Here is a 121,081-nt window from a genome sequence, read left to right as displayed (position 1 = left end):
TATATCTGCATTCTCCTTTCCCACCAGAAATAAAATTCTAAAAGATAAAAGTTCAGTTCCCATCCCATTTAAACCGTAAATATTGACAATCAGTAGGCATTTTCCTGCGTTCAATTGTTATTCAGCTTTCCGTCTCACTTACAGAATGTAGACAGACACTAGTCAAAATAAAATAAATAGCATTGATCTGCACTTATGATGTGGTTAAGCGTACTGAAACAAAAATAGACCTATCACCCATAGCCGAATGCTAATGTCATTAGTCCGGGTATTCTGGCTCAGGCCGTACGGAGATACGGTTAGTTGATAACAGGCTATATTGACGTGACGTCATGTTTGGCGCGTGACACATACTATCAGGGAACACTTGCATCTTGCTCGTGTCGCAGTGAAGTTTTTCTGAAAAACGGTCCTAGGCAGCAGATTTTTTTACAGCTCATGAACGCATAACTTGACTTTATGCTCAATCAATGGCGTATGTTTAATTTATATTCTTACTGAGAAATATTTTTCCCTTTGTATATATTTCAACGATTTTCTGTCGGTAAGTCTACACTTCCCCCTGTAACATTTTGGAATTTTATCAGATTTCATAAACCTTGTTTCAGTAGCCTGCACGTAAAACGTCAAAATAAACAGTTCGTGATAATACAGCATTATTAATTAAATAATAGGAGAGGCAACTTCATTTTTATGTAGAAACTAAACTTTCGGAAAATAAGCGTTAAAGTAAGACATGGATATAATAAATAAGATACTGTAACTTTATTTCAACTCAACAGCAATGTAACTTTATTATCTGAACAATAGGATTTGCTCTCCACACAGTAACTCAGTATTCGTTAGTGCACTCCACTGACGACAATGACAATTTACTTGGACTTTACTTACAATGAACTGTTAATCTTAACTAATATTTACAAAGCACTATTTACAACACAGAACGGTCAGTTCTCAGTTCACAGCTCGTTTGTCTTGGCTAGTTCTTCTAGCTCAGTCACTCGCGTTCACAGAATCTCGAACCACAGACCTTCAGAGACGATCCGCTGAACTTCGAACTCAGGTCCCCCCAACTGCGGTCCACTGCACTCGAACTCCGGGCTTCAGGCTCCACAGTTACGGACACAAGTCAAGTTGCGCTCTGGTCTCGAAGCTGGCTTCACTGCTACACAAGACTGGCTTACTGACTGACTGACTAAACTGAACTAACTACTACTCAAGTTCACTCGCGTCTCTTCTTTTATAACCCAAACCATAGTTTCTGGAGAGTACGAGTTCTCGATATTTCCAAGCGTGTGTCCATTCTCGAATCATCTGGATTTCCACTTCGACGGACTTCTCGGCCTCTCTAGGCAAGCAGAAGAGGCGCGCGCAACCTCTTCTCTCTTCTCCCCGCCGCGCCCCGTCACCCAGTGCTCCGTGGAGCCCGTGTCAATTCACGCGCGACCTGCTCTCTTGCGGGACGCTGGTCGTGAGTTCGAATCTCACGTCGCTGTCACAATACTACCACACCTTCTCATAAAAAGGAAATATTGAGATGGATATAATTTTAGTACAATCATAATATGTGATATTCAATTTTAAACAGGAAAAATCAAACAATAAGGTGGAAATATTTCAGATCAAAATTTTCTGTCCAAAATACGTACATTTGTGAACAGTGAGTGTTAAAATTAAAACTTATAATTATATCCCTTCTCACAAAATTGAAAATAAAAATGATTGACTACAATTTGACTGTAGCCATATGTGATGTTTCATTTTGAAGGAGAGCGTTCACCGCTGTGGAGTATCTGTTAGCATGTCTAACTGTGAAACGAGCTGGTCCGGGTTCGAATTCTGATATGGACAAGTTACCTACCTGAGGTTTTTCCGTAATTTTCCCTTAACCCATTAAAAGCATATACTGTATAATATTCGTCGCTGGACGCTGGACTAATTTCGCCAGGAATTATCACCTTCATCTCACTGATACGCTAGATAACCATAATAGTTGATAAAACATCTCAAAATAACCCATTAGAAAATCAAGGAAATCCAAATAATATATTGGAAAAATAAAATTTAAACCAACATTTTTAAATAAAAAGCGATTTCGTTTACCCTAATTTATCAATGAATATAACCCCAGATCACATACAAAACAGATTGTTCATCCCTATGTTAAAATCGGTAGCACTTTGAAGATAACAACCGCCAGGACTGCCACCCGTCCGCCGTAAACGAACACGAGATGGCAGTACAGTCGCTAATGCAATTCAAATTGGAGTTATGACAAGACTCCTTATGTAACAACTAGATGGCAGCATAGTAAACCTGACTGTAGCTAGAATACAATATACTGAGTAAATGAAACTCAAGAACAGTTTTTATTTCTCGTCAGAAAAGATACAAAACAATTCACAACAAAACCGTTGCCAAGGAGAGCTGAATTTCCATAGCCCACTCCGTTGTATCATGAACATAGACGTAGGCCAGTTGTGACTGCAGAACTCAGAGCCCTACATGTACTCCCCTCCCAGTGACGCTGAGTCACGAAACTTTTCTTGCACCAGGATAAGTTCTGAATGGTGGGGGATTTGAAGAACTTGGTCGTTGATGATCGGAGGTCTTGTTCCCATCATCTTCAGAGAAGACTTCATAGAAAGCTGGCTTAAGTCTTTCTGTGGAAATGGTTTTAGGGATCCCGTGAATATCGACTTCGAACACGTAGTCAGATATCCTACGAAGAATTCTATACGGTCCTTCATACGGTGGTACAAGGGATCCTTTAGTTGCCACACGAACAAAGACATGCGTACACGTATATAATGTCTTATGCTGAAAAGCTCTTCTGTTGCATTGGTGAGCAGCGGGAGTCGATCTGACAGTGCGCATTAACTTTCTGTGTTTTTCAGCGAAGGCTCGCTGCGATAGGTCGGTTTGATTGTCGACGAAAAACTCTCCCGGAAGTCTTAGTGTCGCTCCGTAAACCATTTCTGCGGGCGAAGCGTCACAATCTTCTTTGATGTGGAGCGCAATCCAAGAAGGACAGCCGGTAAGATATCGAGCCAACATTTAGATCCCGTGTGACACATGATAGCGGCTTTCAGTGATCTATGCCAACGCTCTATCATGCCGTTTGAGGCGGGATGAAAGGCTGTCGTGCGTATTTTTGTAGAACCAATGAGATTACAAAACGCTCGAAAAATAGCTGATTCAAATTGCGAGCCTCTGTCTGTTGTAATAGTGGCACCCGAATCTTGCGATCCAAGTCCTGAAGAATGCGTCTACAATAGTCTCTGCAGAAACTTCAGATATCGGGACCGCTTCAGGCCATCTTGTGAATCTATCAATCATTGTCAGGCAATACTGAAAACCTTTGGCAACTGGAAGCGGACCAATGATATCTATATGTACGTGAGCGAACCGTGCGCTTGGCATAGGAATGTGTAGGGGCACATTTTTGTGGTGACGACTTATTTTACTTCTCTGACACTGAAGACACATACGAGCCCACAGCATAATTTCTTTATTCAATCTAGGCCAAACAAATTTGCGCTGTATAAGTTTCTTAGTTGCTTTACCGCTAGGGTGAGACAGGTTGTGAATGTTATCGAAAACTTTCTTACGAAGACAAGATGGGATGTAGGGTCGAATAACCTGCGTCGAAACATCACAATAAATTTCTTCCTTTGATTCAGTCAGCGGAATTTTTGTTAATTTTAAGCTGGTCGAATTAGATTGAAGAAGATGTTGAAGTTCTTCATCAGCAGCCTGTGCGGCCATGAGTTCATCTGCAGATATTAGGGTCGGCATGTCTATGGCACCTATACGTGACAAACAGTCTGCTACAGTGTTGTCTGCACCCTTAACGTGGACGATTTGCGTCGTAAATTGACTAATGAAATCCAAGTGACGGAGCTGCCTAGGCGAAGCTTTGTCCGCACTTTGATTAAAAGCGTGAATCAATGGTTTGTGATCAGTTACGATAATCAGTCTTCGTCCTTCAACCATACAACGAAAATACTTAAGGCTTTTGTAAATTGCTAACAGTTCACGATCATATGTGCTGTATTTAATTTCCGCATTGTTATGTTTCTTAGAGAAAAAACCCAAAGGTTCCCAACGACCGAAATTGTACTGCTCGAGCACAGCCCCAGAAGAAATATCAGAAGCATCCGTGCGAAGAGCTAGAGTAGCATTGTCCCGTGGGTGAACTAAGAGAGTTGCTTTTGCTAATTGTTGTTTGCATAGCTCAAATGCCTCTTCAGCCTCTCTATCCCACTTAATAAGACGCTTGTCATTCTTTTTTGCACCGTGAAGATGAATATGTAGCGGGGCTTGTATGTGCGCAGCACTGCGGAGGAAACGTCTGTAAAAATTAATAATACCGAGAAACTTGCGCAAGTCGACAATGGTCTTAGGCTTGGGGTAGTCTGCAATTGCCTTAATACGATCTTCAAGCGGCCTAACGCCATGTTCATTGATTGTGTAGCCTAAGTAGTTAACTTCACTGACGCCGAAAGAACACTTGGATAAGTTAATAGAAAGTCCATGTTCACGCAACCTCTGGAAAACAAGACGAAGGTGCTGTTCATGCTGCCCCTCGTCTTTCGATGCTATCAATAAGTCGTCGATGTAACACGTGCAGAAGTCAAGTCCACGAAGTACGCTATCCATTAGACGTTGCATAGTCTGCGCAGCATTACGTAATCCAAAGGTCATGACGTTGAATTCGAAAAGACCGAAGGGCGTTATTACTGCTGTCTTGGCGCGATCGTCTGGAGCTATGGGTACTTGGTGATAGGCTCTGGTAAGGTCAAGAGTACTGAAAATGGTACAACCGTCTAGCCGTTGAGTTACGTCATGTATATGAGGAACTGGATACTTATCAGGGATAGTTGTAGCATTTAAACGGCAGTAATCCCCACAGGGTCTCCATCCTCCGTTCTTTTTAGAAACGAGATGAAGAGGACTAGCCCAGGGACTGCTCGAGGGAGTACAGATACCTTGAGATAGCATGTAATCAAACTCCGCTTTAGCGATCTTAAGCCTCTCAGATGTAAGACGTCGAGCACGTTCTTTGATAGGCGAGCCCTTCGTTTTGATGTGATGTTCCACACCATGTTTTGCTGGGCCAGTAAATGGCGGAACCTTAGTTATGTCAATAAATTCTCGCAATATCAGCTCGTATTTTCCGCTAGCTATCGTAGAAAAGGTTGACAAAGCAACTGTTGTTAACTTGCCAATTGTAGCTCTGGCCGTTGAAGGGTCTGTAAGCTTTCGCTGCTTGAGATTAACTAGAATGCCATAATGTTTCAAAAAATCAGCTCCAAGTATAGGCTGAGAAATGTTAGCAATTGTGAACTTCCAGGGATATTGGAGTCCTAGATTAAGGTCCAGTGTAATGAGCCTCTCGCCATAGGTATCTATGACTGACCCATTCGCTGCATATAGTTTGAAATCAGCTGGTTGCTTACCGATGAAGTTTGCCTTAGAACGGGTAAGAACAGATAAATCAGCTCCCGTGTCAACGAGAAAGTTCAAGTGATTAATCTTGTCTGTAACAATGAGACGATTTTTAAATCTCTCGTCATGGACCGCCTCGACTCCAGACGACGTCACTAGTTTTCCGAATTTTTCTCTAAGCTCCAGCAACAAGGCTGTACACATCGTCTCGCGTTAGCTCCAAACTTAAAATGATAGTAGCAGACTTTATCTTTCTTCTGTTTGTAAAGTTTACTTCGTTGGGTATCGGATGACGACCCGCCGTTATTTTTAAGATGTGGAGATTTGTACTTTGACAATTTGCATAACTCGTCTACTTTGCTTTTCAATTCCGTAACCTCGTCAACAATAGTCGATAATGTAAAGGGTTCTTGCCGAGCTACTGACATTTGAGTTGTTACGTTCGTCTCCTGCATCTTGTCAGCTAAAAATGCTAGCTTGTCCAAACTATCCTCTTCTCTGCAAAGCAAAGACATTCTAATAGTGGGTGCTAGTTGTGCTAAGAAGAGTGACTTGAGGACTTCTTCACCTAAATGACCGGAAGCTAAACTTCTGAGCTCTTGTAGATAGAGCGACGGTCGTTTCTCTCCTATAGGTATGCCGCTCAATAATCTATTGAGTCTTTTGTTGATTGGTTCAGCAAAAGCGGCAATGATACGTGTTTTAATGGCGTCATACCTGCCCGTGGCTGGTGGAGATTTAATTAAATCAGCTATAATTGGAATAAACGTATGATCAGTGTTACTTACTATATATTGGAATTTTGCTTGATCTCGAGTAATCCCTGCGAAACTGAGAGCATTTTCCACTACTGCAAACCATAGATCTGGATCGTCCTTGTAGAATGGAGGAGGCTTCTCAATTCGTTGTGCACACACAACGACTCTGTCACCACTACTAGTTGGTAAAGAACTTTGCTCTGTATCTTCGTGCGTGTTCATATCACGTCGGGGTCACCAATATTGTAGCTAGAATACAATATACTGAGTAAATGAAACTCAAGAACAGTTTTTATTTCTCGTCAGAAAAGATACAAAACAATTCACAACAAAACCGTTGCCAAGGAGAGCTGAATTTCCATAGCTCACTCCGTTGTATCATGAACATAGACGTAGGCCAGTTGTGACTGCAGAACTCAGAGCCCTACATGACAAACGTTGTTACCGTCAAAGCCTATAAGGCCGAGAAATCTGGGTATATATGATATAGGATATAACATACAGCGAAACATTTATTTATTTTATTTAAGCCCTCTGTAAAGTCGGCTGAAATAAATTATGGAATATAATGCTAATAAATTGATTGTAGAAATATAGAGTCGATCGCGTCCCACAGAGGTCGGGGCGCACGAGAAAACGAGCGACGCAGATATAAGAAGGTTGCGGCAGCTCGGGTCTGGAGGGGATAGACGTAAGGGGAACGATAGCCCGCTGTTCCGCGCAATGAGAGGAGAAATCCAGAGAATTCGTGAGTTACCATCTTCTAGGCATCTGTCGATTGATCGCGAAATCGTACTCTCCAGAAACTATGGTTTAGTTATAAATACGACACGCGAGTGAACTTGAGCAGCAGTTGAGTAGTTGTTGTTGTAGTTGTTGGACAGCAAGCCAGCCAGTCTTGTGTAGCAGTGAAGCCAGCTTCGAGACCGGAGTTCGACTTGAGTGTGTCCGCAGCTGTGTGAGCGTCCGAAGTCCTGAATTCGAGTGCTGTGGCCGCAGTTGTGGGACCTGAGTTCGAAGTTCAGTGGACTGTCTCTGAAGGTCTGGGATTCGAGATACTGTGAACTCGAGAGACGGAGCTAGAAGAACTAGCCAAGGCAAACGAACTGTGAACTGAGAACTGACAGTCTGTTTTGTAAATAGGCTTTGTGAACATTAGTTAAGATTAACAGTTCATTGTTGTTCTCAATAATCCAAGTAAATTGTCATTGTCGTCTGTGGAGTGCAATAACGAATACTGTGTTACTGTGTGGAGTGGAAATCCCATTGTTGACGGGAGTAGAATTAAATTGTAGAAAGTGATTATTATTGGTGTTTTGAATAGAAGTTACATTCGTGTTTAAAATAAAGTTACAATATAATAAATAGTACTCAAACTCTACCTGGTTACAATTAAAATAACGATAATGGAGGAAGGCAGTCTGAGAATTAATATTATAATGAGCAAATGATTTCGGCAAGAGTGTCAACTTCGCCCATTTCTTAAATTAATATATTAAAGCAATCATAAAAAGATAGCATTGTTTCAAACAAGAAATTCATAAAAAGATTTAAACGCCTTCTGTTTGCAGATGAGAAGATTATTGTATTACTCGACCACGGCCAGTGGAGTCCTGCAGCCCGGAGCCATGGCGCTTCGGCTCCTGCGTTCGTAATACCGCATCGCGATAGTTCACATTACGCCCGCTGCACCACTCGCCTCGGTCGAGTAATAAAGGAAGCGAGGATTGTAAACATGGAGCTATTTGAAAATTAAGCAAAATTTTCAATGAATACAATGAAAAATTATACCGGTATAGATAATAATAGGAGACAAATAATTTTAAATCATAAAATAAATGAACTGATTATGAATTTCAAGTAATATAGGACGAAATAGAAGTTTAGTGAAGATGTAGAAGGAAATTTAACACATTTCAGTAAATGTGTTTCACAGGTAATGGGGCGCTGTTGGGGACAATAGGAGACCATTATAAAGCATTATAAAGGCCGCACAGATGAAAGAGGCTTAAATGAAGTTTTTCAACATGAATTTGGAGCATCAGTGAGAATGTAATGATGATATAAAACTTACTTTTATTATACGTTTTAATTTTTCTATAAAATTGTTACAAGTATAGGTAGTAAGTACACACAAACGAATTTTCGAAGTTGGCTTAGTCTCCATTGGCACTCCTCATGAGTTTTTGGGCTCCAGCCTCGTCAGCAGCATATCTGTGTCTTCTCTTCTCGACATACTTCCTAACAATGGGTGTGAAGAGAGCAGGATTCATCTTTTCGAGATCTGGAGCTTCTGTCATCCAACTCACAAGCAACCCAACTATGATCATTATGATCGTTCCCGTCAAGGTGTAGTAGAGAAACGAGATGCGGTACAGAATGAACACATCATCTTCATTCTGAGCTCTGTTGCAACAAAAATGGAACGACATCTTTAATTTAATTACGCTTTGGATTAGGTATGTTGATTTTACTATCACAAACATATAACTTTTTACTAATGTACAGAGTGACTTAATTAAAGCGTGACAACTGCACGCAAGATAAATTTCTACATATTTTAAAGCGTCCGACTGCGCGCGGAAGTCAGATTTGGGTATAGGTCAACTACGTGCGGCGATTATTCCTGCATTTTCCTTCCCATTTTTGGAGACTTAGGACTTTATGAATGCTAGCCTATTTACCATTTATAGGTATGGTTAAAATGGAGTGTCATATGCATGCCGAAATTAGAATAGGGCATTTGTCAAGAAGGTAAAACATGCAATTAAATTATGTGGGTTTATTGTAATAATAAGATACACTATTTAGGAAATGCAATCGTGAACTAATTCCTTGCCTATATTTTAAAATTAATTCCTCTATGTACTGCCCACGCTCTTCGCAAGCAGATTTAGATTTGTAAGAACCTGTATCATCCATTTTCATGTAAGTCCTTGTTTGCGTTTGAATGATAGCGTCAAGAAATTTGTATAATAATTATGTGGATGTGCACACACAAGAAGTACATCGTTGTATACACAGCACGCCATTATATACACTCGGAACAATCGACAGTCGGTAACAATGCTACCATCTCTATAGCCACAACAATTAACCTATTCGCGCGCATTCGGTACCCACCCGAAGGAAGTCCATAAAAAATAAAAAAATATATTGACTTCCGAAGGTGTACATGCCCTCATAGACTAATCATATTCACAAACGGTTACAATCCTAGCAATCAATATTCCATGCCCTTTTTACCGAGTATTTATATGCCTTTATGTACCTTCATAATAAATTAATGGTATCACGTCGGGTGACCTCGCAGGATATTGAATAGGGCCTCCCCTACCAATCCAAATGGTTTCGGAGGCCATGCTCCGTGCTCCGTCGTGCTATTCTCCCACAGACAGCAAAATATACGTCCTCCGACAACTTAGACAAACTCTTTGCACGGACGGCAAGTATATGAGTAGGCATGCATATTACTATGGTCGTTTAGACGGGCAGGTAATAGATATGGTCCAATGAGTCTTATATTCTAGAGCGAAACAGTTGATCGCCTTCATCTAGCTTCGCAGATCCCGAATTCCATATCTCAAAATATTCAATAGACAATTCTGTTCTTTTCTGTTTAAACACCCGGTCATTCATTCGTTCGTTTGTTCATAGTATTCTGCGCAAGGGCAGATCTTTCACTTCAAACCCAGAATTCTCCAGTCTTTTCTATTTTCTGCCTTCCTTTTAGTCTCCGAATATGATTAATATATATTAATGTCGTCTGTCATCTGATATCTTCTTCTGCCCTGAACTCTTCTCCAGTTCACCATTCCTTCCAGTGCATCCTTCAGAATGCAGTTTCTTCTCAACCAGTGACCCAGCCAATTCCTTTTCTTCTTCCTGATCAGTTGCAGCACCATTTTTCTTCATCCACTCTTTCCAACACAGATCCGATATTGTAGGCTATTATATTATATTATATTATATTATATTATATTATATTATATTATATTATATTATATTATATTATATTATATTACCCTTTTTTGTTCTAATTCTCACAGCGCTCCGAAAGAAAAACAAGGAAGCGTCTGACATAGTCTAGACTTAACAAGAGGAACTTTGCTCCTACAACTGCATTCGGACATGGTCTCGACTCCCGTTTATGCTGATTAACTAGGTTTCCCTGACTGTAAGACGAAATGCGAAATGCAAATACAATTTCGCTATTATCTCTTAAATCTTTGTTACACAATATCAGAGTCATTGAAGCATTTTAAATAACCGATTCAGAAAAACGAAAAGTTTCGCTTAAATTGCTACACTTTCCTTTGGGACAGATCAAGAAAGCAGCTTATAATTTAAATCGATTTTGGCTTTTAATGGGATTTCGAAGGGATTAATATGTATAGAACTCTACAATGCACAATAATCTATATTCCTGTATTGGATTACAGTGCATCATTAGTTTTAAAATACAAAATAACGTAATAAAAAGTAATTAATTCGCGTAGGCCTAAGGTTAGTGTTGTGGAGCTCTACTTACTTAGATATAAGAGTTGATGTTACGTTGTGCAATTTCGTTGCGTTTTGTAAACTGAGGTATTCAGCTGGACAGCCATCCACTCTAGTAGGCAGCTTAGGAAGCTTCATCCTTCCTTCAGATGTTTCCATTTGCGCTCCGAGAGCAATCCAGCCGATGGCTAACATGCTCACTATACTTCCTACTAGAGCACCCTACCGGGAAAGCGTGAAAAACGGATTATTCCAAGGCACCAATGTAAGTAGAAATGTTTAATTTGGCAATAATATTTCGGAAGGATTTAATCAAAGTTGACTGCTATTCTCTTTAATAAACATCACAGATTTTAATTGTTTCGGGACTAGAGTACTGCAAAAATGAAGATATGATGAAGGATCGGTGAAACGGAGAAAAATTCTCTGTAGCACCGGGATTCGAACCCGGGTTTTCAGCTCTACGTGCTGACGCTCTATCCACTAAGTCACACCGGATTCCAATTCCGATACTGGATTGAATCCTCTCAGTTTAAGCTCCACCTCTTAGTTTCCCTTTAGTGGCCAACCCTCATGCACTGTGTCACAGATATGTGACAGTGGCACAATGTCCAACACACTAATGCGCAGAGGTGCACTCATTACGAGTGACTAAGTGGCCGGGATCCGGGATCACTAAGTGATTATATACGCATATCATATTATTGTGATGTACAAAGGTACATATGATATTTTCGTGCAGGAATTTTGCGTTATCGTATGATGAAGAATCGGTGGAGCCGAGAAAAATTTTCTCCGGCACCGGGATTCGAACCCGGGATTTCAGCTCTACGTGCTGACGCACTATCCACTAAGACACACTGGATTCCAATTTCGATGCCGGTTTGAATCCTCTCAGTTTAAGCTCCACCTGTTAATTTCCCATTAGTGTGTTGGTATTCATAATAATTTGGTCGTATAAAATATTGTTTCGGAATGTTCACAAGCTTACCTTAGAATTTCCTCTAGGAAAAAACATCCCGAAAGTGAAGAGTCCAACCATAGCGCCATTCGTAATACCACCAATGGAAAACGCAAGCTGTGAACATTAATAGTAACTTTAAGCATTACCAAGAATTCATTTTACATCCGGTTATAATTATAACCATTTTTACAGAGGCCTGATTGCAGTGTTAAAGACAGGATGTGATACATTTTGCATTAAAAAACATCATTGTTGTATTATCTGTCTTTCACGTATTTGTGATTTTAGTCCTGTGTCGAAGTCAGCGATGTCTGCCAAGTTCTAATAGCGTTTTATCAAATTTTCAGTTTATAGACAGTTCTACTTATGTAGGCTATAAGTCGCCTCACTTACAAGGGAATCATCTCAACTGAGTCGCGGCTATTTTAATGAATAAAAATTATATAAGCTAAATCTTTGTATGGTAAACAACGTGATAATAGTCACTTATGTCGCTTTTTTGTTATTAGACGATACATAAAATCGTGAAATTCGAACGCATAGACTTATTCCACTCTTGAGCGGACTGAAAATACAGAATCCACGACCACTGTTGTATGTTGGTTGTGTCCATGGTCAGATAGTCCGTACTGTGTATGTATTATCTTGTGTTATGTTCTTATAGAATAGAAATATTGGAGACCTGCGAAACTCCTGTGCTGTTATATGGGTGTCAGACATGGTCTCTTATTGTCAAACTTCGTAACAGTCCCCAAATATGCCAAAGAAAGATGTTGAGAAGGATACTAGGCTTATCACAGAGGGACAGAGTTCTAAACGAAGTGCTGCAAAAGATGTCGGCAATTAAAGATCCAGCACTGCAAGCCACCAACACCAAATGGAAGTGGGGAGACCATGTTGCACGACTTAGAGACGGAAGATGGACGCAGACAGTCACTCTATGGGATCCCCGCATTGGCAAGAGATCACGCGGAAGACCAAGAAGAAGATGGGCCGACCTCTTCTGTGAACGTGTAGGAAGCCATTGGTCAAGCAGAGCAAGACATAGGGAAGACTGGAAAAACCTAAGAAGACAAGTGAATAGCGACTAAAACCAGTGCGACAGAAACAAGCGAACAATATCCAACAGTGCAGAATGTGAACCAAGTGAACAATTCCAAGGTTATAAACACCTCTTACGCGGAGTAGCTCACCGCTAATAATTTCGTTTCATGTTCTTATGTTTCTTTCGTAAGGAACGGACTATTTTTGTGTTTACATTTTGTATTAAATAGGAGGCTTATATTATGACATGCATTAATCCCAATAGTGTTGTGAACATTTTGAAACTGGAAGTTGATAAGGTGTATGGTGAAATAGTTGGAGAAGGAGCAGAAAAAATAAAATATTTGTGTATGAACTTTTACAACTTCAGTATGGCAAATATAAAAAAAAACAGGACATTTAGGCCTATTCTAACGTACGACATTTTAGACGTCAATAGTGATTCGAATAGTGGCGAAACTTTATTTGAAGGAAGTGTAGATTCAGAATCTGATCCAGGACCTTCCACTAGTGAATACGAACCTTCAAGATATAAAAAACGGAGTGATCCGCACACAAAAAATGCAAATGTTCTTGACAGGTACAAAAGATTACAGAACTTTATGACAGCCTGAAAGCCCTCGGAAACAAAAAGAATATGATTATACCTACCGCAAAAAAATTAAGCGCACGTAAAATATGTAAAAAAAAAAGACTGTAGGATATTTCAAAAAAACTTCCCAAATCAAGCATACGGGATACTACAAAAAGTAAATGCTAGCCTACAGGCGTTCGAAAGTATCCCGCCAACATAACCCAACTGTCCACGATTTTAATTTAAAAAACTAGGCTATATTATCAGCAAAAAAATTCGGATGCTTGCATGTGGAAAGTTTCTGCGACGTTTTGGGAAACAAGAGAGAATAAGCTCCAGAAAAATAACAAAATTCGTTTCTAGAAAAGATGTACAGGATGAGTCTAAACTAACTGAAACAGCAAAACATTTTGTGACAGATATAAACAAAATTATGTCATAAACCCCATACAATTCTGACTGTGCATTCAACACCGATTAGACTCGATTTGAATACGAGATGTTATTATGTGGTAGGATTTTATCACAGACAGGTGAAAAACACACCCATGTAGATAATGCAATCATTATTTTCTAACAGACAGGTCCATATTTCATCAGCTGGCACCTCAGGAATTAATATTCTCTAACGTTTCGGAACTACATACAGGTTTCATCATCAGGACAATTAAGTACAACCTGAAGGGTCACCTACTCTATTGGGCTTCCTGAGTTCGGATACTCCAAACAACTGGACTCAGAGAAAATTTGAAAGATTCTGGGAAATTGATTTTCTACTAATGAAAAGCAGAGATTGGAGTGGGCTGAATTTGTTAGAACGAGACTTCATGGTGTTGTTGTTGTTGATGTTGTTTGGTCAACTGTCGGAAGACAGATCTGAACCTCACAAGTGATTACAAGAAGTCACACTTATGTGAGAAACTAGACCAGGAGATAATGGGGTAGGAAGGTCAGTGCCTTTCCCTCTCCATTGCATACATGCCCGACTAGCTACAGTAGCGATCAGAAGTATTTTTTACAAAGCATATGTCACAATTACTTCAAGATAAGTATTGAATAGAAAGAAATGCAAGTGGATAACTGAAAATATGTGTTTCTAATCCATTTAGTACTAAAATACATTTACTTTAAACAGAGTTATCTTGCCTAAAATAATTTAAAATTCTTCTGGATCAAAAGTAATTTGTAAGTCCAAGTGTATAATAATAAAACAAAAATATTCTGGACTCTGAGAAAAAGTCAGTATTACGTTACATACCCTCGCGCTTTGATCACAGCAGCATATCTGTTTGGCATTGAATCCTAAAGATTTTGCAATCGCTCGAGTGGAAGTTGTGACCATTCTTCCAATAAGGCAGCAAAGAACTGATCCTTATTTGAGTAACTTCTACGACGAACACGTCGATTCAAATCATCCCAAAGATGTTCAATAGGATTATGATCCGGACTCTGGCTTGACCAATCCAAAAGTTTGTTTTTTTATCTGCAAATAATTTTTAAATATCTGGAAGTGTGTTTGGATCATTGTCCTGCTGAAATATCCAATTACGTGGCATATTCGTTCTCCCATGTGGAACTATATTCTTTTCCAAAATGTCACTATACATGAAACGGTCCATATTGCCTTCTATTTGGACTAGAGGACCAACTCTACTGCTAGAAAAAAATCCCCACACCATCGTGCTTAGTAGTCGGTACCTGGTATTTTTGGTTGTCTCTTTGGTATTTTGGTCAATGTAGGCCTACATACTGCACACCACCAGAAGAAAATAAATTAAATTTACTCTCATCACTCCATAACACCTTATACCATTCTGTAATGTTCCATGTTTGGTACAATTTTGCAAACTCTAACCTGGCCTTTATATTTTTTTTTATTTATAAGTGGGTTTCGTGATGGTCGTCTACCATTTAAATCACCAGTTATTAGGCGACGTTTCGCGGTAGAGACATGTAGGTTCAGTCCATGGTGCTCTAGATCATCTCTAATTTGTCGAGCCGATTATCGTGGATCAGCAACCGGCTGCTTACATATCATTCGTCTTCCCTCACTGTTGTTTTTCGAGGACGACCAGACGTTGGCTTATTGTCTACTGACCCTTCTTGTTTTTGCCGTCGACTCCACATACTTATGAGTTGTGATGTACCAAATCTTTAGCAATGCTAGACTGCGATTTTCCCTTCTTTAAAGCATTTGAAACAACTTGTCTCACGTCCACAGGGTAGTTCTTTTGTTTTGGCATGATTGCAGTGGTCTGTACTAATAAACAAGCAATATTTAATGTATACCATGCCACCAAATCAAACCACAAAATACTTATGAGTTAATTGAATTACATTTATATTGTTATTTCATGAACTAGCCTGTTTCCTAATACGTAACCGCGGCAACGTGACGCTATTCATAGAATGACACAGTTGGGTGCTTTGCGTTGTTGTAACTACATGTAAACAGTACAGACAACATAAAACCTTAACTACAAAATATTTTTGAGCGCTACTGTACATATTACACTAGTCAGACTTGAAATGCATACAAAAATTGTTCTTCCTCTGACACATATCGTCAAGTGAGATGTACTGCCTGATAATAGATGTACATATCAGCCAGAACCTCAGTCAGAGGAAGAGACTTCATGAACCAATCTTAAAGCTTTAACTTACCTGAAGTACATTTCCCAGTTTATCTACAACGAAGGCGATTAGAACACAAAGAGCGCCGAATGCCACCACAATGGTCTTGATAATTTTGTTTGCAGTCTTGTCAGTGACGTCTTTTCTCAAACAAGGACGGACAAAATCCTCGTACACAGTGGCTCCCAGGGAGTTAAGACTGCTGGACATGGTGCTATGGAATTACAAGTCCATTAGCTTAATAATAAATATGAATCAAATTAGTTTCACTATATTTAAACAGAAGATAATACTGTAGCCTATATAATTTATAGTATTGGCGCAGATTACTTTATTGCCATTATAAACATTTTTATTCTACTTTCTTTTTCTTTCTTTCATAGAAATTTCATACTCTTCAGCGGTTTGTCTCTAATGATCTTTCCTATCGATATAAAGGAGCACACTCAGCCAGTTGCTTGTTGTACTTCCTTAACAAAGAATGTACTTGACTTCCAACGCTCAGACCCGCACAAATACATACTTATAATATAAATCATTTATTACAAAATCGAGTAATATGAATCATTTACATGGAAAACTGCGTGTCTTACCACGAGAGACATTTGAATGATCACCTATTCAAGATCTAAGAGAAGAACTTTGATAACATGCAGTATGGGGTAGAGGTTAGTAATATTGTGATACGAGCAATATTGTGATATTTCTTTTTGAAAATGTATTACAATTTTATTGAGCGAGAGAAGGACCGGTTTTGTGCAGAAACTTGTCCATAAATATTTCCTTAATACGTTGACGCAAAAACCGATCTTCCTATCGCTTAGTAAAATTGTAATACATTCTCATAAAGAACTATCACAATATTACTCGTATCACAATTTTACCAAATTTTACCCTATAATAGAACCAAAAACACATATTTCAATGTTGTGACTATATTGCTACATTTCCAATCAACACTCACACAAAACTTCTGCAGAACGAAATCAGAATATCGCATATGTTACATGGTTGCAATTACTTTCAACACCAACACATTACGTACTTATATAATACGTTATTGAAATTCATGAGTACAATCTGGCCCATAATAGGTGTTTTTTCGCTATTATTTTGAAACAGAGAAGAAAATTAATTAATATGAACTGGTGTTAATGCTCCCAGCATTATTTAGAGTTACATAATTTCGGCAAGGAACGCACACATGACCCTAGAATTAAAAGAGTTTTACACCTAGCCTTACATTGAACTCTCTTAAATGTAGTACCTACCCCTCAGTCTCGAGTGTTGCATGAAACTAAAAAGAAGGACAAAATGAATGGATACATTTATATGCTTTATTCTGAGCATAATATGTAATTATATTGATATTATAATAATGATTTGTTACCAGGGTGACAATTCACACTTTGTTTTAAGAGTTTATTTGTGTAGTTCTGATTGTTTACATTAGTCGACACTTAGAAGTAGTTCGTTTAGGAATTTATAGTTGCATGAAAAGTAGATTGGAATTCTTGAATATTTGCTAGACAACATTTTTCCGAGACAACAAAATTAAGTAAAACATAGACCACACAATTTGTAACCTCGTAAGAATTTTGCTAATAATATAAATTAGTCCATTGAAGAATGGAGTGGAAAGCGACAATCACTTTGAAGTCGATGAAAAAGCCAATGGCGAATATGTACCAGAGGCGCGGGATACAAGCATTTAGCCCAAGGTAGATCTACAACTGTTAATAACTATTTAGGTTTAGAGTAATCTTTGATAGAAACTGCAACCACAGCAATTGGTTCTCGTATATCAGTGAGCCAGTTTCGGTTTTCTGTAGCAATGTCACTCGTGCTGAGCAAAATAGCTTGGTATCTCTTGCTATCCACTCTGTGAAACACGCAACTTCTGAAAACGGAATTTGTTGATTATGTAACATATGGTTTTAGAAAATACTGTTTTTATTTATAAAGAATGTTTCAACCATACTCAGCATTAATTTTCAGGCATGGGTACAGGATTAAGAAAATGTTGAATAAGCATGTGAAAGGTATTTCTAAATCTATAATAAATGTTCCTTAATTGAATAACGTAAAAAAGAAAGGAAAGATGAATCTGAACTTGATATCAGAAAGTAGGCCTAGAGTAGTAGGACATTATTCAGATACTCGTATCGCTTCACTTATTAGCTCCAAGACCGTTCCAAGAACTCGTAATTTTGGTTCATTTCCTCATAGTAGTAGTTATTGAGTCATTCTGATTATTGTATATTTGTTTGGATCCGAGTATTGTAATTGCGAATCCAGACGAGCTCAATGAAAATTTTAGGTAGGAATGCCACAAGGTTTTAAGCTCTTCTACGACTTCAGAATATAAAGCCATTATCATATATAGGTTTACTGCATGCACAACATACATTTTTTCATGAAAAATCACTTAAAGACTAAATTATATTTCCAGTCCCACCATTACAACATTTTATACTTCAATCATCAGTGTATCGTCATTAGTAAACAGTTATGGAAAGAATCTTAACGTTGTAACTAGAGTTATATTTACCCTAATTTCGATAACACTATATAAATCTGTGTCTGAGAAACAAACTCAATAAACTAATAAGCCATTATAGGTAATTTTTTATCTCGTGAAACCAAATGAAAGCGTGCGCCTAGTTTACAGTAAAAACCTTGTGGTGGGAGTATGAGAGCTAGCTAGCTTCCAAGTCAAGCGCAGGAAGGGAGAGTAGTTCCTCTATCCACTTTCTGCTCCTCTCACTCGCAGGTAGGTTTCACGAGATAACGAATGACCTATACTTCACACAGTCTGCTATTCTCAAGCCAAGAACAAGTGAAGGGTAAGGGGTAATACAATAATTGTAACTCTAATTTTATATAGTATCTGAAAAGGTGAATGAATGGAATGAAAAGCATACACTAATAATGATACAAATAATTCCGCATAATACTAAAAAGTTGGCAGAAAAATGTTGAGTTATTTCCATGAGATCCCATACTATTAAATGGAGTGCTCAATATTTCTACCTGAATATTTCCATTTCTGTTCAACATGAGTTACCATAATATTCCCCCATACCTACCCTTCAGTTATGAAGTGCCAATGGCTAAGTGCTCAACATTATAACTCAAATTCCAAACTTATTACAATAGCGTAACGGTTGGTATTATTGTGATACGAGTAATATTGTGATAGTTCTTTTTGGGAATTTATTACAATTTTACTGAACGAGAGAAGGACCGGTTTTTGCAGCAACTTGTCCACGAACATTCCCTTAATACGTTGACGCAAAAAAAACCTATCTTCCTCTCGCTCAGTAAAATTGTAATAAATTCTAAAAAGGAACTATCACAATATTATTCATATAATAATATTACCAATCTTTACTCCATAATGTTTATTTTAAAGCCTGAAATGTTGAAAAAACGGAGTAATTACTACATCACGAGGACATTAAGTTTAATTTACCTTAGTGACGCGCTAAATATGCCAGCTATGAAGAATCCAGGTAGACCAGGTGCCGAAGTTGTTACTTCCATCACATAGCGGATTACAAGCTGATCAGGTTTCTCGATTAACTGAAAGTTTTGTGAAGAATTGAGTTATAATTCTCTATATTTGACCTCGACTCACATTTCGTCTTCCACACATTTATCTGAAATTTATAAATTTTCCAACATGCGAATAAGAAGAGAAATTATTTTGACACTTGAAAAGTTCATTTCAAGACCTTCGCCGAAATAAAATATTGAAACAAATAGAAGTTTTCATACTATCTCTCTCTACACAGATATTTGTTCTATACTATCTGACGATTTTCATCGTAATCAGTATTTGCTGCTCAATATATTAATAATTTAAAAAAAAAAAAATAAATTTTACTACAAATTTCAGGGGATCTTATTGACAAATGATTATTTTCTAAAATTATTTATAGTTGATACTGCGATGTGTCAAATTCTGTAGACAATATGTTCCTGAAGAAATTCGGGGTTAATAAATTAAGTATAATTGACTAGAGCTATTGAATTATGAATGATAATGATTTTATGTGATAAACTTTATTTAACCTCCAAAGAAAGGTTCAATGTTCCTTTACTCAGAAACAATTCCAATTTGATTCAAATTTTGCACAAATGCGTATTACACTCTAATACACCAAGTATCGAACACTCATATTGATACATTTTAAAACTCATTCATACTGCACGTTTAATTATTCTGGAAACGAATTTCTTTTCGATTCGAAATGTTGAACATTAAAAAATAATGTTTTCATTTAATAATAATGAAGATAAGAGATTCTCTGTTTCTCAGAAAAAACTGAATTTTTCGAAAAGGTTAAAAGCTATCATCAGAAGATATAGGAATGAATGATGATGATAATAATAATAATAATAATAATAATAATAATAATAATAATAATAATAATAATAATAATAATACAGCTTGATTCAGGGATTTTGGCCCCTGCAAAAAGTAAGTAGACAGACTAAGAGCGAGTTACTCATCACTACTGGAAGGCTGGGTCACACAGGTCAGGCCGCGCAGTCATAAATAACACCTAACACTTTCTCCTTATCATGTCGCGGTACACTCCGTCTTAAAACACAATATTCTTCCACACGTCCCGTTGCTAACCACTACGTCTGTTGACTAAACAATGTCATAATGGCTTATATTTTGACATGAGTGTCCCTCAACTTCGAGCATAGATATTATTTTCATTCTTCCTCTTTCCTCTTCCCCTCCCATGCACATTTGTCATTAAATTTCTTTCTTATGACGCAACACATAGCTCGCTCACTAGACAAAAAATCATGGACAGGGGCCTTTAACGCTGAATCCCGCTGTACAAATGGCTTGTAATGAACCCGGAAGTTCATTTCTGCTCTCACACATTATTGTTATTACTATTATTATTATTATCATTATTATTATTATTATTATTATTATTATTATTATTATTATTATTATTATTTCATAGTATAAAATTATCCACCAATTCTGATATACCAGTTATGAACGGAATTGGGGTAGTGTATAAGGAAAGCGAAAATATATATATATAACGATTGAAATTTAATGTTGCGATACTTCAGAAATTAAGTCAACAAATTTTATAACTTAATTTACCCAAATTTTTATGAATTAAATTATTTCAAGTACAAATTGTTACTTACTTTAGCTCTGATTGGGTCGCAGTCGACGTAATGTGCATAAACCAGAAGGCCAAGATAACAAGTGACAGTCACCAACATCATGGTTCCAATGGATGATAATACTATCGATCTATGTAACAAGATGTAATAGTATTAACACAATTTTAAATAGTATTATTCTTATTAACGTAACAATAGATGTGTGTATAATACACATAGCCTATATATATATATATATATATATATATATATATATATGTAATTCACCGCCTGCTTCAACATTTCATGCATCCGATGGCTTCTCATACTGCCTGCTCATTCAATGTTCAAACATGTAACATGAATAGGAAAAAAATTGTCGCTAGATGGCAGTTCCTAACGGCTAGTGAAGTCGCTTGTGGATATACATCCTATGCTTTATGTTTGTAGTATATGATTAAAATAGACTATGCCGGTACAATTTCGCATTGTTTGTAATTAGGCGTTAGTAGCGATCCTAGTGGTTAGCAACTATCTATGGATGCATATTTACTACGTATTGAGCTTCGTGGCCGTATATACTAGACTGTGCTAGTATGTATCTCTTTGCTCCAATAGTAGTCCTATTACTTCAAGCACTTTCAGCCGGTAGTTTTGGAGGTAGTAGGGAATGGTGAGGTTGTAGATATTCATTCTTTCTTTCTTTATCCACTTCTGCCGGCTGTTCCTCATTCATTTCGAAATGCACAGTTGGTTCAAGTATGATGATGATAATGATAATGATAATGATAATAATAATAATAATAATAATAATAATAATAATAACAATAATAATAATAATAGTAAGATAAATTTCAAACCTTAGAGAAAATGAAGCAGTGTGTATTTTCAATTCTCATAATATAATATTGCATATGTAATTAAGGAACTGTTAAAATTATAAAGAACTAGCCTACCTATAACTCTATTACCATGAATTTATACTGACACAGTAAATCGTAAGATACACTTCACAGATCCAAAGTATTGTCCATTGCTATTCCTTTAATAATTGTATATATTTTTAAAACAGTGTCTGTTGTTTAACATTATATCGGACTTACATTTTTGCCTTTGAATATGTGGGTAGTGATACATATCTCTGCACCATGGCCTGGTTCAGAGTAATTATTCCGATCATGTGGAATGTCCCTCCAATAATGACAATCCAGAATGACATCCTTCGAAAAGGGGATGGATCCAATCTACGAAAAGAAACACTATTATGTTTTGGGCCTAGACTTAGACATGTTATCTCCTCCACAAGTTCGTGTGGCAGTAGTTATATTGCTAACAGATCTGTGGAATTTCTTACCCATAACTAACATAATATCACTGTCTTCTGTGAGAGAATTAACAAAACCACAGTACTGTATATTGGTCTGAAGTGACAACACTATTTCCTAAACATAATTATCTCTTCCCAAAGTTCAATTTATTAAAGTACTGTACCTGAATTTTGATAAGGAATAATTATGTTCAGGAAATAGTGTTTTCACTTCAGACCAATATACTGTAGTTTTATTAATTCGGCCACAGAAGACGGTGATATTACGTTAGTCATATAGAGAATGAATTTCATGACCGTAAAAAATGCTGTTTGAAAGGAACATCATGTATAACCCGTCTGAAGAATCATTGCAGACGGCAGGTAGAGTAAGCTTGGGCATAAACATGCAATCGATAATGCATTACGTCACCCTGTTCTGACGTACTATGCACAGTGCTGTAGTAAAGAAATGCCTGAGTTCAGTTCGTTCAGTCTGCTAGTCGGTATCGGAAGTGTGTGTGTACACAAGAGCAAATGGAAACTCCGCCGAGACACTCGTCACGCGAAGTCTTACACTCGCAAAGCAGAAAGATTATATACAATGTGCTAAAATTTTATAAAGAAGAGAGAAAGAAAGGTCTTATTATTCCAATAACGAATGCTGTGAAAAGAACAGCAACGGCGGTGGGGAAGAGTGAAAGAACAAAACATACTATAGCTAAGGAGGTGAGGAAGCAAGGCGCATTGGAGGACAATTTTCAACTCCTGGTAAAAGTCGCCCTCAACCAAAGAAAATTGTACTTGATGATTTTGAAAAATGTGTCATCCGCAGAACTTTTTTTTGGAGTTTTATGACAAGAGAAAAGAAATTTCCACCCTACTCAAGCTTCTGAATGCTGTTAAGAAAAAGATATAGTTTAATGACGGAAAAGATGCATTCTGTAGGCTGTCAGTTTTGAAACAAATGACCGCACAATCAATAAGCGAAATCAGCAAAGAAGGCTGGATAAAATGCTGCCATTCTGTTAAACATATCGATGACGAATATTAGCGTCGTGACGCGTTAATGGAAGAGGAAGTTGAAAGGATAGTAATAAACATAGGCGTTGTGAGTAGTGATGAAGAATGTGATGAAGATGAGATGGATTATGATAGGCCAGGTAGCAGCATAGATACAGCAGACGAAGGCAGTTCAACTGATAGTGCAGATGAAATTGAGACCTCTGCCTCGTGCATACAGCTACTTCTAGAATAAAGTACGTGTATACTGTATATCGTACATGACAGAAAAAGTAAATTCAACTAAGGTATTGGTAATTGTATTTGATTATGTTCATAACAGATGTTGATGTTTTTATTGTCAGATTGTACCAACATTTCTCCAGCTGACTCCCCACGCATCGAGACTGAGCGGATCGCATTCTTGACACACGAGCGCCTTCATCTGAAAACTGCAATTTTTCGTCAGACGGGTTATAAGTAGCAAAATTTGATTTGTTATATTCAATTATTTCAACATTATAATTTATTGATTGTTTGATAAAATGTGTATGTGATAACGGTTTTTTTTTTAAATGCTCCGCTATAAATGTTGTAAGTAAAACCTTGTGCATCTCTCCTGTTTATCGTACGGCTCTTCCTCCCTCCACACGTTACCTGCACTTTGTTTACGTTTTCACTGTGCTTAAACGAGACGCTGTACTGTACTATTGTTTCATGGCTCGTAGGACACGTTTATGATAATGATTTTGCCAGTGGTAGTGACAGCGATGTGGTTATGATAATCGTAATGCTAATAGTGGTGTAGGCTTTGGTAGAATGCTAGGAAAATAATGCCACGATGATTTTATGACGATGATGATGCCAATAATGGTGTAGGTGGTGGTGGTGGTGGTGGTGGTGGTGACGACGACGACGACGATGATGATGATGATGATGATGATGATAGTGGTAGTGATGACGATAGCTTTGATGAGAATAAAGGGAAGAAGAAGATTAGTAAGAAAATGACAACAATTGCACCTACTCGAAGAATTGTATTCTGCCCCCTTCCCAGTTGGTCTGCCACACTGCGCCCGGTCCACCTAGTTGCCTCACTCCCAGTATGATGACGGCCACGCAGGCAAAAAACATGAGCAGCCCCTGCAGCAGGTCTGTCCACACCACAGCTTTGATTCCGCCCTGCAAGTAACAAACAGGCAGTAACTATCTAACCTTTTTTATGTGTGTTGTGTAGTCTGATGCGGCTTGCAAGATAGTTTAAATATACGTGTACTCACCAGCATTGTGTAGATGATACACAGAATTGATAGAATGGGGGTGATCACATGCACGTTAATTCCAGTGACTGGAACACAAATTATGATGAATCGTTACTTTCACAGGGTTCTCACTTTAAGCAAAGAATATTAACTATATACATTATGTTCATACACAGTGTCTATATGTGTTAGATACCTCTGATGTTTTTATACTAACTACTGACTTTTAAGTTCATATTCCTCTCTGCAATCACCTAGGATTTATTTCGTGATACGTAATAGTATAGATACCGAAAACTAAGACGTCAATAATTTAATCAAATTTTATATGTAACTGTTTCCTTTCAGTAATCAATATTTTTGCCACGGTTGGAAGGAAGAAATTGTAAATTGACAAATCCGTTTCATAGACATCCTACTATGACGTCATTAAATATATCATAACTCATAATGGACCCCAATTACGTTATCGATAGTAAAGAGACTATCAATTATAAAGATTTTGTCCTACTTTACCTAATAAATACTGATGCACTACTGATAGGCCTACTAAATTTTTCTTTAAACTTTGAATTATTTTAATAATAAGTTAAATAATTACTGCCGGTTCTTATGGAGAGAAGATGGGTTTAATGTTGTGAAAAACCAGTGAATTTTCAAATTGTTTTTTTATATTTAAAATACACTTTGATATATATGAAAAATACGTTACATAACATTTAGTGCGCAGTTATGCCCTTGTCAGGGGTTACGAGTACATTTTTAAAGTCATGGTGTACAGGTATTTCAAGGGGTAACGATGGTTAAATATATAGAAAAAGAAAGCAAAAACCCAAAAAGAAAAAAAAAAGAATAACAAAAAGAAATCTTTAAAATAACCTTAGATGTATGAAAAATGTATTACATAAAATTTAATTCGCATTTATATAACATTGTGGCCTGCTGTAATGCCACATTTAAAGATCTGGTGCAAAGTGTTTCTTAAATGACACTAAGCATGACTGAAATTTTCCGTAACTTTAATTGTTTGCTTTATTCTCATGCAAAAAGATATAGTATCTTCGAAATTATTATGGTTCATTACAAATATGGAACCCACATTCTTTACGCTATACAGTATATAAAGTTTTCTATGGAATAGGAATTTGTTATTTTGTTGCAGTTGAAAAATATGTCTCAACATCTGTAGAAAAGTACCTCTAAAATTCATTCTTAAAATGTAATTGTTTATCTTAACATTTTTAATTTGCATTTTGTTTTCTTTTTTGTGAAAAATAATTTAGAAATTTCTTATTCATATATTGAGCAAGTTTCAGTGCTCTGTGCCGCACGTAAACATAAATTTTCGTCATATTTAAATGGATGGACTCTTAAATTGAAATTCCATGCTAAATTAACAAGCGATTTTCTCACAGACTTTTTAGATTATTCGTTAAGTTCCAAGTGTAATGGCTCTTAAATTTTAATGGTAACAAAAATTTGATGCATATTTTATATATGCCTACTATGGTTAACAAAACAAAATAGCATTTTTTATGGATTAAATAATTTCGAAATTATAAAAATAATATATTTAGTGGGTATTAAAAATTTAAAATAAAACATTTTAAGTTATGGAACCCACTGCAGACACTTCAGTGAGAAAGAAACATTGGCCCATGTCCTCGAGTATTGTCCACGTGGTGAACTCCTGCGCAATACAAGACACCATTGCATAAGAGGTAAAATTTCAGCCGCTCTGTTCGGTAAGAATTACGAAGTTTTTGAAGACGTGCATTCATTGCCTTGCTACTGACGAGAGCATGCGGAGAACCGATATAAATTGCCATTGACAAGATGAGTAGAAGAGACTTCATCATAAATCCGACAGCGAGATTTGAAATAGGTGTGGACCAGCCGGAAGCTTTTCACTTAAAAAAACATAATATATGAACCAACGGAACCATACTTCCTACAGAAATATGACATTGAAAACTACCCCGTCATTAGATTGATGATGATTGGAAACCGTGGCACCATTCCAAAACAGTTTTTTTAATTCATTAAAAATTTTGCCTTTCCAAGCAAAATTGTTTAGATGTAGCCCTTCTTACTTTGAAAGATTCTATTGAAATATTAAACAACTATTTCTTTAGTATGAAATTAATACCATATTATATATTCTTGTTGTAATTTTTGTCATAATATCATGTATTAGCAAATTGAACCTTTGTTACTGTATCAACTATTGTATCAAGATATTTAAATTTGTATAGTGTTCTTTGTCAATTAGGCAGTCTGCTGTGGCAGAAAGAATGTTCAAATCAAAATACATCTTTTTAAATACTCTGCACTTATAGATGCGAATTAAAAATTCTGGATGATTAGTTCTTACTCATTGAATTAGATGCAGGTGAATGTACATTGTATCTTTGTGTGTTTTTGATATTTAGCAATGGCAAAAGAAACTCCTGCATTCAGTGCCTTCTTAATGATTATGATGATTAGGATATTATTATTATTATTATTATTATTATTATTATTATTATTATTATTATTATTATTATTATTGTCGGAACAGACACACAACAAAGGACACACAATTTCCTTCCACCACCTCGAAATTAACCTCTAACTGCTTCATTCGAAGCTCAGTAGGATTTATTAGGGTTAAAGACAGTTTGTGATCTTCAGTCTCAATGAAAATTTAATTAACGAAATGTGTCAAAGGCAAATACCTTCAAATATAAAATAAGAATATTCGTATTCAAATTAACATTCTTATATCATGTTCACAATTTCCGTTTATAATTTTGTAACTAAAACAAGTTTTTAAATGGTTAGACTCCATTTCAATATATGGCTCTTCTCTATCTCTTAAAAACATATTATTTTACAAGTTCACCAACAGCCGAAGACTGTTTTTTTCTTCCCGTTCCCCACTCTCCTTCACTGTCTCTGTGTAACATAAGAGCAGCGCTCAGCGCAAGGACGTGCTCTGTTTCTTTCCGATAGTCGGTTGTTTTTATTAGTGGCGCTCGCATGCTTGAGTAAGATGTTGGTGTATAAATTAATTTTGTTGTGTTCTTCGGAATTTACAACCTATAATTGTGATATACACCAATAAGTTACAGCATAATTAGTATTATTTTCTAATATTAAGATTTCGTATACGTGTGTGATGGTTGTGATATAGACCAACGAAGCTTCAATTTCAGTGAAGTTACAGTAGCTATTGCCTGTACAAGATGGTATGGTAATCTTCCATGTTTATTGCTAACGGTGTTTGTGTGTGATGCGAAGCTCGTCGTAATATGTCCAGTTTTGTTAAGAGAGTATTCAGCAGTATTTATTTCAAAAGTGATTCAATTGTTTGGTATCAGTTACATTAATTTCGTAGAAGTGACTTCCGTTTGCAACAGATGTGATTAGACCTATATTATTTTATACGAATGTTGAATTTAGTGATGATAAAAACAGTTTTCTTCTGAGAACTTATTTTCTTGAAGATACTTGTGAAATGACTGTAGGCCCTATTATTGCACATCAGCTCTTCTCGCTTCATCATGATGACTAACTTACTACATTGGCGAATTAAGGTAAAGTAATATTCATTTCCTAATAGTAAAACAGAACTAGTAGCCAACTAGGGGTTGTAAACACATCAGCCAGGAATAGGGACAACTGCATAAAGTTGACTCTAGTGCAGCGTGTGCCGACGACGCTGGACACAGTCACCGACGCGGGATTGCCAGATTGTGATGAGTACTAGTCGCCGAATTGTGAGTTGCATGTAGGCCAAAGTCGCCTTTGTAATGTGAGGAGTTGTTATATTCTGAAATATATAGCTACACAGTTTTTAGGAATGAGACGTATCGTCTTTAATTTTTTGGATTTGGAATTGGATGCTGTGCAGTTGGTGACAATCCTATAAAACTGTCGCGTTTTCTATGGTACATGACACATTTTTTTTTTCCGAAAAAAAAAATGAAAAAAAAAAATTGTCTAATATTCAGAAGGTATATATATTTCCTCCTATAACCATTAGATATAAGTATAGAGACATGCCTTGAGGCTTTATGAAACGATCCATTCTTTCATTAAGGTGCATTTTTGCACATAATTCATGTGAATTGCAACCTTGACCACAATTTTATATTATAATTTTATTATTGTTTATTGCTTATATATTTTGATGCCAACTATAACCCTAATATACCTCAGGGTGAAATAGGGTTTATTAAATTGGATAATAAAAAAATATTCAGAAGGAGGGTAGTTTGGAATGTTAACAATCATAGAACGTCAGTTGACATCAAAACATTATTAGAATATAGCCTACCTAACAGTTACCCTCATTGAGGTTCTGGCTGATAAATAAACTTACATCTATTATCAGGCCGTACCGGTATATCTCACTTGGTATGTTTCGGAGGAAAACAAATTATTTGTATGCAAATGGATTCTGATTAGTGTAATATGTAGCTAATCGACGATGTATACAATGGAGGGGGAAAGGAATTGGCCATCCTACCCCATTATCTACTGGCCTAGTTTCTCATAAGTGGTGACTTCTTGGTATCACTTGTGAGGTTCAGACAGTTGACTAAACAATAACCTAAAAATTGGAAAGAATTGATCGGTGTAGGTAATAAAAAAGTGACAATTTGACATATGAATCAAAAAGATAGAACATTCGGTCATTTCCAAAACTCTTTACACTGAAGTGACGACACTTGGATATCACGAGGTATGTGACAAGGTTAGCGGGTTAATTGAGTGGATAACTAAGTGACGTCACTTCCATGTAACGGATCTTGGAAATTAGCCTACCGAACATTTTAATATAAACGCGAAATGTACAGTTACCCTGAAAAAGAATGAGACGATTCTTGGTCGTCGGAAGTTAAAGTTCTACTCGATATCGACGTAACGATACGTACCACGACAAATGGTACAAGAATTGTTACAAGGACCACAAGGACAAGGACCAGAATAAGGATCACGAAGAAGACAGCCATTTAAGGCCAGGATTTCACAACATAGCTCGAGTCACAAAATATCATTGCTTCACTGTACCGAATGGCAAATGCCTGCTAAGGGATCTACATTCTGGACTGCTGCTGTTACTGTCTTGTCTCGTTAGCTCATATAGTAGCGTGTCTGTTCCACTTTATAACCGAAACGTCTCGTGTTCGATCCCGGGTAAAACTTTTTTTTTATTGAGGTGTAATTAATTTGTTCAGAGTTCCTCGACTGTCTAATTTGTCGAAAAATATGGAATAATTTATGCCCAATTTCTGGGTCTTACAAGTGGGCTGAACCTCGTCAAAAAAAATAAATCTTTCTTGGAAGTTAAAAGTATTCTTCCTCAAACAAAAATCATAAGAAACAAAAAGAGACCTGTTAACTTAAAATCTTGTCCACATGCCATCAGGTTCTATTACAGTTCTAAGTCGATCCGGCATGGATGTCACGAGTTTGTGGAATAAGTTCTGATCCCCGGCGAGATCTTCCAAGGTGTCAACAACTTGATCCCACAATTCGTCTCGATTTCGAGGGCGTCGGTGGGCATAGGTGGCTATCCTTCTCTTTTTCAATTCCGCCCATAAATTTTCGATGACATTCAAATCAGGTAACTTCGGAGGCCAATTAATGATTTCGATCTCGGGTCTCCTTTGAAACCATCTTTGAATGCTTGCACCATAGTGCACGGGATGGTTATCCTACTCGAACAGCAATGTTCCTTCGGGAAAACGTTCTCGGGCGGAGAGAAGGAATATATTTTCCAGAATGTGTTCGTAAGTTCCCGCATTAAACCGGCCATAGATGCGTTCTATAACGCCAGGTCCATCGTAAGACATCCACCCCCAACACGATATGCTAAAGCGCCCCGATCTTTCACGTCGGTGCACATAGCGCTGATCATGTCGGAGACCATTCTCACGATAGACACGGACAGAACCTTCGTAATCACTCGAGATGGTTGTTTCGTCGGAGAAAATTACATTTCTCCAATCGAAATCCACTCGATTGGTAGCGGAGGCAAGACGGTCGACAGCTTGTGCGTCCCCCAATATTTCCATTTGCGCAACCCTCCGGCTCCTAACACCGCGGTTCCTCAACCTGCTGATCACAGTCTGTGAAGAGCCGGGAAAGTTAGATGCTGCTCTTATTTCGTTAGCAGTCAGAAAAGGGTCCTGTCGAACTGTCTCGAATAAGACAGCATCCTCTTCCAATGAAGAAATCCGCGGACGCCCAGGAATAGGGCGATTTTCGACCTCCCCTGAATTTTGGTAACGATGAATCCACCTCGCGGTTGTACTTCCAGAAACACCGACCAAACGGCCAGCAGATCTAGCCCCATATCCAGCCTCAACTAGAGCTATAACTCGCTGTCTCATGTCACGTCGGTTCGCCATTACGATGAGAAATGAGCGATGACGATACTTTAGTGCAGACAATGACTATTTAACGTGATATAGAGTTATTGAAATAACGGGCATCTTGCATAGTAAGAGTTAATAAGTCAACCCTAAATTAAATATCTAAATAACAGGATATAACAGGAAGTCCAATTGTTGCGAAACTAATCAAATTAAATCTAATTACATTAAGTAAACAAACCCCAAGTTATGACACCACATTGCTACAGTAAATTGTAGGTTATTAACATAAGCATTGAATAGGTCCGTGGTTGTGCGTTGGACGACAAAACCATCATCGAAAGTTCGAATCTTGCGGAGGAATGTAACTTCTTACTTTTTATAATGTAAATCAGACGTCTAACTACAATCATTCATATTTCTTACATTATTTATTAATATTTATAGCCAACATTGAATTTGTAAAGAAAAGGCTTTAGAAAATCTCATATGGAATTTGTGATCTGTAGTGACATAGACATAGATTATCTCTCGGAACTTTTCCGTAAAAGTAAATTAAATTCACTCCTTGAAACTGGAAAACTTCGTCGCAGAGTCATTTTCCCACAGCATACAAGCTGAAGTAGCACAGCCATTGATAAATGTTTTGTACACAGAATTAGACTGAATTCCTATTCCACAGAACCTATAATCAATGGCTTGTCTGAACATGATAAACAAATCCTAAGTGTTTCCAATGTCACTGAACAATTTCAAAATATTAATTTAAAAACTAAGAAAGGATCGTTAATGCTGTAACTAGTGATTATTTACATTTATGTCTACAAAATGAATCTTGGAAAAACATATATGATATTGGTACTACTGATATTAAGAGTAAATGTATTGAATTATTCACTTAATTTCATAATCATTTCAGTGGGTGTTCTCCACTCAATGTTGTGAAAAAATTCAAAAGTAAAAACATATAGATAACGCAGGGACTTCAAAATCTCATGTATTAAAAAGAAGAATCTATATGTAATGAGTTGCAATGTAATGATCCTCATGTTCTTACATACCGCAAGAAGTACAGTGTAATTTTTAAAAATTTATGAAAGAGGGAAATACAATATATTTGAATAGAAAAGTACAAAATTCAGATAATGCAATTAAACCTATTCGGAATATTATTAAATTTAAACTTGTAGATATCCTAAGAAAGAAAATATTTTTTTCATTAAAACCAATTATTATAAAGTAGAGATCCAAAATCTATTGCAAATTCTTTTAACGTATTATAGTATATAGTACAGACATATTATTGACAACTTAAACATTCAAGATTTTGCAAAAGATACTGCAATTGGTTACTTAACAGATGCATTTAATAATTAGTATTAATATATGTAATTAGTCAATAACTGCAACAGTGCTTTTTCATTCAATCATAACATGAATAAAATTGAATGCACATTAAATTAAACACTATTGCAAACACGTAGATAAAATAGTTAAAATTAACTGAAGGGGTTGAGAATGAAATAATCCAAAGCCATACTTTTAACAAAAATTGTTTTGTGCGAGTGCATTTCTTATTTCTTACACATATGGGAAAGCTATTAATAAAATATTGTAATAATTACTCAACAAATTACATAGCCTAAGGACTCTAAACCTTTGTAAAAGTTTGTCTATTATTATATACTTATATTTTTTAATTTAATTTTAATTGTTAGTTTTTAATATATATGCATTTACATTGTATATGTGTGTGTGTATAAATGCATTCATTAGATTAACGTTTATAATATTATAACTTGTAATTTTGTATTGTTTGCGATCATTAACACTTAATCTCAGGACTTTGTAAAACCCTATTTCAACGTTACATAGCTATTTCAACGTTATTTAGACAAAAAAAATCGTTGTGTAGACTAAGAATCGAACTCGCACTCTTCTGCACAACACGCAGAAGTCTTACCTTCTGAGCTACTTAAACGACATGAAAGCTTTCCTTTCTGTGCGGAGTGTCGATCTAGTCATGAAGGTCCATTGTCGATTTAACTACACGATTTATGTATACATTTATCTTTTATTTACGTAATATTATCATATTTTTTGCAGTTTTTGAAGTGAATTTCGGAACGATGCTAGTAACAAACCAAATAGCCTGAATTTAAGTAACTCAATATTCGTTATCTTGTGTATCAGTGCTCTGGTCTCCGATCATGCGCAGTGTCTTACATCTGAGACTTAGGAATATTCAATCGTCTCATCCTTTTCCAGGGAAACTGTACCTACATTTTTCACTTCACTTAGTATATGCAAGGCGTACAAAAAGTCTAAACTAACCTAAGCTGACCTATCAGAGATTTTTATATGCAAAGCATACCAAAAGCCTGAAGTAACCGAACCTATCAGAGATTCATAGGCTATATGCAAATCATGCGAAAAGCAAAAACTAACGTAATCTGTCGCAGATTCTCGCACCGTAGAACTTAGAAAAATGCAAGTTGGAAGTTTCAGTATCGCGTGCTATAGAAAAGTCAAACAGTCTTGTCCTTAATCACACCCGTGCAATAATTGAAGATTTGAACTTCGTATGCTTTCTAAACATGAACTTTTTTACGTTTTTCAACTTGTACAGGGACATCATTTTATTTTTACTTCAATTTTTATTCTACCTAAGATTTTTAATGTACTTCACTCCCACCCCTTCTACTAATGAAGTTCCAACTGTCCACACAGAATCAAGGTCGCATATAGTAAACAGCACTGAGTTAGTGAGTATAGTACGTTCCAGAAATATGTTCGCGTTTTCCAGTGACGAAAGAGCTTTTAATATAGAATCATAATTTCGCACAGGTACTGTCCGTTTGCCTATGTCGCATCCCGATTTCCCCCACCTGCTTCTGCTTGCTCCTCTGTAAAAGCTGGGCTGTCTTAGCTCTTTTCTGAAAACATTAATTTCTGTTAGGAATTGGACGTTTACATAATATTGTACAACTATTTAAAATAACTTAAATAAAAGGGCCTCGTTAAGTAATTAACTGTCACTTGATTTCCCCCCTTTCTACGATCCTACGGCATAACCACTTGGACGGACAGTAGATAGCATGTCTGAGTAATTTTATCTGTGCGGGTCGGGCAGAAGTGAAGATTGAATTTACAGTACGTAAGGTACTCTTTTATAGAGTAGGTATAGAATTATTTCAACATGAGTTACTAGTACGAAGGACGAAACTGGCAATTGGAATTAGATGCAATAGTCTATAGTGCGATAATATGCACATTAGAACTGAAGCCTGTATCGAAATGAACGGCCACCATTTTCAAAAATGTGTTTAAATATCCATATTATGATTATTTTTCAATTTAACTTCATTCTCTATATTGTACGCAAATGTGCTGTAGACAGTATAATATGCATTGCATAATGAATACGTTCACATGGGTAACTCAGTTCGTGAATAAAAACACTTATTCTTAATACAGTACTGCATTTTGATTAAACAAAAACGTAATGAAAATTATCGAACTCAAAATCGCGATATTTCCTAGTTTACGTAAATGGATGAACTACTTTTCTTCCCTCCTATACCTAGTAAAGTGATTTGTTTGTGTTTTACGCCAGTATCATCGAACTCCAGTCGTGGAAGGGGGTAGCGAACGGTGTTTCCGGTTCTCTAAAGGTATAGCCAGGTTAATATTAAAAATTTTAGTAAAAATAAAATGATGTCCCTGTATATTTAAATTATATTACTTATAATAAAATAAAATTCCAAAACAATTAAAAAACACTATAAAATAACTAAGAAATAAATACATTGAAACAAATTGTTTACACACACACAGATATATATATATATATATATATATATATATATATATATATATATATATATGTCTCTGATTGAGGTTCTGACTGATATGTAAATCTATTAAAAGGCTCTGTTCGTCGGAAAGTTTCCTATATAGCCTATATATTATATATATACCTAACATAAACATATCATTCGCACCATAAACAAATGTTTTAAGAATGTAAAATGGTTTAATCGAGCTAGTGTTGCATCGGCTTTAACACCAATCTTGGGATTGTTCATGAATGTAAAACATAAACACTTACATGAATTAATGAATGAATGAGAGGATGAACTTTAAAATGTACGCGAAAACGCGTCTTTTCAAGAGAAATCGGGACTGAGAAAAACTGAGTATGTGAGTACCAAGCCTGTTGGCCACTTGCCTCACTCGTAGTTTCGCTGTTCCATTGAAGGAACTCTAGAAAATTTTGAAGGGGAAACCGAAAATTGATGTAACCTAATAGCTATCACAAAGGAGTGGGGGAGAAAGGTACATCAGTACATGAAGACTTTTAACTTATATTAAAATTGAGGAACATTTTTCCAGGCTTTGCGATGTTTTATTTCATTTATTTATCTAGCTAGGTAGTGAGTTCAAATTAAAATTATGAAACAATAATGTTTCTAGCCATTACCGTAATGGCCAGGCTCGTACACCGTTTTGTCTTAGGCAATAATAAAACTTAAAATTTACAAAGACAGTTTACTAAATACAGTAATTAGCTTAATTCGAACCGATAAATAATACACAAGAGCAAAAAAAGAAGAATGAGAAAAAGGAAGAGAGAAAAAACACACATTTAATATAAATTGACAATCAGACAGTAGCCAGTGATATTCAATAAAAGCATGAATGTAGTCGACAGAAATAAAAAGGTAAAAAATACATATATTTGGTAATATTATATATCTTGAATAATTTCCTTTTTTAAAAGGTTCAATTTTAAAATATTTCAAATTTGGAAAATTGTTTGTAATTTTATTATCCCTTAAATTCACAAAGTATCCTATAGGATACGTGAATAATAAAATTGTATACAATAATTTTAACAGAACAATAGAAAAAAATTGGTAAGAAAATTAAATTTAATCAAAATCTATTTTAATCAATCTATTCTTTAACAGACTCCATGCACCTTCTACCCCCAAAATTGTATAATATGTTTTGTACAATTTTTTTATAAATCTTAATATATTTTTTCATTTTAAACGTGTATTTTCACAAAAATTACACAATACTGTAATATTGTACAACATATAAAATATGGACATAATAAATCTGTAGCCTAAATTTTTCTGGTAATTTTCGATTTTCCACAAATAATTGGTGTTAACATGTATAATTAACCATCCTGAAACCGAAAATCGCTTTTTTGAAATTTTTCTTTGTATGTCTGTCTGTCTGTCTGTATGTATGTTTGTTACCTTTTCACGCGATAATGGCTGAACGGATTTCGATGAAAATTGGAATATAAATTAAGTTCGTTGTAACTTAGATTTTAGGCTATATGGCATTCAAAATACTTTATTTAAAAGGGGGATTATAAGGGGGCCTGAATTAAATAAATCGAAATATCTCGCTTATTATTAATTTTTGTGAAAAATGTTACATAACAAAAGGTTCTTTAAAAATGATTTCTGATAAGTTTTATTCTTTGAAAAATTTTGATAGGACTGATATTTAATAAGATAAATGAGTTTTAAAATAAAAATAAATGTCATCTAAGGCGGTGTATTGAAATAAAAAACAAATGACTTCGTCTATGAGGGGCCTTGGACACAACACTCGAAAGCTATGAAACATAACCTACAGACAATGTTTCTGTGTTTCTATGAAGTAATATCGGAAGCTAAATTAACTGATTTGTATAATTAATTATTATTTCATCATTGGAAAGTGTAGTTTCTCTGGATGGACATAATGCTATAATGTTATTACAGTAACTTGTGAGTGAATTGAGGACAGGTAAGATTAAAATAACTTCTTATGCACAGAAAACTTGATAAGTTATTCTGTATATTCATTTCCTGTATTTCTTAAAATAATGTTTATGAACATATTCATTTTTATCTCGGAGAATTAACGAACAACGAGAGTGTATTGATTTAGTATGCAGTAATAGTACGTTAGCTTAGCAATCCATTATTGTGTAATTCAAATTTTAACTATGCTCAATTGAATCGTGTTAAAATACATAAAATATATATGCAATAAATGCAATGCAAAAAAATTGGGTAATGAGCCAAACAGATTAAGTTGCGGTGTTGTAAAAGCTGTTCCTCCTGAGATTCAAGAGCTCCCACAGCAAATTAAAAACTTTCTAATTCGAGTACATCCGTTATCAACACACTTTTTACATAATGTAATATAATATAATATAATATAATATAATATAATATAATATAATATAATATAATATAATATAATATAATATGTCCACACCTGTGGAGTAACGGTCAGCGCGTTTGGCCGCGAAACCAGGTGGCCCGGGTTCGAATCCCGGTCGCAAGTTACCTGGTTGAGGTTTTTTCCGGGGTTTTCCCTCAACCCAATACGAGCAAATGCTGGGTAACTTTCGGTGCTGGATCCCGGACTCATTTCACCGGCATTATCACCTTCATTTCATTCGGACGCTAAATAACCTAGATGTTGATACAGCGTCGTAAAATAACCCAGTTAAAAAATAACAAAATAATAAAAAAATATAATATATAATATAATATAAACATAATAATAAATCTGTAGCCAAAATTTTTCTGTTAATTTTCGCTTTTCCAAAAATAATTGGTAATAACAATTAAGAAATATGTTAAAGGAATTGTCATTGCACCAAATGAGTGGTCAATGGATCAAAATGATCGCATTTTAATATTTTAAATAAAATTTAAATTAAGTAACATATTAAACGATTTATCCTTCTATCAAACACGAATGTTCCCTGGATCAAATGTTCTATTTTAATTATGTAATTACTTTATATTCATTTCTAACGAGTGCAGCGGAGCGCACGGGTACGGCTAGTTCCTAAATATATTGTTTCACATATTTGCCATGTGTTTCCAATATCCCATTAATATTATTAACAGTTAGTACAGGCAGAATAATGATAGACTACCATCATAAAAACTATAAAACATACGAACCGCGAATAATAATGGCGTATTTTGCGGCTTTATGACATCACAATGCAAGCATTCGTCGTAGAATACAGAGATTTAGGGAATTGGAAGCATTTTGCAGAGATAGCTACTATCAACAATGAATAACAATGATTTCCAGTTTTAAAAGAATGATTTGAAACCTATGAATAATATAATGTAGACATCTAAAAGAAAATCGAATGTAACCTAATTTCGCCCTTTCGATTCTTTAGATAGCCTAAATAGCGACTCGGTGACTTGACAGTTTTATTACTCGCCGATTGTCCCTCATTTGTAGCCTAAATTTTGATAAATCGCCCAATCTGGCATCCCTCGAGATATGTGAAACAAAAAACATTCGAAATATTGGTACGAATAATGTGACACTGGAGTATAATTATTTACCTAACAATACCATCGGTGTATCTATAATCACAGTGATCAACACTTTATTTTTGTTCTGAATACAGAATCAAATTCATGATTTGATTCAACTTAAGTTAGGTTCCCATACGTCCCGTATAATACGGGATAGTCCCTTTTTTCACTAATGTGTCCCGTTGTCCCGAAAGACGTTATCGGAATATGTTGCTGCCTCACATTTAAAAATTAGTGACTGAAAAAACAAAACTGGAAATATTAGAAATATCAGTTCTCATCACTGTTTTTTGGTATTGGAATTCGCTACATTGGTAACATAAAGAGGTAACACTGAATGTATAGATTGCTCTTAAAACAATGCATACCATTATCAAACTTTGATAATAATTAGATAATATTCTTGTTTGTGAAATATGTACTGAATTCCAAAGAAGATAATGAATTGAAGGAAATGTAAAATCAAAACATTTAATTAGGTCTGGGTGGACACATTTGAAAGTGTTGAAAATCTCCGAAATAATAATAATAATAATAATAATAATAATAATAATAATAATAATAATAATAATAATAATAATAATAATAATAATAATAATAATAATAATAATAACAGTAATAATGCTTTATTTGTTCTGGCAGAACATAAATTAGTTTTTGATTAACTAACGGACTTACTCGTGTTAATTATGTAAGTCTGTGCGGCTTACAGCTGTTTCGATGGTTCATCATACCATCCTCAGAGCCTACTAGATCTCGGCGTCATCTCGAACTTCTCTGCCTGTTATGTGGGTGTGTTTGATTGTTGAAAGGTGTTGAAAAGTGGAGTCAAATAGTGTGTGTGTACTGAAATTGATCTGTGTGTTGAGAATTTGATCGGGGTGTGTTTTAGTGTGTTTGTATATTTCGTATTGTTCTAGTGTGTTGAGTTTTTGGTTCTTGGGTTGTATGTGTTGGCTTTCCATGTCCGCATTTATGTTATTGCATGTATGGTTAGCATTGGTTATGTGATCGGCGTATGTAGATGTATTGTTTACGAGTAAGTCCGTTAGTTAATCACTTACTTATATTAAAGTGTTAAAAGTAGTGTACGCAAGATTCAAAATGGATAAATTAGTTTTTAAATAAAATAATTAACACTCTGTATCTTGCGAACGTTCAGTTTATGACCATTGATTTCCTATATCTGAATGTTTCCTTGGTTATACCCTACAACTCCTGGAAATTTGTCGGTTGAATTTGTGTATTTATTTGCACCTTTATTATTAATTCTTTGCTTTCATTCACATTGCACCTGCTTTCTATCTTCTCTGAAACACTTTATTTTCTTTGTAATTTCTTCATTTTTCTTCACTGTTCCTCCTACTTGCTTTTTATATGTTTATTTCCTCAGTATCTGCCGTTCTTTTCTAATATATTGTTCCTTTTTCTTCTGGTTTCTTATATTCCTCATGTTGTTTTCTAATTTTCTCCATTTTAGTTAACAGAGTTCTTTAAAAAACTGCCACTATATCTAGAGGTTGCCAAGGAACAGTACTTCATTTTCGTGTGACTTAATAAGTAATAACTTTGTTGAACAGAGTAATTACGATGGGAACACGTAATGGAAGTAAAGCTTCTGTCTAATAATATCTCCCAGAGACGGAATATAAACGGGATTGTTTTTGAGTATAAGAAGAGTAATAAGGAACCCCTTTCAGGGTGCCGCAAGTGTGGTGTCTGAACATTTGCCATAGATAACAACTAAACAAATCGCAGTCATCTCCTAGTACGGTTATAGCCACCGACGTGGCTCAGTCGGTTAAGGTGCTTGCCTTCCGATCTGAAGTTGCGCTCGGGCGCGAGTTCAAGCCCCGCTTGGGCTGATTACCGGGTTGAGTTTTTTCCGACGTTTTCCCCAACCGTAAGGTGAATTCCAAGTAATCTATGACGAATCCTCGGCCTCATATCACCAAATGCCATCCCGCTACCACCAATCTCATCGACGCTAAATAACTTAGTAGTTGATACAACATCGTTAAATAGCCAACTAAAGAAAAGTACGGTTGTCTTCGCAGGTGAGCAAATTATTATTCTTCTGTTAATTCTAGGAATAATTTCAATGTCACCTTATGGGACTTAATTTTCCTTTTTATTTCTTCTTATAGGCCTGAGAGAAATATCGTTTGTGAAGTGTGAAGAAATTCGTTTTCTTCAAAATAGCTCTATATCACAAGAGTAGCCCTCACAGAATTATCATCCAGAAAGTAAGGGAATTTGCCTATACGTTGGATGTTAAAACGCTGGAACCATTATTGTGCTACAAGCTCACTATCAACACCTTCATCCTCGACTTCACATCATCTTCAACTGCAGTAACAGCAGCTTTATAATCTTTTCTAGTAGAGCTTTAGAAGGACTCTGAGGGAACTTTGCTGCAAGGACAGTAAAGTCATTGAAATTCCAACTACGAATGTGAACCATTTTTATGGTTTCTTTTATATCGATGTTCAGGTTAAAGGGGTTTTCCCACAAAAGAAAATTTATTCAGAAACAGCTATAATTAAATTTTAACACATTATTATCAGTTACTTTAAATGTAGGAATGTAAACATAGTTGTCAAGACATATCTTCACATTTTGTAATAATTACGTTTTAACTAATTACATTAAAAAGTCACATTTAAAAAATGAGGGTTAAGCCATTTTACATAAACACAATCGGTATTATTCCTAACGCTTTTGAAATAACAATTTATGTCCTGGTGATTGCAAAGTTCAGTCTGTTATGCTACCTTTACATACGGAAAATGTTCGACCGTCTCATATTCACTCTCTCCTTGTCCAATACAGGAAGAAAATGGAGCGAATTGATGTAACGTTAGATAAAGGCGTTCCTCGTTTAATGATGGCAGAGCAAACTTTCTCAATGAGGAACGTGCTGGTCAACTCCTTTCCGTCATTAGGTAGCGGATTTTTTAGACCGAATACAAGTGAATCGTATTGATGTAAAGGATATACAGTAACAATGGAGATTAATACATGGAAACTGCCAAATTGTTACTTGGAAGTACAAAAGTCTTTGCAAAATATTCTTCGGGAATATGCCGTGTATTTGTATTTTGATATACATAAAGTCATTCATATAGTAAGTAATATGCGTTACAAGAGCGATATGTTGAAGTTTTCATGTTCGAGGAAAAGTTTGAAAAAGCGAAACGTAGTGCTCGTGTATCGTACATTATTTTGTACGAAGATCGTTTATTACATACCTGAAAGAGGAATTTCTAATTAGTTGCAATGAAGTTTCCATCTTGGTTTCTGTTCAATGACGGCAAATTTGCAAAACATAAATATGTATCTTCAACATTGTTGTTTTAAAATGTTTTCTGTGTTTACTATACCGCAGCAGACCGTGATATACGTCTGTCTTTTTTTTCCCCCCAGTCTATAAATGCGAACTTAAAACAGACGGTAAGGTTATGTAACTTGTTGATTTTTTCACGGCTTCCTTAATGTTACTTGCATCACAAATACAGTAACTTTAGTGGAGTTGTAGAGTTTACTTAATTTTTGCAAATATTTAAAAACAATAATTAACAGTGCAATTTAGGTGAAATTGCAGTGGTAAGTCTCCAATTTATCATTATTACTATATTGAACGTCTCTAAAAGTAATATGTTAAAAACCTAAAGCAGTAAAATGAATATGTCACTTAAGCAGTAAGAAGAGGGAAATTGTTATGTGTGTTAGGTTGGGAATACTGAATGTGGAATTTTATACTTTCCGCGGATTGGTTTTGTGCGGAAACCAAGCAAATAAGACGATCTCGCACAAAATAATTTTGTGTTGCCTTTTTGTTGTTATTTTAAAAGTGAATAATTTTCTGAAACAATTTTAAATACAAAGAGCCATAATGAACTAAGTCAACAACATAATATTTTTCTAAGTAATTCTTGTTACCATGTACTTTCGTACAAGCACATGTTCGAAAAAAACTTCAACTAAGGCTAACTCATTTTCTTCAAAACTGGCTCTTATTTCACTATGGCTTTACACCAACCATCGGTTTCTGGTTTTTGATGCGAAGAATGCAGTAATTCCCAATTCAACGGCTTCAAAATTTTGGAAATTTCTTCCACCTAGGAACAGTTTTGAAACCATCTTCCAACATTGCCTAATAGAAAACCCTTTTTAAGACATGAAGGAAGATCCCGACTTTGCACGTAAGTATTTTTCGGTAGTATAATGTATTGTTAATGTTATTTTGGTTTAAATTTTATTTTAAATTAACTTGTTCTATTTGCTTTGCATTTATCTTTAATGCTATTTTGATTTAAATTTTATTTTAAATTAGTTTGTTCTATTTGCTTTGTTGTTATAGTTCATAACTGTTTATAGCATCATTCTTGATGTTCATGGTATTAATAATACAATAAATATAATAATTCTATTTCTATAAACCAATGTCAGATGCCTCTCAAAACTTCATGAAATTGTTAAAACGTTTTAGCTGTCGGGAATAAAGATTCACTTCGACTGTATGACCGAGTGGAACAACTTACAGTGAATACCACATTCAAAATTCCACCAGATACATAACATTACCTTGGAGCAGAAACGGTTTTGTTCAACAACGACTTTGGCAGCTATTGTTTTGAGGTGCCAGGTTGCAATATGCTCATTTATAATCACATATGACAATATTTCTGATAAATTGACTATCCCTGGTATTAGCGACAAGCTGATGACATATCCACTCTGCGTTGAGTCTGTTCAGGTGTCAGTTAATTAGGTACAGATCTATAACAAGTAGGCCTATATGATTTCCTAAGCGTCTTAAAATTTGCGATATATTGTATCCTCTGAAGCACTAAGGTCTTCTGACAACCTACGTAAACTTTTTTTTGTAAACTTTCTTTCAAAACTCTGTGTATATTTTCAATATTCCATATTCTGTATCTTTAATGTTTCTTCTCCGTTAAAACTCTAGTACCATCGTTATGCTACACGCTCACTAACGACAACTTCACCTTCGAGACTTCACATCTTTCTTGTAACCGCCGCGGCAGCAGGAGCAGCAGCTTTATAATCTTGTTTCCAGTAGTGCTTTAGAAGAACTGTAATCTGAAACTTGACACTTGATCACCTCTATTTCATATTCTTTGTAAGTTTGTTTTAACAATACTTTCCCGACTGACTCATGCTGAAAATACCAGTAATAACCATAGTATCCTGTACAGTGTATTGTCGATAAAAAGAACATTATTGATATGTCATAAAATACCAAACTTAGAAACCGACATACTTACCATAGGACTTTAAAAAATTGTTATTTGGATATTTCAGCTATCGGCACTACAAAATGATAAAAATAATATAAACCAGCCAGGATTTCTGGTCACATTTACATCAATATAAAATAGATAAAAATGTAACCATGCGCGCACATTATTTTAATGTACAGTATTTAAATTCCTACATTATTGCACCCAATTTTAGATAAGTTCTGCCAAAATATAAAGTTATTTCCGGCGTACAAAATTGCCCAATGTAGGTATTCGTGACAGACTGTAAACTTTACTTTGTAAAATAATTTTGTAACTAATTTTCACTATAATAAACCTTTTAGCATTACAGAGGAATGTGCTCGTTGTTTTGCACCACAACTCAAAATATTATATTTCATGAGGAAAGATTAGTACACATATTGTCACCTTCACTTTCAATCGTTTCTGTCGGCTTACCTCTACTGAAGGCTAAGGCCGGTACGTAGATGACGATAGGATTGACTAGAAGTTGATATAGCGAGAAGAGAGTGGAGGCCATCACGCGTACAGGCCTGTTGAACCTAAGCTGAAGATACTGAAACACATTGAGTTGTTCATTTACAGTGAAACTTTTCCACAAACTTCTTTCTTAAAAATATATAAAACAAAGCTGGTTTGGCCTCTCATAAATATGTACAATACGTGGGCCATGAAGATCACACAAAAATTCGTGAAAATGTGTTTTACGCGAATAAATATTTGGTACATAAATTTGCGAGTATCTATTTTTTTCTTTGTTGGGAAGAGGGATCCGAAGGTTAGAAAGTAGCCTTAGATTGGCTTATTGTTACTTAACAACCCTATACCCAGTAGGTCTAATAATACTCTTGAAGTCTGAAAGGCCGCTCTCATTGTAGTTACCGTGATTCAGCTATGTAGTACTATTTGTCTATTCATGAATGTAGGCTTAAAATCTGATAGAACACAATCACTCCAGAAAACATACGATGCTTCCTCAGACTAATACCAAACGTAAGCCAGTCATAATAGGCCCACTATGTATAACACTCTACACTGTATCGTGACTAACATTGAAATACTTATAAGTAATTTAGAAATAAAGAGAAACGGTGGAATGATGGAGGGATTCTATTTCCGAGAAAAAATCTGTAGGAAGTGACTTTATCCACCACAACCACAAATACATTCCCGCAATCGCCGAGATTTGAACCTGAGTCTGCAGTCATCTAAGTCCTATCAACGAAGCTTTGAAGACGGTATGCGAATAACATTGCTGCTCACTGTTTAGTTTCTAACACAATTTGTTCAAAAGCCATACATGAAATTGTTTAATATTCACTATGTTCATTTCTTGTACAGGGCATATCAGAAACTTTCCCGGAGTTTTAAAGTATCATTACGCACTGATTATTGATATCTTGGTCAAACTTGTTAAGAAGCATAAATAGGCATAAGCTTAGAAAATTTGTTTCATATTGCCAGACGAAAAAGTACTTTGATACTTCCGCCACCAGATGGTGTTTAATGAAAATGGTACCGTAATTTCCCACAGCTGTTTCTGGAACACAATTATGGTCAACGATACAGCCATTCAAATTTTGCACTATACTTTGCAGAATACTTAATGGTTACTCCAATCGCAGTAAAATTAATATACTACATGAGATAGTTGAAATATAAGCCGAAGATGGCAAATAGGCGAAAACGTTAACGTTAAATCTTTTAACCTCAGTGAATTATTTATATTTACAAATATTTGTTGTTTTTAAATATGTTAAGTAATTTCGACTGAACATATAAAAATATTCTTATATTATATTATATCAAATTACATAAGTCAGGAAACTAGTCATAAAATCCCTTGTCGACTTTACTTGACTCGTGAATGTGGGTTGGCTTTTCCATTAAAAAGTTTTTTTTTTTTCGTTGATCACTGAAAACTTTCTATTTCACCCTGCACAAGAAATTAAATTGAAAAATGTATTCCTTTATTGCTTGTACAAAATATTTTATTAATAAAAACAATCCAATTTTAAATTTTTAACTATAAACTTGTTTACCGAAATCATACTTATGTTCAAGATCGAAATGCCTCCTTATATTAAAAAAATTTCATACACATTTCATCTGACCAGTGGAGGCATTGAGCTTTACCTATATTCAGAATAACAAAATACTCTCGTTCTCAGCTTCTTGAAAATTAAAACAAAACCTAAAATTTATTAGTCATATTCTACAGATTTACACACCACTGATTAGAATTCTATGGTACCGGGTTAAACCTTTGCTTACTGTACGTAGAAGCAGACAAGCGGAATATTTGTGGAGGGAGAAAATGAAGGGGTGGCGTAAAAAGTGTCCACGCGGGAACATATTTTCCATGCCTGGTTTGGCTACACATTGAAAGATTTGAATTGCATATTTATTCTAAATAATGCAAGGAATTAACCAGAAATCGGAATACAATTCTTAGACTGACAAATTACAGAATTTTTCGGAGACTTAAAATTTACAACAAAATGCGTGTCGTATTTGTGACGTATATTTACTTTTAGGAACTAGAGAAAAACTGATATACTCACAGAATTAGCATATTTAATTGTTAATGATAGACTACAACACTGACCTCATAACTGGAGGTCACGTTCAGTTCGTAGAACACAGGTAGATAGATGTAGTTTGTAGCAAGACCCTCCAGCACAAAGGCCACACACATCAGCCAGTATAGAGTTCCGTACATGTATATGTCTGTAGGTGTTCCCATGACAGCAATGCCAGATAGAAAACTGTAGAGAAATACGAAATTAATACTTGCTCTGTAGTACTTCGTCGTCAAGTGTCGAGTATTCAACTAGTCGTAGACTAAATTTAATCAAATTTGAAAGACATGGTGAGGACCGATAAGCTAATATATTGAAATTAGGATTGGTCAAGGTCCGTCTGTGCTTATCTGCTTAACAAATATTAATTATTAGAATATTTCTCACATTATTTATTCAGTTTAACGTTTTCGGCTTAAATTCGGCTTAAATAAGCCATCTTCAGAAGAAAATGCTATGCCTAAAATACATTAATAGAATTGGTATATGCGTGTGAATAGTACAATATGGATAAATTAGTTAATTATGAGTCTCTACCGTGACAATAGTGAACTTAAATTAATTAAAATGTTAAAACAAGAGCTACCATCACCGTACGCACGATATTGAGTCATCTGCACTCAAGTCAGCATTGGAAATTGTCACAGATGGCCCAACATATTGCACTTATAACAATAATTTATATGTTTTAACATTTTAGTATTTTAATAATCTATGACCATGGCTCATGTAGCCCTTGTTTTAACATTTTAATTAATTTAAGTTCACTACTTCAATTTATTCTGACATTTCTTCTCCTATCCTGACTTCGACTCGTTGTTTCACATAAATATTACTGGGCAGCCTCCTCTCTTTCCAATCCACACCAAATTTCTTTAGGAACCCAACCGGGCTATTCCAATCCACTCTAGTAGTCAAATTATGCACATTTAAATTGAACGTTGTTATTTTGATTATCATATATGTGGTTATTCATATAGATTTGGTTGAATTTTCTACATTAAATTATTGATTGGTATTCTTTAAAATATGATGAGGCATTAGGCCTACTTGCTATAAAATGATCAAGTGATAGAAGGAGTATAATTATAAAGTTATCATAGTTCATACGGTTTGCATATTAATAAGTTATGAACAATATTTTGTATGGATGTAACTATTACTGCTTATTATATTAATATTAAATATGTACAGTAGTGGCAAAAAAACCAACCGACCCTTGTAGCTGATACAAAAGAATCGTGTGCTGTGGATTGTGTCAAACTGTGGTAATTTCAATATAGATAGTGAAGCTAGAGGTATGTACTGCTATTTAATGAAACGATACGCAGTTATCTTTGCCGAATAGAGGTAGAAATGTAATATTGATGTCAGATGAAAATAAAACTCTCAAAGTTTTTTCGTCTGTAATTTTGAGTCACTTAAGGAAACAAAAGACGATAAGAACCGAACAAATGCAATAAATTTCATTGTTGCAATTAATTGTTCAAGATGGATGTGTTTTGTGACTAGCAAAATTTGAATCTGTGACTCTTAAATCAGCTACAATGGTCGGTCCGGTTTTTTTCCATTACTGTACACATTTTCAACAAAATGGATTGAGAATTTTGAATTATCCTGTATTTTTTAAAATTAAAAGATTAATTTACATCCTTTACATTTTCTATAGATCCACATTCAATAGTAGATTACTTATTAAATATTTAAATACTTTAAAAAACTTGTTTTTAATGGGGATGAATGTATTACACCCCTGGTAGGATGAAGTTGTGGGAAACACTTGTAGCAGGAGGGTTAAGTTCATTTTTGTGTAAAACTACTTAATTAATTTATTTGAAAATTTTACAGTGTTTTATACAGCCTGTGTAACTCAAAGTAGACTTACGGGTTTGTAAATGTCACACACATAACATAAAAAATATATACATTGAAAAGAATAACAAATTATTAAACAAAGTATATTTTTTTCTGTTTCACTAATTGTGATATGTTGAAGTAAATATTGCTTCAGAATTTATAATATACATTATTTAATAACTTTAAATAATTGAAGGAATATTGGTGAAATTGTTGCTAGTAATATGCACTTAAAATTGACGTAAATTTAGCAAAGTGGGGGAAACAAGTTATCAATTAGAACCTTTTTAGCACTTGGATACGAAACTAATTATACCACTAAATTCAGAATGATTTTATATAGTATACATGTATAGTGATGACAATTTCTGTTCCATTCTGAGCACTAAAAGCCTAGAAATATTTAACGAAACATTTATAATGATATGATTTAATCGTACAGTAATCAGAATCACTACCCAGTCCCCTTACAGGAAAACTGGATAGTCGATGGCTCCGATTTGTCACCACCTGGTATACTTGTATGATATACTAATTTTACAAATTAGAATACACTGTCGTATCTTGTATAACATGGTCTAATCTATTTTGTCCCGATTGCATACCATAGTTTTACTGGCGGAGGTTTTCTGTTGTCCTATATTAGACTTTTAAAAGTATGAGGAGATAATATAGGCCTAAGGACATGAATATCTACATTTTCTGGGACAACCAGTTAATTTCTAGATTACTGAAATTCTTTAATATCGTTTATAGATTAGTAGACATGTGTAAAGATATCCTTGTCCTACTTATATGCTTAATGATATCCAACTTGAATTTCTACATACAACTACTTGTAATGGATAAAGAAGTTGCTGATGTTTTGGCTTGAAAAAAAACTACGTGAAGATTAATTATTGGTCCTACAGAATATATCTGTTATGGTAACAATGGTTATTAGAGGAGAAAAATTCGCTCCGTCGCCGGAATCGAACCCTGGTTCTACGTACCAAGCACTCTAACTACTGAGCTAAGCCGATAACCATCGTTACCATAAAAGATATATTCTGTATGACCAAAAATTAATCTTTACGTTGAATCTTCGCCCAACAGTGCATAATACTCTGAAATCCCGGTCACCAAATCACTCAATTAAGTGCACTCCTTCCATAATGGCAGTTGACTTAATAATAGCCTATGTCAACATATATGTCGAAATTGAAGTCGGGCCAAAAAGGAAAAAACACTAGATGAGGGGGATTCGATCTGGTGCTATGGATTGAACTTCGACATAGCTCAGTGGTTAGAGCGCTTGGTACGTAGAACCAAAGACCCAGGTTCGATCCCCGGCGCCATAGCGAATTTTTCTCCACTAATAACCTTTGAAAAAAAAGTAAAGCATCCTATATTCTACTTGTAACTTACTGTACATTAAGATTTAAAACTCTTACAAGCATTGCATTTTGAGTGTTCAAAGAAGATTTTATGACATTTAGAGGAACTGGGCAATCTAACTTCCCATTAAACAACTATTGACTGACCACTTGACTCATCAGAACAAGTAATAGTAACACAAACGACAACCAGTTGTACACAATTTTCTTTATATTATGATTGTTACGAACGAATTTAATTAACAGCAATGTAAGTGAAAACGAGTTACAACATTTTTATAGTAGCATAGAACTACGCACACGCATGTGTGAACCAGGCCACTTGCTATCTTATGCTTCTGTACTTTTAAGGGGACTTGTATGGATGAACGAATGAAAAAATAATTATAAATTTGTAACATTCAAACTGCAGATGCACTTAAAGTTGCAGTCAGTACTATTTGATGTAGATGTCATAATCTTATAATGGGTCATTTAAAAATATTTTTGATATGAGGTATAGCTTTCAAATGCATAACTCATTATTTTCTGGCTTAGTTGCCCCTCAAGAGAGATTCCTCATAAGAGTTGCCTTACTGATGTCACTTATGAGGTTCAAACCTGTCTTCGGACAGTTGAGTAAAGAAGCACCTTATTTTTTTGCAATACTTGATATGTAAGTTAATTATTTTTGACATGTATTTGGCAGTTAAAGTAAATTTACAATTCATTTCTTAATTGCCATTGCAACAATTCTTGAACATGTCTGAAATACAGTACTAAACGGCATTTCATACAAGTTGAGAGGATGTGAAGAGCATTTCTTTCCCCTTCTGCTAGTCCGTGAGCGATAGAGCGGTAGTTGTTACCTCTTATGCCTGCACCCCTCAAGCTGTATACAAGAGAAAATAAAATATTAAATAAAGTACCCAATAGGTAAATATAAAATACAGCCATACAAATGTTTTACAGTTACATGTTTGAGTATATTTTAGTGCCGTTCTTACAGTATTTTCAACTAAAATTAAGGAATGTCGGTTTGTATTATAAAATCAGGTGTGAGCAACACGGATTGTCCCATTTTATATACCGTAGAGTAGCAACTAACTGTGAAGAAAACATTTATCTTCTGCTGTTACTAACTTTTTAATGTATCAGTTGATTTGGATAGCAATAAAAATGAAATAGAAACTCCTAGTGTAGACTTTGGAAATGTAGATTACTGTCAAAATTGTGAATAATTAAATTTGTCACTGTCTTGAAAGTCAATTAATTGAATGTTTGTGAGATGGATAATAGCATCTTCTCCTTCGCTGATGGTAGAGAGTGTGAATAGAGGGGAAAAGCCTATCAACCAAACTGAAATGGGAACTAGTTTCAAAGCAACATAGCAACAGCCAAGTCGTGTGTTGCTGGATTTAACAGAGCTATTGCAAAATTTATAAATGCAATTTTGATTTATTATTACCTACTTTTTACATTTTTTTCAAGTATTGCAAAACATTTATTCACTAACCGCAAACTGTAAGCGACTTATCTGATCTCGATTGCTAGGAAACTGCATTATTGACCAGAAGAGTCTCACTTACAGTTCTCGGTACGTAATATACTATTTAGTCACTGTCACATCTTATGTGGAAACATTTTTATATTAGTGTCGGTATACTTATTCAAAAACCAATTTATTGTAAGGAGATTGATTTTTACTGGCATTATTTAAAATTAACTTGTAATAGTGTTTCTATATTTACTTTGAAAGAGTCATTCTATTATCAAAATCCAATAGAATTAAAATTCTTATTTTATGTGAAATATTGGAATTCTTAAAAAAATGCATACTATAAAAATTCTACTTCTAATGTAGGTACTTTAGTTCAGAAGGTCTGCAAAAATTCTTAGATTTCTAACAGAATTTGTTTTTGAGATGTATATTATATATTCCAACGAGAACTGAGAATTACATAAATATATTTGTGGTCCTGGTAAAGGCTTTTGACAGAGTGCATTGAAATAAACTTAAAAACCTGAAGAAAATTAATGTGGTTTGGAAAAAGAGGAGGATATTCTGTAATCTTTATATGAAACAAAGTATCGGTCAGGACAGGAGAAGAAATGTGAAAGGGAAGTGTTACAGAGAGAGGAGTACGATAAGGGTGCCCTTCATCGCCTACTCTGTTCAGCATCTACTTGGAGGATTTAGCGAAGAATTACTTTCAAAACATGGGAGGAGCAATAGTAGGAGATAGAAGAATAAAGTGCATGACATTTTTGTTGGTAATATGAAGTTATTAGAAGATGAGAAGGCCATACAAAGGGAAATGTTACTGAAGATAAATGAGAGCTATGAGCAGTATGGAATTAAGATAAATACAAACAAGACGAAGACGATGGTTATCGGAAGAAAACTATGGAAGTTGAACTTGCGAATTCGAAATGAGGCAGTAGAACAATTCTGTAGTGCTCGGGAAAAGTGGCACGAGTCAAAAATGTTAATTTTACAGAAGAAGGAAAAAAAATTGTCTTCACACTGGTTTATGTCGATTTGATTTTCTTCTGTATGAATTATTGGAATGTGAGAAATACTTATGTTTCTTTTCCCTAGCGAGCAGATGTTCCGTAAGTAGTCAATAAATTATTAAAAATGTTTGTGAAAACTAACTTATGCCACTTTTCCCAAGCACTGCAGAATTTTATTCTACAGCTTCAAATACTTGCGGTGTGCTATAAGCAGTAACGTGAGCTCCTGCCAGGAAGTCAAAACGATGATTGCAGTGGCTAAGGAATCTTTTAATAGAAAAAGGAAGCATTTTCTGCAGACCTTTGGAAAAAAGAACTAACGAAGAGATTAGTTATGTCTTTTGTGTGTAGTGTGGCTTTATAAGGGGTAGAAACACAATCGAAGTGAAGGGAAACGACTATAAGCCTTTGAAATATAGATATGGAGAAGAGTAAAGCGTGTGAAATGGATAGATAGAATAAGAAATACAGCTCTGCTACAAAGATTGGATGAAGAAAGAATATTGCAGTAACCGATGAAGAAGAGTAAAATAAATTGGCTTTGCCACTAGCCAAGAAGAATCTACCTACTGGAGGATGTGCTGGAAGGAACAGTGAACGGAATAAAAGTTCGGGGAAGGAGATATCAGATGATAACAATAAGATGCAGGGGTTATATGCGGAGATTAAGAGCAAAGCGAAATATAGAAAAGATTGGAGAATGCTGGGTTTGCAGTGAAAGACCTGCCCTTGGGCAGAACAATATGAATGAATGATTTATAATTTGTATTCAGATCTTATGTAGTTCTAGGTAAAGGTATTATATACAATATGTGCCTAAATGTTTTCTCCCGAACCTTCAGTTATTACTAAATTACCCATTATAAAGATTAAAAATTGGCATTAAGTTAAGGTTGCAACTTCTTATTGTATTTATTTGGAGTTGTAAATATTGCCAATTTTTTTTTTAATGATTTTTTCCATGCATTTGTGTAGGAGTCTCCTTAATACTTATTCATATAGACCTATTCATTCATTAATACATTCATTCATTCATTCATTCATTCATTCATTCATTCATTCATTCATTCATTCATTCATTCATTCATTCATTCATTCATTCATTCATTCACAGTGTTCTGCCCAAGGACAGGTCTCTCACTGCATTCTCCACAATTCCCTATTTTCTGCCTTCCTTTGTCTCCGCGTATGATATATATATATATATATATATATATATATATATATATATATATATATATATACACAGGGTGTTTTCCGAGATGATGTTACAAATTTTCAGGGATGGTGGAGAAGGGCACATGTATCAATTTGAGATAAGGAACCCTAGTCCGAAAATGGCCAAGTGGAAAGTTACAAGCAAAAATAGTTGTGTGGAAATGAAATAATTTTATTCCTCTGTACACCTTATTTAAGTGTATTTATCTGTACATCTTACAAATACCGTGCGTATTCATCTGACGGTGTTTACGTTATCTACATACAGTATTCTATTCAGTGCGCTGTCTGAGAGGCGGGGGACAGGAAACTACACTAAATCAATGCAGATGGCGTAATGTGTAACGGACATGATCGGTCCTGATATGCACGTCTGTAGACAGCAGTGTATGTCTAAAAGTTGCAGTGTCCAGTCGAACAGTCCTAGTGAAATGGAGAAGTAAACGAGAGCGGAATAATCAGACCTGATTTTCGAATACGGATGAGCCAATGGGAACAGTAGACAAGCTCACAGATTGTATCGGGCAAGTACCCACGTAGGAGACATCCGGCCCATACCATCTTTCCATGACTGTTCTAAAGGTTAAGAGAAGGAAAACACGTGTTGCGTAATTACAATTCCATTTCCACACAACTATTTTTGCTTATAACTTTCGACTCAGTCATTTCCAGACCATGGTTCCTTATCTCTAATTGATACATGTGCCCTTCCCCATCATCCCTGAAATTTTGTAACATCATCTCGGAAACACCCTGTATATCTTAATGTCTTCTATCATCTGATATCTTCTTCTCCGCCGAACTCTTTTCCCGTTCACAATACATCCTTCACCTAGTGACCCAGCCAATTCCTTTTTCTCTTACTGATCAGTTTCAGTATCATTCTTTCTTCATCGACTCTTTCCAAGACAGCTTCGTTTCTTATTCTGTCTGTCTATTTCACACGCTCCATCCTTCTCCATATGCAAATTTCAAATGCAGAAAGTCGCTTTTCTTCACGTCATAATGTCCAAGTTTCTGCCCCATGAAATACTACACTCGTTACAAAGTACGACACTAGTCTCTTCCTTAGTTCTTTTTCCAGAGGTCCGCAGAATATGCTCCTTTTTCTATTAAAAACTTTCTTTGCCATTGCTATTCTCCTTTCGACTTCCTGGCAGCAGCAGTGCCCCAAGTATTTGAAGCTATCCATTTTCTCTACTGTCTCATTCAGAATTCTCAAGTTTACCTTGTTTACTTTTCTTCCTATGATCATAGTCTTCGTCTTGTTTGCAATTATCTTCATCCCATACTGCTCTCAGCTATCATTTAGCTTTAGTAGCATATCCCTTAGTATCATCTCTTCTGCTAACAACGCCATTTCATCAGCGAAGTCACCCAGAGTAGCGCAGTTGGTATAGCACTTGTCTTCTGTGCCCGAAGTTGCGGGTTCGATCCCGGCCAAGGGCGATGACATTTAGGTAAGCTTAAATGCGACAGGCTCATGTCACTAGATTTATTGGGATGTAAAAGAACTTCTGCGTAGCAAAATTCCGGCACACCGGCGACGCTAATATAACCTCGGCAGTTGCGAGCGTCGTTAAATAAACCATAATTTAAATTTTTTCATCCGCAAATATTATGGATTTTATATTTCTTCCTCCTACTATCACTCGTCTCATGTTCTGAAAACAGTTTTTCACTAAATCCTCTAAGTAGATGTTGAACAGGTAGTTGATAAAGGGTATCCTTGACATACTCCTCTGCATATTTCGCGTCTTTGTGATATTTCTTCTCCTATCCTGACTTTGACTCGTTTTTTCATATGAAGGTCACTGAACAGCCTCCTCTCTTTCCAATCTACGCCAATTTTCTTTATGATCCCCATCAATTTATTTCAATGTGGTCAGTCAAAATCATATAGATAGTAAATCTTGCTTCCCATTTCTTTGTTGATTTTCTTAAAAATTGTCAATTTTCGATATCGATTATACAGATAATGTATTAAACGTTAGTGATATAAGGCGACAAACACATTTTTGGCGTCCTCAGCTGAGTGACACAGATAAGTTCACCAATTTTAATCTCGCTTATAGTCACTTGCTACTTCAAAATTGAAACGGTTATGAGTAGAGCGGTGCAGACGGAGCACATGACAGACAGAATGGCATCATAGCAAGGGTTCCGACGTTACTCGGCGTGTTCCCTGTGTACAAGCGACGGTCATGTACACGGTGTGTTGACGTACAGACGACACAGTAGAAATGACACGGTTCCCTAACGTTTCTGCAATTAATTTTCTACAGATACTTTAATAAGATTTCAAAATTACAAAACTAATTAACTATTTCACCTATACTTTTCATGTATGATTTCATACAGAACGCAAACAAAACCACTGTTTATTTGTAACGGGTTCATGATATCCTATTCGCAAAAGCACTTTGTTTTTTCTCTCCTTTTCATTACATTGAAGGTGATTTATTAATGCACGTATGATACGTTATCAGATTTCTTCCAAATATTGTTACAATGCACAACAAATGACAATTGTAAGTTATTAACAGAAAACGAATGTCGTCTATCTGATAGCATGGCCTTATATGTGAAGAAGCTTCTTTCTACGTCTTTTGAAACAACTGGGGCATACGTAAAATCCTGTACAAAATTTTTGTCAACTTCTGTTAGTTCTTCAAAGGAATCCTTATCTCCAGAAATACTGTCACTAATCTTTCAGAGTTTATAATATCCACCATTTTTTTCAACATAGTTTTTATTTTCGCAGATATTATTTTAACAATGTTATCGTCTGCTTGAGTCACTTTCTTTCAGATATTTCACAATAGGGAAATCTGATCAACCAGTTTTGTACCAGACTTTTCTAAAGCTCATACAATTATACAATCAGGAATAAACCCATAATTCGATTCAGTGTATTCCAATTGTTGTTTCATGCGTGACTCAACCAACAGACATTGGACTATTGGTATTGCAGATGCATCTTTCACATCAAATGGTTGAATAACATTCTGGACCTGGTCGAAATATTTACAGTAATAACTGCAGGCCTTCAACCAGGAACCCCAACGAGTAAGTATAGGAGAAGGAGGAAGAGATATACCAGGACATATTTTCTTCAATGCTTTTACGCGGGCATCTCTTTCACAGGCCTAATAAGTTGATCAACACCAGGAAACTGACGTCTAATTACTTCTGCGGTAGGTACTATGATAGGCATGGACGAGACACGTTACATGAATCATATTGGGGAATTGCGCACCAGTTCTACTCTTTCAGGGGCGAGCTAAAGTTTTTCTGTATATAGTATATTTTATGTTACAATTATTAGTTAAATAAATAAATAAGCAAATAAGTAGTAAGTAGGTAAGTTAGTAAATAAATAAATAAGTAAATAAGTGAATAAATAAGTAAATAAATATTTACTAGCTTTTATCATGTACGGCGCTGCATCTGTCACAAATAAGAAACGTTCTCACTCTCAATACCTGAAGGCCACAGTAGCTTCACAGCATTTTCAAATTCAGTACATATTGAACTATAATTTACTATATATACCATTTCACAAGTAAGAAGATTGGTCCATTAAGTCCTCTCGCTTCCATTGCACCGACAACAACACTAACCACATGACGATCAACCGTATCTGTTGTCTCATCAACTGACACCCAAATCTTACTGTCTTTCAATGTATTTCTTATGTCATATATACACTTGTCGTAACTTTTCCGTATGTATCTCCTGCGCAATGTTGATGGATGTGGAATTGATCTACCGGTATATTTCTCCAAAAAATTCCACATGGTTTTGTTGTTAAGTTTATGAAGAGGAATATCTGCTGCTAAAAACGCATCACACATTTCTTCATGGAACACGGATGAGGAACTATGACTCTGTCCACATTTTCAGCCTTGTTCTTTCAATTTCATGACAACACGTTTGTGTGCATCCCTATTTATATGTCTTCGAACATTTCTTATGTTTCTTCAGTATTGATGTTTGCTTTACTACGCTGTACCTACTGCTTGCAGCTATCCTGTGTACCGCAGTGTCAGACCTCTGCGGGTAAACAAGGTGAATTTACAACCCTTGCCCTGTTGCCGGTGTGTCGAACAACTGCTCCCTTTGCACTGCTCTAGTTATGAGCTTATACGTTAATATATCACAGACTTATTATCTTAATTTAATGAAAGAATTTCACCAGTTTCAAGTGAATGTATGTTTACTTACCTGACAACCAGTGAAACGGCAACAGGTATTAAGTTCATCTTCTTACCCCCTCGCAGGTATTCGTCTGGAGTGTCTTCTTTCTTACCCCAGAATCCAAAGTAGATCCCAATCATGGTGGAAACCAGAAGCATTAGGGCGAATATACTGTAATCTGGCCAGCCGAAGCGTTGTAGTGCCTCTTGTTCGGAAATACTTTGTGTAATATTCATGGCTTCACTGCACAGGAATTAATGTGTTGTAAGCCCTTTTGTTCTGACGTCTTCCCCACACTTGTTAAACATTGAATGGTAATTATTTATTTGACTGAAATAATTAACTCTTTTTAGACTATTAAGTTAAGGGAAACTGATTTACTTTGAGTGGATTATTTTACGACGCTTTAACAATATTACTATTGTTACCTAACCTCTGAGTAAGATGAAGGTGGCTATTTCGTTTATATGACGTCATTCCATTTTAGACCAATGAAGTGTAATGAAATTTTGAATTCCAACCAATGACAGTCATACATCGCGATAATTTTTTCAGCTATAGGCTATTTATCGCTATCAATTTATCGCATGATCGTTCTTTTGTTTAGTCAGTGTCGCCAACTGTTTCCCCGCAAATCGATGAGCATGACTCCATTAAGATGCATTTACACCAGTGGTGGCGAAAATGTAATCTTGCGCCGAGCCACTGTGTAACCTGCAACGTGCATAGCATCTATGGAGGGAGGCGGACACCCAAAGGGGAAGTGAGCAAGTGTCTGACTTATTAACGTATTTTCATTTCCCTTACGTCAAGCACTAAAATATAATTTTATACAGTACAAGGCTACAAACTAATGTTTAGTACGTGTAACGAAGAAAGAAATGAACAATAAATGAATAATATCACAACCTAACATTTTATTAATTGTCTTCAGAATGTCTCTGCGACAAAGTTTCAAAATCAGGAATTATGTCACTGCCAGTCGTAGTTGATCACGAAGGTATTAGTCTGTCATTCGTGATCTAATTTTTTTTTCTATTTTAATTGTTGAAAATAATTTCTCAAAAACGTAAGTTGTAGCGAACATGGCTTCAAGAGAACAAGCGAAAGAACGAAGCTTCAGATATTTATTTTTTGGCAAAGATTTGAAAGTTCAACATTTGTCAAGTCCTTACATCTAGCTTTCATTTGACATCACATAGTAAATCAGCGAGTTCAAATTGAATAGCTAACCGCATTATTCGTACATCTGCTGAAAAAGGATCGACGTACAGAGATGATGATGATGATGATGATAACAATAACACTTAACCTTTCAGTGTTTCATCAGTAACATGTAGTAACTTATAATGCCATTTTATGTTATATAACCGTTTTCCTAGTAATATTTGTGAACAAATCATACATTTAATATGATGAAACATTAAAAGGTTAAGTGTTATTATTAATATTATTATTATTATTAATATTATTATTATTATTAATATTATTATTATTATTATCATTATTATTATCATTATCATTATCATCTCTGTACGTCGATTCTTTTACAGCAGATGTACGAATAATGCGGTTAGATTTTCAATTTAAACTCACAGATTTACAATGTGACGTTAAATGAAAACTAGATGTAAGGACTTGACAGATATTGAACTTTTCAAATCTTTGGAAAAAAAATAAGTATTTGAAGCTTCGTTCTTTCGCTTGGTCTGTTGAAGCCATGTTCGCTGTAACTTACGTTTGTGAAAAATTATTTTCAACAATGAAAATAGTAAAAATCAAATTTAGATCACGACTGACAGACAAATACCTTCGTGATCAACTACGATTGGCAGTAAGTGACATAATTCCTGATTTTGAAACTTTGTCGCAGAGACATTCTGAAGACTGTTACTTTTAGGTTGTGGTAATGTGTCCTATGTTTTCTTGTTCATTTCTTTCTTCGTTACACGTCCTAAACATGAACTTCCCCTTCGGTTGTCCGCCTCCCTGCATAGGTGCTATGCACGTTGCAGCTTACACAGTGGCTCGGCGCACCATGGCATTTTCGCCAAGGCTGCAATAGAATATTGAAAGTGTATTCTTCTCCTCTAGATGGCAGGAACAACAAACTTGAAATTCTTATGGAAAGGGAACAAGTCGTGGACTAAACTCCTTTTCAAAGTAAACATGAAAACTAAAGTGTTGAAGTCTAGACTAAAGAGATGCGGGACCTGTTCCCTCTTTTCATGCAGAATGAAAGAGCATACCTAAATTAATATGACTACAGTCTTAACTCATTTTTCTCAAAACTGTCACTTATTACCTTTTCATATTTAGTGATTCAATTAATGAAAAATAAATGCATACATGTAAGTTTGAATGGATAATAAGATCGACTTAACGAATAAACGAAAGTAAACCAACTAGCGAAGTAAAATAATTTAAATATTATTACGTGGAAAGAAATACATTATAAATTCACGAATGAAGACGAAAACTTAAGAATAAGAGTTTTAATTAACTTTTAATTTTAATTTATTTTTGTATTTCTTATGTTATAATAAACTACACTCGAACACGAGCTTTCCTCATACGGGTGTTCCTTATATGTTTTGTATAATCAATGTTGTATAATAGTACATTATGCAACGAGCCTATAATAATAATAATAATAATAATAATAATAATAATAATAATAATGATTTATTTTAGCTGGCAGAGTTAAGGCCGTAAGGCCTTCTCTTCCACTCAACCAGCAAAAAGTGTATATACATATGCATGAACTTACAAAGAATCCAACAATTTGATTTAGATGAGAGTTACATGTATACAAAAGTTATTTACAAATTAAACAACAAAATACTATGAACTATTAATTAAACACTGAAATAAACTGTGTAGCAGAATTAAACTAAAATACATAGAATGTTAATATATTTCAAATAATATTAGATAATAGAAAGAGATTATTACGAGACAATTAAAATACAGCACAATCAGGATGATGTCTAAAGAAAAAGTAACAATGTAGTCAGTGATAGTTTAAATCAGTATGATTGGAGTGAAATGCTAATAAGGTTATCTTTTAAGCTGTTCTTAAAGGTGTTTATTGTCTTGCAGCCCCTAATACTTTGTGACAAGGAATTCCATTGACGCGAGGTGGATATTGTAAAAGATGATGAATAACAAGATGTTCTATGAAGAGGTATACTTAGCGTGCCACAGATAAGTGATCTGGTATTTACGTCGTGGTTAGAGTATAGATAAGAGAAACGAGACGAAAGGTAATTTGGTGTTGAAGTGTGCAGAATTCGAAAGAGTAAAGACAAAGAGTGTAAAGTTCTACGTTCTTTAAGAGTGTAAAGTTCTACGTTCTTTAAGTCGGAGCCACGAGAGACTTGCGAAGGACGGTGATATGTGATCATACCGTCGGATGTTGCACACGTATCTGACGCACATATTCTGAGCTCGCTGTAACTTGACTGACAATTCAGAACTTAGGTCACTTAAAAAACGTCACAATAATCGAAGTGCGGCGTTACTAGGGTTTGCACTAGGGTAAGTTTTAGTTGCTGGGGCAAGAAGTTTCTCAAGCGACTCAAACAGTGAATGGAGGAACAGATTTTTTTTATCGTTTCTTTAACTTGAAAATTCCAACTTAGATTATTATCAAAAAAGAAGCCAAGATTTTTTACGACAGATGAATAAGGGAAAGATTACTGTTATTAAGGGAGTTAACTAAACGCTTATGTCCAATAATTATGGCTTGAGTCTTACTTGGATTAAGTGCGAGTCCGAAATTGGCCGCCCAAGTGGAGACAGTGGCTAGGTCACAATTTAACTTGTCAATCGATTCATTGATCGTATTGGGTCTGGAATGTATGTAAAGTTGTAGGTCGTCGGCATAGAGGTGATATCGGCAATACTGTAAGTTCTTTGATACGTCATTAATGTAGATAGAGAAAAGTAGTGGACCTAATACGGAGCCCTGCGGCACTCCCGCCTTTGTGCATCTCCATTGGGAGAATTGATTATCAAGTGAAACACACTGTTGGCGGTCACGTAGGTAGGAGTCCATCCAGCTCAAGGTATTGTCTGACAGGTGCAAAGCCTTCATCTTTGCAAGAAGCAAGTCGATATCAACAGAACCAAAGGCATTGCTGAAATCGAGAAGAGTTAGTGCCGTTACTTCACCCCTATCCATAGCTTCACGGATGTCCTCAGTCACTTTAAGTAGGGCTGTAGAAGTGCTGTGTCCATGTCTAAAACCCGATTGATAGTCATCAAGGAGTTTGTGTTCGTCGAGATAGTTCATAAGTTGTCCATGTACAATATGTTCTAATGCTTTTGAAAGAGTGGGAAGAATTGATATCGGTCTGTATTGGTTTACTGTAGAAGGTGTGTTAGATTTAGGTAAAGGTTTCACTAATGCCATTTTCCAGAGTGAGGGGTAGGACCCAGTCATAATAGATGCATTGAATATATGTGTGATGGTCGGCAGGATCACATCTATTATTTTATACAGGAGAGTGATATTTATATTGTCTATACCTTGGGCTTTAGATTTCATACGTCGCAGCGTCTTCATTACGTCAGTCGGGTTAATGTATTTAAAGAAGAATTTATCCCACACAGGTTGGGGGTAAGATCTGAGAAATTCAAGAGTCTCTTGCTTATGTAATGGTTCAGGTGGAGCAGTGACAAAATGTTCATTTAGGCTATTGAGTGACAAGTTGATGTTATCTACCCGAGGCTTTGCTTTTGTTAGACCCAGGTTATTAAGGTTACGCCACAATTCTTTCGCACTGACCGAAGGTAGAATAAGGGAATGTGCATGGCGTAATTTAGCATTTCTTACTGCTTGATTACATTTATTTCTTAAAACTTTGTAAGTATTAAAATCTAATTCGTCCTTGCTCCGTCTGTATTTACGATAAGCAGTGTCTCTGTCTGTCATGAGTAATTTTATGGCATCGCACATCCAAGGCGCAGGGTGTCTACCAACTCGTCTGGTTTTCAAAGGTGCGTGTTTATCGTATAACTGAATTACTAGGTCGTTAAATTTTTCGATTTTGTCGTCAATGTCTGGTAAATTCCACACTTCAGTCCAAGGCAGGCTAAGTGCATCGTTGATTAATTCATCATGCTCAATATGCTTCAAGTCACGGTATGATGTGATGTGAGGTTTATATTTTGGACAATACAAGGAATATTCTAGAAAGATTATGTCGTGTGCTGAGATACCCGGCGCTGATAGTTGTCCATTCGTTAATGCTAACTGAGGATTAGTCGTGGCAATAATGTCAAGAAGTGTCTCCGATTCCTGGGTATGGTGGGTAGCTGCGGAAGGAAGGATGGATATATTGTAAGACTCAAACATGTTCTTAAGTTGAACTGTAGCGTAATTACTTGAATTTAATAAGTTTGTATTGAAATCGCCTAAAATAACAGTATGGTCATAGTGAGGCACAAGATTAAGCAAAGGTGTTTCAAGGTCACTTAAGAATCCTGATTTAGGGGGTTTGTATACAACTCCAAGGAGGCACTTTTTGTTGCTTGCACCGACTTCGATGAATAGATATTCAGGATGTTCTAAGACTTCATTCGAAGACTGGTAGACAATTTTAAACGGTAAGTCCGATCGCACATACATCGCAACACCACCTCCGCGTTTACCGATTCGGTCATTTCTACAGAGGGTGTAATTATCTAAACTTACAAGAGAAGATGATAGGGAAGGCTTTAACCACGTTTCAGAGATAAGAATAGCGTGAAGAGACAAAGGAGAGAAAATAGATTGAACTTCATTGAAATGACAGAGAAGGCTTTGAGAATTTATAGAAGGCTTTATATAATGGTAGTAATTAAGATGCGAGTATGTTTGTTTATGAAACGAGCGCAAGCGAGTTTAATAATTTTCATACGAGCGTCTTAATTACCATTATAGGCAAGTTTCATACTACTTTTTATGCTCGACCATATTTATAATTTGAAATTATTCATAAGTATTCATGTAATGGTTATCGAAGTGAGGAGCGGAACTGACCTTCTAAATTGTGAGATGTGCGCAGACTCGAAAGTATTGATTTTTTCCGAGGAACGAATGACATTGACCTTGATATAATCTAGAGAATAACATGGACATTAGTCTTGATATAAGGTGGAAATTGATTTAGAATTGATAAACGAGATGACAAATTGAATTTATTTGAATATTATTTACAATTAACGCTAATTATTATAGTAACAGAACATAACCTTCTGCGACAGTATTGGATTTACAGCCTCCGTGACGTTTTGCTAGTTGTCTTTCGATTGCATATCCGAGAATAATCGATACTTGCGCTTTTATAATGCTATAATGGTGATTTCTCATTGGCTGAACAACTGAATTATAATGAATAGGTGTACTTTAATGAGGTGCATTAAAGGGCTACTACCAGGTGTATAATTACTACATTTCGGCATGGTCGAGCATAGATAAATATAACCTATCAATGTCAATTACATTATAAAATGTGAAAAATTGTTAAATTAATCAAATAATAATTCAGTGAAAAGCAAATAGAGAAAATTATTTGAAAAATGAATAAATGAGCTTGAAAAAATAACGATTTTTGGAAGAATAAATAATCAAAATGTGAATGAAAACGTATTAGTGAATCTACGTAACACAAAGTTATGCTTTCACCATAGAATGTGATGAATTCATTGTCAAAAAGTTTTGAAATGTTATATATTTGAGAAAATATATCCCCAATATAAAACAGAATATAAGATATATTAGTGAATAAATATTGGCCTTACCTTTAGCGCTCGTGGCTGGGAGTATTTCCTCCTAGTTTAGACGGACTACTGAACGTCTTACTAGAAATTTCTCTAGCGTTGAAGGAAGGAACAGTACGAAAAATTACCCGTTATCTAAAGTAATTACGACCTCGTTCAAGTTCCTCCTTTCTAACCTTGTTCTTTACAACATAATATCTTCATAATATATCTTCCATATAATTAATGCGTAGAATGATGCACAAGAGCTTCAGGGTATGTGTGGCAATGGAAAGAGCAAGATCTTCTTTAGTGAACACTAAACATTTTTTCATCTTATGAACTGAAAATGTGAGATACGTTTACATAAAATGCTTTATTTATTCATAAATACTATGAAATACGAGTTATGGTGTTTATGGTCATTAGTCGCTTAGTAGGAATGGAAAGGTTTCCTTCCACCTAGAAGCTACAGTAGTGACAAAGAAAACCGAACCGACCCTTGTAGCTGATTTCAGAGCCTTGTTCATTCCAGAGCACGATAGACTGGTAACTAAGACTTTCGTGGTTCGAATCCTGCCTGGGAAGGAAATTTATTTGAATCGGTCGTTGCAGAAAGGGGTAAATCATAAAAGCTTACTTTTGAGATAATCAATAAAAACTGTTTTCTTCTTCCAATACTGGAGTAATCATTATAAATATTTTTTCTTACTTTGTTTATGAATAGTGAAGTCTAATACATCATGTTAGACATCTGACACCTCAAACACTTTTGTTTAAAGTTGTTTAATCGAACCATGACTTATCCCTTTTTTGCAAGGAATTGTTAAATAAATATATATATATATATATATATAATTTACAATTTTGCGCTAATGTAATATTTGAAATAAAACTAAATGTTAATAATTACAATGATAACGATGTTTTTGTGTGTAATTACTACATTACTGTCACCATTTACATAATTATTTTTGCATTTTAATCATTATTCCTACTACAGAAATGTACTAATATGTGATTTTATATCACAGTTTTAAGTGAAAATTCTACTTTTAAATTAATACTTAAAAACTGCATATACTGGGTGTTCAGTTCAAAATGTGTCTTGGCTCGCTGTATGCCGTCGTGTGGCTAGCTGATGAACCTAGAGAATTCAATCTTCCTACACTTCCGCAGCTCAGGTGTATAATCTAAGAGGCAGAGAAGTTGGCTAGCAAGTACGGCGTTCATTCTGAAGACTACGTGCCGATACGTACGGTAACGCCGGTAGTAGCAGGAATGTGAACTGTTTGGAAATACGTACTGTCGGGATATGGGGATAGGGTTAAGACGATTATTTATAAATACATAAATAATCGTCTTAACCCTCTCCCCATATCCCGTGTAACTTCGACGGTCAACATGGACACGGAGCATTTGATTTGTGTTGTGGAATGTTACCGTACGCAACCGATGATAACAAATACCCTGCGTACGACTTGCCGGCGCAAAACACAGTTCGAAAGAGGTTATGGTAGTACACAGACCGTACAGACCGCCATCTGTTGCTACGACTTTCAAGTTATACCGTACACGTTCTCAAGTTCAGATTGAGGAACGCCTTAAATAATAGGCAACTTCTCTAACATATAAGCTGAAACTCGCTTCAAATCGGTGACCCAATAACAGTGACGTCATGACACACTTTGAAATGAACACCCAGTAGGAGAGAACAATAACACTAAAGTACTACACAAAATCATTTGTTTCAATTTGTTATAGAGTGTATTGTTAGACGTTGGAAACTACGTCATTTGTAGATTCCTTGTCACAAGGTGACCAGTTCAGGATCTCTTCGTAAAAGAAAGTATGTTCCAATGGAATGTATTGCCTCACTTTCAATACGTCTCCAAGTTTTTTTTCGTATTAATGGAAATTTTCTCATTGTATGCTTTTGTGTAGGCATTACTATGCGTCCATAACCTGGTTTTTTCATACAGAATCTGTTTCCTCATTTCACTATCAATGAACAAACTGGCAGTCACACATCTGGATCATCTTTAGAGTAAATAAATTCACTGAATTGTGCTGAAGAAAACATATTCTTATCTTTCCCTTTTTCCCCTCAGTGTTTCTAATGAGCAGGTGGTTTTTTTGTAATACTCTGGCCACCAGAATTTAAAATTCAAATTATCATCAGTAGTAACTAATTCTACAGAAAATCTGTTGTTTGTGTTTGCCTGGTGGTTCAAGGTATTGTATTGTTCTGGCACATATACCCTGTCTATCTTCCTTAGTTTGCGCTTAATTACACCAAAATTTCGGTCACAGGGAAGAAATGAATGGCCTCGTTGTGGAAAATAATGAAAGAATTTGTTAAATCTCCCCATTTGCGTCAGTGCAAGCAACAATCGAATTAAGGTATGATTTTTATTTTGCCCTCCACAGTTATAAGAGAAAAGATACAATTCCTTGACTGAAGAAGGGACATTATTTTCAATGTAGTTCAGAAGGAACACACTTCATTTGAAGATTTGTGGCCTATAACATCATGATAGGAATAGAAGTGAGCCGTATGATCTTTGAAATTGTGAATGTTGAAAATTGGTGACCCAAAGTTGCGTCTAAACAAACAATGAGTAGTTTCTTACTCACATTGTTCTCCTGTCATGCGGGCTGCTACAGAGTTCGCAATGGAATTGACGTTCCAATGCCTTTAGTTTATTTTTCTTATTTACATTTCTGCTGTAGTTAATTTCATTGCGTTTACGTTTACCATTAATGACACAGTTTTCTTCCCCTGGGTCACTTACTACTTCTAGCTTATCTGTCGTTTTCCTTATCAGCTGATGGGCGCGTAACTTACTAGATCCGCGGCACTCAGTTGCGTCACGTCGTCAGTCAGTGCAGAAAGAAGGTAAGTCGCTGACTTGTCCCCTTTCTGCAATGACTGCGCTGCTTATGGTACTCTGCTTTGCGTTGAGAATGAGCAAATTTGTCCCATTTCTGTATGGAAATGTGTATCTAGGTCTGGAGAAAGCAATGGCACTCTTAACTCATTTTCGCGTTTTTCATGACTTATCCCCTTTCTGCAATGACCGATTCATTTTTTGTTCCTTATTCAAATTTATTCCTAATACTTTTCGATTGCTGGTAAAATTCATGTTCTGAGAATAATAAGTTAATTAAGTAGTAAAATATTGCTGCAATCGAAAAGCATTAAGAATAAATTTGAATAAGGAACAAAAAAAAATTCTTCCTAGGCAGGATTCAAACCACGAAGGTCTTAGTTACCAGTCTATCGTGCTCTGAGTGAAGAAGACTCTGAAATCAGCTACAAGGGTCGGTCCGGTTTTTTTTTTTGCCACTACATACAGTTTTCAAAATTATTTATTTTTTTATGTTTGATGAGTTATGAGAAATATCTCAGAGTTCATTACAAAAGTTAACATTGTGTATCTGTTATCAGTATTGTATTACAAGTAAACAGATTTAATATCTTTCTAGGCTCATATTCGAAATGTGGGAAGTGACAAGAATTGAAACAGTAACAAAATACGAATTTCTGAGCTGTTGACAAAGCCATCTATCATGTCGCACGACTAAAGACGGAAATTGACCTCGAAGTTCCCTAGTTACGTCAGTCGTAATGTGTATAAGAAGGAAGACAAGTAGGGCAAGTAGGTTGTAACATGCATTTCTGTAAGAGTAATAAAATTTGCTAGTCACAATTCAGTTAGCAATATTTAGGCGGGAGCAGGAAGGTTGTTAACAGTCTGTAGCTGGTTCCTCGGGCTTCCATTCAGGCAATCTGGGTTCTATTCCCTGTAAGGCCTGAATACATAGCTACAGTTGTGTCTGACAAAAACGGATTTGGAGATTTTCTAAAGGTTCTTCCGTTTTCCCATATTAGTTGTATAGTAGTATATATTTATTTAACATGGTAGAGATAAGGTCATCAGACTTTCTCTTCCTCTCTACCAGGGGATTACAACTACTGTACAATATTAAGAATACAGTTGCAATTATAATTGCAATTATATTAAATTTAAAGTTAGAATAAACATCAAAGTACTAAAAGATTATCTGATTAATAAAGGCTAGACAATTTATTATAGCAGTTAAGAACAAACAAATATTTTTTTCACAGAAATAAAAATTAAACCTAGAATAATCTTTTTTAGAATCATAAAAATATTAATATAATGTAGAAAGTTATAATCTTAGATGCACGGCGCGGTCATAGGGGCTTAAGTTACTTTTTTACAATTTTTAGTTTCTAACAAGCTATTAACTACAAAAACTCCAGCTTTCGTTTGATATTACGATCTTATATCTGGACGGAATGTAAGATGTAATTATGTACTGGATTTGTAAATTTTTGTAAAGTAAACATTTATATTTTGGATAAATTTTGAAGTTCGTTTTGGTTTCCCTGAAAAAATGTTATTTGACTTGATTCCCTTTGGTCGTGCATCAATTTTTTATTTTGTAATTTTTTCACATTAAATGCATACTTTTATTTTACTGAAACATGATCCACATACAAACTTCTTACATTTCGAACACATTAGTTTTGCTTTATTTCCGATGCACAATCTTAACGGACACTGCTTGCGGCTACCACAAGGCAGAGGGTACCTACCAGTTCCTTAGCAACGCTCTTGGTGTACGAACTTCGAGACATCTTAGAGTCGGAAATTATTTGGTACAGTGTATCAAGCAACCATTGAAAACCACAATAATTATGAAGCGCTTTGTGTGGACCGTTTTCAACTTAATTTATCATTTTTAGAGTCGACATTTCTCAATTTCGAGCTTAAGAATTGGGCACTGTTTAGTAATAACCATTACTTATTTAAGTAGTATATTATATCGAAACAATGGTTTCTTACTTTGAAATTGTTTACGCGTAACTTCATCTAATGAAAATTATGCTTACAATAGCTACCTATTTTAGGTCTATTTGTATTCCTCTTCTTATTTCGATACACCAACTTTATCATTGCTATGCAGAAATAGTTTTCTCTTATTTAAGTTAATTAATATTTCCTCTTCATTTTTAATTAGTTCATGTAGTGTAATTCCTAATTCTGCAATGAAATTTTGCCATAACTCTTATCAGTCTATATCATGTATTTTTTCTAATAATTCATGTACGACTGGTCCAGTCGCTTTCTTTCTTCGCTTCTTTTCGATATACTTTCTCATAAACGGAGTGAAAAGTGTCGGATTCAGCTTGTCGATATCTGGAGCCTCTGTCAATAGGCTCACAATCGTTCCCACAATTAGCATTATCAGAGTGCCCATCGCAGTGTAGTAGACGAAGGATATGCGGTATAAGATGAAGACTTGACCGCTTGAATGCACAGACCTGAAAAGAGCAGAGAATCATTCCCAAATTGTACGAACCTGATGGGTAAATATGATATGCAACAGGAATGAGGTAAATAAAATTATTCTTACAGTAATGGTTTTTTCAGGAGAGTGCTCAGTTTCATTCATAACGTTCCATTCAGTATTTGAACACTTCTAAACAATAATGAATATAAAAAAAAAATAAAATAATGGTTTAAACTTTCATTAGTAGTAATGGTTAGTACTTTTGAAATCTTCTTTGCTAACTATCCGGGTTCTTCCAAAGATTCGCGACTTGTTCTCAATAATGTGTGTTTATCTAATGCCTATCCACTTCACTTGCGTGAATCGAGTTCCGCATACTGCGTATAGATGGCAGGACTGTGACTCATTTTCAAGTTCCACACCACTTCGGCGGGTGACGTTATGTATGATGTGTATCTGTGAAAAGTTGTGTCGTGTACTAGGGTGAGTGTATGTGTAAATGTGGTGTAGAGAATGGGTGAGGATGATGATGGTGAGGAAGAGAGAAGTGGGAACCCGGTGCCGGCACGTAGAGTACTCCTGTCGAGTAGCACCAAGGGGGCCGCCAGGCTAAACGTCCCCGTCCGAAGGACGAATAATTTTTAACAGTAATACAGGGACATCATTTTATTTTTACTTCAATTTTTATTGTACCTGAGTTTTTGTATGTACTTCACTCCCACCCCTTCTACTAACGAAGTTCAGCAGTTCTCCACACAGATCCATACAGTCAGTCGACCTGGTTGGCGAGTTGGTATAGCGCTGGCCTTCTATGCCCGAGGTTGCGGGTTCGATCCCGGGCCAGGTCGATGGCATTTAAGTGTGCTTAAATGCGACAGGCTCATGTCAGTAGATTTACTGGCATGTAAAAGAACTCCTGCGGGACAAAATTCCGGCACATCCGGCGACGCTGATATAACCTCTGCAGTTGCGAGCGTCGTTAAATAAAACATAACATTTTCAACAACATCCATACAGTCATAGTAGCGTTACTGTCATAGTAAACAGTACGTTCCAAAAATATGTTCGCGTTTTCCAGTGATGAAAGAGCTTTAAATATTGCATCATTTTCCATTTGCCTACGTCGCATCCAGGTTTCCCCCACCTGCTTCTATTCGCCTCTCTGTAAATGCTAGTGGCTGGGCTGTCTTAGCTCTTTTCTGAGAACATTAATTTCTGTTAGAAATTGGACGTCTACGTAATAGTATACCCATACAATTGTTTAAAATAACTTAAATAAAAGGGCCTCGTTAAGTAATTAACTGTCACGTGATTTCCTCGCTTTTACGACGCTGCGACGTAACCACTTGGATGGACAGTACATAGCATGTCTGAGTAATTTTCTTTTCGGATCGGGCAGAAGTGAAGATTGAATTTACAGTACGTAAGGTCTCTTTTATAGAGTAGCTACAGAATTATTTCAACCTGGTAATTGGAATTACGTACAAAGTCTATAGTGCGATAATATGCACATTATAACTGAAGCCTGTATCGAAATGAAGGGCTACCATTTTCAAAAATGTGTATAAATATCCACATTATGATTATTTTCCAATTTGACTTCATTCTCTATAGTGTACGCTAATGTGCTGTAGACAGTATACAGTGCATAATGAATACGTTCGCATGGAAAGCTCAATTCGTGAGTAAAAACACTCATTGTTAATACTGTACTGTATTTAGATTAAACAAAAACCTAATGAAAATTATCAAACTCAAAATCGCGATATTTCCTAGTTTACGTAAATGGATGAAGTACTTTTCTTCCCCCCTATACCTAGTAAGGTGTTTTGTTTGTATATTACGCCAGTATCATCGAACTCCAGTCGTGGAAGGGGGTTTCCGGTTCTTAATCGTTGATCCAAAGGTATAGCCAGGTTAATATTAGAAATGTTAGTAAAAATAAAATGATGTCCCTGTATATGCTTTCTCTTCTTATGCACTGCGGAGATATTTGGGATTTAACCCAGGCATATTGGTGCACAATTTAGTGATTACAAGTTGTGCATCGCCATCTCTCTTAGTACTGAGATAGAAATTTTACATGCAAACTTCTGACCCCGCCGGGAATCAAACCTGGGCCGGTTAATTTGGAGGCAGATGCGCTACCACAAAGCTAACTCGGCGGACATGTTCTCTGTAATGTAGGTTTAATAAAGTGGTTTAGATTTTTTTGTACGATTTCAGACTTCACGATGTTCACTGCAGTGCGACGTTTTAGGAAAGATGTATGCCAAGTTTTTGGAATTATTTACGAAATCAGACTTCAATGATATTTTTATCAGTTCCAAGTTTCTGGAATAAATGTGTGTGCTGTCAGAAATCAGCGAAGCTAATAATAGTACGAATATTTTGGGTTTATGTATGATTTCAGACTTGTACGATGTTCACTGTACTACGAAGTTTTTTGATTTAAGTATAATTTCAGACTTCCACTATAGCCTATTCCCTGTAGTGGAAAGGTTTTGGAATTATGTATTTATGTTTTAGATTTATGTGATTATGTTTTCACACTTGCGATATTCGCTGTGATGCGAATCTTTTGGAATTATGTGCGATTTCAGATTTCCAAGCCGTTAACTCTAGTGCATATGCCAGTTGGCAGAATTATTGATGATTTCAGACTTCGACGGTGTTCATAATAATAATAATAATAATAAATTTTTTAATTCATGTATGTTTTCAGACATGTGCGAAGTTTTCAATTTACACAATATTTAAAACCCAGATATAATATTATGTAGGCTATTCTTTACAATTGTGTTTAATATTGATCTATTTCTTATACAAAAATACCATTGTTTATTTATTCTATGTTTTTCGTATTACCACATATAAGTTATTTTAACAACATTCAAGTCACATAACAAGTTTCCTGTTCTTGATTAATTGTATGTAATGTAATATATGTATGTATACAAAGAAGACCAAACTGATAGTAGTCAATTCATTACATGTAATGCAATACGAACACGGCACTGATATGTATATGTATGTGTGTGTATATATATATATATATATATATATATATATATGTATATATATATATATATATATATATATATATATATATATATATATATATATATATAACAAAAGAGGTTGAATGTATGAGAATGGGAAATTAATCTGAAGGAGGCTAAGATAAAGATAAAATACATTAAAATAAAAAAAAAAAATTGATGAAAATCAAAATATGGGAGTAGAAGCAAACAAATGTATGTAGGGTAAAGTTGCCTATTTCCGTGATACCCCTAATCCCGTGATACTTTTTTAAAATTGAATGTCAGTGAAAGCTTTGCCGTTCGACCGTAGCGCTAGACATCTTTCTCGAAAGAGTGCATCGTTCGCCTACTTTTAAGACATCGACGCACTTCCTAGCAAGATACCCAACCCTGTGACATTCAGTGAAGAAAACGTATCACGGAATTAGGACTATCACGGAATTATGTAACTTTACCCTACTCGTAAATAAGTAAACATTCGTAATTGCTTACTTGTCATGTGTATCGATCGTGACATTTGAAGGGCAACCGTCGATTCTGGTGGGAAGTGCTGGGTGTTTTAGATCTCCCACAGCGATGGCTCTCTGAGTTCCGAACACGACCCAGCTCATCACCAGCATGCTCGCGATACTGCCTGCCAAAGCGCCCTTCACAAGATTTGTGTACATCAGGAAAGAATCGACACCATTAGATTGCTTCAGCTTTGCTGGAAATTAACAGCATTTAATGTGAAATATTAAATCAATATTTACTCTCGTAAGTACCAAGTAATAATATCTGGCATCCATCGTGGCACAAAATTACAGATATACAGAGGATATCGTAATATGTGGGACCCACGTCAACAGCGGATAGGAAACCACGAAAACAAAGAGAAAACGCTATATGAACATGGCTTCAATTGTCCCGCGTTTCGAGTTATCGTTCCAGTTCTGTTACGATAATGGTAGAGATGCTTACACTTGCAGGAGATGCTCAAAATGAAAATCAGGAAATCAATAACTCCTCTGTGAACACTGGAGTGATCTCATACCATTAAAAACAAACCAAATTTCTGACAAAAGTGGCGTGCTTTGATTCGGCCCCGAAACAGAGTAATATATTATGGAGTATGTCAACAAGCACTCCCCAAGTCAAGAACGTTTGCCAAGCAAGGTCAAAAGTTAAAATAATTCTAGTTAATTTCTATAATAACGAGGGGATAGTGGACAAGAAGTTAATACTCGTTGGCCAAACAGTTATGTCTACCAAATTTGTGGTAATTTCAAGGGCATGATTCAAGGAATTAGTCGTTTATGGTCTAAGTCTTGTGAAGAGGGCAACAACAGGTTACAGTTGCGTCTATGCCTAACAAATAATAAGGCTATAATTTCGCCAGATAATAGTCTTTGTGCTGTAGCATTCACCGTATTCGCTGGACTTATCAGGGTGTTACGTCTTCTAGTTAACAATTTTCGAATTACCATTGAGGGGTCCACACCTGTGGAGTAACGGTCAGCGCGTCTGGCCACGAAACCAGGTGGCCCGGGTTCGAATCCCGGTCGGGGCAAGTTAACTGATTGAGGTTTTTTGCGGGGTTTTCCCAATACGAGCAAATGCTGGGTAACTTTCGGTGCTGGACCCCGCACTCATTTCACCGGCATTGTCACCTTCATTTCATTCAGACGCTAAATAACCTAGATGTTGATACAGCGTCGTAAAATAAAATGAAAAAAAAAAAACATTGAGAGGATACCATTCAAGGGTTTGTAAACAAGAGCCATGAACTTAATTTCAGACAAGGCCTTAAGATAATATTTCCAATTTATTACGATCGTTATGTTATAGGTGTAGAATACTTTGAAAAAAAAAACATTGACGATTTTGCTCAAACATGAAATCATTGGTTTTAGCAGCATTAGCCCGGTATTATAGTCATACTAAACATGTTATTTATCATAACAATACTGTATTATTTATTTGTTTCATTAGAGGTATATTTCGTTCAAATTATATTTTGCTGGATTAAATATAAATTCAATACTTTACTTTGCATTACACTGAATATAACTGTTAACTTATTTCCTTCACATCTCTGGTCGTAACTTTTCCAGTGAGATTTGAATAGGTCTAACTTACTTTCGGATTCGAAAAAAATATTTATTTGTTTAAATGTTGTAGTTCAGGAACTGACAAATTGTAAAGCTTGTATCATAAAATTACCGTGAATGCTGTAAAGAATATCTGGGAGAAAAAAAATGTCTTCAGCTTATGAACTCGAACATATAGTCCTGTATAATTTAATAATACAGTACTATATGCTTTGAGACACAGAACCTTGGCTATTTCTTCCAGAAGTTTTCCAATTTCCAGACTAACAATAGAATTATATTTATCTTTTCTTTTGTTCGATCTCAAAGATTTTAGATATACAGAGTAAATAGTTATTTGCTAACGTGAAACAAAGTTCAGAGACCCTTTTTATACTGCTATAAAACTAGTTCTTGTAAGATCTGAAAGTTTCACACACCATAATTGTATGAATAAAACTTGTGACTATTTTAAATTTCTTGTTACGTCCATTATTACGTAGGAGACATTTTATAATTACCTTCAGTTGCATAGTTTGAAAGTTTAAGCTTGAAAAGCAATGAAAAACTTCAATCACCTTACAATAAACTAAGAGCTTGAAGCCACAACGGCGTCTCTCGGAATCTCCTTGCTACTATATCATTACGAAACTTTGTTTCATATAATTACAGAGACGTATTCTGTACAAGACAGTATTTTTTGCGACAAGTAGCTGTAAGTACATTTCTTCCGGTCACCTTAATTCAAAGTTACTTTATGTTTCTAAAATTTACAACATATGGAAAGCCCTGTATTCATTATCCAGAGGTTTCAGGTCCTCAGATGAGTACGAAGAATCAAATCTTGAGACTAGTGATAAGCACGATAGCCATTGCTTCTCTGAAAACAACTTCTGTTGTTAGGAGATATCAGATTACACATTACAGTATGTACATCACATATAACTTACTTTTGAATTTCCTCTTGGAAACACCATTCCGAAAGTGAAAAGTCCTACCATTGCTCCGTACGTCACTCCCCCAATACTTCCAGCAATCTGGAATTAAAAATAGCATTAAAATGTTTCATGATGAACTATTACGCTCAGATGTTGAATTCATTCGTAAACTATTAAGACATGTAAGAATCATTTATCACTAAAGGCCGTTTTCTTAGTAAAACAACATTGGAATGAGTATAAGTGTGTACCGAATATACACCCTGCTCACAAAATCATGTAACGGGCATGACAGTGGCACTCTTAGCATGTTTATTATTCCTAAAGTAATATAGTAAGCTTCAGTTTAGCACTGTTTATGATATTATGCACTACCAGTTGAAATAAAGGTGCCTAAAAAAAGTACGAAAGGACAGAAGTGGATAGAGAAATTCAAAAGACTTTATGTCTGTATAAGTTGCGACATAATTGTATTTACAGCAGCACTGTAATTAAAATGAATAAAACATAGCCTCTAAATCATTTGAAATTGATAGAAAGAAGCGAGTCTTACTACGTATCTACCTTCAACTAGTAATTCAGTGTCTGCGGACGAATTTAGTAGAGATCTATAGGCTATGAAATGTTGGTGCATACCAGCATTCCTTCCAACAAAGTTGAGGAAAACCACTTTAAACATTTTGTTGGAAAGTACTCTTGTATTAATCGACCAAGGCCAGTGGAGTCCTGCAGCCCGCAGTCGTCGCGGTACTGCTCCTTCGTTCGTAATACCGCATTGCGATAGTTCACATTACGCCCGAAGGTCCACTCGTCTTGGTCGAGTAATACACAAGGACAGTACCTCTGTTATAGTAGTACCGGTATTTTAAGTTAAATTTTACAGCAAAGATTATTGTACTATAGGCTTAAACATTTCGTTCAGGGAAGTACCAATGTATGTTATAGTGCCCTTGCGAAATGCTTTCTTTTCCCGCATTGATCAAGACGTTTGATGGAATTATTTAAATTTACGATAAAACAAAATCGGGAGGTCCAGGAATTAGTGATATTCATGTTGCAGAAGTTCTTCATGAAATCTGAAACTTAGCTAGAGAAAACTAATATGTTAAGCAAACGCTTGGAAATGCCATTTAACACAGTTTGGAAAGTTTAAGCAAACTTCTGCAAAAGTATCCTTAAAATAATAAAATAAGTATATATAAATTTCAATCATAAGACACATCTGTTTGAAAATGTTTATTTGCAAACAGATGTGTCTTATGATTGAAATTTATATAGCCTATACTTATTTTATTATATTACTAGGCATATCTGAAAATATAAAATGAATTGTAAATTATCCTTAAAATAAGTTATTGCAAATTAGACCTTTGTTTGAATTAAAGGAAGATAATTATTATCATTATTATTATAAAAAGAGAGAACGTGTTATTACAGTCGAGTTTTATCTCCAAAATTGACCCGGAATTATCTCAAATTCTGCAGAAATATTAGATCTTCAATGATGTAAACAGTACACACAATTGCCTAACATGTTTAACAGGTTTTCATAATGTGTGTATGTATGCCTGGTATGTATTGTATTGTACATAAATATATACACAAACTTATTATAAAAATAAAATAACTCTCGTAAACATTTAAGAGTTGTCACATAAAATATATTAAAAAGAATAAACACGATAAAGAACAAATAATGGAAACAGAGATAATTGACTATTATAATTTATTAATAGAATTCAAAACTTATATATAGTTGGTAGAAAATGTTGACGCAATATTTTTTACTTACGTAAATTATTATCAAAATAGGCAATACCAAAGGTATCTCGTTAATTTGAATGATGTTATATTATTTCGTACAATTTCATGTTTATTACCTGGATATTGTTAACCATGATGCTTAATGAAGTTTAATTCAGTTTAAATTACCTGTAAAATGTTGCCAAGATTCTCAATTAAGTATACGAAAGAAGTACAAACTATTCCGACAACAACAACGCTGCACTTCATGATCTTGTTAGCCATTTTATCCCCCACATTTCTTCGTAAACAGGGACGTACAAAGTCCTCGAAAATTGTGGCGCCAACGGAGTTGAGACTGCTGGACATGGTACTGTGAATAAAAATATTTTATTTTTGTACGGTCTTGTATGCTCTCTCCCTCTTCCTGCTGCAAGACGGGGCATATTACGATTCACTGCTTACCCGTAACTCATTTCAGCGAGTGCTGACGACCAGTGAGTTAGATTATGCTGTTTTAGCTAGTTTCGTAATACATAAACGTTGAAAAGGAATTTAAACGTAATTTATATAAAAAAGAGAACTACAATAGTTATTCCCCACTTTGTGAAATATTATTGAGTGATTGTAGATATGAAATAACCGTCATATATTAATTCTGTATTAATTGTTTCCTTAATTGTGTCCTTCAAATTTAAACCTTTTATCTTACACTAGTGACATAGTGCACTGTTTATCAAATTATTACCAACTGTCAGAAATAGCTTATCACTCAACATGCGGAATAATTTGTTGATTAGAAGCAAGCATTTAATTATTATGTCCAACCGGTAACTTTGCAAAAAATAATTTTTACTTAATGCTAAGGATTTAAAGAATTAATTGTACCTAGCTATCTAATATTAAGAAGGGAACATTCCATAACAAAACTGTACCAATTTCAGAAGTGTTTCGACAATTTAACAACTCTATATTTATCCTATAAATATCCATTATTAATGAACGAAAAGTTGTTTTCTGTATTTCATAAGTACAGTTAAAAATAAGCCTGTTAAACATTTTGCGGCATCGGAAGCATTTCAACTCACCCAAGAGCTGCGCTGACGATCCCGGAAACAAAAATTCCAGGAAGACCGGGTAAGGAACTAGCAACCTCCATTATGTAATATGGCGTTAGTTCATCAGGCTTTGTAATAGTCTGTAATGAGAAATTTATATGATGTTAAAAGCTGGTTTATCATAAAATAATGTTAATTTTCTTACGAGGGAAATATATTCTGGATATTTCATACCTGAAGGTCTTTTGCACATCTAGATTGGAAGAGGAAGTGAAAGTTAGAAATAAAATAAAAAAAAACCTGAAGAATTTTCATTAATTCACGTTATTATGTCAACAAATGATCTATTTCGGCGAACCAATACAACACATTTATTTCATTGGTTCTAATTTAATTTTCTGCTGTCACTTGATGTAGTTTCATGCTTAGTTACTGTTGTAAGAATGTAAGCTGTCATTAATTTGAGCTATATTATTGCGTCATTTGTTTCTGAAATAAAATCCTTCGTGCATAAAAGTTTCAGTAATTTCATACTAGTTTTTTAGTTACCTATTCATTTTGTAGTGTTGGCGTTAAAGTTAACTCAAGATAGCAATCAGAGAAGTGATGTTTTTTTTCATGTACCTTCTTAAAGTAGTCTGTAATGACAGATAGGTCTAATTTTTTATACAGATATTTTTATTCCATTATTTAAGAAAATTTATAATCTTCATTATTATGATAATTGAATGTATTAAAAAGTTGCAATTATCCAACAGTTGTATTACTTAAATTAAAATACACATTATTTCCGTAATTAAAAATAGTATTTGTTGTTACAGCAAGCATTAGCACTTAATTTAAAAATCGAAATCCGTATTTTAAATGCCATTATTCCTTATTTGTTTGAAATTACGTGCAACATTTTGTATTAAACGCCTTATTTTGGTAACATTTAAATGGAGGGTTCAGACCCATAGTGGGCCAAGCGCCATATACTAAAACCGTAGAAAACAAGGGTTAAAATGAAGTTATTACCATAATTCAGTGGAAGCGTATAGCAAGTAATATAAAATATACACATTAAAACTAAATGATATGTCAATTTTCATTAAACTATGGTATTCACTTAACTTAAACCTTTGCTTTCTCCATTTTTAATAAATAGCGCTTGGCCTACTATGGCTATGAACCTTTCATATAATGTATTTTATAATTGTGTTACTTGTAGTGTTTGCGTCTTTGTAGAATGTATTTGTCTTTGTGTTTTTGTTTGTGTCATGTAATACTTCATTATTGCTTGTAAAGTAATGTGTATTATTATGTTCATTAAAAAATTTTGTGCTTATATTTGCGTGTTTTATGTGAGGGTTTACAGGTTGGGTTGTTGCGTAATTGGATACGTTTACATTTGTCTTAGCCTATGTGCTTTAGCATCTGTGAAGAATGTATTTGTGTTTTTGCGTCTTTCGTTTGTGTCATTGTGTTTTGTCTTTGTAGTTTGTGTATTTGCCTATGTATACACGTGTTTGTGGTCAGGACGATGCAGATCCACCGCGCGACATCACAGAACAAGTTTAAGACAAGGGATAAGCGCTCATTTCCATGGAATGGTTATACACTTCCGCCCATGTCGGGATCAAACCACGGAGCGCTTGACAGGAAAGCGTACGAGCTATTCATAAATCTCTATAACCTAAACTCTTACCTTCGATTTGAGCGGATCGCAGCTATAGTAATGTGCATATATAACAAGCCCCAAGAAGCAACTCAATGATGTCTGCAATATAACGCCCATGAAGGATATAACCAGTGACCTAAAACAACATAAGTTTAATTTAAATCATATTCGGTGTACAGCACATACAGTAACACAACTAAAAATTGGCTTGTTTATTTCATGAACATTTCTTGTGGATAAAATTATCGTGTGGCCACCAGATGTCTAAAATAGACAGGGTATTTCATGAAGATAGTGCATTATTCCAGGAACTCATTCCTCATATAATTTTGAAGAAAAATGTCAAGTGTGCATGTATCTGTAGACACTTTACATTTTCGCCATATTCTGAAAAACTCTCTGATTACCACACTTCATGAAATTTTCTCTTTTTAGATGTAGATGTTTTTAAAAGCGACATTGTAATTCACCACATATACCAGCTAATAAACAAATATAGCAGGTACAGAGACAAGCGGTGGTACGGGGTCGAGTTGAGCTGAGAAATATGTTCTAAACAGATTCACTATATAGGCTATCACGATTGACGTTTTGGTCATCTAAGTCATAGCGACATTTGTCACCTACAGCTGAGTTGAAACGGTGTTCTCAAAATTAGTTTCTAGAGCATTGTTTTGGAGTTAAAGGTAACAGCTTCTTAATTCTGTGTGAAAGTTGCCTACATGTACCTTCACCTCTCATTATGACTAGAAAATTTTCCGATCTGCATCGTGCATAATGAATTCAGTAGAACGAGAAGTACGATATCTGGAAATTTAACCTAAGGTTACTTTTCCATGTACCTATATAAACTGCTATAAGCTACAGGTGAAATCCACAAACGATTAGGGAAAACGCGAAAATTCTACTTGAAGCAACCAAAGAGATAGGGTTGGAAGTAAATCCCGAAAAGACTAAGTATATGATTATGTTGCGTGATCAAAATATTATACGAAATGGAAATATAAAAGTTGGAGATTTATCCTTCGAAGAGGTGGAAAATTTCAAATATCTTGGAGCAACAGTAACAAATATAAATGACACTCGGGAGGAAATTAAACGCAGAATAAATATGGGAAATGCCTGTTATTATTCGGTTGAGAAGCTTTTGTCATCTAGTCTGCTGTCAAAAAATCTGAAAGTTAGAATTTATAAAACAGTTATATTACCGGTTGTTCTGTATGGCTGTGAAACTTGGACTCTCACTTTGAGAGAGGAACAGAGATTGAGGGTATTTGAGATCAAGGTTCTTAGGAAAATATTTGGGGCTAAGAGGGATGAAGTTACAGGAGAATGGAGAAAGTTACACAACGCAGAGTTGCACGCATTGTATTCTTCACCTGACATAATTAGGAACATAAAATCCAGACGTTTGAGGTGGGCAGGGCATGTAGCACGTATGGGCGAATCCAGAAATGCATATAGAGTGTTAGTTGGGAGGCCAGAGGGGAAAAGACATTTAGGGAGGCCAAGACGTAGATGGGAGGATAATATTAAAATGGATTTGAGGGAGGTGGGATATGATGGTAGAGACTGGATTAATCTTGCTCAGGATAGGGACCAATGGCGGGCTTATGTGAGGGCGGCAATGAACCTCCAGGTTCCTTAAAAGCCAGTAAGTAAGTAAGTAAATATGTAAGTAAGTAAGCTACAGGTGTGATTTCTTACGTGCGTGCTTTCGAGTATGTAGGAAGGGAGACGTATCTCTGCACCATGGGTTGGCACAGAGTGAGTAGTCCTATTGTATGGAAGAACTTTCCAATCACCACGCTCCAGAAGGTCATCCGGATGAATGGAGAGGGATCCATTCTGGAATTGCAATGGGTATTACCAAATAAATAATATAAAGCTACTTTTTAAACTATGAACATTTATAAACTCTCTTACCAGTTCAATTTTCCCTTCGAGTTTAACAACTTTCTTCATAATAGGCTGCCGGTCTACATTAAGGTGCGATTACACTGTACTATAGTCCCTTTGGCCAGTTGATAGATTCTGCTCGCGTCAAATTTTAAAACGTAGGCACGTGACGCGGTAATAATAGAAGAACCACCACACGATGCTTCAAAACTATGACAATCAGAAGAACGTCTGCAAACGGATTAGGCTACAAGATTTCTTTTACAGAAATTAGAAGTCACTGCAAAGGTCAGCGGAGTCCATAAACTCGCCAAATATAATTTAGTTACTGGCTACTTAGTTTGAGAGTAGCTGGATTTTCAGATAGCCAGCAGCTACTGGATAGGCAGTTGGACTGGCCATTCTGGTTCATATGGTGAACTACTGGATAGATAATATACCAGCTCAACTGACCTTGATCTGTTGTTCACTGTTTTGTTTTAGCTATATTTAGGAGTTAATATATTCCACAAATTTTCAGATTCTTTATTTGTATTAACAAATTTAGTTATGTGTTCCTCGCGTTATCTGCTCGACATTTGTTTGATAATTGCAACAATTATTATGAAAAAATTAACAATAACAACAAAAGAAAAAGCTGTATTGTCCTGCACGAGTCTACTGTCCATCAGAAACTGGTTGTTGTGTTGTGCATTATTGAAACTAGGGTTGTCATTTTTCCTGTAACTGCCATGAGGTGAAAACCCTTTCGTAGATAATAAATATTACTTAATTTTCTTTATGTAATTTTTGTGACGTGCGCAATTTCCATAACTATTATATCGTACTTATGATTTATTACAAAATATATGTTTCACTATGAGCCCGTACAAGAGTTTGTCTTGTGGCGTTGGTGTCTAGAGTTTCGGACGAATCGAAACGATCGCTTTTACGAACGAAACTATCAAATATCCGTGACGGCTCGTCTAATTGAGCTGTCATAAATTCATCATAAAGCATCTCAGATTTTGATACAAGAATAATGAACATTTACCGGCTGCTAATAATACAATCAGAAGCAAGCAGAGTTTTATCCTAGCTAACAGAAACCTAGGTTCTGATTGTTTATGATTTCACAGGGATTATAATATGTATTGTGATGGAATCCCATTTTTACATATCAGAGAAACAAAAATTTAAATACAGTACGAATACATAATTTGCAGAACAGAAATATTTTGCTAAAGCAAGAACATTTTCCTAATAATAGGTCGTAGTAAGTACAGTACTTAAGAGGCTACCGGCACAGCTCAGTCGACTAAGGCACTTGCCTGGCGATCGAGAGATGTGCTCGGGCGCGGGTTCGATTTCCGTTTGGGCTGATTACCTGGTTAGGTTTTTTCCGAGGTTTTCTCCAACCATAAGGCGAATGTCAGATAATCTATAGCGAATCCTCGGCCTCATCTCGCCAAATACCAGCTCGCTGTCGCCAATTCCATCAACTCTAACCGAGTAGTTGATACAGCATTCTCAAGATTTAAAAAAAAAAAATAAAAAAATGGGTAGGTTGTGCCTGAGGCACAACCACAAAGTTTCAGTATGAATACATCTAGGTATCTCGAACTCGTTTGTATCCACTCGCACAAAATCAGTGATGTTCCTTCGGTTTCGGTACCACATGTGCTTTTGGCCGAACTCCTCGTGCTCTACTGTTAGAATCTCACAGTCTTCGCTGTCGTATCTGCTCCTCTACTACTCGCCTCCTCGACCTCGCTACTCATGACAAAGGGCGCCGCTTCTCTCTGGCGCTCTGCTTCATCGGTCAGTTTTCTTTGTTTTCCGTTAAACTTCTGTCTCTCGTCCAATGTCATTGGAGTATTTTTATATTCCTCAGTTTCTGTTCTATTACTTGTCGTCTAATATAACTCTTATAATATATTATCTAGCTTCATATAGTCCAACATTTCTCAATGAGAGCCTGTTTTCTGTAACAAATTTCCGTTCAGACCTGAAAACAAGTTTAAAATAAAAGGAGCTCACAGTTTTCTGGTAGATACCGAGTATACCAGTGATGTCAACGAGAGCGCAAACGTGCCTCATCGCCCGTATGCGCTATTTAGAGCACGTAGGGCACGCACGTACAAGTCACTGGTTGTACATTACTCATTGACGAGGAAGTCGTTCAGTAAGTTTCAGGTTGACTGGACTCTTTACTTCTTATAAGTGAAAGATGAGGTGATGCTCTTTGTTTGGTATGTGGAAATTATTTAGTTACAAAGAGAAGCAGTGTCAAACGCCTGAAATTATTAGTAGATCTACAGAATGATGTACAGTATTCAAATTTTGTTGTTTTCATTGACATTAAATAGTAGTAAATATATGTGTAGATGCATTGTAGAGCTTCTTTATCAATGCATTATGTTTACAGAATGAAGTATAAATAAAAGGGTGTGTTGCTAATAGCGTAGACTCGTTACATGTCAGTTACCGGTACGATACTGGCTTGGATAACGTATCACCATCGCTGACGATATATGTTGTTGTTGTTGTTTAGTCAACTGTCCGAAGACAGGTCTGAACATCACAAGTGATACCAAGATGGCACCACTTATGAGGCAACTAAATCAGAAGATAATGGGGTCCACATAAACTCGCGGAACGTTGCGTTAAAAGATTATTTTGTGCAGGCAAGCAGTACTTCAAAGCGACGGAGAAGGGAAATAGGAAGTGATGATAAAGTTTAGTGTTTTGACTACATAACTCCAACACCATCATTCGTTTCGATTCAGTCGTTTAGTAATGGCGAATGAAACAAAACACTGGTAAATTCATAACGTAAGCTTTTACTACGTGAGTGATTTAATGCATATTCACATAAATAATATATTACTCGACCAAGGCTAGTGGAGTCCTGCAGCCCGGCGCTACTGCTCCTGCGTTCGTAATACCGCTTCGCGATAGTTCACATTACCCCCGCGGCTCCACTAGCCTTGGTTGAATAATAACACTTCTCAACAAGGTTTTCATAACATGAACAAGAATAACTATTTTTATGTAATTTGTATGTCCTGATTACGAATATGGCATTGAAAAAGTGCCTACACGTCACATTTTTTCAGAAACTTATATTTTTTAGTTAGCGAATCATATAAAAATGTGTTAAAACCTAGCCACTTTGAAAGAGGTTCTTATCTTTAACGTAGATGTTTTACACAATCATATAGCATTTCCGTTCTTTTAAGGTACCATTTGAAACATACTTTCACTTTTGTGGGTTGAATGACAGTTCACAAAGTGCAGTCGTAGAGAGCGGTCGAGTGGTAAACAGTGTCTATAAGTAGGTTAGCGTGTGTGAAGAAGTTATGGGTGACGATCTAGTTTCCTACAGAGCGCGGATTGGAGGCTATAATACAGGGCATTACCACAGGCATACAAAATGCGAAAATGCTGTAGTGATAGATTCAATATATTTCTGACCGCGGCTGTTTTATCAAGCCTCTTAATTATTGGAAATGTGGAGTTAAACCCTGGGCCTGGCTCTAGGGAAGGAAGAGATAACAGTGATGAAGTATTTCAAATAGAATGGATAAACTATATGAAATATATGAGAGAAGACAGACTAAAGGCAAGTGTTCTACTAAATAAAGTTTCAAATGACTTAGATACACTAGTTAATAGGTATAATGAAGTGGAAAATAAGTTAAAAGAGATCATTCAAGAGCAGGTGGTGTTAAAAACAATAGTGAAAAGATGGGAAATTGAAAGCAGAAGAAATAACATTGTTTTCTATGGTGTGGAAGAGGAGAATTATGAAAAAGGAAGTGACACTTGTTTCGTTGTGTTAGACTTATTAACTAAATTTTTCAGACTTAACTTGGACGTAAGCGCAATAAATAATGCTTATAGAGTTGGGGGAGGAAAGAATAGACCAATTATCGTGAAATTAAACAGTTATTTCATCAAAGAACACATTATGGCTAACACGAATCAACTTAAAGGATCTAAGATTTACATCGAGAATGACTTCTCGAAAGAATTAAGAGAGAGTCGAAAGAAATTAGTACCATTATTAAAAGAAGCCCGCTTTAAAGGCTTTAAAGCAATCTTAGTGAATGATAAAATAAAGATAAATGGGAATATAGTCGACCTAGAATTCCTCAAAGATAAAAATATTGAGAATGTATTGAGCAGCTGCAAAAATAATAGAGATACGAAAATGGCGACAGATAGAAATAGATCATCCTCTCCACATCACGCAAACAGAAGAAGAAGTGGGTCACGAAATAGAAAATCTGGAAGCGTAGAGAGAACTGAGCAGATAAGTAATGCTACTAATAGGGTTGAATGAATGTTACCCTTAGCGATGGTTTATTGTCTTATTGCCCTTATTATGCAGCTGCACGGAGGGTAGGTCACATCTGGCTATAACTGACTAACAGCGTATTCCGAATCTCACCGGTCCGGTGGCATCAATGACGTCACGTTGCAGCGAAATAAGGAACAAAACTCCTGTAAGGATCGATGCTGTCATGACGACTGTACAAGTTGTTGTTTGTGCTACGCTAGCAAAATTTTGCGAAATTTTCGTACTGCCATCTCGTTCAAAGAAAAGATAGCATAAACAATTTATTTCTTGAACCAGTAGTAATAACTGGTCCGTTGACATGTTCGCTCATAAGCCATTAACATATTGTTTTTACGTTATGCTCATTACAAACAATACAGCAGAACTAAAGCAGAACACACCGCCATGACACAACAGTGCACGATGTTATTCGTCTGCTAATTCCCGCCCTATACAAGAACCAATCAGATTCACTGATGGCGGCTGATGGAGACTGCCACCACCTCTGCAAGTTGATGGCACCGGTGCGACACCGGTGGAGCATCAATGACGTTATCGGTGAAATTCGGAACACCGTGATGCCATCGGATTGCTCACCGGTGAGATTCGGAATACGCTCTAAGGGAAAGGAGGAAATACTGTCGCTGTTGTATCGTTAAACAAGAAATGAACAATTCAGGGTTTAGTTCTGATTGTGGAAGTGTTGTGAGCTGTACTAGTTATTCTGTAATAGTGTTAAATGGATAGCAATCGTCGTTCCTGTAAAAATTTTCCACATAGTTTCTGCTAGGTTTGTGGGGAATTAACTTTGAAAGCACAACGTCGATAAATGACAATGTAAAAAAAGGCATATTACTTGTATTTTGGCTATAAAGTGGGTGAACAAGACCACACGTGTGCTGTGTAATGTGTTACGTGAACTTAACAGAGTGGTTGCGGGGAAAAGATAACAAAATGTCTTTTGCTGTTCCAATGATTTGGCGACAGCCCACCAGTCTTCTGGAAGATTGTTACTTCTGCATTATTATACCACGGGGATTTTCAAAGAAAACTAAAGATAAAATTGTGTATCTTAATTTCCCACCAGCCAAAATGCCCATGCCACATTCTTCTGAACTTCCTATCCCTATCCCTCCGCCCAGTGGGGAAGATTATGTCATTCCAAAAAACACGAACTATCAGAATCCTCAGACTACCTTTCAACTTCCGCTGATCCCACCTACATTCCCGAACATCATAGAACACCACATCTGATACGACAGGCAGAATTTATGACCTAGTTTAGGGATTCAGGTCTTTCCAAGCAACACGCTGAACTATTAGGTTCTAGATTACAAGAATGGGACTTAATAGCAAAAGATACCAAGATTTCCGTGTTCAGAAAACGAAACGATAAACTGACTAGTTATTTTGTAATGAAAAATTCTGTTTGTGCCTGCAAAAATGTGAACAGGCTTATGGATGAATTAGATATTCAATGTAATTCAGAAGAATGGAGACTGTTCATCGATTCATCAAAACTAAGGATAAAAGTAGTTTTATTGCACAATGGCTATACAAAACCTTCCATCAGTAGCTCATTCAGTCACTATGAAAGAAACTTATGAAAACATGTCACTAATATTGAATGCAGAAAATTGTAATGAACATCGCTTGGCAATTTGTGGAGATTTGAAAGTAATAGCTTTGTTGCTTGGATTACAAGGAGGGTTTACTGAGTTATGTTGTTTTCTATGTTTGTGGACAGCCGAGCAACAGCACAACATTATGTGGTGAAGAACTCGCCTGTCAGACAAGGTTATATTCCTGGTGAGCATAATATTAAATATCCTCTGCTAGTGCAACGTGAAAAAGTACTTCTTCCTCCACTGCAAATAAAACTAGGGCTAATGAAAAATTTTGTAAAAGCTGTAGATAAGAGTGGAGAAGCCTTTCAACACTTAAAGGCTCTGTTCCCTAAAATCAGTGGTGCTAAGTTAAAAGAAGGCATATTTGTCGGTCCACAAATTAGAAAACTTTTGAAGGAGAGCATTTTTGAGAAAAAACAACCCCAAGGAAGTGCCAGCATGGAAATATTTTTCATCAAAGGGTTTTTAGGGAATCACAAGGCAGAAAATTATCGCCAATTAATAGAGACGTTACTAACAAACTACAAAAAAAAAAATGGCCTGCAGTATCAAACTGAAGATCCACTTCTTACATTCACATTAGGACTTCTTTCCTGAGAACTTGGGGACTGTAAGTGGTGAAGAGGGAGAGCGATTTCACCAAGACATTGCTACAATGGAGCAACGGTATCAAGGAATATGGGATCCAACGATGATGGGCAATTATTGCCAGTTTTTAAAAAGGGAAGATTTCAGTTCTCATAAGAGAAAAAATGAAGATATTTTTTATCTTTCTCTATTTTATTGCACGAAGAGTGGTTTTTATGTCTTAATAGCTGATCAGTTATTGATGTATCAGTTTTATCATATCTAAGCTGCCTTTGGAAATTTTCACGCAAAAAATGAGAACAAAATAATTTTTAATAGGTCAAAAATCCTGATTTTTCAATGTATCAAGTAAGTATCTGTAACACAAAAACGTGACGTGTTACGAACTTTTCATTGTCATTTTCGTGCTCAGCGCATGCAAATTAATAAGATCAGCCTATTTTATTAATGTTATGGAAAAAAGTTCAAATTTGTTGAGTAGTGTAATTATAGCGAAAGTCCTCTTTAACTTAGAACTTATGTTAGGATACTGGAAGCTCACATTTTGAATAAACCTAAAGAGGAATGTAGAAATTAAAAATATAATCTTCCAAATATTATGTTGTGTCTTGATACGGACTCAATATATCTTTTAGCGGGGAATAAAATTGACCTTTCCCTTGGAGGGTGCAGCGGAGGTCTGCTTTGAAGTTACTTCGGTTTTTCCTAATGTTGAGGTGGTTCTTCAGTTTTTCTGTTCCTGTTCTATATATTCCACTACAGGTTTGATCTGAAGCTTTCTTAACACGTCTTTATTTCTATGGTGTTCCTATGTTGTGTCACTAGCCGTGCGCCTCATAAATCTCATTTCTGCTGTTGTCATTAGTGTCTCAACTGCTTTCCTGACTACCCATGCGTCACAGCTTTATGCCAGAATTTATCGAACTAATGCTTTGTGAATTAAAACATAATGTAAAAATTAATTTATTAATATGGGTGAAAATCTTTCATTTCGGTTGCAGCATGTCCTGTCTCCTTTTCAAATGCTTTATAACTTGTCTTTTATTTATAAAATATACTATAAAGTGTTCGGAGTTTAGAAAATACCATTGATTACATAGGCGTCTTCATAGTGGACATCTCTTTCTGTTGTATGTAACTTAAGTTATTTACGTTTTTCCTACCTATATTGAAATAACTTAAGTAAATTTACTGCATTTATTCGCTTATTGAAAATAAAAATACACTGACATAATTCTACTTATAAGCAATACAAAGCGTTTATATTTGAAGAAATGCTAGGTTACAATGTTTAGATACATAATGTTTTTATATACGTTAGGAAATACTGTAAGTAAATAACTTATTGTACAATCAGGACGGGAGTATCTGTTAAGAAGACGACTATGTACTCAATGGTATTTTCTAAACTCCGAACACTATTCTTATTACATAGGCTATTAAATTATTGTACATATTTCTTCTCTTCTCTTTACAGGTACGTTCCTGACCGTCTGTTCTACATATATGTGTAGATCGTTGCTTCTTTCATGCAGTGAGTACTGATTAGCAAACTGAATTATTTTGCTACTAATCGAAGTTTACGTTTATACAAGAAATAATTGTAACTTCTAAATTATATAAATATCACTAGACTCATACAGAAACACAAGAAGTCGCCTAAGCTCTATACATTAGCGGGAAACAGGTATTATGCCGAAATCAGGGTTCGAACTTATTTTTATAATATTGTATGTGCAGAAACTTAAAGCATGAGAGCAAAGGAGATTTTTAAAAGCGGCTACACGGTAATGAGTTCCCTCTGAAATTAGTAATATTTATTAAACAACAAATTGCCTTCAAATTCGTTAGGATTATTTCATCGTACACAAAATTTATTAAGAAATTGTGAAATTTATTCATTCATTCATTCATTCATTCATTCATTCATTCATTCATTCATTCATTCATTCATTCATTCATTCATTCATTCATTCATTCATTCATTCATTCATTCATTCATTCATTCATTTAAATAGTCCTAAGAACAGATAGGCAAATTCAGTAGCGAAAATCCTTTATTAAAAATCGAAAACTCTCCTGCTTTCTCCACATTTCTCTCTGAAATTCTTAAGACTCGCAACGATATGAAACTCCTTTCCATTGTTGTAATGTATTCACATGTTTGTGAAAATTTATGGTATTGTTTATTTTTTGTTCCATGCTTGATTAATGAGTTAAATATTTTGTGAAACGTATTTCCCGAACAAAACACAAATTTCTGTAGCGGAACTTCGGCGTTCCACTGACAGAATATGTAATAATAGGCCTAATCGTTCTACCATTCCAAGGAAATTGCAATATTAATATGTGAATAGATCAAGCTGTGTATTGATAAAAAAGTATCCTAAAATATTGTCTATAGTAATCTCACTAGACGTTTTGATCTATCTAAAGTAAGTCAAAACTCGAATTGGATTTAGTTGACTATTACACAATTAGAAGAAAATATATAAAGATTATAAGAAATAAAGTACTCTAATACAATAAAATATTAATTGGTTTACTAAAATTGTATTTCACTAACGTTAGCTTCACCAAAACAGTTGAACGGAGCCACTATTTGCAGTTAACTATGCGGTAAACAAATGACGATAGCAAAACATGTTTTATAAAACCGTAAAGAATTTGAAGTTTGAAATGTTGGCAAACAAGAAGTAAAATGATAAGGAGGTGATCAAACATGAGATAGTATATAAATATTAGAATAAATAAAGAAATCTCATACAATAAAATAAGTATTATTTGACTTTCACTAATGTTAGCGTCAACAAAACGTTTGAACGAAGCCGCCATTTTCAAATTGACTATGTAAGCAGGAAAGAAATGACGATTTCAAAGCATGTTTTATAGTACTGTAGAGAATTGGCAGTTTGAAATGTTGACAAACAAGAAACAAATGCTAAGGAAATGATAAAAACAAACAGATGCTAGGAAGTATGCTAAGGAAGTGATAAAATTGTAGCGATAAACAGCCATGATTGATTGAAACATGTCTTTTCATACCGTTTTTGGTCAAAAGTAGTATGATGTAGTAAAAGTGTAACAGTCAATGTAAACTGATACACTACTATATTTTAAGAAATACTAATATTATATTTATTATAGTCAAACCAGTACTGCGCCAAACCTACGAAAATTAAAGCACACAATGTAAGAAATAATGTCTTAAAATAAGTACTCTTTTAATTCCTTTATTACAGAGTGTACGTAACCTCTATAAGTTTAAAACAAATAAAATATATTTTCAAACCTTACTCGAATACTCGAATTCTTCCCCCGTTCCTGCTCCTGTCCCAGACTGTGGCGAGACCTCCAACGTCCCTGACTCCAAGGACGATCATAGCCACCGTAGACGCCACTATGATCCCTCCTTGCAGTACGTCAGTCCAAACCACTGCCTTGATACCACCCTGTGAGGGAAATCAATTAGTCTAAAACTTTGTGAGTTCACACAATTTTAAATGTCCCTAGGTCATAAACATAGTTGATTTTTGAATTAATATTTCTGTTTATACTCTCGTGGTCCTTGTAACAATTTTACACAAATGCCATAGTATAAAATGTAACTGTTTGTATGTTATAACTATCAAAGTTATACGAGTAAAAATACGCGGAATGTTGCGAATTGATGAGGAAGTCTGCCGCATTGCAAACGTACTTATTCCCGGCCAAGATCCGAGCTGGACGTTTTATTTTAAAAGCTATTAGTAACGCATATTACGGCCTGATAAATCGGTTGCTAGAGCAACTAGTTATGGACTGGAAGGTCCGGGGTTCGATTCTAAGTAGTGATGGAATTTTCTGTTACCAAACTTCCAGAATGGCCTTGAGGTTCACTCAGCCTCCTATCAAATTGAGCATCAGATCTTTTCCATGGGTAAAAAGGTGGTCTGAGCGTCGGGCCTACCACACCACCTTATTTTAATGCCGAGGTCAAGAAAGCAGGTAACTCTATTCCCATGTCCACCATATTTCTTTATGCCATGTATAGGTGCTACCTTTACTTATTAGGGAAGTATGTTAAAATCCTATTTGCGGACTATGAAAAGTATAGGGTAATATATTAAAAATAGCGGCTGGGAATGGTCATGCAGTGTGGCTCTCCAACATACCTAAGAAATATCCCCATTTGCCGTTCCGGGATTACGACTCCGCCACGTCTTTCCTCATTAATTTCAATTAAATGATCCCTTAGACATCTCACATTGTCTTTGCCACACCTATACAACTTCTTAAAGCCATGTTCAAATGATTCTCGTTTATTTTTGTATGACTTTCTAGCGATAGCTTGTATAAACTCTCCAATTTTACACTCCATAAATGGTTAAGATAAGGTAACAAGTCTCATACAGGGAATTCTACGATTTTTCTTAGTTTATACTTAGAAGTTAAAGTATCTACTATCTGTTACTCATATACATAGTATTTTATGCTGCCAATTCTGTTATAAATTACCGTATACATGGCTTTCCACATCAACATTTACTATCAGAAAAGATTTTGTGAGTTCTTATAAACAAAAATCATAGTATATAGGCTAGCTACTACGAAAACTTTAGCAAAATTATTAATTACACCTTTATACATACAAACTATAAACCATTGTTTCGTTTTTATTGACAGCAACAGAGAAATTTAATAATAATAATAATAATAATAATAATAATAATAATAATAATAATAATAATAATAATAATAATAATTTGTGCTATTGATCGATACAAACAATTAATCGATTAACTATATGAATTTAATAATAGAATAATCGAGTTTTAATCGAGTTGAAAAAATGTTTTAATATACTATAATACAGAGTTATTGTTAAATTTAACTTATGTTCTGTGATAAGGATAAATATTAAATGCTGTATATCTGTATATATTGTATAGTTATATTACAAAAAAAATATTTTAATTACTTACTAACATATTTATTATGAGGCTTATAATTTATTGTGTCCATTTCTCCGGGAATTTTTGAGACAAACATAAGCAACAAAAAGTATGACAACACACCTAGTTAATACTGCTTCATCGATGATTTTAAACATGTGAGTGCATTCACATGCTCCGAATTAAGTACCGCTCTACGTTTAGTAACAATATTTCGTGCATCGCTAAACACGAATTTTTTTTTTCTGTCAAGTTCTTCTCCGACATCGTTCAATTTAAATCCAAACGTTTCACCGAGTTTACCTCTCAAATTGTCATAGTCTATGACATAATGGACTATTTGACTTCGCTATTTGTGTTGCGGATACGGCATCCTTCACATGTGTCCTTTTTCTTATGTTTGTGTTTGTGTCACAGTCCTTCATTGTAATTTGTAATATTTTCCTTTTCATTTTTCTCTGATATACTCGTAGGGATATCTTTTGTTGTTGAGTTGTCCACGTTTGTGCTCTATATATTAGCACTGGGAGTGTACCGCTGTCTGAGATGTCTCTTTTAATTTCTAATTTCTGTGTTTCGTCCAATAGGATAAAGTGTAAGCTCCAGAATTTTTCCAAGTTAATAATATTCGCTGAGACAAATAGAGAACACAATGTATTTCATTACTTTTATTAGCAAACTAAGTGGAGACTTAAATGCCAGAGTAGGCAATGTCCCTATACGTAATGGAATAGGAAATAATGGAGAAAATACAATAAATGAATTGAGACAGTTCTCAACCTTTAATCAATTAAAAGTGATGAATACCTATTTCCGAAAAAAGGACATACATAAATATACAAGAAGTGGAAATAATTCAAGATTAATAATTGATTACTTAATTGTAAACAATAAGCTTGGAGCTTTGGTGACAGACGTGAAAGTACATAGACGAAGTGATATATACTCTGATCACTACCTCCTGATAAGTAAAATAAACATAATAGCAAAATGGCGGAAAAGGAACATTAAGAATAAAAGAAACCAAGAAGAAATATATAAAGTATATCTATTACAAGACCAAAGTATCAGACAACATCATGAAAGCAGAATGAATAAATATATATCAGAGATAGTGACGTCGGAAGATATAAATACCGAATGGGAAAGCATATGCAAGATAATACATGAAACAGCAAACGAAATATTAGGAAAGAAAAATAGAATAAGGAATAGGGAGGGCTTGAGAATTTGGAATGCGGATATACAAAATGCAGTGGATGAAAGAAAAAGCATATAATACATATTTACGACAGAAAACAGAAGAATCTTACGAAGAACATAAAATGAAAAGAAGAATTGCTAAAAGCATTATAAGAAAAGCCCATGAGGAGTCATGGGATAAATTTATAAGTACAGTACAACATGACATGTATGGAAGACAAGAAATAGATTATAAATTAATGACATATCTAAATCAAACAGAGAAAGATACTGCTAGATTGAACATAATCCCAGAGCAAGAATGGATACAACATTACGAAAGACTTTGGAAAAAGGAGGAAATTAAAGGATAAGAGAACAACGAGGGAGAAATAAAAGTTGAAAATATTGATGTAATAGATATAAATGAATTAGAAGTGGCTCTGAAAACTGCCAAGAACAGGAAAGCAACGGGATTAGATAATATGAGTATGGAGTTAATAAAATATAGTGGAATATTGTGTATATTACGAATACTTCACTTAATTAATAGATGTTGGCAGAACTATGAGATTCCGAATACCTGGAAAATAGCAATTATAAAGAATATATTTAAAAGAGGAGACCGGGGGAATTGTGAAAACTATAGAGGGATTAGCTTAATGAATATTGGTTATAAGATATATACGAAAATAATAAATAAAAGAATGAGAAATATAACAGAAGTAATAATTAATTAAAATCAAAGTGGATTTAGAAAGGGCAGGTTGTGTATAGACAATGTATTTACGCTGAAACAACTCATAGAGAAGAGAAGAGGAGAGGAGAGGAGAGGAGAGGAGAGGAGAGGAGAGGAGAGGAGAGGAGAGGAGAGGAGAGGAGAGGAGAGGAGAGGAGAGGAGGGGAGGGGAGGGGAGGAGAGGGGAGGAGAGGAGAGGAGAGAGGAGAGAGAAGAGAGAGAAGACAACTTATAAAGTCATATAGGATTTATAGATTTGGATAAGGCCTTCGATTGAGTTAACAGACAAAAATTATGGAAAATATTACTAATGAAAGGATACCCACTGTGCCTTGTTGAAACAATAAAGAAATTATATGAAGATACAAATATAATTATAGACACCGGATTCAGAAGAACAGAAACAATTAAAACAAACACTGGGTTACGACAAGGGTGCAATTCATCGCCCACTTTATTATATATATATATATATATATATATATATATATATATATATATATATATATATATATATATATAGACAACATTTTTAATAAATGTAAAGTTTTAGTGAATCCAGGAATAAGAACAGATAATAAAGTATATATAAATATAGAATAACTCTTCTCGGGTTCTCAGCCAGGTGAGTTGGAGATTAGCTTCCAAGCTTTCGACGGCTAGCTCTGCCATCTTCTTCAGGGACGAAGTGATGTGGGACCACGTCTAGCCGGTATATATGCAAAAGTAGGGCTTCCCGCTGCGGGCCAATCAGGAGCTAGTTCCTAGTCCCGACCGCCAGCCGCATTCTGGTTGGTGGACACGGCAGCCAATCAGGAGCTACTTGCTGGTCCCGACTGTCTGCGTGTGATGCTGGTCTAAGCGTATTGATGGCAGGTTTCCATGCCGTACTCAGCTGTAGACCCCGTCTCTGTTGAAATTATTGCCATCTAGCTGGATTTCGATGGCTTCCTTGATAACTAAGTCCCAGTAACCTGATGTCTTGTCCAAGATTGTGGTGGCGCCGAAATCTATCTTGTGACCAGTTTCTAGGCTGTGTTGGGCTACTGCAGACTTATCAGGATAATATAGTCTTATGCTGGGTTGATGTTCCTTGCAGCGTTCCATAATAGTTCGTCCCGTCTGCCCGATGTAACATTTCCCACACTCACAAGGAATTCTGTAGACACCAGGTGTCCTGTGACCAAGGCCCTTAAGGGCCTTTTCGGATAAACCACCTGCCGAGGAACAAGAGGAGACAAAGGGCATGGCATACATCCCGTTCTACGGCCCCATCTCGGGCAAAATTAGCAGAATGCTAAGAAAACACGGGATTAAAACCATCCATAAGCCGCCCACAAAGATCCAGAACTTGCTGAGACCAGTTAAGGATGACCTTGGTCTCAGGACACCTGGTGTCTACAGAATACCTTGTGAGTGTGGGAAATGTTACATCGGGCAGACGGGACGAACTATTATGGAACGCTGCAAGGAACATCAACGCAGCATAAGACTATATTATCCTGATAAGTCTGCAGTAGCCCAACACAGCCTAGAAACTGGTCACAAGATAGATTTCGGCGCCACCACCATCTTGGACAAGACATCAGGTTACTGGGACTTAGTTATCAAGGAAGCCATCGAAATCCTGCTAGATGGCAATAATTTCAACAGAGACAGGGGTCTACAGCTGAGTACGGCATGGAAACCTGCCATCAATACGCTTAGACCACCATCACACGGCAGACAGTCAGGACCAGCAAGTAGCTCCTGATTGGCTGCAGTGCCCACCAACCAGAATGCGCCTGGCGGTCGGGACTAGGAACTAGCTCCTGATTGGCCCGCAGCGGGAAGCCCTACTTTTGCATATATACCGGCTAGACGTGGTCCCACATCACTTCGTCCCTGAAGAAGATGGCAGAGCTAGCCGTCGAAAGCTTGGAAGCTAATCTCCAACTCACCTGGCTGAGAACCTGAGAAGAGTTATTCTATATCAAATGCCGGGAAAGCCTCAAGTCATATATATAAATAATCTTTTGTTTGCAGATGATTTAATCATAATAGAGAAAAATGAAGATGACTTACAGAAATCTTTAAATGAATTAAATAAAATATGTAAATTATATGATCTAAAGATATCAGTAAAGAAAAAACAAAGACAATGGCATTTAGAGGAAAATATCCAGTGAGATACAAAATTATTTTAGAAAATCAAAGTATAGAAGAGATGTCTTGTTTCAAATATTTGGGCTGTGATATTAGTTACAATATGGAAAGAGATATTGATTCTAAAATAAATAAATTTCAGACAGTATGTGGAACAATACAGAGAACGTTCAAAAATAAAGTTAGAAAAAAAAACTAAAGTAAAAATGTATAAAGTTATGGGAGTTCCCACAACATTGTATGGATGTGAAACTTGGGCTCCAACGAAAAAAAACAGAAAGATAGAATACAAACGGCGGAGATGATGTTCCTCAGACAAGTTAAAGGGTGTACAAAACTTGATAGAATAAGAAATGAGGATATAAGAGAAGAATTAAAAGTACACCCTTTATTGGATAAAGTCACGAATTATAGACAAAAGTGGATTGAACATATGAATGGAATGAGTAAGGAGAGATATCCATTGTTAGCAAGAAATTATCAAGCAAGAGGAAGACGTGACGTCGGGAGACCTAGAAAACGTTGGGCTGATGAATTATGAAGTCGGAACGGGCAATTGCCTAATCCTTGGAGTGATGATGATAATTATTATTATTATTATTATTATTATTATTATTATTATTATTATTATTATTATTATTATTAGCAAACTACTATTCTTCTAAGCTTATAGCCTAGCGCAACTGTGCTTCGGAATCTTTTCCTTTTAATCACCTCAAGGTATGTTAGAAATTAAAAAAAATTGAAAAATGATTGAAGTTTATTTAGTGAAAATCGCAATTTTTTGTTACATTTTGGGATAATTTTACATTAATCGTTAATTATAATTTAATATTTTAATGCACTTCACTATGTTTAAATTAACTACTAGATATTCGTAGATGAAATGTTCATAATTTTCATAACAAGCAGTTATACAATTTGTTAAAAAAGTGTCCAATATTTTAGGAGGTGCTAGTATGGATCAAAACAAGAAAATAATGTCTAATAAACATGGGTCCTACAACACATACTTTCTGAGATCTGAACACTTGTTCATAGGAGGTGCCCAATGAGACGTCCATTCATGGCAATGCATTCCTCTGCCCTTCGGCGTAAGAAATCATGCACTCTTTGAAATTGACCTGGTTATTCTTGATAACCAAAAGTCTAGAGGATTTAGTTTGGGGAACGAGCAGGACAAGGTGTGAGGCCTTCCCAATCAATCCAGCGGTCCTGAAATTTCAGCGTCAGGTGTTGACGCTCATTGGGGAAAAACATGTGGTGGTGTGCCATCATGCATGAACTAAATCTGTAGTCTTTGCTGACATGGCACATACTCCAGCAAGGTAGGCAATACGTTAATAAGACAGTCCTGATAACGAGTCCCAGTTAATCTCTGTTGCAGCACTATGGCCCTTAATCTATCGCCAAGAACGCCTGCCCATACGTTGATTGAGAATCGGTGCTGATGCCTTATTTCTTCAACTGCATGGGAATTTTTATCAGTCCACATATGCTGATTACGAAAATTGACAACACCATCTCTGCTGAACCGCGCTCATATCCGGAAGTAAACCTTTGTTTCCAGTATTCCTTGCGACGTGTCATTATTCCATGCCAGAGGTATCAACTACGGTATGATTATCTGGTAGTCTGCTGTATTGTAGGGCAAAAAAATTCATTGTTGTAAATGGACGTAACATTGAGCATATCCAATGAACAAGTGTTCAGATCTCAGAAAGTATGCGTTGTAGGACCCATGTTTATTAGACATTATTTTCCTGTTTTCATGCATACTATCACCTCCTAAAATATTGGATACTTTTTTTTAACATCCTGTACAATAATTGCAAACGCATTGACGAGACAGCGAAGACAAAGTTTTCGGTGTCAAGGATGTTGGATACGAGTGTTTGTCTGAAAATCTAAAATATTTCTTCGTCGCTCTTTAAAATGTGTGTAGTGAGGTAGTAAAAACAAGTTCGATCTACACAATTTGAAGTAATGTTCCGACTGTTATACATATAACTTCTTTTGCCATATGGATTGCCCAAATGAATCACACCACTCATCTGTGACATGGTGAAAAGCATTGTTTGCTGAAGCCTGCATTAATTTCTGTGCGTGAATATTCACAGCTGCTGCTTGCATTCTAGGGAATGCAGGAATTTTCCGATTTTGGTGGAACACAGCTAATTTCGTGTTTACACTACTCGCGTGACAATCCCTGTATTGTTTCTATACATGTTGGTTACCATAGGATATTTTTACTTGTCCATTGGCGTCCGTATATGAAGTCTAGCTTACATAGGGTATGTTTTCTATTTCACAACAATGCCTCTACATAACCAAAATATTTCACTACGATGCGGCTTATGAGAAGCTTTCGCCCTACAAATTCCAGCTGTCATATTTCGTGGTTTATCATCACCATTCAATGAGAATTTCTATTTTCGCAGATAGGGTGTGGTCCAGTTTATACGTCTCTGTCTTTTTATTCTGTTACCTACCTGCCTATAATTATTTGTCTGTTTTGGTGTGAGTGTGTGTGGATGCAGTACGAATCTAAATTCAACTCAACCGAAAAATTATGTTCACTGATAAATATCAATTGAACGGGTGAGTGGAAAAGGATAACATTCCAACTTCTCTAGTTTGTGGTAAAAAAATACAGAAGCTAAGGTTTCTATTGGAAAAGTTTTTACTAGTCATTAAGTGTTAACTCAAAGTCAAATACTTTTTTGTTTAATAATTATCAATAATTAAATGTGTTGGAATGTTATCCTTTTTCCACTCAATGTTTTGACAATAGATAAAATTATTAACTATAATGTCTTTTTGTGACATGAAATCTTTAATGCGAGGACTATTCATAAAGTAACTTCCGTTTATTTTTTACAAACCTGTGAATGACGTTACAGAATTGAGTTACAATAGGTTTGAAATTATACACTTTACTTTATTTTTCCACATAGTTTCCAGTCACATTGAGACACTTGTCGAAGCGTTTGACGAGCTTCGAAATTCCACAAACTTAGAATTTGGCCGCCTGCGACTGAAACCAACTTACGACGCTGGTTTTCAAATATTCGTCATCGTCAAAGCGCTTCGAGCCAAGCCACGTCTTCATGTGCATGAATAGATGTTAATCGCTAGGAATATAGGGAGGATGATCCAATACTTCCCAGTTTTACCCTTGCTGTTTGGTCGCATCACTATCTGCTGTATTTGAAGTTGGATACTTAAGGATGTCTTCATACAATGACTTGTACTCATGAGGTATGTAGTGCGTGACATTTCAGATACCGTCTAACTTTTTTATATTGATTCCAAGTTTTCCATTATATATTGCAGTAGTGGGGAGCTCCATATGATCTTGTTCCTTTAACTTGAATGTTGCACGGTGCAAACTATTACTGTACTCTGAAGCCTCGACACAGACTTCATGTTGTGAGTGAATACTCGTATAAGTTGCCTCTACTTTCTGATGTTGAATGTCAGGTTTTATTCTCAATATTTTTACATGTTTTCTTGAAATACTGTGGCCATCAGTGTTTGAAGTTGAGTATCTGATTGTTTTGAATCCTATTTACTTGATATGGGGGGATTGAATTTCCTGGCATCATACTGATTCTGAGAGTAAATCCGATCTAATCTTCGAACTTCTTGTTTAATGACTGAAAATGTTCTGTCACATGGCAGGAAATTGTGATCTCGGATTTATGCCAATGTAACATTGAGTAGAAAGAAAGATAACATTCCTGAATTGTTACCCTTCTTTCACTCAACTAAAGCTTCAATGCTAGTTTTAATAATTATATGAGACTGGAATATTCCCCTTTTTACACTCATTGGATAGCTATTTCAGTTTAATTTCTCAAATTTTTGGAATGTTATCATTTTTCAACTCACCCGTTCAATTGAAGTATTTTTAGGCAGTAAACCACATATCAGAAAACCTTTCTTTCTTAGGAACAGAGCGCGAAAATCTCAAGGGAAATATTCGATAATAAAATTACTTTCTGTAGGACGTAAACGCTCACACTGCTGCCGTGTCTAGCACTAGCGCTCTGGCTTTCCATCCAGGTGGGCCGAGTTCGATCCCTGGCCAGGTGGTGGTGGAAACTGTGGTGAACAAAGCACACGTTGCAGAGGGTTTTTTTCGGGGTATTCCCGTTCTCCTCTATCACTCCACCAACACGCCACATTCCCCCTCATTTCATTTATCATCGATCATCCTTCTATGAAGGATTTCGAGCTCGCGACCCCCGATGCTCAACAAGCTACTCGCATGTGGAAGTGACCTGGCTCTATCAGGAGCACCTCTCAGCATCTGCTGGTCAGAAAGGGCTTGGGCCTCCGGGCCCCTGGGCCTTATCAGGCTACACGTCCGCGAAACGGGACCTGGTTCTATCAGGTGCTGAGGAAGGATAGTTCATCTGTCAGTGTCGGATTCACGAATTCCATCCAGGAAACCTGACGGACTTGGACAATCATCGCATATAAGGGCGCACAATAGGCCAAACCGTGACTAAAAGCACACATCCGTGTCCAGCCCATGTGAAAGCCAAGCCACACCAAAAGTTATACTGTACTTCAAACTCAGTCCATAACCTATGGTAAACTATTTACAAATCGCCTACCTAAACAGTTCAGTAGCTTAGAATACCTTGACAGTGCTTTTCGTGATAGATGAATTGGGCGGGCTGGTCAAATATTGTGGCCTGCTATGTCACCTGATCTAAGCTCGTCAGATCTTTTGTGTGAAGTCAACTGTTGGAAGATGGGTTGGAACACCATAAGTGTCACCTGTATACATCACTCATGAGGAAATTAAGCCAGGAGATAGCATGAACGAAGTTTATCATACTCGAGTTGCTTGAATTGAAGATTTTGTTGTAAAAGTCGTTACTGCAGCCCAAGAGTTACTTGAAATTCCTTGTGTGTTTGCGATGATCAGGGAGTCAATTTTTATGAGTTGCTGAGATTGTATCGAATCACATTGAATAAAGTCTGCACTAATTAATGTTATTATGTCCACCCTATAGTTTTCACTCTTATCTGAAAGAACGTATTATATAATATTTAATTTTCTTTAGATGGAAGTATTATGGTTATGGTTACTATGGTAACAATTTATAAATTTTGTTATTCCCAATGTTTTGAAAGCTGTTGTAATGATGAAGTAAGCATATAGCAAGATATTGCTAATAGAAGATATTAGTTTTGTCACTGACAAGTCTATGTTCTCAGAAAGAGTTTCCATTTTACTCACAGTTAATTAAGGGATAGGTCACCGATTTGACTAGTTTCGTTAAAAACTGTGCATATCTCTTTTGTGGTCTTTCATGAACAAATGCTATAATTATGAGATTCTCTCATGTGTATCTAATATAAGTGTTATGCATTTTCTATGTTCTGTTTAGAAAACGGAATGTGAAAACGCATTGCAAAGTACCAAGCCAAAATTTAACGAACTTATTTTGACAAAAAGTACCAAATCAACGGTTTGTGTATATTTTATATAGAAAAGAACGAATTACAGTAGAGGAGGCAAGACTTGTCCTGTAATCCTATCATGTTTCGTGGCTATATCTGCAATAGGTATGTAGGCGGAAGTTAATTTTATTCTAAAAATTAACTTCCGCTTCCGTTGGTTTGTATAATATAAACAATAATGAAGCAACCCCTCATTTTGATTGCTCATTATTTCTTTTCTCGTACAGCTCACACGCCAGGTCTCACCTGTTCATCTGTAGGTAGTTATTCTAGAAAATGCGCAAAATTTTCGTGAGAAATATAATTATTTTTGTTGTGCTATTAATTTACTGTAATGTTGTAATTAAATAACTTTGTTAATTATCAACATGTCGTTTGTTACTCTAGAATAGTTGTAATTGTAGATATTGTGACATATTTTTAAGGATGTCATTCTTTATTCGAAGCTCGGATGTTTCATACTTTTATCTTAGTATACTTACAAGCATGGTGTAGAAAATGCAGATTACCGATATCACGGGTGTTATTATGTGGACTCCAATCCCACACACTGAAAATGCAGAGCAAAACAGAGTAAGGAATTGATATTTCAATACAAAAAGCGAGCTAAAATTTTAACTTAAAAATTGGATACATATATTTTATGAAATCAACTACGCACCATTTCTGTTCATTCCTTACTTATAGAATAATTGCTACTTTATCATGCACATACAGTATATTTTCGACACATTCACTCACACCCATTCATCTACTAATGGACTAATGGTTTCGTAGAACTTGTGGTAATCTCTACCATTTCAGAATGAAATACGATTTCTTTTTTCAAGATTTATAAATAATCAACAGCAACGCTGAAAAAAAGTTCAGACTATTTCCATATATTCTAAATGCTGTCTTTGAAGACCGGGGAGTGATACGGGATATTGTGGCGAAGAAATTCAAGATAGGAGCCGTCATGGTATGATGATTAGTTATGGAGATATTAGAGGCAATACCCAGAAGTGAAATGTGTCATGGTTACTTTTAATCTATAGCGCGTAGTATTGGAGTTAAATGTCAAGAACACAACATAAATGTGGTGTGCGCGACATCTACCTGTCCCTGAAATTGTCGGATTTCTTTGTTTCAGCGAAAGAACTGCGGAGAAAATAAATGTAACTGATTTGTTTTCTAGTACTGTACTGTGAGTTATCTGTGCATTATCACAGTTTAAACTGATGTTACAATATGTATCTGTATTGCATTCTGAAGTAATGTAAGGTAAGAACGTGATGTTTACTTGATGCTTACGTCAAGTAGGCCACGGTTTTCAAAGCTTGCTGTGCGACCCATCCTTTGTCTGTCATTGAACTAAATCCTAGCTAATCTGTGTGCGCGTTGCTTGGAGTGACGAAAGTGCAATTTGGAAGTTCGGGATGTTCCACGAGGACATGTGACATTTACAGCCTGATTTTAAATTATTACATACTGAAGTGATAATAAGTCCACACCTGTTGAGTAACGGTTAGCGCGTCTGGCCGCGAAACCAGGTGGCCCGAGTTCGATTCCCGGTCGGGGCAAGTTACCTGATTGAGGTTTTTCCGGGGTTTTCCCTCAACCCAATTTGAGCAAATGCTGGGTAACTTTCGGTGTTGAACACCGGACTCATTTCACCAGCATTATCACCTTCACCTCATTCAGACGCTAAATAACCTTATATGTTGATAAAGCGTCGTAAAATAACGTACTGGAATAAAAAAATGAAGTGATAACCACGGAAATAATACTTGCCCCATTAGACATTTGGGAAAAATTGCAAGATAGAGTATTGGTTCATATCTTATTTATGCATTATTTGGTGTGGTCTATTACGCCCTGGTCTTCGAAGACGGCATTTAGTATTCACCCTATGTATATATGCATTTATTATTATTATTATTATTATTATTATTATTATTATTATTATTATTATTATTATTATTGACTATTCCGGTCCCTTTACCAAAGAAAACCCCTACAGACTCGATACAATTATTTTAGGTGTCTCCCATTGAAGGTAGCCACTAAAGACTCTGTGTGGCTTAATATAAAAATTAATGACAATAACATTTAACGTAAAAAACAGCTAAAAATACAAAACAAAACACAATCAGTGAAGATTAATGCAATTATTTTTTATGAATAAAATATGATTTAAAATCTGGAAAGATTTTATAATCGTTGATAAAGCAGTACAATTAGAGGAGTTATGGGAAGACTAAAGTATCGTCTGAAATTTTCGAAGTCATATGTAATTACTGAAGCTTTAACAATAAGCTTTTGTTTTAACCCTGATCACATATGCCTGATTTATCAGTCTAATGGGCTTTCAAGGCTACCATGTCTACCAATTTCACTATGCTACCCTCTAGCGACTGCAAAAGAAATTACGTTATAACACTTATGGAATTGAATGGAGCAACTGTACTTCCATCTAGCAGCTTTACCTAAAACGCCTTTTCGACGGTAGAGAGACTGGTGGTTGCCCTCATTTTATGTAGCCATTTCATACCATGGCAATGGCCAATTTGATAGAGGTGCGATCAGGAGTTTCAGCGCGGAATAAAAGTCTGTTTTCACATATATAGTACGAGTAGTTAAACTTGATAGTTCTATTTGTTTAGAAATTACATTAATTATAACTAAGTTATTTTAAAATAATTCTATAGAATGTTACTTACCCCTGCTGACGGCCAGCGCTGGCACATATATGACCACCGAGTTGATGAGCAGCTGGTGGAAAGTCCACAAAGAGGAAGCTATTACACGAACACTTCGGTTAAATCTCATCTCCAAATACTGGAATGGTGGGAATTATAATGAGAAAGTGATTTCGTTCAATATTTGCAATACAATTCTTCATGTATTACTCCTACACAAAAGGAAACACCCTGTATTATATGAAACTTAATTGGATTAAGAGTTCGCTTTGACTTACTTCGTACATCGACGTTATCTTGAGGTCATAGAAGACGGGTAGATAAACGTGGTACGTCACTATAGCAACCAGCACGAAGTCCACGCAGATGAGCCAGTGTAGTGTGCCGTAAAGGTAAATTTCCGTGGGAGCCCCCATTGTCACGATCCCACTCAAGAAGCTGCAACGAACGACTCGTAGAATTATATAAGTGTTCAATATAGACATAAAGTATACTGGATTTCTTATAACGTAGCTGAGTAATTTAGTACTTCAATGATTACGATGTTATCAAATGAAATTAATAATTTATGTAGGATCAAGTTGTGTTTGGTGTTCTCTGATTGCTCAATAGAGAGGTTTTACGAGCTGAACTGTTTTATTTGTGCTATCCATTTCGCAGTAGCTTTCCCTGATCATAGGAAGTTTTCCCCATTGCGAATTTGTTGCTCAAAAATAAAAAAATGAGTAAATAAATAAATAAATAAATTGGTAATCTGGTAATTCAGTAAATCATGAGGTACGTAACTAAGTAGGAAAGTATAAGTACTTAGGTGAGTTAAAAATAAATATGATACTGTTTTGTTTTGTCTTTTTGTAACAGTTAAACATCTCCTATGTTATTTATTTCAATGATGTATGTTGTACAAAGTTACGAAATTTTTCCCGCCGACCAAATGCTATTTCGAGAATGATGAGCTAGACTCGAAGCGCACGAGATTTACGAGGCGAGACTCGAAAGACAAGTGCAATGAACACAGCGAGCGAGAGCGGAAGTTAGCTTCGTTCATCTCTAATCACTAGGCACCAAAAACGAACTCCAGGAATGGGAACGTTCTTGAATAATGATTCAAAGTGTTGGCTCTACATGCTGCATAACTTCTCATTATGTGGCTGTGAATGCTGGGACAGGAAACAAGGGAAACTTGTCCACACCTGTGGAGTAACGGTCAGCGGTCTGGCCGAGAAACCAGGTGGCCCGGGTTCGATTCCCGGTCGGGGCAAGTTACCTGGTTGAGGTTTTTTCCGGGGTTTTCCCTCAACCCAATATGAGCAAATGCTGGGTAACTTTCGGTGCTGGACCTCGGACTCATTTCACCGGCATTATCACCTTCATCTCATTCAGACGCTAAATAACCAAAGATGTTGATAAAGCGTCGTAAAATAACCTACTAAAAAAAAACAAGGGAAACTTGAGACGAATAAGATTTATAATAAATATATTATTTTTCTGACAAGAATTTCGTGTTGTAATTGGATAAAAGTCTCAACGAGGACGTAAAGCGGCGATGTCATCCGTTCTATTACGTCCTTTTCTTCAATTTCGTTCTAATAACAACGCGCGTTCAAATCTTACCACCCTTGCTACCGCTCTGTTATCTGCAGTCATAAACTAGACGTGATAGAAGAGTACAAATTTAATACGGTGCGTTACTCGAACAATTTCTTCAGTTAACCGGTACTTCAATTTTTACTTTTTACTATAAAACTTTCTAGAGTTAAGATGTTAAAAGTGTTACAATTATGAGCAATGATATGAAAGCTTAGAAAATAATTACTTTTTTTGTTTTTCTGTTTGTATAACGCACACCCAGTAAACATTGTCATATGTCGAAAATCACTTAATGCTTCCGTAAATTATTTTCAACGCATTGCACTAGTTGGAAGTATGAAATTCGAAGAATAAAATAGTAAATTATGAAAGGTTTTGGTATATATTTATTAAAATATTTTACAGCAGTATTTTACTAGGAAATGGCATATCTTTACAAGTCACAATTTTCGACTTACGACACTATTTTACTGGGAGTGCGATATGTATTTACGTACCAGTAAATATTTCTTTTTTCCAATGCTTCGTGACACAATGCAAGTCACGCCAGGAGATCCTAGACGGGACGGAGGGGAAATAGTTGCGCATGCCCACCTTGCTGTTCGTGGCAATAATCCAGTTTCACAAACATGAATTCTACACGTGTCTGAGAGTGCTTGCGAGTTTGTGGAAAAATATTTGCGTTTTTATTGTAGTGTTTTATTAATTTCAACATTGATGATTGTTTTCAGTATACCGAAAGTCTTTGTACTGGTTTAGTGATCGTTTGCTTTTAGTGTTAATAGTGTTGATAATAATACAGTTAATGAAATTTATGTACTTTTAGTTTAAGCTTATATAGTTAGCAGTTTTTTTGTTTATTAATTATAAATACGTCGACAAAGAGGACACAAGGATTGACAATCTATAGCAAAGAAGAAAACATTATTGCAAATATAATAAAATGCTGTGATGCAGAAAAAGAACAACAGTGCCTTAGCATTCCTATTACTAAACCTAGAGCAAGGACAGAAAAATGCTGTAATCTATCCACGAGAATGATACAGCTTATAAGAAATAATACTTACTTACTTACTTACAAATGGCTTTTAAGGAACCCGAAGGTTCATTGCCGCCCTCACATAAGCCCGCCTTCGGTCCCTATCCTGTGCAAGATTAATCCAATCTCTATCATCACACCCCATCTCCCTCAAATCCATTTTAATGTTTTCCTCCCATCTACGTCTCGGCCTCCCCAAAGGTCTTTTTCCTCCGGTCTCCCAACTAACACTCTATATGCATTTCTGGATTCGCCCATACGTGCTACATGCCCTGCCCATCTCAAACGTCTGGATTTTAAGTTCCTAATTATGTCAGGTGAAGAATACAATGCGTGCAGTTCTGTGTTGTATAACTTTCTCCATTCTCCTGTAACTTCATCCTGCTTAGCCCCAAATATTTTCCTAAGAACCTTATTCTCAAACACCCTTAACCTATGTTCCTCTCTCAGAGTAAGAGTCCAAGTTTCACAACCATACAGTACAACCGATAATATAACTGTTTTATAAATTCTAACTTTAAGATTTTTGGACAGCAAACTGGATGATAAGAGCTTCTCAACCGAATAATAACATGCATTTCCCATATTTATTCTGCGTTTAATTTCCTCCCGAGTGTCATTTATATTTGTTACTGTTGCTCCAAGATATTTGAATTTTTCCACCTCTTCGAAGGATAAATCTCCAATTTTTATATTTCCATTTCGTACAATATTCTGATCACGAGACATAATCATATACTTTGTCTTTTCGGGATTTACTTCCAAACCAATCGCTTTACTTGCTTCAAGTAAAATTTCCGTGTTTTCCCTAATCGTTTGTGTATTTTCTCCTAACATATTCACGTCATCTGCATAGACAAGAAGCTGATGTAACCCGTTCAATTCCAAACCCTGCCTGTTATTCTGAACTTTCCTAATGGCATATTCTAGTATAAGAAATAATAATAATAATAATAATAATAATAATAATAATAATAATAATAATAATATTAATAATAATACTTACTTATTGGCTTTTAAGGTACCCGGAGGTTCATTGCCGCCCTCACATAAGCCCGCCATTGGTCCCTATCCCGAGCAAGATTAATCCATTCTCTATCACCATATACCACCTCCCTCAAATCCATTTTAATATTATCTTCCCATCTACGTCTCGGCCTCCCCAAAGGTCTCTCCACCTCCGGTCTCCCAACTAACACTCTATACGCATTTCTGGATTCGCCCATACGTGCTACATGCCCTGCCCATCTCAAACGTCTGGATTTAATGTTCCTAATTATGTCAGGTGAAGAATACAATACGTGCAGTTCTGTGTTGTGTAACTTTCTCTATTCTCCTCTCACTTCATCCCTCTTAGCCACAAATATTTTCCTAAGCACCTTATTCTCAAACACACCCTTAATCTCTGTTCCTCTCTCTCAAAGTGAGAGTCCAAGTTTCACAACCATACAGAACAACCGGTAATATAACTGTTTTATAAAATCTAACTTTCAGATTTTTCTACAGCAAACTGGATGATAAAAGTTTCTGAACCGAATAACAACAGGCATTTCCCATATTTATTCTGTGTTTAGTTTCCTCCCGAGTATCATTTATATTTGTTACTGTTGCTCCCAGATATTTGAACTTCTCCACCTCTTCAAAAGATGAATTTCCAATTTTTATATTTCCATTTCGTACAATATTCTCGTCACGAGACATAATCATATACTTTGTCTTCTCGGGATTTACTTCCAAACCTATCTCTTTACTTGCTTCGAGTAAAATTCCCGTGTTGTCCCTAATCGTTTGTGGATTTTCTCCTAACATATTCACGTCATCCGCATAGACAAGCAGCTGATGTAACCCGTTGAATTCCAAACCCTCTCTGAATAATAATAATAATAATAATAATAATAATAATAATAATAATAATAATAATAATAGGCCTACTTTATTGCCAGAACAAAGATACATATTTCTTTTTTATATGAAACACACTACCACCCCCCAGAATGAGTAAGTTACATACTCGTGCTGTAGGCCTCGGTAGCGTATTGGTATAGCGCTGGTCTTCTGTGCTCGAGGTTGCGGGTTCGACCCCGGCCCTGGTCGATGAGATTTAAATGTGTTTAAATGCGACAGGCTCATGTTAGTAGATTTTCTGGCATGTAAAGTAACGCCTAAGGGACAAAATTCCGGCACAACGGCGACGCTGATATAACCTCGGCAGTTGCGAGTGTCGTTAAATAAAGCATAATTTAAATTTTTTACTCGTGCTCGGGGGACATTCCACATATGCTCGCGACTAGTGTCCAGGCTGTACCGAGCCATGTGAAACAAAAGAGAGGGGGCAATATGTTGGTACCAAAATTCGTAACTATATAATTTAAGAATTGTCTGCAATCAAGTGCAAGATTTAGCAATTATATTATATTATATTTTGAATGCACTAAAGAAGATACAGATTTTTTTAAGATGTCATAACATGTTATCAGAACGAAATGGATAAATGGAATGTGTGTTTCAGGGATTATCGTTTAATTCGTCGAAGGAAAATGTGGGAACAATTTTCAACAAATCGGTAAATAATTACGACTTCTTTGACATTGTAATTTTCGTTCAGGAGTAATAAGTTAGTCGTCTCTTACGAAACTACTTCAGCGGTCATAATTATTTACTTCTTTGATGAAGTTTACCAATTTTGGGAACAAAAATATTAAAGGGCTACGTATAATGTTCCGTCATGTTAGCGACATTTTGTACGGTTCAACGGGTCTACAATATTTCTCCAGTTAAGGAAGAATGAAATTGCGTTTTGGGTGAAAATTTAGATGTACTTTTCATTTTTCCAAGTAATTATTTATTTGGTTTTCCATCTCTAAAATAGTATATCATATGTGACTATATTAATATTATATCCATTTAAATTTTTTTGAAAGAGTATTTAAATTTTAATTTTAACGCTTATATTCTAAAAATGTACGGAATTTGATGGGAAAATTATGTACTATTTTAAATTTTCCAATATATTTCTTGAGTTTTCCTCTGCAGAATGCTATATAACACATAATGTACTGTATGATTAAGCCTATACTAAAATTACATTCACTTTCTTTTTGAGTTTTTCTAAGAAGGGAGTCTAGTATGTATATTATGTCATTCATTTTTTCTGAGCTTTTATTTAATCTACAAAAGTGAAAATTTCAGGATTTGTTTGTTTAGGTGTTTTACATTGACTGGAACAATGTCTTTCAAATTTGCTAAATTAGTTAAATATTGCAGGGGCTAATGTACTTAAAATCGTAAAAAAAATTACGAATGGGGGAAAAAAAAAACATTTTCTCAGTAAGAAACTAAACCAGATAAGACTACTGTATAGCACAAAGTCAAATCATGTGTACATGAGTTGCATAAAGTCAGTTGTCTAATTTCAACATTCCTTATGCAAGACGTAATTTGTCCACCGCTGTGGAATAACGGTTAGCGCATATGACCATGAACGAGCGGTTCCGGGTTCAAATCTAGTTAGGACAAGTTACTTGGCTGGGGGTTTTTCCGGGGTTTTCCACAACCAATTGGAGCAGAAATGCTGGGTAACTTCCGGCCTTGGATTTCGGACTCATTTCACCGTCATTAATTCACACATCATCATCCATGGAACAGCCTGGGTTAAGTTTGTGGTGCTGTACTTGACCAAGAGCATGGCTGTTCGGCTACCCAATCATTCACTGTTAAGCACAATAATAAGCCTCAGGCTGCAGTGCAAGCCTTCGGGTCCCATCTCCGCACAAAGTAAAAAAAAGAATAATTTAATTTCATCAAGATGGGCATTGTCGTAACCCTTTATTGCCTTCCGAAACTTGTGAAGTTAGACAGCAATTCTGGACTTAGTTTCTTTAAAAATCTTTACCTGACTACTAAAGATACAGCTACTGGGATGACTCTCAGATTCTTGCTGCCGTGCAGATACTCTTCTGTTGTGTCAGATTTCTTGCCCCAGACTCCGAAGTACAGCCCTATGAGTGACGTCGCCACAAGCATGACGACTAAGAGAGTGTAATCTAGCCACCCGAATAGATGCTGCTGCACGAGGTTCGTGTGTTCTTGGTCGATCACCATGTTGACACTAGTTGGATAGATTTCTTTCAGTTACTTCTAATATAGAAATTACAGATACAGTAACTAAAATCAGTGTTAAGAAATATTTCTTTCATTGCGTAAGGAGCATTTTAATCCGCAGTTCTGGGACACATTTTTTAGAACATAGTTTACTTATCCTAATTCAAATTTTAAGTAAGTTGTTATTTATACACGTATTACAAAACCCCAGATCACTATAACAGATTGCTCAACGGTAACAACTTTTGTTAGGTTTACTATGCTGTCATCTAGTTGTTACATAAAGGGTCACGTCTTAACTCCCATTTGAATTGAATCGGGGATTGCAGAAACAGCACATGTCATGAAAACTAAATTTTTCAGTGGACATAAGAAACGGTATTACTGGTGGTAGACCACATCATTGGTTGTAGTACTGGCTTCTTCAGGCAGAAGCCTAATAGATTTGTCGTTTTATACCAAATTTATTGGAATCTAATGAATTGTTAATGAAATAAATATATATTATCTTGATATGTGCTGTTTCTGCAAGAATTCAAAATTGTAGTATAATAATTTCAGTTCAACTAAAGTTTATTTGTCAAATTAGATATATAATATATGCATAGGTCTACTGTTCAACATATAAATGTACTTATTTTTCCACAATAGGCCACTGAAGAATATTATTGTAAAATTCTTCATATTCATGTGGTATGTAACGCATTAGTTTGCGTATATCATCAAGCTTCTCTCTTTGAATTGGCACGATTTTGTCTGGATATTCCAATGTAGAAGGTAAATATGGTATTTCCCTTTTATACGTACTGATCATTCTCATGGGGTCACATTGAAAAATAATTGTTTTTCTTCCATCATTTTAATAATATCAAAAGAAATTTCGAGCGCAATTACGAAGGCAGTAAAAAAATAAGTTTCTCTGGGGCCGTTTACAGAAAGAGAACAAAACTTCATGGAAAGTTTTATTTGCACAGATACAGCAATTGTTGAATTCTTTTTCAACGTATTTACCACCAGAATTGAGACATTTGTCATTCAGTGGGATAAGTTTTTGTATCCTTGTGTCTTAGATGTCTGCCGTCTGGAATCGGAACCAATGTGTCGGCACATGTCTTTGACATGAGTTGTTTCTGTGCGCTTCCAGGATTTCACAGGTCTCCAAATGTGAGACGGCTATACTGACATATGTGGTTTCTGCATGGAGTGATAGTCCTATATCAACAGTCCATAGAACTCGAATAAACTCATTTTGTCACAAATAGTGACATGTACTGTTTCTCCAATCCCTGATTCAATTGCTTTAGCGACTGTACTGCCATCTCGTCTTCGTTTACGGCCGGACGGGTGACAATCCTGGCGGCTGTTCTCTTCAAAGTGCTACCGATTTTAACATAGAGATGAGCATCTGATATATATGTGATCAGGGATAAAACTTAATTATTTTGTAATTTTTTGTTCGGACCTGAAGAAAATTACATGTGAGTGAAATAAAATATAACTTAAATTAATTTTAATAACATCTGAAATAGCATTTGAAGATTGTATGTAGAGATCAAATTAAGTAAGTTTAGTAAAATTTTCAGAAGGAAAATTTAGAACTTCATTGCTTACCCATCTTTGAGTCTATAATACAGACTTATAACATATTCTTGAAAAATGTAAGATTATTTGTCAAAAATCTTAGCTACTTATATTTCATTCCATAACATCTGACAGGCGACGTAAATATTACCGGAAGAGGAGGAGAGTAATATAATATTCTTACTCAACCAATAACAGAAGTCCCATTCTAGGATTGTCTTTAATTTGGGCGGGGATAGAACGTTTGAGACCGCCCAACTTCAAGGTAAGCGTAGAATGAGACCTCTGTCATTGGTTCAGTGGAAATTATCCTTCTCTCACTCTTTCTTTCTTTCTTTCTTTCTCTCTCTCTCTCTCTCTCTCTCTCTCTCTCTCTCTCTCTCTCTGCTGTCAATATTTACATCGCCTGTAAGTATAGACCCATAGTTGGCTGACATATTTCAAACTCGAATCAGAAAATTTACGATATTGACTTACCTTGTTCTTCCAGCGTGATTTTCATTTAATAACAAGTGATTATTTACACAAAAAAATCGATTACTTTGAACCTCTTGCTTCTAAGGAATAAACCATTCCCTGTTATTACGACTGTTCATTTCTTAGAATGAATGTGCGATATTGGCCAAAAACGCTTCAAAACCGCCTTAAAATCAATCAATCACAGTTATGTTTCTTGATAAGACGCTTTGTAAAGAAGCGTCTTATTGTACAATACTTGACATGTAATCGCTCTGAGTGATTGGCAGTAGTATTTAGTATGCCGTGACAGATAGCAGTTTGCTTTTATGAACTTCATTACAAGGAAACATAATAATGTCTTATTGCTGTGGAAGAACCTATGATTTTTTTTTTGTATCAGTAAGGCCAGTTGTACGAACAAGGAATTAAGTCCTGTTAAAATTAATTCCATGGTTATGCGAGAAATGTGTTGTACAAACTCGGAATAGTGCACTATTCGAAGGATATCTTCCGAATAAGCAATTCCATGCTTTCAGTCGCTGTTAAATTGTTATCTAGAGAACAAATTATAAATAGGCAGTAGCGTTAGACAAAAATCTCTGATACTGATTGTGAATTAATATAGCCTATATTTTTTAGAATGCGAAAACAAAAGAAAATAAGGCGTAATAAACCTGATGTATGAAATGAGTATGACGATGAAAATTTTACGGCAAGATTAAGACTAAAAATGGATACTGTTTTAAGCGTACAGGAATCAATCAATACTGTTTTAAATTATGATGATCACGGCAAGATCACGGGAGTCTGTAGCTAGGTTATATTTTAATGCTCATACTAATGCTTACAGGAATGCAGAACGTAATACTGGTATTGGAATATTACAATATTACCTCATGAATTTGTTTAAAATTAAATTTTCATTATTTAAAAAATTAGCATTTCTTTACAATGGTGGTAGTGTGAACTATTCATATCTGTAGGCCTACATAATATTTTAAATCATCAGTAAAACAGTATCCATTTTAGTCTAAATCTTGCCGTAAAATTGTCATCGTCATACTCATTTCATACATCAGGTTTATTAAGCTTTGTTTTCTTTTATTTCCACATTCTCAAAAATATATAGTAATTCACAATCAGTATCAGAGGTTTTTGTCTTATTCTGCTGCCATTTTGTAATGTGTTCTCTAGATAACAATTTATCGTTTTAAAATTAATTCATTCATGAATTCATTTTCCTCGACGAAAATTTATACAGTAAATGGTGATTGGTACACGTGATGGTGGTATTAGCACTGTAAGGAAATGCAGTTAAACTTTATGCATACCAGGGGCGTCAACTGTAATGAAATATAGGAATATTTGTAGACGAGTTATCTCTTTATGCAATATTCCAAATCTAATGTAAATGTTGATACATACCTTTGAGTGAGTTCTGTTCACAAAAGTACAATACGAGAAGGAATTTTGTTTATTGTTCACATTTCCTAATAATAGAGGTTTAGAAAACTTTCAATATTGAAATTTAGAATCATAAACAGTTTGTGAAGAAAATTAATAGCCACTCCAAATTTTCTTCCGTGTTAATTATTATTATACAGTATGCACTTGCTTGTAACTATTCACACAGATTATGAGCGTCGAACATTCATCTACATTCTGTAGGCTTTCTTCTGGATTATCACCCTCTTATTGTTTTTAGGATTCTTGTAGTCTTGTACATTATCTGTTATTTATTATGACAACATTTACGTAGATATGTGATAATACTAGTATGTTGGTGCATAATTTTAAACGTAAGGTTCATCGTTATTAGAATTCAGAATCATAATGTTCACCTATAAAATAATCTCGTAAATATTTCACATTCTCTTAATGTACAGGGTGAATCATAATTATTTTCAGGAATCAATGTATCAGAATACTTTAAAATTTCTTTACTTGTAATCATATGATGTTTTGACCAAATCTGCGTTAGTTACTTTTTATGTTTTTCCTTGTGCACATACACGATTAATTCTGTTGCTATAGCCTACTACCGTGTTAATACAATGGGGAATGAACTATACATATTTTTATAAATATGGTCTCCAAAACAATTATTATCTATGGTATATAAAATTTATAAAAAAAACACACACAGAGTTAGTAATTCAAGAATAGTTGTTTGTTTATTTCGTTTCCATACAAAGAAACATAAATTTCTGTGAAAATAAAATAATCTTTTCTGAAATTTGAATAACCCTATATTTTTTTAAAATAATATGATACAACACTTTTTATGGCATATTTTCATACACAGAAAAAACTGTTACACCGTTACAATATTCGTATCATTATTTTATGTGAACATAATATATGCATTATTAATTAAATTCATTTCTTAAATAGGCCTGTTATGTTTAAGTGAAATCAAGTATGTTGTCTTTTGTATTAAGAAACGTTGACTTATTATGCAATCCATTAATCCAAAGTCCTTCCTCTTTGGTCCACCGTTGTGGCTGAGAGGTTAGCGAGTGTAACTTCGAACCCAGCGGTCCCGGGTTCGATTCCCGGCAAGGACGAGTTGCCTGGGTGAGGTTATTTCGGGTTTTTTCCCTCAATCTTGTGGATGAATATCAGGTAAATTTATCAGGCGATTGGAACCACACTCATCTTCGCCACTTCCTTTCCTTCCTCATCATCCTTTCCTCACCCGTGGCGGACCTACTCGGCGGAGGAGTTTCGCGTCGGACCGACAGGGGGTCCTTGAGGGAAGTTGCCGAAGCAGAAATGGTATATGGATTTCTGTTGGCTGTAGGGACCAGTCGTTAGGGAGTCATGTGGTTGGGTTGGTGCGCGTAGGAGATCTATGGCACGCAACTCATTCCATATCGACGGTTAGCGCAATAGACCTCAACAGGTCGCAGTGCTGGGTCATCCGTGCCCACCTCACTTAAATTCCATTCCGTTCCTTCCTCATTGAGGCATAAGTGTACTACATGATCACGTTTATGTAGCCTATATCTCTGATTAACTAGGAATAGTAATAATAATAATAATAATAATAATAATAATACTAATAATATAATGATACAAAAAATGTATTTCTATTCTGACAGAGTTACGTACGTAAGGCCTTCTCTTCCACTCAAGCAGAGAATGAAAAGAAAAATGTCAGCCGTAATATAGTGAATTGACTGAAATTTTGTGAAATGCGTTTATTCGTATCACTCTGTATATGTTGTTCGGGAACCATTAAAATGTTGCCATGCGGAAAGTCCCTCACTAGCAGTCAATGAAATTGCTATCATTACTTCTCGGAGAGTGTTGGACATTCTTTTCGCATTATAATATCTATAAAATATTTGCAAACATAAACGTTTTGTTCCATGTGTTGACCTTAAAATGTTGATATGTCAGTTACACATGCCTCAGATAAGAGTATTACAACCTTCATACACTTGCTTCATAACCAAGAACTAGAATACTAGGAAATAATTCAGGAATGGAATTCATGACAGTGTGCAAAATATAATTTAGTACTTAAAAAAAACACTCTTTGTGGACTGTTCACAGATTTTATGTACGTATATGATGAGGGCTAGAGATAAGACAGGAAGAAGTTCCATGATATGCATCGCGAATCGAGTAATGCTGTTGAAGCTTTGTTAAATGCAGACTACTGAGTAACAATAGTTCTATACGCAAGTACATCATTCCTTTGGAGCCATTAGGTCTTTCTTTTTCTGATATTTAAATAAGGTCTCTAGAGAAGATGAAAATTTCTATTTTTTTTTTTTAAGATTGAGTTCTCATTTTTGTACACTTATGTCTCATAGCTTCCTAATAGATTTACCAAAATTTGGCATTTATACAATTTTTTTTTCAGTTATTCTATTTAGAAAGGGGGGAATTTTAAAAATTCTTCTCCTCCTACAAATTTGATTTTCAGTCTCAAGATTTTTATATAGGTATCACCTTTGCCACGTTAGGAACATAACTATTTAATAAAATTTTTAAATATGACAGACTATAGAGAAAAAAATTATTCGTAAAATAATCCCAACATAACTATCCCCAACTAACAATTATTGTTTTGTTTATGTCATATAAGAGAGGAGTGATAGTAGGAGGAAGAAGAATAAAGTGCATACGATTTTCTGATGATATGGCGTTGTTAGCATAAGAGGAAATGATACTAAAGCATATGTTACTGGAACTAAATGACAGCTATAAGCAGTATGGGATGAAAATAAATGAAAATAAAGCGAAGAGCATGGTCATAGGAAGAAAAATACAGAAGATAAACTTGTGAATTCTAAATGAGGCAGTAGAGCAAGTGGACAGCTTCAGATGCTTGGGGTGTACTATAAGCAGTAACATGAACTGCTGCCAGAAAGTCAAAAGGAGGATAGCAATGGCCAAGAACCTCTGGAAAAAGAACACTAAGGAAGAGACTAGTGAAGTGTTCTGTATGGAATGTGGTATTGTATGGGTCAGAAACATGGACATTACGACGAAGTGAAGAGAAGCGAATAGGAACATTTGATATGTGTATGTGGAGAAGAATGGAACGTGTGAAGTGGAAAGACAAAATAAGAAACGTAGCTGTGTTGGAAAGAGTGGGTGAAGAAAGAATGGTACTGAAACTGATCAGAAAGAGGAAAAGGAATTGGTTGGGTCACAGGCTTAGAAGAAACTGCCTACTGAAGGATACACTGAAAGGAAGGTGAACGGGAGAAGAGTTCGGGGTAGAAGAAGATATCAGATGATAGACGATATTAAGATGTATGAATCATATAAGGAAACAAAGAGGTAGGCAGATACTAGGAAAGACTGGAGAAAGCTGAGTTTGCAGTGAAAGATCTGTCCTTAGGGCAGGACACTAAATGAGTGAATGAATGTCATATAAATTTGTTTTAGTTTAAACGCCCTTAAAACTTTTCAGACATGTGGGGTAGAGTATTAGGAGTCATTTAAAAGAAAAAAATAAATAAATAAAAATACATTTCTCGTCCAAAAATGTCGTAGGTTAAATCTATAAGCCGCTCTTTTTAACCAGTGATGATTTTGTAGAACTCTTTCTGAATCTCTTCACACATTTTGCCCTCTAATCCTTTCCTGTATATCACCTACCAGTACCCGGAAAAATACAGACATCCGGAGTATTTTACCGATTAAGGTAAAGAGAGAATCATTCAAGTTATGCAAAGGCAAGGATAGATGTGAAACTGGTATTGTATTGAAACCTAAATTATTTTTCTGTTCCGTCTCTGCTAAAATGAGTCAGCTGTAGACTTATAAGATATGTTGTTATATTTTTTAAATTCAGCATTTAACAACAAAAATCTTAAAATTATTTAATGTTCTGCAACTTTTATTCTCTATATCGTCGTTGTTCCTGTAATAACTCCTACTGACACATTTATCGATTTTGACATTTTTGATCTGTTAAATAACTTAAATAGTGATACAGTAAATAATAAAATCTCCAATATGTAATTATATACAAATTTGTTTAAAAAATGTAAGAATTCACAGTTTCCTATATATTTCTGCTATAGGATGATGATGTAGTTTTTCTTCCTACTGAAAAATTTGATATTTTGCACATGGGAGTTATTGCAGGAACAACGACGATATATTCTTGAATAATTATTTGCAATATCATATCTTTAATTTTCCGTAGTGAGAGCGATAGCGACCGACCGTCCACGGACCTCGGCTCGGAATCATCGTGAACGCTGTTTACACGCGTGCATTTTATAAAGTCCGGCCTTTGTAACGAGAACAAAGTGATCTAACGCTAAGACGTAAAGGCTTCGTGTGGAATATGTCGTTTCGTGTCACACATATACGTCGTTGCTATGACTTTATTTCATCCTCGGACTTCGATGCATAACATTTCCCCGTGTAAATCTCGCGTGAACCTGAACGACTCTTAGACAAATTCACAGACAGGAGAGCGACCATTTGCCATGTCAAAGAGTATACGACCCAGAAACAAAATTTGGGCCACCTGGATTTTCCAAATTCCAGTTATAACATACTGCTCATGCTCAGTAAGTACTTAGATTTTGTTTCTGGGTGGGTACATGAGTACTATTTCTATTATTCACCGACTTATATACAGAAGTGCACACGAATAAACAAATGTAGACATACACTACCAGAGTGTGCGGTGAAACTCCTATTGAAGACTGACCTGTTTTAACTCGCAGTGCTCTCCGTGTCAAGCAAAGCTAGTTATGATCGCCGTATACCTAACTTGTATTCAGAGTGACGAAATGAACAAGTAAGGCATCACTCATGAGGCACTAAACCACGAGAGAATGGAGTATGTGACTATATCCTTTTCCCTACATGGTATACATCTGTGACTAGTAACATAGTTTACTAGTTAGATTTAAGGTCTTTGAAGGTAGTTGGTGTAATTTATTCACCGTTTTATATACATTTTTTTTCTGTTATATTATATTCTATTATATTTTTACACAGCCATTCCTAAAAGTAGGTTCTTTAACTCTAGGAAAGCGCGTTAAAATTGACTATTGTAAGCAAGCGTGTGAAAAATACTTTACCACTAGTAACTAAAATACAGAATGATCCTTATTTTTGACGTTGACTTTCTGCAGTCTAGCTCTTGTACAAACTGAATACTAAATGCCGACTACGAAAACCGGGAAGAGACTGAGGATATTGTAGCGATTAAATTCGAGATAGGAACCGTAATTTTTTCATGTTTAGTT

At 35.5% G+C, this 121,081-nt stretch overlaps 3 protein-coding genes across 3 annotated transcripts; all 3 read right to left on the bottom strand.

Moving 5' to 3' along the window:
• Positions 1–8,267: 8,267 nt before the first annotated feature.
• Positions 8,268–64,240, bottom strand: LOC138712085 (sodium-coupled monocarboxylate transporter 1-like). The gene is made up of 13 exons (XM_069843479.1): positions 64,182–64,240; positions 57,420–57,635; positions 46,272–46,431; positions 44,102–44,219; positions 24,662–24,729; positions 24,409–24,563; positions 22,177–22,317; positions 21,116–21,224; positions 19,401–19,510; positions 15,956–16,139; positions 11,701–11,787; positions 10,741–10,931; positions 8,268–8,615 (listed from the first exon to the last, which is right to left on the bottom strand). The coding sequence occupies exons 2-13, from the start codon at positions 57,626–57,628 to the stop codon at positions 8,366–8,368; spliced, it is 1,782 nt and encodes a 593-aa protein (XP_069699580.1). The 5' UTR covers positions 57,629–57,635; positions 64,182–64,240; the 3' UTR covers positions 8,268–8,365.
• A 3,986-nt stretch (positions 64,241–68,226) lies between these two features.
• Positions 68,227–77,626, bottom strand: LOC138711588 (sodium-coupled monocarboxylate transporter 2-like). The gene is made up of 4 exons (XM_069842738.1): positions 77,448–77,626; positions 75,528–75,614; positions 73,001–73,155; positions 68,227–69,495 (listed from the first exon to the last, which is right to left on the bottom strand). Exons 1-4 carry the CDS (start codon positions 77,541–77,543, stop codon positions 69,243–69,245), a joined length of 591 nt encoding a protein of 196 aa, XP_069698839.1. The 5' UTR covers positions 77,544–77,626; the 3' UTR covers positions 68,227–69,242.
• Positions 77,627–105,278: 27,652 nt separating this feature from the next.
• On the bottom strand, positions 105,279–112,307 carry LOC138711643 (sodium-coupled monocarboxylate transporter 1-like). The gene is made up of 4 exons (XM_069842775.1): positions 112,099–112,307; positions 105,856–106,015; positions 105,599–105,716; positions 105,279–105,292 (listed from the first exon to the last, which is right to left on the bottom strand). The coding sequence occupies exons 1-4, from the start codon at positions 112,305–112,307 to the stop codon at positions 105,279–105,281; spliced, it is 501 nt and encodes a 166-aa protein (XP_069698876.1).
• Between the last annotated feature and the right edge of the window lie 8,774 nt (positions 112,308–121,081).

The sequence above is a fragment of the Periplaneta americana genome, chromosome 13, assembly GCF_040183065.1.
Source record: "Periplaneta americana isolate PAMFEO1 chromosome 13, P.americana_PAMFEO1_priV1, whole genome shotgun sequence".
NCBI classification, from domain to species: domain Eukaryota; kingdom Metazoa; phylum Arthropoda; class Insecta; order Blattodea; family Blattidae; genus Periplaneta; species Periplaneta americana.
Note: the sequence above shows the minus strand (reverse complement) of the source record. Positions and strands in the feature narration are given on the sequence as shown.

What these genes read in the sequence shown, in the direction of transcription:
- LOC138712085 (XM_069843479.1), bottom strand. Translation starts at nt 57,628, where the DNA reads ATGAATATTACACAAAGTATTTCCGAACAAGAGGCACTACAACGCTTC. An exon ending in GTATCATCTACACAATGCTG is followed by an intron (nt 24,564 to 24,661) that starts GTGAGTACACGT and finishes TGTTACTTGCAG; the next exon opens with GGCGGAATCAAAGCTGTGGT. An exon ending in GCGACCCAATCAGAGCTAAA is followed by an intron (nt 19,511 to 21,115) that starts GTAAGTAACAAT and finishes CAAAACTTTCAG; the next exon opens with TTAATCGAGAAACCTGATCA.
- LOC138711588 (XM_069842738.1), bottom strand. Translation starts at nt 77,543, where the DNA reads ATGGCTAACAAGATCATGAAGTGCAGCGTTGTTGTTGTCGGAATAGTT. An exon ending in TTCCAAGAGGAAATTCAAAA is followed by an intron (nt 73,156 to 75,527) that starts GTAAGTTATATG and finishes AATCTTGTGAAG; the next exon opens with GGCGCTTTGGCAGGCAGTAT. An exon ending in ACGATCGATACACATGACAA is followed by an intron (nt 69,496 to 73,000) that starts GTAAGCAATTAC and finishes TGCTCTTTTCAG; the next exon opens with GTCTGTGCATTCAAGCGGTC.
- LOC138711643 (XM_069842775.1), bottom strand. Translation starts at nt 112,307, where the DNA reads ATGGTGATCGACCAAGAACACACGAACCTCGTGCAGCAGCATCTATTC. An exon ending in GCTGTATCTTTAGTAGTCAG is followed by an intron (nt 106,016 to 112,098) that starts GTAAAGATTTTT and finishes CGTTCGTTGCAG; the next exon opens with CTTCTTGAGTGGGATCGTGA. An exon ending in AGATAACGTCGATGTACGAA is followed by an intron (nt 105,717 to 105,855) that starts GTAAGTCAAAGC and finishes CCACCATTCCAG; the next exon opens with TATTTGGAGATGAGATTTAA.